General features: G+C 44.9%; 1 protein-coding gene across 2 annotated transcripts; it reads right to left on the reverse strand.

Annotated features, from left to right (window-relative positions):
- Positions 1 to 10,029: 10,029 nt before the first annotated feature.
- On the reverse strand, positions 10,030 to 106,392 carry TCERG1L (transcription elongation regulator 1 like). Of its 2 annotated transcripts, none has more exons than XM_074831555.1 (13): positions 106,057 to 106,392; positions 104,410 to 104,556; positions 103,424 to 103,604; positions 91,233 to 91,424; positions 49,226 to 49,351; positions 40,091 to 40,185; positions 38,180 to 38,268; positions 34,352 to 34,506; positions 28,310 to 28,376; positions 21,570 to 21,705; positions 16,964 to 17,053; positions 13,200 to 13,318; positions 10,030 to 11,018 (listed from the first exon to the last, which is right to left on the reverse strand). In XM_074831555.1, exons 1-13 carry the CDS (start codon positions 106,366 to 106,368, stop codon positions 10,862 to 10,864), a joined length of 1,866 nt encoding a protein of 621 aa, XP_074687656.1. In that variant the 5' UTR covers positions 106,369 to 106,392; the 3' UTR covers positions 10,030 to 10,861. The 2 variants fall into 2 exon arrangements, with proteins under 2 accessions (XP_074687656.1, XP_074687655.1); XM_074831554.1 differs by having other exon boundaries at positions 28,310 to 28,379.
- Between the last annotated feature and the right edge of the window lie 37,787 nt (positions 106,393 to 144,179).

Raw genomic sequence — 144,179 nt, forward strand, 5'->3', positions numbered from 1 at the left:
CATCTGTCTTATCTGTGCTGTATTCAGCTGTGCATGTTTGAAGTTAGCAGGTGAATATATATTGGTCTTGAATAATGAGGATGTTTCAGTGCTGAAAATTATGTCATCTTTCCTGTAAGGAGGCCAAATATTCATGAAACCTGTGGCTTTTCTGATAGGGAAAAGGGAAGAATTTATAACTTGCAAGAATTAAACACCATAAGGATCTCTCATAAGACAGGATCCCACCCCAGGAGACTGGTGCTGCAATGATAAGCAATAACTGCCTCCACTACTCACTTCAAGCTAATTAAACAGAGCAAACCACCTAGGGAATATATTTTTTCAGGATTTTTCCCCTTCGCCCCACCTCAACTGCTTCTCAGTGGGGTTAAAGGGATGGCCAGGTTTCAAAGATGCAGTAATACACTCAAAAAGAAGAGTAAGATCCAACAGAAGCCAACCTACCTTTTAGCTTCTCGCTGGTCTTAGGAGGACAGGAGGGACCTCCCAGAGCAGCTCACCCTGCCCAGAAAGGCTGTTTGCTGGAGGTGGTGGCCAGGAGGGGTTTCCTTGGCCACAGACACAGCCTGGATGGCCACCAGCACTGATGGACCATCCCTCCCTTAATGTGGTAGCACCATTTTCATGCTGCTCCCCTCCAGTAAAGAGTCACAAGCAATTGGAGGGCAGAGATGCCTCCCCCGGGTCATCGCCCATCAGCACTTGTTGCTGATTTCTGCTGCGATGTGCACATCAGCATCACACGGGGCTGAGCAGGACTGGGCTGAAATCAAACAGATACTCCCTCCAGAAGGGATTAAACAACCAAATGGAAGAGGAGAGAGAGCTCTCCAGTGGTCTGTAAATAATACATTTTAATTAAGGCCTGATTTTCACCTTAGGCCACTTACAAAAACTTATGAATGAATTAAACACCTTTAATCTCCTTTAGGATTAGAAGTATTCAATGGCAACAGAGTGGCAAGAAAAAACATTGTACGTTGTGCCGCCAAAACCAGCTCATTAGCATTGCTCAAGTCCTTCTAAAGATTCTATTTTTGCTATTTTATGACCTTCCAAACATATTTCTTTTAACATCCAACCATATTTCCTTTAACCATGGCCAAGCTTTGGCACAGCCCCCTCTGCCTCTTTGTGCCTGGCACCCTGCTCCAAGCACACTCTTCACTCTGAAAAGCACCATCAGATGCTGCAGGTAAGAGGATTTCCCCCACTTTGTAACAGCTTTACAACTACTCCGAATGTTCTTGAGAAAATATTAGCAGCTCTTGTTAAAAATAAAAACACACTGTTGCAATTTGTAAGCAGCTCTATGCAGGTTAGACATACCAACCTCCAGTTGACAATATTTGAATTATTTAATCAATATTGCATTCTTTTAGGATGAAAAATATCACATCTTACAGAAAATTACTTTTAATACAAACAAAAAAAACAGGCCTTGAAAGTCTCAGCCTACTGTGCTTACAATCTCAGCCTTTTCAGATGTAGAAGGTCTTTATTAAAAATGCTCTTTAAAGTTAAATATATTCTTGTTTTTCATGCAGTGCTTGTTCCAGGCACAAACACTGCTTTCCTGTGATGTGTGCCAGGGAAAAGCTTTTCTCTTCAAAGTAGGAAAAGGAGGAATACATAAAAAAAGACATCTTACTTCATCAGGTGAAGCCTGATCTAAGAACACAGCAAGGGAAGGCTTGCAGCTTGCCCCCAGCCACTGCACCCCAGCACAGTGCTGGGCTGCCCGGGCTTTCCTGACGCTCACCTCGCCTTCTCCCTTCCTTGCCAAGTCGTTCAGCTGCTTTTTGGGCAGTTAAGGCTTGATTTAGTATCAACAGCAGTTTATGCTGCTCACAAAGTAGGGGAAAGGTGGTGAAGAATGTAGCCCCTTGAAGCTGTTTTATTTCATTCTATATATGTGAGGAGGAGACACTGCAGAAGAAGTCTGAGGAAGAGTCAGTGAAGGTTCTCATATCAGGAAGGACAACACTCGAATTTAAATCCACCACAATTGTACTCTGCCATGAAAGCAACAAGGGAGAGCTGCTCCAGCTGAATACATAATCTAAAAATTACTGACAAAAGATGATGCTATATTAAGAACAGGTTTGATAAATGCTGGGAATTGCATAAAAGAGCTAGTTATATATAAGGAAAAAAAACCCAAATCATTTTGACTGGTTAATCTGAAAGGGGTTTGGTTCAAAGTCAATGACACCTAAAGAAAAATAGATTCCAACAGGCAGATCTGGAAAAATTAATTTAGAAAGATATAGACTGGTCCTTACAGCAGAGTAACTCATATGTAGAGTAGAAGTGGAGACTCTTCAATTCAATTGAAAAGCTGCCCGAAGTTTACAAGAACAAGAATTTACAAGGACAGGCTTTTTTTCTCTCTAGATAAATAACAAGCTCACAAAGAAGGGGGAGTGTTCAGAGCTTGCAAATAAAAAAAAAAAAAAAAGGCTGAATTGGCAAAGAAAGCTGTACCTTTTTTTTAATCAGAGGCTAACTCAAGAAAAATCAACTACAGGAAGACGTGATGTATAGCTTGAAAATAATTTTCAGAGTTAAATACTGACAAATTATTCAGTTATATAAACAGAAAGAGAAGAGAAATGGAGATGTGTTGTGCTCTTCAGTGACGATGAGAGGACAGGAAGAGCTATCGAACTGTAGTTTAAAAAAAACAAACCAAAAAAAATTCCTTCCTTTTTCTCCCCAAAGCTAAACCCCTGCTGAACACCTGGATATGGAAATACAATGGATGAGAAATGAGTTTTAAGCAAACACAAACAGTCCTGATACAATGGCAGACCAAACATCTTTAAGGGGAAGAAACAGCCGGAGCACCCCAGGCAGAAGGAGGGTGGAGAAGCCGCTGAGTGGAGCAGCTCACAGCTCCATGGCCCGACTCAAACTCAGGAGGCTTCAATGGCAGAAACCCATCCCTTGGCACGTAGGATGAACAGCGATGGGAAATGTTCAACAATAAGAAATGTGAGATCAGGCACCTGGGGATTAACGTGCTAAAACAAAGGCAGAAACATGGAAGACTTAAGTTTACCTATACCTGTATGGTAACTGCATCTAATTATCCTGTTTTGCTGTGATCACTGACAAAACCTCCATAGATACGAACTGTGGTAGGTACAAAGAAAAGCTGAGAGACAATTGCAAAAAATGAGTGTGCAGCCTGAGAGGCTGGAGGAAACTGCCTTACTCTGGGGGAGAGATGACAGGGCAGGGGCACTGCCTACCAACACACCAGGCAAATGACCACTAAAGGAGGGAAAGAACAATTGGTACATGTTTTCTATGGTTGTGGACTGGGAATTAGGCAAAAAATAACACTGTCAGCATAAAAGGAATAAAGCCTGGGAAGGTGTCAGGCGTCTCTGCAGGGATGCAGAACAGGAAAGAGCTGAGAAGTGAAGACCAAAGTCCCTGCTTTGCTGCCTTCCAGATTTCAAAATTTAAGCATTTATGACCCAAGAGGTGAAGCCTGCCTCTGCTGATGTCAGCAAACTTCAACAAAACCCTTTATCTACACATTAATTTAAGGTTATCCGTTATCAGGAGATTTGGATGTTTAGAAAAATTTAAACCTACTGTTCTCCGTGTCACATACATTCAGCCAAGCCAGCAACTGCAGAGGCCTGTGTGCTGACACTCAGAAGTCGTGTTCCCAGCATGTTTTCACACATCCACCCATTTCATTTACACAGCTACATATTTCACCTTGTATCTTGAAAAACCAGGCTAATGCACACCAAAACTAGAGAGATATCTGCAGGGTTTTGCACTAATATCTCCCTCCGCTGCCCAGTATAGGATGCTTGAAGGAAAAAAGCCCAGTTTATAGTAATTTTGACAAACTGCAAAGCATTAGTCAGGGGTAGGCCAAGTATCTAGTTTACTATCTCAAGGCAACTCTTCACAAACTCTTCAAAATACTCTAAATCAGCTTCAGATCTCTTCCTGCAGAAAGGTGCAAAACTTGGTCCCCTTTCTGAGAGAAAGCATTTTTTAGACATTTCTAGTTGCTGCCCTGATTTCCTTCCCAATGTGATGACATTATTAAATATAACAACCTCAAGACAAGTAAAAGGAAGAAAACCATGAAAAACTGTCTGGCTACAGAACAGCTCCGACACAAGCAAACTTGCCAGAAGTGTATTCATTATGAAAAGCATGTGGAGAGGCAACAATTCTGGATGTCACAGCCACTGCTGAAGAAATACAATATATAGATATTTCATTGACGGTTGGAAGGATAAATCAAGTTAAATTGCTCACAGAAGCAAACCCAAAGCATCTTGCTGTGAATCTAGAAAAGTAAATTCGTAGTCTCTTGGGAACGTTGCCATCATTTGTTTTCATTTCTTTGACTTCTCTTCATTTATGCTAGAGATTAGCTCTCCCAACAATGATCACAGCAATATAATAACGTGTTCCCAGAGGAACAGGATGAAAGTAATATTTACCAAAGTAAACCCAAGTGAAGAAATCAAAATAGGAAGAACCAAGTTTTAAAAAAAGAGCCACAAACTACTTAGGAAAGGGAAACAAAATGAGTTTAACTGTTGCTGAACCACTAAACATCTATCCAAAAATCTGTACCCTTGTTAGGAGGCCAAAAAGCAGAGAAAAACCCCAAGCCAAAACGCATAAAAAACTGCCAACAACAGCCTTTTGTATACTTTCACATTACCCATATTGTTCAGAATGTATTCACTAAGTATTTTTCACTTTTCTAAAAGAGAAAAACCCCTAAGGTTATCACCTTTTATCTCATTTATCTCATTTTTAGACAAATATAATTCTGCTAAGGATGTAAACAAAAAAAATTACTCTTGAAACAACATTATTCAAGCTAAGTGATTATTAGTATTTTATCATCATGTGAAGCTAATATGCAACAAGCTCAAGCCTTTGGCAGTCCATTTCACCTCAACTTAGTTTTAAATTACAACTTCCTTAATTTTTAGCTTTTTTTTTTTTTTTTTTGGTCATAGGGGAGGCAAAACCAGAGCTGCGTGTGGACACGTACCCTGTAGTCAGCTCAAATTCATTCTTCTTCCTCAAGTGGTTTCCCAATGACCCATCCAACTTACAAATGTCCGGTTCTGGGTTTTTTTTTGAGGTTTCAGGGCTGTTCTCTCTACACTGTTCATTGAACTGAAAACCATTATATGCTTTGTAATGTGATTTTTGTTTTTTGTTTTTTTCCAACTTGAAAATTGAGAAAGACATCCAAAAGCCCCAAGGCACTTACCGGAGCAAAAGAACACCATGTCCATCACAGATATGAAGTCACGCAGCAACCCAAGGAAGACACAGAGCAACTGGAGACTCCAACGAGAAGCCAGGAAACCTGCACCTGGATAAACACGGTGTGTGAGCAGAGGGCCAGCACCCTGCGTGTCCAGCACACGCGGCCAGGCAGGGGCGAGAGCAGCTCCGAGGTGTGATCTAGACCATTTTCTTGTCCCATACCAAGACTGGGTATTGCTCAAACAGAGCCAACTGTTTCAAATATATAGTTTCCAGGAAAAATAAAAAGTATATACAGTGCTGTCCATGGGGGTCAAGCCATAATGGACTTGCAGCAAGAGAAGTTCACACTGGAAGGGGAAAACCTTTCCTGCTAAGAGCAGTTAGACTGGGGAATGAATTGCCTGGGGATCTCTGAAATCTCTGTTTCCGCAGGTTAAGAAAACCAGAACAGCCAAATGCTTGTCAGAAGGGATTACACACAGTGAGGCTCCTGGACACAGGGAATGGCTTAGAGGAACAGGGTGGTGTTGTTTCCCCACCACCCCCCCGGCAGTATTCCAAGTTTAATTTCCATGACTCTTTCAGTTAAAGCAGACCTGGTTTACTGAAATACAGCGGTGTTGAACAAATGCTACAGGATCAAAATCTTTTCATTTTGATAAAGAGATTTTCCGGTCCCCAGAAATCCAATATGTTGAAAGTTTCACCAACACTAGCAGCTTCTTTCTGAAGGTGTATGAGCTCATTCTTGCTGCCCGCATCCCCAAACTCATATTTAGTTCTGTCCCTTGCTGCTATGGCAGGCTTGGACTCTGCTGCTGATTGCATTTCATTTTCTTGGTACTTTAAAACATAGCAAAGGCTTTCCTCATCTTACAACAAAGAAAGACTAATTAAAAATCTTGTTGAAGATTCTGGTTTAGTTATTTTTTCTACTTTTTTTCCTCCTGTAGAAATAGCAAATTCAAGGCTGTTATGCAGTGTTATTGGCTCCTTTAGGACCACTTAAGGTCTTTCTAGAATTTTTTTCTAACTTTACCAACAACAAAAAAGGAAAGCCTCCCTCACACATACCTTTTTTTCTTCAGAGATCCAGTATAATTTGACTTTTTTCTATTTTCAACAGCCAGACCATCACTGCTCAACCAGACTCAGGAGAAATAGGGCCAGCACACCCCCACCAGAAGCCCCAAGTACTCTCCTCTCGCCCAGCCCTGGCCCAGGTGATGCCCAGCTGGGGCTGTGAACAGGGCAGGGCAGGTCAGATTCACCTGAGCCCACAAGCTGAGAAATGGCTGCAGGTAAGTCTAAGCCTTCATGGGCTCAGGCTTGGTACTTACCTCCAGTTTAACAGATGTGTGTAGCTGTGAAAGGCTGGCTGATTAGTCAGAGTGTTTCTTGCTATTGGGCTCAAAAATTCCCCACATGTGAGTTGGAGAACCCTTGGTAGAGGGTCTCAGAGGTGATCAGGCTGTTGTAAACAGATCAGGGTTACAAAAACAGAGTTGGGTTAGAGGAAAACGGGAGGGAACGTGATCCCCAGCAGCCTTCCACCCCTGCACCTGGGATAAACAAACCCCCTTTGTCAATCCACCCATGTCAGGTGATCCTGGTAAACCCAGATTTAAAAGATGGATTGCACTTGTTTTAATGTGACAGGTATCAAGAAATGTGGGATTCCTGAAGATGAAATAATTTGTAACAAAATAATTTGAACAATCCAGTCACAAGCCACCCAGAGTGCAATGCTCTTGAAACAATCCTAGAAAAAAATTCAATGGTTACTCAATAATTAGATTTTCCTCTTGGCTACCCAGATAAAAGGAAGAGTACCCTCATTTTAGAAGGTAAAAAGAGAGTCCTGAAAATTAACTCCTAACTCATGAAAATTAATTTATTCTGATTTGTTCTTGTGGAGTTGTTCAGGTTTAGTAACATCATCTCCCACTACGCTTACCCCCTCCTTGTGTGATCGTGAAGAATGAGCTCTTCTAGGCTTAACTGTGCTGGCTGAAGTCTGAGGCTTTTAGGGTTCTTTTTTTTAGTTTTCTCTTACATTAGCACCTCCTCTACTCCTCAGTCTCCTCTAGCACTGAGGCTGCGTTCCCCTGGTCCAGCTGCCTCCGCATCAAAAAGCTCCATTCAAAACTATTTTCGATGAGGTCTTGCTGGCGATGCAATGGTAGGCAGGTTGGTCTGTCCTTGCGTAAGGTGTTTTGAAGGGGGCATCCCAGCGTATGAAAATTCAGATATATTGCAGAAAAGAAATAACTAATTCTGGAAAAATGGTGTTTCCTGAGAAAAACAACCAGCTCTGGCCATTTCATGGAGCCCAGTGCTTTTCAGAGTGTCCTGAAGAAGCTCGAAGCTGTGCATGTGCTTTGTGAGATGCCTCCAAAGCTGCCCCCAACGTGCAGGCAGCGCTCAGCAGTGGCGCTGGGGCATGATGCATCACCCCATAGGTGAGGTCCCCCTCGACTGACAGAGCTATAATTTCCTGGCAGCCACTCTATGCCGTTAATGTAAGACAGTCATGGATTTTGTGGCTGTGATTGTGTGTGATTTCCAGCTCCGCCATGCAGTTATCCCCAGGGACAGAGCGACATGGCGCAGAGTGCTCCTGCACCTCCCTGGTCCCACCACCCAGGTGCTCCCTGGGGAAGCACAAACAAACCAAGCACCAGGCCTCTTTTTCTCTAGGAGTTGCTGGATTTGCCAGCAGGGACAGCCTCATTTTTCTAGTGCCTGGAGGCCAGACCAACTTCACCTCTAACCTTGACAAAAACAGCCTCGCCTGACCATCTGCAGGACAAATGGACAGACCTGGAGCCAAGTTTTTGGACCTGTCAAAGGCACTTGCAACCTTCAAGGCCTTCCTGAAGGTAGTTATACTTTATTAAAGTAATATGATTATAAGCAATAACAATTAGAATGAGAATATTAATGGCTATTTTATATATATATATTATACCAATCCAAAGGATAACTTGGTAAAGAAAAAAGTATTTGTATCAGACTGTACCAAAAAGTTGTGATAGGTTTTTCTTTGACATATTAGACATGAATGTTAATTAATTTATATTCACCATGCTAATGTGTGTATTTTAGTAAAGTCATTTTTCTTGCCTATTAATAACACAAGAGGAGAATGTTTTCATTTGAGGCACCTGAAGTGAGATTAGGATTTGTTAAGGGTATTATGAAATGAATAGGTCATAAAAATATTATTTTGGGAGACCATACACTTCCACAAACCTGAAGCGCTTCTCTGAAGGTATTTTACCTCGGTACTATCAGTATTTTGCACTATAAGGTGCCGTAATAGACACACTTCCTTCTGTTGTATCATGGGGCTAGTTGTGTTTATTTTAATTTCCTTCATTTTAAATATAAGAAAACACAGCCGAACTTGGAGGCTTTCTAACAGGTACGGATCACCACCATCACTTGTGCATCACAGAATTTCACAAGAAAATCAAACACGTTATCCATTCACTATCATACTCGCATCATGATGAAGATTTCTGACACTGTCAGGAAATGCTAAAATCAAGAAGAATCCCCAACATAATAATACCCCATTTTATTCATATTTGAAATAGGAGATGGCAGTGTAGGGTCTAGATATGCACATACATTTAAACCAGAAAACAACACAAGGGGTACGAGCCAGTGAAATGGAAAAGCTTTCAGTCATAAAAGCCAGAACTCGTTGGTTTTCTGCATCTTACTTTTTTTTTTTTTTTTTCAAAAAGGAAAATTTGCAAAGCCTGATGAAAACCCCTGTGAAGTCTGTCTTCAGGTCTACTGAAAGACCTACATCTTTTATCTGGGTCACTGCTGCCTAGTCCTACCACAGGTACAAGTGAACAGCATTTGTCTCTGCATAATTCATGCAGGACTCCTGACTCCCACAGGGGTGGGAACAAACCAGCCTCTTCCAGTGATGTAAAAATAATTCGTTAAACCAAGTTGTAAGTGAGCGGCTACCACAAGCCTTGCCAGCCCTGTAAAATCCAATTGCACCTACCAGCTCGCACTGCAGCTCGCTCGGTCCCGAAGAACATCCCTCCCTTGCAGAGGTGAGAAAAACTGGCAGCATCTGTTTAACCTGATAACGCCAACACAGCAACACATTTCCTCGCTCCCACCAACAGCAACTTTGGGTCAGGTCTTGCTCTCACAGAAATAAATGACAATTTTTTTCGTGTAGAAATTTGAAACTCTACACACTTTCTAAAACACATCTTAAGTACTCTTCTTTGAATTATTTTGAGTTCATTTTTCCAAAGCATTTAGAAAATACCCTTTATTTCCTTGATTATAAAAAATATCCAGCACGCATCTAAAGAAAAATTACCATTAGTTGGAGAAAATATCAACATCACTCCTAGCAAATAGAAATCTATAAATCTAATGAGTAATAACTTAAAAATTTGGTCAGCTGAGAAAATTATTATGATCAGAGAGGAGAGTGTGTCATTCCTGCAGCATAAGGGGAGGAATATACTGATGTTCAGCAGAGCTGTACTGGTTTACTCTAGCCACGATATCCTACCTGTGTAGTCAGAGCGACTATTTTGCTCTCAATATGCTCAGAACTCCAACTGATATTAGTGGAATTTGCACACAAATCGTGAGTGGTAGGAACTCTCTCTGGTTTTCCATCTTTCATGTAAAAACCCTGAGACCTGCATTACTTTACCCAATATTTCAAAAAGTTTAGAAACTTAAACCCTCCCCTGAAAATTGGCTTAAAATATTTATTAAAAAAGTTAAATATTTATTTATACAAATATGATGAGAAAAATCTCATGCAGACTTTTCACATACAGTAACATAATTCAAATCATACTGTGATGGTTTTACAAAATAACTTCTTTTCGGAACTCTGACGGAGAAGTGTTGCTATCGCTTGTGGGCCTGAAAGCACCGTTCACAGTAATTAGAAAGCTATTTCTGAAACTTAGAGTTTTCCTATGGAACATATGCCAAGATTTTCACACTCTTCACTAAGATTAACAATTAATACCTTGTTACTACTACTCAGAGAACTGGACAGAGATGTATGAACACCGGGTAATGAATTCCTGCATACCACCGTACCTCTAAACACTTTATGTTAATGCATAAAGTTGCCGAAGATTGCATTAGATAATTCCCCTAAATGATGAAAATATCTTGAGATTGTTATGGATGGCATCTGCTTCTGCTTAATTACAAATCTGCATTGGATTCATAATTTGTGTATATTACAAGTAATTTGCATAATTAAAACAATTAAGGGATTGACATATCATGGCAATTAGAAATGCATCAAACTCTGGATGTTGTACAAAAGAGAGCTTCAATATGAAACATTAATTCTTTGAGAACAAAATATCCTTCAGATTCCTGCAGAACAACGTTCACAAATTCAATGTATGTTCAATAAACTCCATTTAGAGAAAGTTTTTCTCCGGGATAACCGCTTCCTCGTCAAGCTGTTGCAAGTTTAACCCCGAACGCTTTAGCCTTCATTTGAATTTCTTACTGCAGACACAGCATGGACTTGTGTATTTATTGCCAGTTTCAGGAGGTTTTATCTCATTTTCCGTAGCCTTATCCTGTTTTCTTTGTCCCTCTTTTTAAGAATAAGTATGAACTGATTGAAAAAATGCTCTTGGTCCTTCTTCTTCTGAACAAGCCGAAACCTCTGATCTCTTCCATATTTCTCTGCAAATTCTTTAAACGTGGTTCTACAGAAAAGAGAGACATTTTAAAGCTGCAACTTTGTCAATCTACTCTCAGACTCTTTGACCTGGATCTCATTTAACTTTTCATACAGACACCAAAAACAAGGGGTGTTCTGGGGAACATTTGACGGGAACGTGACGGTAAACCCAGGACAAGGGAGGTGAGACCACGCCACAACTGCCTGAGCTTTGGACTCACGGATCAGCCTGCACTGGTTAACTTCCATTTTTTGGTTTACAAAATTCTGGGTGATAGCAGACAGGACAATTTTTAATCATTAACACAGTATTTGCTACAGCACAGGTTACTGCAGCTTTAATCTATGCCTGCTGGTCCTTAGGGCCAGTATTTCAATAATTAGAGCAAACTCACCTGTGCCTAACTGCAAACAAATGCACTTTGACTGACAGCAGTGCACGGCACCTTATGAAATACCACCCTAGTTTCTAAATATAGCAAAAAATTAATTGTAACTTTGAGTGATGGCCACTGTGCAATGGAAATCCAAGGGCAGCTTTGCCTGAGGATTTCGTCATCAGGCCCAGCAGTTCCCCATGTAAACACGGTATCTGGGACCAGAAACATTCACTGGTTTTCTTGCCTGGACGCTATTGCTAATCCCAGTACAAGTCCATAGGCCCAGGCTGAGAGCAGCACGGTGGGCACTGGAAAGAACTGGCACCATGATTCACCAAGCAACAAGGGGTTTTTTTTATTTAAACCCCTGGACTTTTTATATTTCCAACGTGCACATCCTTCTAGCAGTGTTTTCTAGCTTAACTTTCTTTTCAGTTGCATTCACAGCACCATGAGAAATGATGGAAAACTGGGGTTAGTGAAGGAGAGGAGAGAAGCGGTGACGCTAGGAAGGGCAGCAGAGTCACAGCCCCGGAGACAACGGACAGGCAGCAGAGCCCCATCCTGGAGTAGAGTCCCGAGCAACGCGGCCTGATCCTGCTTGTATTTAAAATACGAGATAATCAGCCCTGTCAAGCCAGGGAGGCACAGCGGGGATGCTCCGGGCCCCTCGGTTTTCCGTTGGCAATGCCAAGCGTGGCCGTTGCCTAGCCGGTGCCCACCGCACCACCTCGTCCCAGCCCTGGATTTGTCCCCTTACTGTGCTCTGCCGCCTGGATTTTGCAATCCTTATCGCTGGCTGAATCGGCACTCTAAATAATGTGTAGATTTGTAACAGTCACTTGGGGAAAGGCCTGTTCTCTTTTTATTGGGAATATTTTTGATTTACTTATCTCACTGCATATCAAAATCAAGCCAGAGACTACTGCAGGTAGATGATGCTGTGGGCTCACAGCCAGCTCAGCAAATACATCAACAGGTGAAATGTTCTCTGTCCCTTAGGCCAGCATGATGTTGCCCTTGCAGACTGAAAACATCATTGCTGGAACCAGCGCTTAGCTGCTACATTAGCCCAGAATATTCTCAGTTTTGTTGTAAAAAGCTTGTGATAATTATTACTCCTGGAGAGCCTGATGTGTTATTTGTATCTACGTGTCTAGGCAGGTAGTGCTGTATAATTACCTGCATATTTTAGTAGAGAAAACTACAATTTCTTAGTTCCAACAGTTTAATCAGATTTATAATTTAAACCTTTATTTTCATGTAATTTACAAAAGAGAAAGCTCTATCCTAAGCACTGCATTCACCATTGCAGTTTTGGATCCATTACTTAAAAAGCAATGTAGAAAAATAATTATTGCATTGCACGCTTTATTTTAATTTAGTGATATGGCATTAATACTAACTTTGCTAAATTATATTTCTCTTCCATTGAAAAACAAACCTAAATACAGTTTTTCACTAGTTACACCTAATATCAATGAGATTTAACATTCAGGTATTGATTTTATATAACTAATATATATGCGTGTGTGTTCTATAACGACAGCATATATACACATACAAAATAAATGCGTTATGCAAAATATTACACATTCTGAATGAGAGAAAAAAGGGAACAGAGAGAGAGATGGAACGTTCCCTTTTTCAGTAATGCAACAAAATATTGTAAAATATTAGAGAAGAAATGTCAACACAGTGTTGTAACAACGGATGTACCAGCCTGCTGTGAAAAGTACGTTCAGTGTTACGGCATTCTGGGGCTGATAAGCACAGGCTAAATGAGAAAGCTTATCTTAACAAATCTTCATAAGGCAATGCCATACCTTGGTGATAACTTGGATTCTTCAAGGAGCTTTTTAAATTCTTCTTTGGCTAACAACAATTTATTTTTCTTTTCTTTGTACTCTTCTCTGATCCTGGTCTTGACAAACTGTTCAAATATCTTTCCAAGAAAGGGAAACAAGATACAGTATTATTAACAAAGCCTTTATGGTATTTATGCCTGATCAAAGGGCTGTCAATCTCAAAACTGCAGTTCTTATCTGCCCTCAGTATTGGCTGACCCGTACGCAGCTCAACCTGCTTCATGCAGCACTGGTCGTGTGTCCTCACAAAATAAGTATCTGGAAAAAGGTATAATTTGGACAGATAACATCTTCATTCAAACATCGAGTGCAACATAAATCAAAATTTTATGACTTCAGTGTCTTTCTCACATTTTCATGCCTAGAGCATTATTTTTGTGCATCTGTAGAACTGACTGCAGTTATTTAGTTTGGATCTCACATCTTTCCCAACTTGCTGGAATTCCTGAAAATGTCTATAATGCTAAACATCAATATTCTGTAGGTTACCCCCAAAAAAGCCTGAAGACCTTTCAAATCAGTTGTCAAAAAACATGAGCTTACACACGATCCTCTGTACACATACACCCAAAAGCTTTAATGCATTTGGAATGGTTGACAACCTTCCTCTAACAGTATTTGGCAGCTAAACATGCAGCAGGGCACTCAGCATCAGCATTTTTGGGGTCTTGAAAAGGATTTAAGGAGTTTACTATGTCACAGAATTCTGCCAACTGCTTTAAACACATTTTTAATACCAAAAATCTGGCCCTGCTGGTTTCACGCTCTAAAAAGTGTGGCACGCTAAGCTGTTGAATGAAAGGAGCTGCTCCTCAAAATGCTATTAGCTTTCCATATTCACCATCCTTTTCACCACAAATTACATACATTAAATATGATTACTGTGGTTACTACCACAGCTGCTTTCTCATCAGCCATGAGGATGCACAGGTGCAAGTCTACATTTCATGAAAGCTGAAGTAACCAAATTACAACTGGTATTTAGTATGGAATGTGGAAAAGGGTAGAAATAGCACTGGAAAAGTAAACATCAAAAAAAGGCCATGAAAGAAGTACTATGGAAAACCTAGGAAATATAAATATGTTATAATGTATGCAATTGCATAAGCTGGGTGTAAGAGGAGATGGAAAAAATGGAACAAATGAAGTAGGTGACACTGTTATTGCTTGCCTTTCTGGTATCAGTGAAGCTATTATGAAGGTAATAAATCAAAATTAACAGATAGCTCATTATTTTAATACAGTTGCTCCTTTACCCTTCATTGTTCCTTACTTAAACATAGTAGCATCTTTCAGCTGTTAATAAGCCCTTGGTAAATATTGGTAAGTAAGCAGAGCAAACCACAGATGTTCAATAACAGATCGTTATGTTCCTCGGGCTGTGTAAGGGCACCCCCGGCAGCACAGCCCGCACTCCTGGGAGTCAAACCCACCACAACACAACTTCAAGTCAAGAGGAAGTTCCCTCAGAGGCTTGCAGATCACAGAATGGTTTGGGTTGGGAGGGATCTTAAAGCCCATCCAGTCCCACCCCCTGCCCTGGGCAGGGACACCTTCCACTAGCCCAAGTTGCCCAAAGCCCCATCCAACCTGGCCTTGAACCCTTCCAGGGAGGGGGCAGCCACAGCTTCTCTGGTCAACCTGTGCCAGGGACTCACCACCCTCACAGGGAAGAATTTCTGCCTTAGATCTCATCTAAATCTCCCCTCTTTCAGTTTAAAGCCGTTACTCCTCATCCTATCCCTACCCCCCTGATCAAGAGTCCCTCCCCCCTTTCCTGTAGCCCCTTTCAGTCCTGGGAGGCCGCTCTAAGGTCTCCCTGGAGCCTTCTCTTCTCCAGCTGAACCCCCCCAACTCTCTCAGCCTGTCCTCACAGGGGAGCTGCTCCAGCCCCCCGAGCATCTTCGTGGCCTCCTCTGGCCCTGCTCAAGCAGGTCTGTGTCCTTCTGATACTGGTGCCCCCAGAGCTGGATCCAGTACTCAACACCACAGTCAAAACACTTTCCCTGCCCTTTCCAACCTGTCTGCCTGACCATGGAAAGAAAAAAGTGCTGTACAGCCAGCCATGCTCCAGCACTCACTCCTTCCTTCCCTCCTTTCATTCATTCATCACTTTCACCATGAGTCACTTTTCATGTCCAACCCCCTCCAATATAAATTCGCTATTCAGGCCACACAGTCAGCATCCATGAAGGTAAATGTTTCCATAAACCTAAATAATGTCTTCCACTAATTTGAGTTCCACTTCAAGAAGTACTTTCATTAAATCAGGCACCCTCTCTTGTCCGAGTCTAACTTTCTTCTTAAACTACTTCTTGGAGGAAAATGGGGTCTAATTAAATGGCACTACATCTAGAAATCTTAATTTCAAGCTTAGTAGCTAAAATATATTACACACCTGGCACGCCCTCCTGAGCTTGCTGGTTTTTTAACCCTGTTTTGCAGAAGAGCAACTAACAATTGCCCTCTTCCACCTTAGCTCTGAGCCTGTATTACTGTCCCTCTCAGAGCCAACCTCTACCTGACTATGGGTTTCTACCTACAGGACTGCCAGGTACTTGCTTTTCATAACCCTTTCCTTGAGTATTAAATATATCCCACAAATGAGGTCCCCCTCAGCAGTGCTTCAAGCACATTATATTACGTCTATTCATGATGTATTTTTATTATATCATTTCCAAGGCTGATAAAATGAAAGAAGTAATGCATCTTGATGGACTCATCAAGGTCTAGGTTTTGTCCTTGCTGATTCCCTGAAATAAATACAAAACTCCCTGCTCAGTCTCTTGACTAGTAATATTTTCCATTCTAGCAGTTTCTCTTACATTTTCATTCCCATATTTCCTTATTATTTTATTTTGTTTTTTTTCCTTAGGAAAGAAAATATTGGAAAGGGAGTATATGAAGATGTATGTGCCCAGTCCCTCAGTAAATACCTACAGGAAGCTCTCTGGAGAATCACAAGACAATATGGGCCCCAGTGCGATGGAATAGGTATAAGTACATTTTTCATCGTGTTTATTTAAAAAATGGACAAGTCCATATTCAAAATTCTTCCTTCTCCAGGATGACAAAAGACTGGTAAGGAAGAAAAATAACTACAGAATAGAAGTGCTCACCTTCTCTGCAACATCCTTGTGTCTCTCCTAAATTTTTTTAGACTAATCTGCAGCCCTCGGGTCCTTTTACATCCCTAGTGACAATTAATACAAAATAAGGCAGCAAAAGTCCACTTCCCTTTGCAACGCACCAGGAAAACTGAACCCTTTCAAACAGACATCGGCATAGCCACGGTGCTCTATCCCTTTATGTCTAGCAAGTTTGGTTATTGCAAAATATAGCAGTAAATATGGCCAAACTGCTAGAAAATATTCTAAGTAATAAAAATGAAGTAGTCTCTCTACAATATTTAAATAATTCAGCATGGAAACATTACCTTACAGCCGTTTCCCTTTCTATAGCCCAGTTTCCCAGACTCAGTGGGAGTTGTTCCTACAACCCAAGAGACCGTAGCTCATCTCTGTCTGCAAACTCACTTGTCACCACTCGCTTTGCAAAGGAGACAGCACTTCCTTATGATCTGAGTCTCGCTAAAAAACTCAAAAATGAAATTTTAATTTTATGCAATTCTATTTATCCTACCAAGATAACTACTCTGTTACTACGGTTAATCTGGGAGATGTTTGCTGACAGTCAGAAGCTATGCTGGAGGTCATGCTCACCTGTTTACGTTCTTCTGAATTTAGCAGAAGGTAGCGTGGATCAAATACTATTTTGTGTAACTCTTTTTCCCATGTAGAAAATGCTGAGACCTGTGAAGTACACAAACACAGTTGCATTAAGGAATTTTAATAAGGATGTGAAAGAAGGAAATGTTCCAAGGTGAAGCAAAAGATCAGTTCAGAAAGCTAATGAACCCTCTAAAGTATGCCTCAGAGCGGTTGGAAGCTGAATTTTAATCTGTGTCTGGCAATGCTCTGGTCGCCCCCACACCATTAGTATTGATTTGCTCTAGGACATCTCAGTGAGTATCTGGGAGATGCTCCTTCCACATTTTTTTGATGGAAAGAATCTGTAGCAGAAAGGAAAATACCCATTTTATTATCCCCTTTGTACACAAGAGCCTCAATTTCCATTTAAGCATTATCTCAGCGTTAACTTCCCTCCTCTCCAAAACTTAAATTATAACCCAAATGAGGCCGTCAACGCATGCACACACTGATGGACTAACACTGACTATCTCCAGAGTACTATGGGTTTGTAGCGAACGTGCCGCTTCCCCCCAACAGCACCATTGTTGCTTCTCCGTTTTGAGGCTTCTCGCCTTTTCCAGTGACTCCAGCTCCCCGGAGCGGGGCCCTGGGTTCCCACCCAAACCCCCTGCATCACTCACATCCCTGCAATCACATGAAATGAGAATATCACGCTCCTACAGAGGTGCCTCCATTTTCTCTGAAACCTCTTTATGGTGAGTGGGCCCTAAGGACCACCACGAACCCGAGCAGGTCCCTCACTTGCCCAGTCCCCTTCACCTGGGGCTTTTACAAAACGACAGTCTGGGAACGTAGGACTGAAATCCCCAGTCTGATTTCGGCACCTTGTACAACATCACTGTTAATTAGCTTGTTAAAGACAACTCCAGAGCAACATAAAATATTCTAATCACTCCATCTAATTACAAAGAAGAGTAAATTCACTAAAAAAATTAAGTATGTGAAGTATAATTAAAATAAGAGTAATTAACACTCAAACAGGAAAGCTCTGAAGAAGCAAAGTGGCCTTCAATAGACTGGGTTTCCTCTTAGAGTGGTTAGAAATTAGAAAATTCAAAGCTGAGGGCAGCTTTCCGGATGCGCAGTGATTCAGCGCTGCCTCCTCCAAACGCCGTCCTCTCGCAGCGTGCGGTTTACCCTCCGTGCCCATGCAGGCGGCCAAGTCCTTAGGTTTGGGGTTTTCTGCCCTCAGAAGGATAAGCAGCAGGAATCCTTTTATTCAGGGTGTCTTTTATACTCTCTCTTGGACATCAGCTTTGCTCCCAGTACAAAGGCCGGTTTGAATTTAAAGCTAGTTAAGCTCAGGTTCATTTTTCGTATAATCTTTCCTGTTTATGACTTTTTATTTAGTAATTACTACATTTCACATACTGCAGACATACGCCTAAAATAAATGTTGGCTACTGATATTTATAATTTAATTCTAGCTACACATCATACTCTCTTCAGGATACTCATTTTTATATGCAAATGCATATAAAATATTAAAATTCTGACTAATCTCCCAACACGTATAGTGGTCTTCTTCCCTACTATGGGACATTCAACCAGGGAACACATGCAATGGAGATGGTGGGGGTGACATCACTTCTTAGAATAAATAAAGACTTCTGTGGCCTGGTATCTCCACAGAAGAAAAGGAGAAGAGAGATCTGAGCTTGTCGTGGGCTTCCAGTTCTCAACTCCTGCCTTTAACCAGAGTGCAAAGTACAGGGAAAAAACTCACAAAAATTCAACGTATCGAGCTTGAGCAGTATGTTTAAAAGTGAAAGGACATCTATCTGAAGAGCTGATGCTATTTTTAATTCACTCTAGAAGCCCAGCATCAATGGTTGGTTGAGATTTTGGCTTTGACTAAAAGATTTATAAGAACAGAAAGGCAAAGTGCCTGATATTTTCAGTGGATGCATTTGTCTTCATCCACAGAGGATTCCTAGCTTTCAGGAGATGTTGTTCTGGCAGACAAGCTACTGAAACACACCAAAACCAGCAAGAAGGATGCAGTGGCGAAGGGCTTAGAGGAGGCACCTGGGTCCGCAGCAGCAAGGGCCACCCCGCACCCCAGCCAGGAGCCCCCTTCCCTGTGTCCTCAACTGACCAACAACCCCCATTAGAAGACAGTGAAAACTGGGATTCAGTGGCTTGTCCTTAAAGAAAGGGGCTCTTTGGGTCTGTCTGAAAAACAGGCTGGGGGAAAAAATACAACAAAAACCCCTGTTTATTTGGGTTTTTTAGTTTATTCCTTAGGATAATGCTGAGGCTGCAAGAATTGTTTTGAGGTGGGAAGGTGGGGGTTAGGACCCCTCAAACACCCTTTTTCTCCCCAGTATTAAGAAGGTAAAACCTTGAGAAAAAAATACCCTTTGGAATCCTTTAAAAAAGTCTTGTTTCACTGATGGCATCCCAGCGAAGAGAAGACTTTCCTAGAAATACAGACTATAGAACATGGCTACTTTGATGCCACGGCTGTGAGGGAGACAGGAAGAGGCTTGAATTTTCCCCTTCCCCTCAGGATTTTGTGGAAACTTTTAAACTTCCAGGAGGATATCAGAGAATAGTGCCACTGTCTTGGAGCTACACAAAAAATCAAATATATTTTTAAAATGTTACAATAAATATACTTCTGTTGATATAATTTATGTAGGAAGATTCAGAACTGCGCTGAAGAACTCCATCGAGTGCAAGCTTTTTGTAATGCCATCAAGTAACTTCCTGAGAAATAACAACATGATGAGAAAATGGCAAGAGACATTCATTAAATAATCAGTTTAAAATAACACTAATGGTCTTGCTGCATTTCAAGCAATGCCAACCTGCTGGTGCTAACCAGCGGCTTGTCTGGACATTTAAAACGCTCAGGGTGAAAGCAAAGTAACCTATTGTCTATATATTTTTAAATAATAGCAAAACCAAACAGTAAACCCTGAATTTCTTATGAGCAAGTCCGACTCCTACACTGGAAACACCTGAGGAATCCTATTAGAGAACTGCCCAACTACTTTCAAATGTTGACTTATTGCCCCCTGACTTAAAATATGCCAGCAGAAGTCTTCAACCAGCATTCATTTATGGCACTTCTGCATTTCTTGAGCATAAATAACTAAATGTATTAATAAAGCAGGTCTGGCATGGAGATAATTTACTGCTGAGCTTCTGAAGCTGTAATAAGCTCTAATTATCCACCTTTAAAGTCTGCTGATTACTAGTGATAAATTTTATAGGCTTTACTGCCTAACAATAGACACCTTGGGTTTTTTTATTTACAGAACTTGCATGAACTTCTATAGAATACATATTTGTGGAGTGTTGGAAGGAGGTATAAAATCTGCATAACGCTGCTCCATTATACACCCATTTACATGTGTAGAATTAGGACCTAAACCTGGTATGCTTATTAATTCCATTCACAGCCAAAATCATCAGTCCTCTGGAAGAAGGGACCCTGTGAGCTGAACTTTTCTGGAGTTGATTTTATGTTTATAAATAACGGTATCCAAAATTCCTCACATTGACGGTCACCTTTATGCGGCCAGCTCAACACAGGTGTCTAAGCGCTACCACAGAAAACAAAAATCAGGTTGAAGCTCTTTACAAAATCAGTCACTGGATGCTATTACACCATCTGTAATTCATATTTCACATTGAGGCTCATAACGCTGATGGCTTCTGTCTGCAAATTGAATTTATGTTCCATCCATCCCCTCATAATCTTGATTAGGTCATGGTAAAATGGCCACAGTGACTCGGAGCCCTCCCGTAACCTGTATGCCAGGTCTGCGCTGGCCCTGGCACGGGAGGGAACGGTGCTCCAGGTGCTCTCGCCTCGGCTGGCTGCGGAGGGGCCACCTCTCCTTGGCTCTGACTAGCCCAAAGCCCCGAGCTCCTGCACCTCAGACGGAACCACCGCATCTTCCCAAGGAAGTCCAAGGGCGGTCAGGGAGGTCCAGGGAAAAGGGCAGGTTTCTTTTTAACCCTCCTGAGACTCCAGTACGTCCTTTCCTAACAGACTGGGCAGACTTCAGATGGCCAGGAAGTGAATTTGTCTTCCCACTGCTGGGATCATTGGAGTCTGTGGTGATGAGACCTCTCCCATGACAAAAAAAAAAAAAGCAAAGAGCTTGCCAGGAACGTTTCTGAGCCTGGTGTTATCTTTCAGGTGATACACACAACACATCTTTCGTCCTTTGTTCATCATGTGCTGAAGACTTCTGGGGGGTCCGTGTGGGACCCCCAGGATGGCGTGTGGCTATGGTCCCCATGCCCAGCTGAGCCACTGGTCTGTGCTGGAGGAGCTACCACCCCCAGGGTATCTTTGGGTCTGTCTACAGGAATTTGTTTGGAACCGCAGCTGCAAAGTGCTGAAGTTCTGCACAGCGTGAAGAAAAGTCACAGGAAAGTACCACAAAGCCACATGGTTAATAGACAGAAAACCCCCTCTCAATAATTCTCCCTTTGACTGCTGAGTCATAGCTGTGAAATGATTCCTGTAGTGGTCCTAGATGAAGCCCTATTTTCACAAATGAGATCTGTCAAAGAAAGCACACGCATTTCTTACCCCTCTCTCCAGAAGCATGTCTCGGAAATGAGTGATGCGCTCTTCTAGGGAAGGCGTGATCTGAGGTGCTGATGTTTCCTCATTTCTCTCCTCCGTTTCAGCCTTCCCCTGCTCAGCAGCTTGGGAATCTTCTGTTCTTTAACAAGATAGAAAATAGTTCAGTAACCGCCAACTTGGGAGGGGATTTTTAACCCTCTCTAGAAAACCCTCCAGGACAGCAGGATCTCCTCGCGTGCACGGAGCAGCCAGGGCACGGACGCCAACAGCTGAGAAGTTGACCCAAACCTGCAGCTCGTTATTAAAGCGTGGGGCTTGGGGGCCCTGCCAAGGGACCACCAACAGCTCGTTACAGAGAAGGATGGGCTATCGGTGTGATCAAAGAGGAACTCAGCAGCGAAACGCCACGCTGTATTTTAAGCTACAGAAAAGTGACAGCTTTATATAAAATTTGTCAAGGAGTGGAGACTTTAAAGGAGTGACTGAAGAGACTGATCTTGGTTTATTTGTCTTTCCTCTGGTTTTGTGCCCCCAAACTTGAAAGTCAACACTAATCTTCATTTTATGTTCCCATGCACCCCATGAGCTCACTCCTAAGGGAAGTAATCCGGCAACGCACCGCATGCCCAAACCTGCCAATAAAGCACCAGCGAAGAACCTGCCCTTTGTCAGTGCCAGAAGGTCTATATTTATCCTGACAGCCGTTCTCCAAGATTGCATCTGATTAGAATAAATAGGTGTTTCTGAGAAAATACTTACTAGTTATTGCCTGAGTCCCTTTGCCTACAAGACCCCCTGGATAACGGCACAGACGTAGCACTGCTGTGCTCATTTCAGGAAAGGGCAGTTTACTGCAAGTTTTAACCATAAAGCAGCAGCAGGACACGAGGGATGCTCTCCTCAGGTGCAATCCTACATCATCGGTGGCACCACTGGAGCCGAAGTGCTTCACACCAGATAATCATCTGCATAATTTTATCAGAGTTAGAGACCATTAGCATCAGCACTGGAAGTGAACACCTATTTCCCCACTGTTCAGAGGGCTGAAGATCTGCCCCCGTGGGCCCTCAGCATCTGCAGGGAGAGGTTAATTAGATGGAAACCAGAAAGGTAGGAAGGACTCTGCTCCACAAGGGTGATGGGATTTGAGATGGGGTACAAAACCCCTGACTTCACAGAATGCTAGAGTGGTTTGGGTTGGGAGGGACCTTAAAGATCATCTAGTTCCAACCCTGCTGCTGTGGGCACGGACACCTTCCACTAGATGCCTTCCACTTCAGAGAAGTTGGCCAACTCAGTCCTCAAAATTAGACTTGTGCTCTGGGTCCATCCTGCTGTTTCTTAATGCTTTGAGCAATCAGTGAGTTCAGTACAAGTTAAGGCTCTTACTGGAAAGATCAGGAGTCTTACAACAATCACAAGGTTCAAGTGAGGATAATGAAAGTAAGGCGATTTGATTCTTAGCCTCCTACTAGGCATGACTGCATTTTCTACTGATGCTATTTTCACCACTACAGAATAATAGTTTGAAATTTCAACAGGAAAACACTTTTTTATTTCCGAGCAAATGAATTAGATCAGTATGAAATGTGAGCTCTAGCGTATTATCTTCCTTCTACAAATAATTACATTACACTTACATTTATCCTAAAATGATGCTGTAGTACTAGTGATTTGAGAGATATCAAGGTGTTCTTCGCAGAGTGACAGTGACTTTTATATCACAATAGCAAATTTTACTCTGTGACATGATCCATGAAAAGCCCAATCCAATTTCTGGTACACACAAAGAGCTTTTCCAAGCCAAAACTGAGAGAAATACAGTACACGACTCCATCAGCCAAGCACCTGAAGAGCCCCTCTTTCCCTCAGTCCTCCTTACACAATTGAAAATGATGCTACAAATCACAGGGACTTTTTTCTCATGCCAAAAATTATAATAAAGAATACAATTTTCTTTAGCTAATAACACAATAATCTGCACAACAAACGTGACTTCCTACTCAGATGGACACATACGGGCAGCCTCCTAACACAGTCTTGGAAGCCTGCAAATCTCAAAATGGATAGGGTGGCAAGACGTTTTTGCATAACTGTGTTACCCACTGAAAGAAGAAGAGGCAATGGGCACAAACTGAAATACTGAAAAACTGAAAGGGAAATCCATCTAAACATAAGGAAAAGGTTTTTTACTGCGAGGCTGGTCAGAGCCTGGGGCAGGCTGCCCGGGGAGGCTTGTGGGGCTCCATCCTGGGAGATGCTCAACCCTCCTGGGACAGGTCCCTGAGCGACCTGCAGGGAGCAGGTGGGACTGAGACCTCTGTAAAGAAAACCCAGAAAACCTACATTTCTCTGAAGACTGCTTTTCTTTTGTAGAGAGTACAAGCAGAGCATTGCCTGAGTAAGGATTTGCCGTCAGTATTTTTAAGCACTTTCATTATACCCCAAGGAAATGTAAATAGAAGTGCAAGAGCAGGTTGTGGAGCCCAGATGCAGGTTCTGGCTGGAAGCACTGGACAGAGGTTGTGCAAACATCCACAGGAGACAGAGGGGAGTGCTGATGTCTTCTGCAGCCAGCCTCGGGCCAGGTCCTTTGCCAGCTCTGCCACCAAAGCAAACAGTGGGAGAAGCCAAATAGCAGATCTGTTCTTACCTGAAACCTTGGAAGCACGTAACACCTCCTCTTTTAGTTATGCTTAACCAAGAAAAAATGTTGACGTTGCAAAAATAAGTGAATAATGGCTGTGCGGGGGTAAAAAGGGGGTTCAATTTCCCGTTCTGCTGCAGATGCCAAGTGCAGGGCTGTGAATGTCCACCTACAACCTGCCTTTGGCTTGCAGCGCATCGCTGTGTGCGCCGAGCCCTGCCTGGGGCAGGAACCTGCCGAGCCACGGGCAGCGGTGCCTGCTGGTAAGTGTAGGAAAACCCTCGCTGTCTTCACAGGCAATTATATTCACAGGATATGACAGCAATAGAAATAGTTTTTCTGTCTGCCTGTCCTGGTTTTGGCGGGGATAAAGCTAATTGTTCTTTTTTTCCTTCCTTCTCAGTAGCTAGAATGGTGCTGTGTTTTGGATTTAGTGTGGGGTTTCATGTGAGAAGGACGTTGATAATACACTGATGTTTTTAGTTGTTGCCAAGAAATCCAGGGCTTCTCAACCCCCCATGTCCTGCCCATGCGCAGGTACACGAGAAGCTGGGGGGAGCACAGGCAAAACAACAGACCCAAACTGGCCAGTGGAATATTCCAGATCATACAGCGTCACACGCAGTGGACAGAGGAGGGTTGATGGGGAAGCTCACTCAGGTTTTTGGGGTGGTGGTTTCAGGATTCTCTCTCCTCTGGGATCACTAGGGCTGGGCATCCGTCAGTGGATGATGAGCAATCATATTGTGCATTACTCATTTGTATTTTCTATTATTACTATTATCATTATTATTTTAATTTTATTTTATTTCAGTTATTAAATTGTTTTTATCTCAACCTACGAGTCTCCCTACCCTTACCCCTCCACCCCAGGGTGCTGGAGGGTGAGCCAGCGGCTGCATGGTGTTGGGCTGTCGGCCGGGTTTAAACCACAACACCATCCAGCACCAAAATTAAAATTTGCTTAGTTTTCTGTAAAGACAAATCTTTTTTCACCTCTAGATTCAGTCTGGAGTGAGCAGCACTTCGTCCATTCCAAAATAAAACAAAGCAGAAGAAACCAAGTCAGATTTGGACCTTACACGTGCAATTTGGAAGACAAAAAGCTGGTGATGTGTATCCTCTTATCCAAAGCTCAGAGCTTAACCAGCACTTTAGTAGACTTTACATCTTGAGAATTCCCCTTTTGCTGTTTATGGCATGGAGTAACTCGGCTGCTTTTCTGACAAGGAATTACAGGCCACAGTTTTTAAATCCATCCTGCTTTTGGCTGCCTAATTCAGACACACACAGATGTAGGCAGCTGAGACCCACAGCACTTAGAAACAACAATATCAGTTCCAAACACTGCTGGCAGCAGCGATTCCAACTGCTGGGCAAACAACCATTACCAGGTCTCAGCTGCAGAGATGGGAGGTTGCCACTGCTGTGGATCCCCAGCTGGGATGGCAGCACGCAATCTCCAGTGGGATGTCTCAATCCCATTAACGACAACAATCTTAGTATAGCAGAAGAGTTTATACATGATTTTTATCCTGAGGATAACTAAATTCTAGTTTGAAATGAAAATCCGACAATATTTTACTTTTTTATGTCATGAAGTGTTAGCTAAGGTCTAATATTAATACATTTAAACAAGCACTAAGACTGCATTTCTTTAGTAAAAGGTCAGTATTTTAAAGGTCCATCCGTGAACCTCTATATTCTGCCACTGTTTCAGGGTACAAAGCAAAATGTCAGGAAATCTTTGCATGTTATAAAAGAGAATTTAGAATTCAAAACAGCTGTAGAAATCATGTAGCAGTTTGGGGAGGTATGTTCTGCTGACAGAAAAATGAACACTTCATGGCTTTTTGGTGACAGGTCGAACTTCTGGGGAATTGAGATCATCACAACGAAGTCTGAGAAAATGCTATGTTGTCAAGCCAAATCTCACTGGTTTCTTATGTGAATGTTGCCCTTGAGTTTCATAGGACTAATTGCCTCTGAGAATTGGTTCCTCCTCATCTAAACATCTATTTTAGAAGTTAAACAAAGGTAGAACTTAAGATAGGTTCTCAGAGCTTTGGCTATCCTCTCAATGAATATCTTGCCACAAATCTCAAGTATGATAAAAGCTCTATTATTTGTTAGCCCATAGGAATATATATCACTGTATAAAGACACACGATGACATAAACAGCAGGTGATACACATTCATTATCATGTGTTATTTGACTTTTGTGGCGTACAGTCACAGCTGAGAGGAGTCTGTTGCCTCCAACTCAGAGGACCTTCTCCAGACCCAGAGGATGCCTTCCCATCCCAGGAATGCTCTTTTCTGCCGAGACGCCTTGGCAGCACCGGCGGACACGCTGCCCACGCTGCAGCAGATGCTGCTGGCAGCCGGAGGGGCTCGCCACCATGCTGCAGGATTGCAGACGTGATTTTAGCTGGATGGCTGCATGATTTATGCATGTACGTGTAGATAGCTGTAGCTATGTATGTGTAAATATGTATCACAAGAAAGATGCTACAATGCTTTAAGGCAGGAGAGTCAGGCAGCAGCTCTGTAATGGGCTGAGATGCTCAGCCTGAACTGTATTTACCTATGTGCTTTGGGGAGAAAAATAATTTATATGAAAATGCATTTCTGCAAGTAAATAAAAATAATAAAAGATAAATTCTGCGAATATATAAAGTGATAGTCCATATTTGAGTCCTAATAATTTTGACAATGGCCTTTTGAGTGTAAAGAGAATAACCCAAAGATAGTCTTTCAAAAGTAAGTCATGGAACTCCTATGAAGATGAGACAATATTCCTTATTCTCAAGCAGCCGGTGAAAGAGGCACTGTCTGACCTTCCGACACACCGCGCAGGAAGCCCAAGCCTACTTTGATACAGCAATCTTTGAATAAGCGCATTTTTCTAGAGCTTATGAACAAGCTTCTGGGGTTTTAGAATTCCATTTATGTACATTAATGGAAAGACATTTTCACATTTTCTCAACAAATCACTAAAGAGAATCACCTTAATAGCACATGAAAAACATCCACTTCTATACACAGGTCATAATACTGGCCCATTATTGTCAGACCCACAGACGTCAGTAGAAGTATTCTTAAATATTTTATACTAAATATAAACTTTTATACTGTTTATGAATACTAATTACTATGTAAACAATAAAGGTACATATTTAGTAAATATAGAGTCTAAATACATTCTTTTATACCAAGCATTACATGCTTAAATGGTCTGAGTATTCAGCTCGGGAGTATCTGATTCTTTCTTCATAATAATACAAACCCACAGGAAGTCTTAACAAGGTCAAAAGAACCACCCAATGCAGTAGGGTAAGAATGGCAGTATAAGAGAGAATAGACTTGTCTTCAATATATTCACTTGGAAAATACAGAAATTTGTTGTGCTTACTCGTCACAATGCCCTCAAAAATATAACACACTACCTATGCAGACTTACTCTACAGATTTATTTTTTCTGTGGTCCAAACCAGTATCTTAATCATAGCCAGCCCGCCTGAACAGCTATATGCAGTTACTGGCCAAAGGTTAAATAGAATGAAATGTCTCTACGGTACTCCTTAAAACAAAATTTCATTTTCTTGCTGTCTTGGTAAAGGGTGAGGGAGTTGCTTATTTGGCACATGGGTTTTTCCACCTGTTACTTCATGAGAATTTGAAACACACATGGAAAAAAAGGTCAAATAAAAGCACAAAACCAGAAATACCTCTGGATATTTCTAAGCCAGTAGCCTGGAAACTCTGACACCAGTGAAAAAAAACCTGCTTCATTTCAATGAAGATAAAGCTTTTATCCAACTCTGAAATAACTACATAACCTTACAGTCTTATTTTAACCATTTCAAAGTAAGTAAGGGTTACTCAGACAAAAATAGATGATGTTCATGGGAAACAGAAGATTATAGAGAATCATGGAGTTTGATGAAGATTGGATACCTTAAGAATGACTCTCATAACTTACTGGTCTAGTTATTCACACAGAAGAAAAGAATTGTATTTCTCTTTGCATTTATTTGTACCAGATGTTAGCTTCCCAACATTACATATAGATAAGTAAACTTTAGAACTTACTTATTTCTCTTAGTTTTGATGCTAAGATCATCATTTTCATCCCCTGGACAAGAACTAACACATTTATCTGCTAAAAAGAAATAAACAGTTATTAGATTTCAACTAGATAAATGGGAATACAAATTCCTCAGATTAACCTTTCATTTCTTCTTTGGCCACTGCTCAGGTATTTACTATATTTCACTCTCCACAGTGTTTTAAAAATAACACATATTTCATCAGATCCTCAGAAACACCTTCATCCAAATGAAAGAGATAGCAATGAAACCAACCATCTTCACTCTGACAAACTGCTCGTTGTTCATGTTGTGAACAAAATTGTTCGTTGTTCATTTGTGACACGATTTCATTTAAATCTTGCTATCGTTTCACCTGATACTCCCTCCTCCCTTCCCTTAAAAATACAACTCCAAAGACATTTCTGCAAAATTGTTTCAGTCCTGGCAGTTTGAAGGCTCCAATTGTGCTAACTCGTGCCAGAACTTCCCTCCTTAGCCCATTTCTCTTTCTCATGCAAGCAAATATATTGCTGCTTTTCCAGAAATTCAACCACCAGTACAGCAAGGCTGTGGAGATACCAACAACCTCCACTCTCCTGATGTTGCAGAGTAACTCCAAGGCAATGTTACACTCCTGGTTTGGCCTGGACACTCATCCTTGAAGGACTCTGAGGTTGCATTGTCAGTCATAAGAACCGTGAAGCACTTGGAACAGATACTTATTTCTGGAATCTAAATTTCTTTTTCATGTATACAAACTGCAGTTTTCATCAACATTCAAACAGACAGACCACCAGAAGTCATGTCCATCCAGTGCTTGGTTTGTGCTGGGGACTCTCCGGTAGTTCACCACAAATTAGTTGAGAAACATAAAAATCAAACTGCATGTGGTTAGCTTGGGAATATCAGAAACACCAAACCTCAGCCTCTTCGTATGAGTCTGGTAACGAAGACACGTCTTGTTATTCAGGAAACCATGAAAAAATAAATTAAAAATAAATATAGAATTGAACAGGTTATGAAGATAAAAGGTTTGAATAACTTGATATGGTGAGATCTGATCTCACTGAAATCAGATGAAACTCCAAGACATCTGCTAGGAAATGGGTCCAATCTTTGGATCATTGAAGCTAACAGAAATTTGGCCACTTGTTTCAAGTTTCAGTTTAAGAATTTTGCTCTCAGCTCATTTTGTTTCCCTATTTTAGGGAAATTACATGTTTATTAGTGAGCTTTCAGCAAATGTTGCCTTTTATTTATATTAAGTGTTTGAACAAAGCAGATACTAAATCACCACAAAAAGAACAACAAAAAACAAACAGCAGCTGTAATGTTGCGGCATGGGAAGACCAGGAACAGAGACCACATGAGGAAGAAATACACAGCAGGGGCAAACGGACTCTTTACTGACTAGAACTTAAAATGGTAATAAGGAGAAATAAATGGCATTCCAAAATAAGGAGAGTTTGCTTTCAACATTCCTGACATTATACAAGCATTATGAATACATAGATGAATTTAATAATGTTTTAAATAAACATAAATTCACTGGAACTATTACCTCGTGGTAAATTCTTCTTTGGGACGCCCAATTAAAAATACAAAGTAGGAAGAGCAATCTGTAAATTTAGACGGTGGAATGTAATTCAACAGAGATATTCTAAAGCTATTAATCAGGAGTCGAACAACCTGTGGAGGCAGCGACGGTCTTAACTTTAATGAATTCTGAAGGTAATAATATAAAATGACAGAGTATTTGATGGTGTTTTCCAAGAGAGCTGAAGTTAAAGGCGACTGGGCAAGCACAATCCTGTTCCTACCAAATTTCACCACTGTTAAAGACAAGGAAAAGCCAAAGGGGCACCTCCTGCGCTTGCAGAGGACCTACACTGAGCTACGCTCAGACATTACCAATTCTGATGGGATGTACCTTTAGTAAAATGAGCGAGTGGTGCCAGGTCTGGCCCACGCCATGAGCCTTTCCCGGTCAACATTTCCACCGGACAAGAGCAAACTCGCTGGTGATGACAAACATGGAGTTCTCCAGCTACTTGAAGGTGAACTCAAATTTGAGTAATTTTATGACAAGATCTTTCATAGATTTCTGAAAAGGTTATATAATTTTTAAATTTTGCTGGGGGGAAAAAAAATACGAACAAGGCATTTATAAAACCAAATTTTAGCCACCATATAGCCTTCAGATAAAAGAAATGTGATACAGTACACCCTGCTTTCAGAGTTTACTTCCATCTGCTGGTTCCTGACACACCTTGGGGTCTCCCAGAGCAATGACAGCCTCCCCGAGGGAGGGACACCCCATCCTGCCACTGTGGGTATACTGCCTTGGGTAAATAGGACAAGATCAGAGTCAGCATCGGCACTTAAAATTTCAGTGCAATGGAAAACTCAGTAAAACACGACAAATGGTATCTCCAGTCTCACTCAGGAACCTGCTGAATCACAATGCACCGCTGGACCTCTGATAAGATTATAAACTGACTTTGAAAGGGAAGAGAGGCAGCCGAGCACAAAATCTAATAATTGATTTAAAGCTTTGAGGAAGAATATCACTTGACAGTAATCTTTCCATGAAATCATAAAGTGGAGCACTGCCCCAATCTGATGGTCTATCAAGCCTAGTGCCAATTAACTAAATCATTCAGCTAATCCCAGCGATGTCATGAATTCCGGTTCATTATCCAGAACAAAGAGGAAACACCAGCATTTACCAGGTGAGTTAAAGCCAATCTATTGGCCACACGCAAAAATCTGATTTGCAATTAGATAAAGAGACCTGGTACCCACATATTGCACATAAGCCTCGGAGATCACCCGTGTTGTTTCTAGGGACCGTGCTTCCTATTTTTGTCTGAATGCTAAAGTGCCCAAAATATTTGTGGGGACAGAGTAAACTATATCAGAACTGATTCTGAATAGGGACTGTACCAAGTATGAATCAACATGTCGTTTTCTGTAGTCAGAATGTCAGATTTCTTTTCATTAGCTAAAAAAATTTACTTCCTCAGCCTAAACGTCCAGACAAACCATTTGAGCAGGTGGAGGAATAGGAATAGATAAAAATGTTTTTTGCCATTGCAATAAGACAGAAACATTTCAAGGAATCTTTGAGGGGAAATAGGGATGTTATGGGTCAGTCTGTGACCGTACTGAGACAGAGGAGTAATGACAATTGGGGACAAGACAAGAGAGCTGTCACCGGGAGGTGTTGCACGCTGCTGCCAGACAGCTCTGACTTGGGAACGTGGAAGATCAAGGTATGAAAGTCCTGGAAACACTGTTCCCATCCTGGCCCCATGTCTGGGCGACGGTGGGTCCCTCCATCCAGGTCCCCATCCCCATCCCTGGGCTGGGAGGTGCTGGCCGAGAGGCGCCGTGCCAGGGGGAGGAGGTGCATGCCCCATCCCCCAGGATGGCCTGATGGGAACCATCAGTGAAGAGCCACGACACCTTCATAAATCTCCCTGAGAACTAATACTTTGTGGAGGCGGCGTAATTGATAAATGAGTAATTTCTCATTTATGCCTAAATTATAAACACGCTTGATCTTTCAGCAGAGCGATGCACAGATAACCTATAGCACCCCATGAATAACTACGCTTGCCAACTTTTCTTGTGCCTTTGATTTAAAAATTCTAATTAAAACTCAGCAGCAGCAACTAAGCTAAATAAATTTGGCAACCATTGTTGCAAACACACAGCTCGTTTATGTTATTTATTTACTCGAGATTACAAGCTAATAGAAATAGTAACAAATAATTCCTTTCACCTCAGCAGCTAATATATACTAATTATAACATGACTGTATCAAATACTGAGCAACCACAAGCCCCAAATATATCAAGGAAAATTAAGACTATTAGCAACAATGAAAGCCATGGTCATAAAGAAACTGGTGCGTGAATCAGATCTTGGTGGTACATATAGATAATAAATAAAAAGGATGGAACACGCAGCAAAAAAATAGATTTTTGAAGTGGCACATACGACTTTAGACTCTTCTCATTAATTAATTATAGACCATGAATAATGACCCTCAGTTTTGTCTTTGGCCATCATTCATCCCCACTTGTCAGTAATTAACTGATCTTTCAATATATCCCATAACAGAAAACATATGCTGTATTTTTCTCCTGAAGAATGAACTTCAGCACATATGGTTTGGAATTATTAGATATTCAGCTAAAGTTATTCAAGCCCTGTACAAAAATGACATATATACAAGCATCTGGCGATCGAAATTTATATTGAAAAATGTAATGACATTCCATGTTGATAAGGACTACACTAATAGGAAAACCATTCTTTGTAGCTTTTTTTCAGCCAACTTCTGCTAATACCGATAACATAAATCCTGATTATCACTCCCTTTTATCTACCTGCAGACACAGTGTTCCGAGTCCACAAAGGCACACTCACAGCCCCTGTTCTGCAGCAGCTAATTGGGAGCCGTGCCCGTGGATCAAAGCACACATTACAGTCCCCGATGGCCCGAGCGTAGAAGGCAGACACTCCACCAGACTGGCAGTGCTACCTTACTTCTAGTTATAAAATACTACACTCTAAAAGAATGACAAAAGTCTCTTTTTTCCCCCCCCGCCTCTGCTTTTCTAGACTCACCACTAAAGAACAAGATCAGCTGAAGGAGGGTCTCCACTGAAGCTGCTCTATAGCAGAATATTCAAGAATTACAGGCAGCTAATCAAGACAAGGAGCATTTCAAATGATTGCCACGCACCTAGCTGTCCTCCCGGTAACGGCAGGTCTCACGAACAGCGCTCCCACGCGAAAGACAACATAAAGCATCAGGAAATAGAAGCGCTGACACGGAGCAGCTCCCAGAAACACAAAACCTGGTGGAGTCCACAAAAACTGGTGGAACATCATCTCTGGTGAGAAATGGGGTGGAACAAACTATGGAGCCACCAGCAAGCACAGGCTGGCATGCAGGGCTGCGCTGGGCCTGGTCACCAGCACGGACACAATCTGGACTGAACAACTAAGGTGTGGAGAGCAGAAAAAAAATGTGGCATGGTGAGGAGCGTGGGATGGGAAAGCCAGACTGGGAATACTGCCTCTGCAAACTGCCTTGGGGAGGACCAGAGAGCAAACACCTTGGATCACTGACAAGCCAAGGGGTGTCTCTTAACCCGTATTTTGAGCCACTTAACATGATACAGCAGATCCATGTGTTTTTCTTTAGCCGCAACTCTCCCCTTCAGGAATCTGCAGTGTCTAGAAGAAGGGGTCTGGCAGAGTCACAGAATCACAGAATCATTCAGGTTGGAAAAGACCCTTGGGATCGAGTCCAACCCTCAGCCCTACTCTACAAAGTTCTCCCCTACACCACATCCCCCAACAGCTCATCCAAACGACCCTTAAACACATCCAGGGATGGTGACTCCACCCCCTCTCTGGGCAGCCTATTCCACTGTCTGACCACTCTTTCTGTGAAAATTTTTTTCCTAATATCGAGTCTGAGCCTCCCCTGTTGCAGTTTAAAGCCATTCCCTCTTGTTCTATTGCTATTTGTCATGTTTCAATGGAAGCACCCACGTTTCCACCAAACCATGGAGCAGTCTATTTGAGATTTCCTACTGGGATTTTTTTCTGCCCTCTACAACTTGGTTGGATAATCCTTAGCTACAGAGTATCTGCTTTTGTGGAACAGCTGAATAACGCACTGGTAATGCATTCCTAATGTACATCTTGGAAATAAGTGTAATAACACATAAAGACAGCATCTTCCAAGATGTATTTTATACATCAAAGATTCATCCAGTGTAAGAAGCCACCTGTTTCTTCATTGCCAATAACGAGAACACTCTATCCCCCAGCTCAGCATTTCAGTGAAAATAAGGATTCTGAAATAAACATCAATTTTAACGCAATACTTTATATGAAATCTCAAAAGGAAAACCACTCTAATTATGGTTATCAAACTTTCACTGAACATATTTAGCAACCAGGTTTCATTTGATATTTGAGTTTAAATAGAGGCAAATAATCACAGGGCTTTAGTTACTTGCTGCAGCTTCCAGCTTGCGCTTGTGAGGAGGATCCTCGATGATCCGGTTTATGTCGCCGCGGTGCTTCAGGTCCACCGGCTTCTCCCAGACTGACAGCTGCATTGTAGGGTTGAAGAAGAAGACCCGGTCATCTCCAGTCCAGACTACACACCTATTCCAAGTGATAAACTAGGCTTAGGCAATGTCAGATACACCCACGGACAAGAAATTACCCCGCAGCTGGCTCCTTGCATCTCTTTGCAGCGCGTGGGTGAGGCTCCTCTCCGACTGACGGCCTGCCCCAGGCCCTGCCAGCCCACGCCAGTCACCTCGGGTGGAAAAACTCTCTCCATACCAATGAAACGCCATAGAAACGCCCTAAACGCCCCCAAAAAGCAGTAGGTGAAATATTCTATAACAGAAGGGAAAAACAACGAGAAGAAGAGGAACGCTGTGGTGCTCACAGCAAGAGAAGCCACAGGAAAATACATTTCATGTGTTAAAGCTGTGGCTGAGAGCAGCAAGTGGCAGAAGCCTTGGCAGCAGGGCTGGGTGGCCACGGCCTTGGTGCCCACGGGCCAGGGCTGTGCCTGCTGCTGGCAGGTGGCCATGGGAGCCTTATCCAGATGCGTTGGTGCGAGGAGGTGTAACCACAGCATCCCTGTAGCATCCCTGCAGCATCCCCGTGGCATCCCCACCAGCTCCCAACACACTGTGCTGGACAGGTACAACCAGCCACCGCAGAAGTCTGCCACAAAGGTTTAGGCTGATCTTTACGGGCTCTAGTTTGAATTTGAAAAATGCTGGTGTGCAAATCAGTTTCTTGACTTGGTCAGTTAAAATATGCATGACAGCAGTTCAACCTTTTGTCCTGACATTCATTTTAAATCAGCTAAAATAATATGAAAATAAGTATCGCACCATCCTTAATAGACATTCAAAAACCTCAAGTTTTACCTCACTAAATCTGTATGTGATAAACAAACAGAGTATCAGCCTCAAGCTCACCATTTCTGAATCACAATGAGAACTAACAAACATCATACACACACTCTGACTTCCTCACATACACATACACATTTATAATGGGAAAATTTTGGTCTCTCTGAAGCATAAATACCTGGAAGGAACAAATCTTATCACTGGAAGCTCTGCTGCTTAACTGTTATTAAAAGCATGGAACAAAACTGGTTTAAAAAAAAGTCTGGTCTGGGTAAAGACTGCAAATATGAAAAATGCCCATCACTGCAGAGTACTGTAATAAGATAATCCAACATACTCTGTGTACCACTGGTGAGACATCACCATTGATCTTGTCCAAACACATAATGAAAAATACAAAACCTCTGTAGAAACCACAGGGGGAGCTGTCGGGCACCGGGAGCTGCTCGGTGTCAGCGTGTCACTGAGTCCCAACACCACAGCAACCTTGTCCAGTGGAGTTCAATGTTCTCCCGAGGAACAGGAGCACAAAGCTGGTTGTACAAACCCGGCTGATGGCTTCAGTCACACTTACACCCCACGGAAGTTTTGGCATCCTGAATCCAGTGACACGGACGGGACAAATATTTTAATAACTTTCTCCTTATTTAATACAGAAATTTTTTGGATCGTGGAAGAGCCTCACAAGACAGATGCTCTAATCCTCTGTTATGCAATGATTAGGTTTAATTACTACTTCTTACTTTGTACCTTGGAGCTGTGGGAGCTCTGTTCTCCCCAAAACACCAGCCCACCAGCCCCGAGTCCCTTCTGCAGGACACAGCGAGAGTGATTTCTACAGGAGCAGTTTCAAACCATGGCTCCACACTCCCACAACCACCACGGGTGTCCCGAAGGAAGGGAGAAAATCTTGGTACTTTAGGTGAAGAGGACAGACCACCATCTGCCAGAGATCACATCCAGGGGGTTTGGAAACGTGTGTTTTGTCCCTGCCAGCACACTGCTGAGCTCACTGCTCCTCTGGCCACGCACGCGGCAGTTGATGGTGCTCGTTAATCACTGAGCATCGCCAGGTCTCGCGTGCCACCACCCCAGGTTAGAAACTCAGGGGTCCCTTGTGACACCTCTTCACTTTTCCATGACTAATCTAATTTGACATTTAATTTAAAATTAATGTCCCTTTCCCCACGTAACACGTCACCTGTTCCTCATTGGTATAATAACAGTTTCAATTATCCACAGGGGACACATGGTATTTTGTTTCAGTCACAGAGCATAAACTAGAAATGCAGCTAGTGCTATGTTCATGTCTCCCTTTAGAAAATCATAATTTAAGAATGAGTAAGGGCACAACATGATGATATTAGTTTTGGGGTTTTCTGTATTTCATACAGTAAGTAAGGTTTGGTAACATTCCTGAAATTTTTTCTGCCACTAAAAATTATGGTCTAGCTACTTCTGACAGGTGCTTGGTGATGTCACATCAACTGTGGGTCCCGCAGAAGCAGGAAGCCAACCTACGGGTGGGGAGCAAAATAAACTCTGAATTTGTTGAATTTCTGTTGCATAGCTCGTTTCAACCTACCAGAAAAAAATTGTAAATTGTGATTGAAGCACCCTCCAGGCATGCTCCATGTTCCATCACGAGCCACGGGGCAGAAGAGCTGTTGTCACCTCAGAACATGGGACAACTGTCAGGGTGAGGACTCTGCCCCCTCCCTCTGGTTCCAAGGACCAGATCTGGATGCCTTTTCTCACACCCAGAGTACACTCTGGGAACACAGAAATGTAAGGTTTCTCCTTAGAGATTAAAATACCACAAGTTTGGATGTGAGAGTGGTGCACTTTGGTGGAGGTACCAGCTGCCCCCTCCCCGCTCAGCAGACACTGTGGAGAAGAAAGGGTGCTGTGAGACCCCTCCGGGGGTACCCCTGGCTATGGCTCTTTTATGTAAGAACGGGTGAAACCATAACCTGCTTATGACACTGCTGCACTCAAATGGTTCCTCTGCATTACACCATCAAGTACCAACTGTCAAGAACAGAAGTGATTGTTGTAAATCACGTATTTATGATGATTAAGCAGGACGTTGGACTGTGCTTGAACCGCTGGTTTGCAAAATGGCACAATATGACAATAACAACGGCTGATATCTACGTGGAGTGCCATAGCCAAAGATCCCATAGAAGTCAGCCACTAAATATAAACTAATTATTATGTGGGTAAAGGAGGTACGAAAGCCTTCTAGTCAGCCATTCAGGACAGAAAGTGAAGGAAGCTTTTATTTATTTAAAAATGACACAAGAGCTTTAGTTACCCAACATGTAGTTACCTGAATGGAAACGTGGTCAGGAAACCTGAGTCATGAGACACAACCTATTTTCACTGATACAACCCAAAATCAACCCATTCTTGCAGGACAGTATGAGCCATCCACTGCCAATGAAATAACTGGGAAAGAGGATCTGGCCCTAAAAAGCAAGAACATTTCTCATGGATCTTGTATTTCCCCTTTGATCCATCCAAGCTGGATCCTCAAGACATGTAAGAGGGAGCCCAAGGAGCACAGCTCTGCTCAGAGCAGGCAAGCAGCCACGCGCGCCCACAAAACCAGACAGGGAAACCACCGGTTGCCTCCTGCCAGACATGGTGACTGGCTGAGCCGGAGCTCCACAGCACCCTGCCCTCACCTCGCACATCCCAGGGAGCTTGCAGTTACCTCCCTGCATTTTCCTTAAGTACATGATTAATGAGGAAAAGCTCCAGCAGGAGCTGGAAGCCAGCATTGCTACTTAACACCCAGGGTAGCATATTTTCCCCACATACCAGAGCATTAATGTGTGTTTGGCAAGGGAAGCGGCCCTGAGGAACAGCTTCTAGCAGGTCTGATTGCATTTGCTTACCATGGTGATCCTGGCACTGGAGTGGATGCCACAGGCTTGTTGCCGTTTGATGTGCTGTCATCCTCATTTACTAGTTTAAAAGAATGATCCTTGAAAGACAGATAGAGATTAGTCAACAAATAAAGCCGCTGCAGCAGACTGCTGTTGTTATACAAATCACTCCCTTTAACTTGAAGTGGATCGCCCTTATTGCCATTATTCCACCAGCGGTTTTATGAACAACCAGCTACCTTGGGAACAACCCAGATAAACAGCAAATAATAAAAACGCCACCCCACTTACAGCAGTACGAGTGAAAAACCAGCAGACACGCTTTTGTCCGTGCCCACAGCTCACTTGGCAGCAGCGGCGGGGAAGTGGCCAGGGCAGGGCTTGGGGGTGGCCCACGTGGCACAAAAAGCCCCATGTACCGGCCCCGGTGTGTGAGCGAAGGAAAGCGCTGGCATGGGTGCAGCGGGAGCCACCGAGCCAGCCCAGGGAGCACATCCTGCCCCGCAGAGCTCAGCACCATCCCCGCCAGCTCCAGCTGCTCACTCCCCAGCCCGGTCCCCGGCACTTCCCAAAGACGTAATAACACCGGCAAGAGCGATTCTCCCTGGCCTTGGCAGTAACCCCCCTGAGATAGAGGGGACCCAGATGCACCCCGGTCCCCACCGAACCCCCCCACAGTGTTTTACTGGCTGAAAAACAGCTTTTTATTGTAGCAACTTATGGAAACGAACTGCGAAGGGGGAGATGTGGGAGGAAGGCACTGATCTAGCTCAAACACGGTATCAAAACACGAGAAGCACGTACTTAATTAAAAAATAATAAAGCGTGTGTCCAGAGGTCTTCATCTTGAAAGTATTTTACAACTTAAAGCCCTAAGGAACATGCCCGAGTACCGAGGCAGCTGCAAATGTGGGGAACACCTCCAGCACCCGGCAGGTTTGCTTGCACAGAGCCTAATGACAGTGGCATGATAGGAACGGGCCAAAGGAAAATCAGCTGAACAGCAGCTCAGCCTGCAGGTCCTCCTCCCGCAGGCCAGAGCTCCTGCTGCTCCGAGGAGGCTTCCAGCATCTTCTGTGCTGCTGCTTTCTGAGCCCAAGCTGCTCTTCCACAACCCCACACCCAGGTAAAGGTTTCCCTCTTTTAGCTTTAGCCATTTTCATGATGTCTGCATGAGCTGTGCAGAAAGCAAATATTTCTATTTATTTCATAGAAGCTGGGAGTACAATTTAGGTCCTCTTCCTTTATATAATAATCTAGGCTCTTTTATAAAAAGCTCATGAAGTTGCATGCACATAGGATTTACTACCCATCTGTAAGCTGCACAGCCTATTTGCTATCTGTTTACACTCACCTGTCAGTTTTATTTAAGGACCATGCAATTAGCTGTAAAGGAGGGCTTCAGTAGTGCCCAGCAGAGTTAAATTAGTAACACCAGAAAGGTGAGGGCCATGAAAAATTTCTTCCTCGCACCTGGGGCTGATGTTGCTCTAAGCAGCACGAGGTCCAACGAGCTGCCCCTGCTCTGAGCTGGGTCCCCAATGCCACAGTGAGACAGAAAAAAAAACCCAACAGATACTCTCTTTGTGCACTTCAACTTGTCCGTAGATGAATTTCATCCAGGGCTGTCACACCTCCACGTTTGCACTCTCACCCCTCCCTGCATTGACTCGTTTCTCCTCCAGCACTGGGAGAAAGCCAGCCACAAGCATCCCTCCTCTGATGCTGTGACACCACAGTGACAGAGCTCCTATAAAGCACCAAGATAAATTAAATAGATAGCTCTTGAAAATCGACTGTAGGGAACAATCCCGTATCACCGGCACAGCTCCAGCCAGAGGACAGTCCTTTATCCTGACTCTGATTTGTGCAGTTCAATGGTTTAAAGAGGTTTAGAAAAGAAGAAATGCTACTGCAGACCTTATCGCCGTCGCTCTCCACGGGGGTACTCTTCCTCTCTGTGTGTAAAATCAAGGTCGGTGGGCAGGAGGATCTACTCGATTCTTTGCCATTATCTGTGAGGGGAAAGGATTTCTTTTTAATGTGCAGTAAATACATTCCCAACAAGCCAAGACTAGTGAAGAAAAAACAATGCACTCCCCGAGTGTCCTCTCCTCACCTCTCCTTCCTCCCTCAGTCCTTTATTTACACCCACACGTGTGTGCCAAGGACCATATCACCTTTCTAAATACCACGCTGTATTTTAATGGGACACATTCATATACTTTAGAGTGAGGCTTTTATTGCACTGAGCTTTTTATCCTGTTATCCCTGAACCCAAAGCGTCTTTCCGGCCAGTCCCCTCTCCTCCCAGTCCGGAGATACTGGTGTACTCTGGGTTAACCTCTGCAGGAAGCACCGATGAGCGTTTAGTTGCATTTCCACTGGAAGCAGTTGTAAGAACACGTTCCCCTCCTTTACAGTAGTTGTAAGAACACGTTCCCCTCCTTTACAAACAGCTATCTCCATCCTGAAACGTTAAACACTTCAGTGTTTCCACTGGCTACAAAATTTGTACATCTTGATAACAGAGAGGCCAAAGGCAAAAATGGCAGCAGGTGCAAGACACAGGCCTAATAATGAGTAAAAAGTAGTTTTCACAGTAAGAAACGTTTTAAAAGACATGCGTTTTTTTCATCGTTTTGTCCTTCCATTACTCTTAAAACATGTATTTGGAGGTTTCAGCAAAGGTATTCTCTAGTCACCTGGCCCATCCCACCCTCGGCAGGGAGGACAAGGTGTGTGCATATATATATATATGTACGTAGATGCATATATATTTATATATACAATAACCAGTCCCAGGAAAAGTGTACGTAGCCCCCTCCAAACATCACCTAGTGTGCTCCTCCTAGAACAAAAGTCTACAAAGGCCGACCGTGGCCCCGTGCCACAGCACTTGGACTCCTACCTTAAAGCCCGCAAAATTTCAGGCACAGTTAAACAACAAATAACAATGATGTTCCAAGTCATTCATAATAAAGCTCCGTGAGCAATATATAGCATACTCGAGCATCCCCGCAGAGTTCCAGCACATCAGTTAAATTGCTGAAGGAGGCTCCAACAACTCAGTACCCACAGCCCCCGGCACCCACCCGACAGCCAGCCACCGCGCACGGCTGTCACGGGCTCCCCAGAGAGCTCAAGTGCAACCACGCGCCGCAAATACAGGCTGGTACTACCAGTATTAAGTGTGCCAAAATGAGGGCAAGCCATGACATACCTTACCCCTTATCCATCTCAAGAGTTACGGAGTGCTTTCTGCCCACCAAACAGACTAAAAATTTGGTATAGTAGCTTCAAGGAACTATTTGCAAGCGCTGCTTTTCTAGGACTGCATATTATATAGCAGATTCACATGTCAAAATGCTGTTTAATTAATTTTAAATTCACTCAGACTACAGAGTAGGCACACGTGTAACAGGAACTACACTGAGAAAAGGCTGGAGCTTCAGCCATTTGACTCTGCTTCACCGTGGAATATATCACAATAATAAAAATTTAAATATATGTCATTTTTCTCAGAAGACAACTTACTCAATTTTTATGGGTAGTGAAAAAGGAGATTTACAAACCATATCAATTAATTTCCATATTAAAGAAGCTAGGAGTAGGGAGCAGCTAATACATATCAAAGGGTCTCTCGATTTATCTTTCTTCACAAGACATCGGGAGTCAGAGCATTACCGGGCACGTTGGGCTTTGAAGACAGTAGTGTTGTACCCGGGTTCTGCCTGCCTGCGAGCACCCATCTTCTCCCGCTGGGCTGCTGGAAGGGTGAAGGAAATCCCAGTGGAGTGCTCAGAAGGGCAGGGACAGCGGAGGGACAAGGCAGGACCCGGCAGGGACTGTCCCTGCCAGCAGCGGTGCCACACGCAAGCTCCTGGAAGGGCGGGAGGCAGCGGCTGGTGCTGGCAGATGGCGGCATCAGCCCAAATAAGGCTCCGTGTGAGGAAAGCAACCACCGCCCAAGGGCACCCGGGGATGCTTCTCACACTCACCGCCCTGGGAGGTCCAGAGGCACAATTAGAATCACAAATCATCAAGGTTGGAAAAGTCCTTGAAGATCCTCCAGTCCAACCATGAACCTCACACTGACCGTTCCCAACTCCACCAGATCCCTCAGCGCTGGGTCAACCCGACTCTTCAACCCCTCCAGGGATAGGGACTCCCCCCCTGCCCTGGGCAGCCCATTCCAACGCCCAACAACCCCTTCTGCAAAGAAATCCTTCCTAAGAGCCAGTCTGACCCTGCCCTGGCGCAGCTTGAGGCCATTCCCTCTTGGCCTGCCGCTGGTTCCTTGGCTCAAGAGACTCATCCCCCCTCTCTGCACCCTCCTTCCAGGGAGTTGTGGAGGGCCATGAGGTTTCCCCTCAGCCTCCTCTTCTCCAGACTAAACAACCCCAGTTCCCTCAGCCGCTCCCCATCAGACCTGTGCTCCAGACCCTGCACCAGCTCCGTTGCCCTTCTCTGGACACGCTCGAGTCATTCAATGGCCTTTTTGGAGTGAGGGGCCCAAAACTGAACCCACTCATCGAGGTACAGCCTCACCAGTGCCGAGCCCAGGGGTAAGATCCCTTCCCTGTCCCTGCTGGCCACACTAGTGCTGATACAAGCCAGGATACCTCAATTAGGGCACCTCAATTAAATTCTGCTAATCCATTCTCCAGCTCTAAAACATGGCAAAAGGCAGACAACGTGCAGTTTCTTGACTGTTCCACAGAGGTATTTCATTATCTTGCCGTCTGTTTTCCCATCACTCCAACTCTCCCACTGCTGTTCCCACAGGATATCCTTGGTGGCTTGTCCCCCAGCCCCAGGACATGCCACAAGCCAGCCCTGGGGCACTGCCCTGCATGGCACGGCCTGTCCTGCACAGCCTGCCTCCTTCCCAACGAGGATTTAAAACCCAAATATTAGCACGTCTTCCAGAAATCTGTTTGTAGAGGCTGAGAGGAACCTTGAGACATTCACCTCTGCAGCAAAGGGTCCTTTGCAAGTCACTGATTTTGCAGCAATTAAAGGCAGCCGGAACAGCCCCGGTTTGGGACCGATTTTGCGGGGGCACAGCCAGCACTGGCCCCGTTCTGTGGGGGCAGAGCTGGTGCTGGGCTCAGGGCACCACAGCTGAGCACATGCTGGGAGCCTTCGAGGACAACGCTGCTGAGCGGCACGGTACATCTTGGCACTTCCAGCTCTCAACTCTTCTGCTCTTGCCATGAACCAACTCCTGAAGCAACATCTCTGGAAGGCCCATGAGCGGCTGCTGAAACAGCCACAGACAAATTGCTGTTGGGGTTGTGTCACTCGAACACGGAGCAGCTGGACGTGGAGCTGCGCGCTTGGGAGACGATGCTGAACGGACCTGGGATTTATTTTCTTTTAATACGGAAATCACATCTACCCCTCTTCCAGCTCTGCTTCTTTCTCTTTTTAACTATTTCTCTGATGGTAGAAAAAAAGATTTTTATTATTAGAATTTTGATTCTTTTATAGTCTTCATTCTCATGTTGGTTGAAGAAGGAGCCAAGTTCTTTCATTCCTCTAAATACATATGCACACATGCATGAGGAACAAGAAAACACATTTACCCAGCCGATGTCAACTTTTAATTAATTATTACAAGCATTAATACAAATACATAAATGGCAATTGGCAGATTTAAACAAACCGTTCCACAAGTGAAATGGGGCTGAAGAAATGAAATAGAAGAGTGAACCTAAACGCCACACGTGCAGCTACGGAAGCTGCGGTTTGATGCCAAGGAAGGCAGGACATAATGGTGTAGCTGCTTTTGGCACGGCTGCTCTTACCCTGCTCTTTAATTACTGAAGATTGGCTTGAAATACGGAGCACGGACATACTGGTGCGGGGAGGCTCTCATGCACAGGCGGCCATTCTCACTCCGGTTTGAACCGTACACATCTTCCATGTGGAGACACTGCGCTCTCAATGCCTGAGGCAACCTCGCTTTTTTCTCCTCCTTTGAAAAGCTCCCTCAAAGCATTTGAACAGGAAAGCTGAAGCCCCAGGGAAGGACTTGGGAGCTGTAGCTTTTGCTCGAAACACAGCATCACCAGCGCAACACACGTCCGTGAACTTCTGCAGCGCGCGGTTCATTCGGCATTCACACGGGAAATACACGTCCGCAAAATTTTGGACAGTCAGCACATATAGAATAAGATGGAAATTAAAAAATTAAAATAAAATAGCAAAAGAAAGTCCTGAAAGTCACCGTGTGCATCAGGAGTCATTTACTTTTATATCTAGTCGAACGCTGTGACCGTTTTCCCCAGGTATAATGCCAAGAGAGAAATAACTCAAGTGTTTCCTGGCTGGAGCTCAGGAGCCAGCAGCTGACGTGGGGCCGGGAGCACTCCCGGGATCACGCTCACGGGGCTGGGGGATTGCCCAGCTCCTGAAAAGTGAGGGGCTGCAGGGGCCACGGGAGGAGGGCTGCGGGGAGGAGGGAGCCAGCAGATCTCTGCTGGCACTTCCAAAATCATTAGAGATTTCCTCTCCCCCAGGACAGCCAGCAAGGCGCTTGTTTACCCTCCATCGGCAACTGGCGCACATCTTTGCTCAGGTTTACTCTTTTCTTATTAATTAACCTTTTTTTCCCCTCTCTTTAACAAAAGTGCATAAAATAAACTGCAGCCTGACAATTAAGCTACTGCAACGTATTTCCAACATGATCACACACCTTTTTTTGCCCCTAAACTTAGCAGCATCATTACTAACGACGTGTTCCCGCACTTGCTGTAACGCTGACAAAGGATGCGCGGCAGACAGGAGGATGAAGATATCTGATTAAAGACACTTCTCTGAGGCTCCACGGCAGGTAGAGAGGCATGAATAATTCACAGTATGAAAAGTAAAGGTGAAGTAGGAAAACTATCTTGGGGATATCACAGAGGATGTAGGTGTATGATCATAAACATCTTATTAAAAGCAGAATTAGAGAGGGAGAGGAAGAGGGAAGATTGATTCATGCCATAGGAAGCTATGGACAAGAGATAATAATAATTTGTTTCGCAAAGGTATTTAGAGGCCAAACCTCTGTTAATCACAGAAGTAGTTTAAAATTTTGATTCTAAATGTTTCCAAGAATTGGATTTACTTCATGTGCACACATCTAAACACTCAGGTTTTTATTATCCCACCAGTATCTCTGCAGGTCAGTTCTGCCTCTGCCCACAGCCTTATTGCTTTTGGTTTTCGAGATTAGTCTAAAAACCATATCTGAGTGATTCACAATTCCTCCTCTGTCGGTTCTTGCTGAAGCCAAGTGGGGGATTTCAGTGCCGGCTACGTCAGCCGGGTCCATGCCCCACTCCCGCCGGCGGGGATCCCACCTCCAGCCCATCATCCCCACCTCCAGCCCAGCACCACTGCTCCAGGGAAACTGCTCCTGCTCCTGCCTGCACACTGTATTTCACTCTTTAATTAGTGTCTGTATCCTGCTTGGACCAGTTTTGCTGTGCCCTGCCAAATACTCTATCTCCCCTCTTAGAACAAGTCTCCTTGAGCAGCACTTTTTTCCTTCTGCAGCAATCTCTTCTCACTCACCCCTTTATTTTTCTGGAGATTTGTAATGGGATCAGTAAAATAACAAGGACAAATTCTCTTGTCTGCTGTGCCATACCATGGGCTATATGCCTGGTGCAGAGTTCAAGGACAAACTCATTTCATTGCTGGACTTCTCAGGCACACTGCCCAACAGATGCTATTTGCCCCTACCCTGAAAATAGTTTCTTTGTAAAAGAAGGAAAAGCTGAAAAACCCCTACCAGCATATTCCCTGGGTGCAGGAGGCACCGCCCAAACTGGCTCCGTGCATCCACTTCCCACAGAGCTGCACAGGCAGGAGCACCCCTATGGAGCAGCATCAGCTCCCACCACCACCGGGCACAGCACGGGGCCCCCGTTCACTCTCCTCCTCCCGCCCTGAGCACGAGGCAGCTGCATGCTCGTCAGCAGGGTATTTCTATCCCGTTTTGCATTTTCCCCTCATTTCAGCCACTGGAGCATTTCTCAGCGTCACTCTCCAGCTGTTTCTGCACCTCTGCAAGCTGGCCCGGGCTAAGCCAGGCTCCGAGTCAAAGACCTTCACCGATTCTTGATGACCTTCCTTCCTCTGCTCTTTACATGTGATTCTTTTTAAATATCAAGTTCAAGATCTTGGCCCTGAGCTTCAAGGCTTTTAATGGTCTGAGCTTTTCATATCTATGAAATGATGCAGAGCTGTGTGAGAGTGGTAGTTAACAGCTCCACCTCTCTTGTACCTACTGTAAGGCAAAAAAAGTCAGATTTGTACTTGAGACTGGACTTTTCCAGCTTCCAATACAAAAACAAAGGCTTACTAGAAGCCAGGACCGTTGCAAAATTTGCTCCTTCTGCTCCAGAAATACAGAAAATTTTATTAATTTCATCTTCAGAGAAAGACGGATTTTGTGTTGCCATGAGCAAAATCAACTGTGCAAGCCTCGCTAGGCACTCATTTTCTCTTTAGAAACCAACTCAAAGAAATGGTTATCTATATTGCAAACCAAAAGCGTGCCCACAACGCCACAGGAAGTCTGTATGTTGGCTTAATACACTGGTGTATGTACCGGCAGCAAACCATGGTGGTACACGTGTGTTAAGGCACTCCACATGGTAGATGTAAGATGCGTGGCTTGACGGGTTGGCATTCCAGTTGTCCACCCTAGTCCTCTCTTAGAAACAACTACACCCTGTGTTTCAGTGCTCCCAGGTTGGAGACACTCAATGAGTAAAATTTTCAAGGTGCAAAACTCTTAAATTAAAGCCAAAACAAAACAAAAAAACCCAACAAACTCGGAAGATGGTATCTTCTGAAGCCATCTCCCCACCGTAGCTCTCCTCCTGGTGACTCGGGGCACATCGGTGGGGGCTTGATTTTGCCACCCAGGCACTCGAAGGTCTCAGCACCAGGTCCAGCTCTGCAGTGGCCAGGAGGCAGCTGCTCAGCCCCGGCCTCCCAACCACCTGCCAACTCAGAGATAGGTCACCCACAGGACCCTCTCAGGTTCCCAGTGTCTCCCAACAGCTTCCCGAAGGGCACGCTTGCTCTTCTGTGGCACGTTGAGGCTGATGTGTGAAAACGCCTTTGTTACTGTCATTTGCTCTTAATTCTGATTCCTACTTTGATTGGTTTTCCACTGGAGATAACGACAGTTTGTAGCAACCTATAGAAAAGAGTGTGATCTCCTCAGAAACACTAAATAAAAATCCACACTATATTTGAGTGAAATCACCATTTTTCTCTTAAATGTAATTGGCAGCAGATGACAAAAGATGACAAAAGGAGGAAGACGTATTTTCAAGAGAATGCTGGAAACAAAAATATAATGTTCACCTTATTTACATTACTTGTATGCATATAAAAATGTAACAATTGCTCTTCCAAAGCGATGGCCTCCCAACAGCATAGCCACTTGATTTAGGCAACCTATTGACCAAATGTCAGGCTGGCCTGGCCATCAAAAGTCATCTAGTCAACAAAAGACTCTATACAGTTAAATCCTTATTCAGCATGATGGATAAAATCAGGAGTGTTTGTTTTCAAGTCTGCCAATAAGAAGATTATGAAAGTTATTTGATATGAAATATATAAGAAACCACGATTTCAGTCTTCAACAAGCCGTAGATCAGCAGGACCCTTGCACAAATCCTCATCTTTCTGTCCCTGCATTCTTTGAAGAGCTTTACTATTTCCTCCACCTCACTTGCTTCTGACAAGGAAGCAAGTCAATACAGTTCTTGGTGACTTTAAGGAGGAGTACGCAGGTCTTCAAGCACAATAACTGTATAGATGATAAAAGAAGTAGGTGCTTACCAAAAGCAAACCAAACCAGACAAGAAACTTTAAAGTGAAGTATGTCAAAAGAGACGTGCATGAACTTCACTTCAGTTTTAAGGTGTCTGTGTCATAAAATTTTCAGCAATTTCCAGACAGAGCTGGAATACCCAGCGACATAATTCAATCAGAGGATCTTATTCAAGACAGGTACAGCAGCAGGCAGACCGGCTTCAGAGGGAGCCTCCAGCTCCACTTACAGATTTGCCTAGCACAGCTGACCACAAAGTATTTTATGAAACTTTTATCTCAGCCATGGGTAGAGCCAGCGAGCCTGAGGTACCCACGAAGGAAATGGCTTAGCTGAACAAGGGAGAGCTTCTATACCAGAAGTCTGTAGATGAACAAAGTACAAATACATTCATCTCTAACTCTTCAACACCTCCACAACCGTGCTAATCCCGAGGTGTGAAGGATCAGATAAATTACGCCTGAAGGGATACCTAGTAATTCCTGATAATGGCTGGGTTTTTCCATGGAAGACAGCTGGGAAGGTGCATACAGGACCCAGCTCTGCCAGAGGAACAGCCCATCCAGCCCCACGGCAGCGTCTCGGCTCCGTTAACAGAGCTCCTGACCTCCCAGCCACACTACCGCAAGAGGGATGTCACGTCATTAGGAAAGACGTTCCCAATTTCCCATCAAAACCTCATCGTTCTTTGACTGAGATCTGCAACACGTATACGTGAATCTGAACAAAGCCACAAGACTTCCTCTAGCCTTTGGGAACAGCACGGTCCCTTCTCTCACGACAACACACGCACACATTTACATGACAGTGAATAAACCAGTTTTATCACACAGCACAGCATAAAGCATCCTCGGAGGCTTCAGCCAACGAGGCTTCACGGAGCAACTATCCAAAAGATAACCACATCATCACTGCAATGCTCGTGAATACCACTGGCATGGGAAATGAAAAGCCCAAGGACGTTTCAGAAATTTGCCTTTTGTATCATTAAATGCAAAGCTACTGCCAACTGCCAGAACGAGTAAACAGGGTCTGAAACACTCTGAATACGCTCAGAATTAGCTAAAGCAAATGTCACAAAATTTGAGCCAATTTTTTAAGGGTCCCCCATTTCTATGCAGCATGGAAAGCATGATTTGGTTGGAAGTACACAAACATACAACATATGCTTCAGTAATATAATCTATATAGAAACATAAACACACCTGTTAATGTCTGATCCATCAAATTGGTTGCCATGAAGGTCACGGCCGGTGCAGACACAGCAGTTACCCGGGTGACTTGCGTCGGCATCAAAGGACCCACATGAGCATCCATCCTGGAGGCAGAACCTGCATTCAAACCATAAGAAAACCTTTTTTTTTCCAGTAAACAAAAATGCCTTTAAAAAAATAGCTTTTTTTCCCAGCCGTATTTCACAGAACGCTCTTTTAACTTCCTGCTAAACATTCTCCCTCTACCCACTTGCATGGTTAAAACAATAGGGTTTGGGTTTAATTGAATTACCGGTCTAGTCTGGCCACGACGTCCACTGACTCTCAGCAAACGAGCATCAGTGGAAATTTTAAATTAATAAAAATGTGGCCCACAAAATAAGAATTTGCAAGGATACGTGAATGCTTTCAGAACAGATTACAGCAAGATCAGTTCTCTTATTTAAGACTAAATAACACACCTCCAGTTTCTACTGTTAGCCATCACAAACTCTTTGTGTCCCACTCTATCCACGGGAAATTATTTTTCCGATAATTTAAACCAGCAGCTTTATCCCAGGGAATCACAGTCAGCTCAGAGAATTCACAAAACAGAAAATCACTAAATTGCTCATATATGTTATTCATGATAAAGCAGCAATCCAGGTCTGCTGCTAAAACTACACAATTAAACCAGGCTACTTAATCCTTGAGAATTCGTGGCTATTGCTGCATTTGAGGTCAAACCTTCTGCGCATGAAACCTTTCTTCAGAAACTGAAAGACCCTTACCACATTGTCTCATTTCAGACACAAACTCATCGGCAGTCCCGACAGCCTATTTAGAAGCCACCACCTCAAACCTGAACTGGCAGTAGGGCCGTATCCCTAGTTTCAGGCAGACTCTGGGAATAACATTGTATTTCCCAAGCACGATCCAAGCTGCAGAATTTACTGCCCTTTTGTTTCACTAACTCCTCGTGTGCTATCAAACACTCCTCATCCCAACTTATCTGCATTTTATAGTAATAGGGATAATTTCTGAAGCCTTCACTGTTATAAAAAGTCTCTCGCACTCTCTAAACCTCTTCTTGATTTTTGTTTCTCCAATTTCATGTGCCAAAGATTATGAAACATAGCTCCCACCAACCTGGGGACACCGGTTGCTTTTTTCAATGAAATTATAACATTTTCTCATTAAAAAAGTCACTTTTCCTTCCTCAAAACTAGTCTTGGGTATCATCTGGGCTAGCGACGACAGGAGGGGGTGTTTCCTGATTGCTCTATGGTGGGATCAGCACAGCCGGGGCAGCAGTGCCCTCCTGTTCTGCAGCCAGAGCTGTGCCACGCACTTGGAAAGGCACACCGCATGCAAAAGGGGGTATTTAGCAACAACAATAATAATGGTGGTGCTAATTATGCTAATGAAGCATGCATTTTGCTGTTAGGCAGACATATATTCTACTGAATATAATCTGAATTACCTGTACGAGTACAATAAAATGCACATCATGAAATTTATGGTGATTTTTCTTCTTCTCTCCTCCACCCCCTTGACTCCCACCCCAATGACCAGGCGACAGCAGTGGAAGCCAGAAACTCTCCAAGACAAATCTGAGTATTTTGCAGTAGATTTTTCAAATGAAGAAAGAAAGTAGAAACTGGGACTACAGAAAACCTGAAGAAAACCCAGTTTACACCATTCAGAGACTGCCCGGCAGCACGTCCATCTGTTTCTGACTTCGCCCTCAATCCCGAAGCCCAGAGGTTTCTGTACTGCACCAAAGGCTCTGGTGAAACCTGGGGATAACAGTGACGTTTGGAAGGGTCTCCTGGTGGGCCAAGCAATGTTCAACATCTGCTTTTGCCCAACGGGAGGCAAGAAGTCCACAATTACTACTGCAACAGGGAAAGCCCATCTCTTCTACCCAGACCTGGTGATATTCTCCACAGAAACACAAGCCCGGCAACTGCGGGGCTATTTCCCTTCCCAGCCAGCGTGTTTTCAAAGCTGCCATTTTAAAGCACTTTCTCATATCATCAAGTACGTGTTCCTGAAGCAGACTGGAATTCAGGCTACCACCAGACTTTGTGGGATTCACCCTCATAACAGGTGAAGGAGAATTTAAAACATAATCAATTTTTAAAATAATCTTTTACAACAACAGAAATGGATCTAAAATAATAAATCTTATGAAATAAATAACATTTTATAATATTAGAATGTCATACTCCTACAAAGGATTAACCTGGCTAGAGAACCACCCGGGGAAAAGTAAAGCTTTGCCAAAAAATAATATTTGGAAAATGTAGGAGGTTCATAATGCCTTAGGAGTTGGGCCAGAACACCAAGTTAATTGAATGTTCAATAATGCATTTGTCCGATACCAACTTGCTATTAGCCAGGGTATCTTACAGACGTTACCTGGTAAAGGATGATTTATTAATTTTATATGCAAATAAAACACCTCAGAAAACCATGACCCCAATCCAGCAAGGAAAAAAGAAATGAGTTTCCAAATGTGCTGAATGGAACAACTGGGAGGACAACTGCAATTTTTCCATATGAACAAGTGGAAAGCGATTATTAGTCCCAACCACCTGGGGGGGGCGGGGGGGGAATTCCCCCATTAACGTCCTCTTCACCCTCTCCCCTCAGAGGGCCTCCAAGCCCTCACGACTCAGAGCAACGTCCAGGCCCAGCATCACCTCTCTTCAGGAGCTGGCAGGGTTATGCAGAGCAACCCTGAACTTCGGGCTTTGTGGCTGCAGGATCAGGCCTCGAGACAACTGGAAAGTCACCTTCGATGAGTATTTTGCAAACAAACCCCACTTGCACCATACACCCAGGAGCATTTTTATATACTCATACGCACAGCAAGAACCACCAGCCCCGCAGTTATTCCACATATATCACGTCCCTATGTTTTTATTTTGTGAAAATCGCAAGAATGTAAGAAGCACGTTTAGTATTTTTATGGGCTTCCTCCCACCCTTCAGCCTTCACCTGGGCCTGGCGTACATCCCTCCTAGGCCCAAGGTTAACTGGCAAACTACCATCGTGCCAGCCAGCTAGTGGAAGGGGCAGAAAAGAGGAAACAAGAGGACAGTGCCAACACTATTTTATCCTTCCAGGCCCAGGGGATGTACGTACAGGACAGACGACGGAGAAGACCACATGTCTCAAGGCACATGTGAAAATATATAAACAAAGCACGGATTTTCTTAAGCCATAGGTGTATGTGTGAGATGTCCCACCTGAGCTGGTGAGTGAGAGCCCTCCACGGACCTGCAGTGGTCTAGAACAAAGCAAAACAGGTACCAAGAGATGTTCCTAGATTGTTAACGTCAACGGAGAGGGGAGACAGCAACAACGAGACCTCTGTGACCCACTAACTGTCCCAACAAAGCAGCCCCATGCTGCTCTCCTGGTGGTCTCCTCCCCAGGATGGCAGAGTGGCTGCTGACAACGACCCCTCCTACAGCAGCACGGGCTACCTGGGGGGCACGGGGAAGAGGAATTGCAAGCAGCTGCAGGAAAACCACCAGAAAAGGAAATGTTCTATTATTTCTCTCTTGGGTTTTTTTTTTTTTTGTGTTTTCTTTTATTGCTATTAAGTTAGGATAAGAGAAATTCCTGCAAGACATGATCAGTAGCACGATAAAGAAATTACCCTGCGAGGTACTATGATAAATGTAATCCATACTGGCTTTGAAGAAAGAATGATAAATAAAGCATTTATAGAAGAGGAACAGGTCAGTGTGATGTTTGTTGTGCTACTTATGGCACAATAATATAACTGGAGACACTTGTAACCTGGCCATCTCTAACAAGACAGTGAACCATTTTCCAGCTCGAGACGATGTTCGGACCTCAGGCAATGACAGTTTCTTTTTTCTGCTTCTGTCAAAGCCCCTGGCAAAACTATTAACTTTGATGAGCTCTCTGGATATAAAGAAACACTGAGGAACCATCAATTTCAGCACTGAAGTCTAAGGTGCCTCTGATTATATGGAGTGATCCATGCAACAGCAGAGTCACTACAGCCCCTCCAGTTTTACAGAGATGCCCAACAGGACACACACGTGAATGGACTGAAATTCTCGTTTCCATATCCTTGGAGACCATTCTTAAGCTACTAACTTAGATGTACATTACTACACAACTAATTCCATGAATAATATTTTATAGAACAAGAGTTGTTTGATTTTAGCTTTTCTCATTAATGACAACAAAAGTGACGCTTTCACGCTATTGCTTCTAGAGTCATCAGAGACAAATGAAAATCTCTTTGAGAAACACCGAGAGATCCAAAACAGGCCGCCGAGCATCACAGCTCACGCCACCGCCATTTACTGAGGGCTGCAGAACCGTGCAGGGGAGAAAAATCATACCTGGCCCCAAAAAGGCCCCATCCCACCCCAGCCTCCCATGCTCGCGGGAGCCTCCCGCACCAGGATGCTGGCCACGCTGCGTGTGGCCCGTATGTGGGCTACCTGTGTGGCCTGTGGAGGGGTCACACTCAAATTCTGAGGCTGAGAGGGAGGCCAAGTAGATGTGAGCTCACATTAAGGTATGCGCATGAATTTCAGTGCATTCAGAATCATTTTGGTAACGTGCTTAATTATCTCCCTATAGTCAGACATGTAGCACTTGAGATGAGCTCTGCTCGTTTCGTTACCCCAGTGTATACTGCATGTTGAAACCTGACTTTCCAGTATATAATTTCAACTGCTTCTTTATGTTGATTTATTACCACATCCAGGAACAATAAAATTATCAGTGCATCTTTTGATGTGATGGAAGTAATTAGCTCACAGCTTCCGTCCATACTGCAGTCAAGCATACACATATATATACACATATATAGATATTATTTCATACATGCAGATTGAGTTCAACTGCTTAGTTTAATTATATCTGATGCTCACCAAATAAATTTGAATGATTTAAGGTGATCTTAACCTTTAAGGAATAAATATTTATGCTTTCTAGTCCTTTGTGCTCATAAAAAGCAGTCTTTGCAATAGGTAGATTTGGAATATAAATAAACTCCGTGGACTGAGTTTAATGTCACGATGCAATATAAGCTTTCAGTATGAACTGAACATAACCTGGGCTGGAATCATACCTTAACATGAAATCTAACACCCACCCACACATGCTCGGTGCATTTTATGGTTAAGTTGAAGGCAGATTTTACTACAACAATATTGAGGAGGAGAAAAAACGATCTTTTCTGTGAAGTTTCTGATTATTGTTAGAGCCAAGGAGCCCTGACTAGCAAATCGTGCGTTTTGAGAACATCTGTCCATTTTTAAGATTATTTCAGTGCAGAGGCATTTTACTGTCGCTTACAAAACACAAGCAACCTACGTCTCGATTTAACTGCAACAAGGACATTACAAGGACAGAGGAGGACAACAAGCAGCGGAGTGGAAGGTTCAGAAACCTGAAGATCCTCTTGCAAGCGATCCGCCGCCCTGCTTTGCATCCCTGATGAGCAGACGCTGATTTGCATGTCTGATGATGGAACCCAGAGGGGAGCTGGGGTGCCTGAGGCCCCACTGCTGGGGGTCCAGGGGCTCCATGCACCCACCTTGCTGCTCCCCACAAGCCCACCTCAGCAAAACCCTTCCCGAGGTGAGTGGGGGGCAGAGCTGGTGACCAGGGCACAGCTCCCTGGACATGATTAGCTCCAGCCGCCGGGAACATTTTCCCTCCCCTGGCAAACGTGGCTCTGGGAGGCCAAATCCTACAGCTGCTCTGGTTGAACTGGAAACGGCTGTAACGGACAATCCCCTCACCCGGCAAATCCGAACTGGCATTTTTATGCTGTTGCTTAAGCACCTGAAGAAGGGAATGGGAAACTCCCCATCACAAAACTGACCAACTGTGCCTCACCTCCAGCAGAAACCACCATCCCCAGGCACGCACCAGGAGTCAAATTAAATTAGCTAGTAGATTTCGCTCAGAAAAGACAACTAACTTTTCCACCTTTGTTATTTCTAGCAAACAGTATTTAAAGGCTATTTCTTTTTTTACCCCGTACCATACAGACAGATCACTGTTACCAGCTCCCTCCTCTACTTGCTCGCAGCCAAAACAGACCTCAGGAGAGGGAGCAGATACATTACTGACGCTCGTGACCCAGTTGAAAGGGATAGGACAGATTTTCAGGGCAAAACTGTTCTTTATAAATGTTTACTCTGTGCCTCAGCAGACCCATCACTCTGTTACATGGCGCAGGGATGTTAACAACCCGCGTTAACGGGAGTCAAGCTGCCCACAGCAAAACAACGTGACGCGGGTCCTGGACTGCACCGCAGCTGGCTGCGGCAGGGGAGGCTTCCTGCTCCTGCTGTTAAGTTTTAATTCCTTCCTTTTCCAATTAAACCATGGCATTTCCAACATTATCTTAAAGCTAGGTTAGCAGTTCAGTGAGGGTTTAAGCCTAATCTTCCTCAGTGTGATTCAAGGAGACTTTAACAGCACTGCGCACAAAAGAACAGGGGTCACATAATTTATTTTAACATACTCATATTGAAAATATTTGTAGCATGGGCCTAATCTTACCCCCAGTGAAGTCAGCACAAGTCTCTCTGTTGAGCTTTACGGGTGTGAATCACGCTCCCAAAACCAAAGCTTTTCTTCCTGCAGCTCATTTGCCTCTTGCAAAGCTCTTAATGCATTACTGGACACCATAGTTTGTCATTCGTATTTATTTTCACTAAATGTATCTCAAAACTTGTTTTCCTTACCAGCTTTGTAAGACTGCCCCACAAATGGCATCAACCGTAAGAGCACAAGATGCCCAGGGGACACAGAGCCAACGCAGCCCAGCCTACCTGGGAATCGAGCAGGGTAACAAATTTTAGAAGTTCTAAAATTCAGTGGGAATCGATCAGGGTAACGCTTATAAGAACTTCTAAAATTTAACTACCCAATCCAAACACTGGTTTGGTGAGAAACCCACAATGAAATAAGAATGGTGTTTCCTGCAGAGAAGGGGTGGAGGAATGGAGGCACTACCTGCCCGGTACCACTCTCCGTGTGCCCGGGATGCTCCTGAAGTGACCGACTGCCCTCACATGGGGCTTTATGGACCGAGGTGCAGGGCAGGTGATGCTCTGCTGGCTGCGATGCCATGCACCGAGGGCGGTTACTGCATTGCCATCCCCTTCAGCAGTGAAAAAATTAGGTTCTCATTTCAAAACCTGAATGGTTTTCATACACCTAAAAACTTCCTTATTCCATTCATCTCTTTCATCCGCTCTCACCTTTTATGACATCCTTAATATTTGCCTGTAGTTACATATTTGTTTCAAAAGTACGAAAAACACATTTAACTGAAGCACTCTTTCTGTACCATTGGGATTAGATGATTAAAGAGGAATATAAACCAGAGGCATTTTTGAGAATATTAATCCTGTTTCACCGGAAATAATCCAGCTGGGAATAGTTGTTAAAAAACTCATGAACTCAAACTCTGCCTATCCATCTACTGGTTTGCACACCTTATCGGTTACAAGAAATAACGTATAAAAGTGAACTTTCACCCTTCATCCTGAACATGATCCCTCCTCCCAGGCCCTCTGTCAGAACGGTAACTGGTTCACCCCCAGCGAGGGGCACCCAGGACAAGCAAGCCAGGCCACCATCCCCGTACGCTCATGCATGCAAAGACAGGGGATGCTTTCATTAACAGCATACACAAAAACGGATGGGGTCATAATCAGGATACCTCCTGAGCATTGGGAATTACAAGTCATCTAATTGATTTCAAGACCAAGTAACTTCCATTCCAGCAGAGCAACCCCAGCAGGGTCCACCCACCATGAACCAAAATCCCCTCCAATCTCCATCGGGACTACTCCCCTTAGCTGGCGTACCTCTAGAAGATTGTTTCCCAGCAAAAAAAAATACAAAAAAAAGAATTATTCCTCCTGTTATTTTTCACTAATATGCCTGTATTCGCCTGTCAAATTCTGACCTGCCACAGAATCATCTAGGTTGGAAAAGTCCTTGAAGATCATCCAGTCCAACCATTAACCTCACACTGACCGTTGAGAGAAACCATTATGAGAGAAGAACCATTAAGAGAAAAGAAAGAAAATAAAGAGTATTTATTTTGACAATGATGAAATGACAGCAAACGTCCTCAGTAACTCCCACCAAAGAAGAGAAACGCAAGCAAATAATTCAAAGTGGGAACGCGGTGCCTGGGAGAAGGAGGAGCTGTGTCGGAGGGGTCCCGCAGCCCCTGTCCCAGGCAGCACCGACATGCTCCAGAGGGAAGTCACTGCTGCAGAGACCCATTCCCATCCATCCCATCCGCTCCAAGTGCTGGTGGGAACTCCCAAGAGAAAGCCCTGCATGAAAACGGCACCTTCTGTGCTGTCACCAAAATGGGGGAGAGAAAACCCCTCTCCAGCACGGTACCCCAATGCCCACCTGCTGCGTAAGAAAAAAAATGGGGTGAAAGAGGTGAGATACTGCTGGCAAATGATGCCGTCCCGTAAGGGGGTGCTGCTGATGGCACCCACTCCTCACTTGTAGGAGGCCAGGCTCTGCCGGCTGTCCCATCACCTCCGCAGGGTGTTCAGGGCAAAGCACCTCAACGGTTTTGCTGCTCCTCTCCAGGTTTGGCAGCCCTGGCCTCTGTGGGGTGGGGGGAGCAGCTGGGAGCCCCCCTGCCCCAGGGCTGGAGAGGCTGCTGCCCTCACCCACCCTTGGGAAACGAAGTCAATGCCACCACACTTGAAATCACTGCTCGAGAGCAGCACCTGGCTGGAGCAGAGGTGAGCGAGCAGACCCCCCTGGGAGATCTCAAAGCAGGAAACCACAGCAAAGCAGGGATGTGCAACACTTCTCCATCCCATCACAAACCAGCTTTTAAACATAGAAGCTTCATTGCCTGGGAGCGTTTCAAACTAATTCTATGATATTTTAATACAATCAAGACGCACTATGAACGCATTTGTTATTGAAAAAACATCTTCAAATCAGGTAAGTTATTCTTCTGCTGGAGACTACTGTCCAAGTGGCACCCACCATAAAGTTCACCGCCTTAAAGAAAGAAAAAACCATTGCATCTCTGCTGCTGAGAGATGGAGATTACACACGGGTACTAGTTGTTACTGAAAAGCTCTTGTCAGAGCCCACTGGAGTCGATGGGAAAACACCAACAGCCTCGGAAAGAAAACAGAAATATCTGCTGCTTATTCACACCTTAAATAGCTCAGAAACAGAAGATGACAAATGGAAAATACATTTTAGCACCCTTGAATATCAGCACATCCCCTCTACAGTATGGCAGCCCCTCACAGTTACATCTGTGCTGGCGCTGCCTGCGCTGCCAGCCCAGGTGACTACCAACAGCCACAGGACACTGGCCACACACCACATGAGCACCAGGGAATCCCCTCCCCGAGCTCCTCCGACATCGGGGTTATCCCCTTTGGTCCGCAGGGCTCGGGAGGTCAGCCTGAAAACTCCGGGCTCTCCACTCCTGCCCCTTCCCAGCTTCATCTTTTGCCAGAGGCAAAGGCCCAGAAGATGGACATTGCGGCCAGAGGAGACCCCCCCACGTCCAGGCTTCCTCTGCAATGGCACCTTCCTGCCAGTGCAGCTGGTCTCTGGCATGGGAAGATGGGAATTTTGTTTCCTTTCCAATAATATTTTAATCTATTCTAGCACCTTGTTTTGATCCTGGAACACCAGTGTTTTAATTCCTCAGCTTTGTCAGAAATGTGATTTTCTTCCTTGTTTGTATGCATATTCATTACATTCTGCTGTGTACAGACAGGATCACCTTTGGTTTCTAAAGACAGCGAAAATTTTCAGTGGTGTAAAGCCCAAGAATGTAATTTTCAGAAGTGTGCCCACGACCAAGGAGTAAAAAACTATTAACAGTATAATTTTGTTGACTTTCAAGTCACTGATGCAACACTGAAGATCCCACACTCAATAAGGAGCCCAGCAGGTACTCCAAAATATGCTTATTTCTAAGTCAAATGTGAGCTGCAATGATTCTTTTTTACATCCAAACTGAAATGTAATGAGAATGTATTAACAAAAAGCTTTAAATATTCAGTGGCCTGGCCCTGCTTGGGAAAGGCTTTACCTTACACTTCCAGAGGGACCCGCAGAGCAATGCTGATGTAAGGCAGGCTTTGGGCTTTGCCCTTTTGATACCGTTTAGAGGAATTCCACTTCTGCATGGAAAAAAAATCAAACAAAACCCAACCAACCAACACCAGAAAAGCCTAAAGCAGAAAACAACCTATAAGTATGAAAGAAAACGCTAATATCGAGTCCAAACACTCAAAAGAGTTTTCTTCACAGTGGCAGATCGAGCTGCTCTTTCCTTTTTGTGGTGAGTACCTACAGAAAGCAAGTTTTGGGAGCAGAGCACACTACTCACAAATTTGCCATCAATTCCTTATTTCTTACTGATAATAATCCTGAATCCATACAGACTCATGGAGCAGATGCACTTAGTGCTGTAAAACCCATTTCAGAGATGAGAGGAGAAATTCTGGCACAGAGCACATCAAACCCTCCCCTGTCAGAATTTTACACAAAATTTTCCTGGGTTCTGTGGATTTTTCAGACTAAAATCTGTGCTCAGCAAACAATGGAGTGCCTGCTAATAATCTAATGGGATACAACATCAAATTCAGAAAAAACGTAACAAGCCAAAGAAACAACCCTTGCACACGCCTGAAAAATAGCCACAAACGTACCAGGCGTGCTGCAGATGGATAGTGCCTGTGGACTGCATGGAGACCCCTCATTTGAGAGGCAGTCTTCATTCACAGATGAAAAAAAACCCATGTTGCAGTATCCATAAGAACGTTAAGTGCAAGACGGGCACGCTGCATCAGAGCAACGGGCCTTCCTGCCCAGCACCCTGCTCCCAGCCACGGCTAATTGCAAATGCTGTGGGAAGAGTGTAGGAATGGAGCAAGAATGTAGTGACAGACAGGGAAAAGGTGGAAGAAAAAGCACAGGGATAGCATAATATTTCACTAGGGTACTCTTCCAACCCTTCAAATACCTGTGGCTCAAACGATTCAATAAACCTCAATGGGCTTTTTTGTCTACAAATGTCTCTAGTAACTCTTTTGCACCCATCAAGATAAACCACACAGAGGCTTTTGCACTGACAAAGCTCTTTAGCAAGGAGTTCCAAATATTCTGTGTCTTGTTTGTTTAACACCTGAGAATGCTGTGTCTTTGTGAGAGGCTGATACTCGCTTACACTCCTCACACCTCCCATGACCTTACAGACCTCTGTCATGTCCTCTCCCACCCTGCCCTTCATCCCTGTTCCAGCTGAAGGGCACAGGGTTGCTTATCTGTCCTGGTGCTACCCTGAATGCTGTGCAGGCAAAGGGTCACCAACTTTGGGTAGAGAGATATATATATATACACTTACACTACAGAAAAAAGGACATTGAATGACTCGAGCGTGTCCAGAGACGAAACTGGTGCAGGGTCTGGAGCACAGGTCTGATGGGGAGCAGCTGAGGGAACTGGGGGGGTTTAGTCTGGAGAAGAGGAGGCTGAGGGGAGACCTCATGGCCCTCTACAACTCCCTGAAAGGAGGGTGCAGAGAGGGGGGATGAGTCTCTTGACCCAAGGAACAAGCGCCAGGACAAGAGGGAATGGCCTCAAGCTGCGCCAGGGCAGGGTCAGACTGGCTCTTAGGAAGGATTTCTTTGCAGAAGGGGTTGTTGGGCGTTGGAATGGGCTGCCCAGGGCAGGGGGGGAGTCCCCATCCCTGAAGGGGTTGAAGAGTCGGGTTGACCCAGCGCTGAGGGATCTGGTGGAGTTGGGAACGGTCAGTGTGAGGTTCATGGTTGGACTGGAGGATCTTCAAGGGCTTTTCCAACCTTGATGATTCCATATGGCTCATTCAAAAATAATCAAACTATTGTAACACTGCCAAATTACAAAACTGGTTTAATGAATAGCATTAAATTGTGAAGGAATCTCACCCAAGTTCCTGGAAACTGCTGGAAGGAACAGAAAACTGAAGAGCAGATGAGTGAAGCCACGCAGTAAGCAGTTCCTCAGCGGCAGCTAATGAGCACGTCTACACCACAGCCCAAGCACGTGCCAGGCTCATCCTGCTGCAGGAAGATGTCACCCTTCCCTGCGGACACAGCCATCGCAACACGGACACCGTGACAGGGAGGAGAAGAGGTGCCCGTGCCCGGTGCAGCATCTAAGTCACCTCGTCCTTACGGTGGCTGAGCAATTTTACAAAACCCTCCTCGCTGTCTGAGGCACTGAGCTCGAGGCATGAAGCCTGGGGGGTTTGGTAGTGGGCACTAGGCAGAGCCCTTGTCTGATTTGAGAAATGTCTGTAATACCCGACTGCGGCCGGGGGCAGCTCAGTAGTTTGGCGCTAACTACGGGGAATGAAAATCCAATGCACGATGCTGACAGGAAACTGCAGCTTGCTTATAAAAATCATCGACAACATTTCACATTTAACTCATTTCTATTGTCTCTCTAATTTCTCCTGTGGGATCTGGACTTGAATTGAGAGAAAGAAACAGGGGTAAAGTTCAAAAATCATGAAAAGGAAGATAATAACCTAAAGAACTGTGTAACTAGGATTAAGCAGGTCGGGCAAGAAGCATTAGCATGAACCCACTACCCGATATAAATCAAGCCCAGCAGAGAAATGCAGACTTTCTGCTGGCAAGGAAGGTCACAGGCAGAAGAGCCCACTGGAGGATGGTTCGATAATAAGGAAACAGAATAAATCCATATCTGGTCCAATTCTTTCATTACTGAAATATTACTTTGGAGGACTTTGCCTGTTCCCAGCCCCAGGGACGCTCACCCAGGACAAGGCGATGCAGACACTTGTCATCCTGCTTCCCCTTGAGGACCCCCAATTTGCTTATCGTGGTCTGGCCAAACTGTTGTCAGCGACACGGAGGATTAGTTTGTCAAAATTCCTGGACCATAAACGGGTAGTTTACTACTGAAAAGAGGAGAGCAATGAAATTAATAATTTCAATTGCTGTGCCTAATAGCCAGTAACAGTCAGAAGCAGAAACACACCAATTTATTTTTATTATTGCTGTTATCATTTTATGACCCCAGAAGTTAGTGAAGATCAGAGCCCAGGGACTTGCTTCATTTAGAGGCAACATCCGTCATGATTAGGTAATTTGGGGCAACACTGTGTATTTGCAAAGGATGGGAGAAGTCTCTTTGTTTGAACAAAGGAGGAATTGAACAGTAACCAAAAAAAGAAGAAAGAAAAAAAATCAATTTTTACAAACCATGCAGACTCCTCCAGCTACATTCAGCCCCTCGGCTCTGCTTCTGCCTTCTCCTCAAGGTCACACCACACTTTTCCTCAAGGCCATCTTCAGTTGGCTAAACCCGAGGCTCCCTAGAAGCCACCTTTGCTGAATTCTCTTCCCTTACTCTGTTTCTTTGAAAGGCCCAGATACGTTCATTAAAAATACGCAGCACTTTCTGAATCTGATTATCTTCTCCCCTCTGCTTCAGATTGCAAGACGTGTTGCGTTTTTTGAGCAGCAGCTGCCCTCACTGGCCTGTAAAGGTGCTGCTGGGTGAATCCTTGCAAGGAACGTCTCCAGCACAGCTGGCACAGACACAGCCCAGCTGCTCAAAGGTTTAGCAAAGTCTGCCCTGTCCTCCCTCCCACCCCGAACTTCAAGCAGCAAAATGTCAGTCTCACCCGAGCCTGGCAGAGAAAACCCAGCCTGTCCCCCCCACCTCCTCACCTCCAGCCATGGGTTATGGGGAAAGCCTCCAGCACACTGCAATACACGGTGATGCTACGTAGGAAGGCGCAGTGAGCCCAGTCACCCCAAAAAAGACTAAAAGCTGGGGGGGGGGGGGGGTGTGGAAATGGCAATCACTGTTTAAAATTTTCCTTGGTATCTACCACGAAAGGAGTTACGCCGGGAAATGATGATGATTTCTGGTGCATACCTGCACACAACTGCTGAGCACTCCCTCACCCAGAACGTTCTAAGGGCCCCTTGACTTTTCAGCTGGAAACCAGAAACTGAAGCAAATTCAACACTGAGATGCAAACAGCCTTTGCTTGCTGACAGAGAAGGACAGGCCACACATGAGCAGCATTTACACCAGGAGTTGAAAAGCGTGTTCTTCCCCCACCCCGTGTAAGGCACAGCCTGACTTGCTGGGTGAAATGTGCAGGATTCACCGGTTTGCACTTGTTCCAGTGAATGGGACTGAACTGGAAGCCAAAGCAAAGCCAAACATCTACTGGTTCATAACTAACCCAGAACGGGAGGGCTGGTGGTGAGGAGAAACACCTGGAAAGCTGGTGACCACAGCAAAGACCTTTCTGAGCATGGACCATAAAACTGCCTCAAAATGGTCTGTTTTTCAGAAGAAAATGTATACAGATCTGTCCCTAAAAGGGACAGTTTCCATGACACTCTTCACAGCGGACTGCGAGCACATGCTGAAGGCGCCCGGTGGGATCGCCGCTCAGGTCCCAGCAGACGGCATTTCACAGAATCATTCAGGTTGGAAAAGCCCCTCGGGATCATCAAGTTCAACCATCAGCCCTACTCTACAAAGTTCTCCCCTACACCACATCCCCCAACAGCTCATCCAAACGACCCTTAAACACACCCAGGGATGGGGACTCCACCCCCTCCCTGGGCAGCCTATTCCACTCTCTCACCACTCTTGCTGGGAGACATTTTCTCCTCATGCCCAGTCTGAACCTCCCCTGTTGCAGTTTAAAGCCGTTCCCTCTTGTTCTGTCACTAATTCCCTGTGAGAAGAGACCAGCACCAACCTCTCTACAACATCCTTTCAGGGAGCTGTAGAGAGTGATGAGGTCTCCCCTCAGCCTTTTCCTCCTCACACTGAACAGTCCCAGCTCCTTCAATCTCTCCTCACAGGATCTGTTCTCCAGGCCCTTCACCAGTTTCATTGCCCTCCTCTGCACTCACTCCAGCACCTCGATCTCTCTCGTATTGAGGTGCCCAAAACTGGACACAATACTCCAGGTGTGGCCTCACCAGTGCAGAGTACAGGGGGACTATCACCTCCCTATTTCACCTTCTTCATGGGGATGAGGACACCACCAGCCGTTCTCAGGGTCCTTTATACAGCTCTCTAAGCAAGCCTTGGTGTAAAATACCCCCAAAACATCAGCAGGCCGTACAGGCAGCGAGCCATCCCATCTGCGGGGTGGGAAGCCGAGGCCAGCGAGCGGTACAGCCCACGGGCCGCTTGTGCAGGCAAGGTGAAAAAATGAGGAGGATTTTATAAATCAAGACTTCCATAGTTTCCTATCCAAACAGAAACACCACTCTGAATTTTGGCGGTGTCATTGCTTTTGGCAGAATCACCCTGATTGCTTTGCAGTTCTTTGTCCAGGTTTCCTGTGGTTTTATTTTTGTTAGAGTTTTCCTATTTTTAAATTTAAAAAAAAAAAAGAAATTGCTATTGAAGATCTATTCTGCTACTGTACTGGAAAGTTAACAAATATATTCAATAACCTGGGATGGAAAATAGAAGAATGGCAATGAGATGGAAGGGTGAAGGGTGATACCAAATGTCTGTTTCTAGGAAGGAATAGCTCTCAGCAGGTTATGGTACTGCCTAGCACAGACATGAGGGACTCAAGTGCATCACACAAACTGGAAAAACATTAGCTGGCTTATGAATTTTGACACAGAATTTTTTAAATTTTTTTTAAGTTAAAAATAGATAGTGTAGAAGCTTAAGCACCTCATTGCTATTCCATCAGATTAATAAATTGCCCTATAAGGAGGTCAGAAAATTAGTATAAGACTTTCACTGTTCAATTAAATGAAAAATAGCAGCATGACACACATAACTACAGATACACACACACACACACATATATACATGGACAATACGGAGAACTATCACCAGCCTTTTCTAAAGGATACACCCATTTTTCCACCATTACACTGGAATTCAGTTAAATGGTATCAAGAATAACCATTTAATTAATATGAAATAAACAAATCCCTTCTTTTTAATTACAATTGTTTGACTCGGAACGGCTCTAGAAGGTGAACGTGGCAGAAAGCTCGTCCCCAGCAAAGCCCCAGCAGCACCCCTGAACCCCTTCTGCATCCCTGCCCGGGCGGAGGGGCGTGATGGCGACAGGCCAGTGCTGCTGAAGATGCCCCAACCAGCTCCCCGCTCCCATGGCTTCTCCAGCCCTCCCCAAGCCCAATTTTCAGCATCCTTAGTTATTTTATAGACAAGTATACATAGCTTTGAGCAGACACCCAGACTGAAGACACCTTATAAAAAGCAGGTGCAGAAATACGACGGCCGTGCTGAGGGCCCAGCTGCCAACAGCATCAGCCCAAAGCCCTTCATCCCTCGCTCGTCACTAGACTTTTGGAAGTCAGTAATGAGCTGTTTAGTGATGAGTTTTTGTCTCCCTGGAGCTGCCCCAGCACAGCTCCAGGCTCCTTAGCCTGGCTCCTACTGAAGCAAAGTTTTCTCTTCATACTTTCTGTTTTAGGGGATATTAGCCCAAACATACCTGTGGTCCTCCACAAATACATTTGAAACCACTAGTAGCTTTTGTACAAATCTGAAAAGAAAGGTCGATCTTTCAAAGACTGAATAAATTCCTGAACAGCAGGGCAGGGAGGAGGACAGAGATGCTTTGAGTGCTTGGACTGAAAGAAGACAACGGCAAAATCTCATCTTTTCAAAAGCGCCTGAGCATCCATGAGAAAGGAAAGTGCTCTGAATGTCAAAAAAGCTTCAGGTGAAGTTTGTACTTACTTAAATACCAGGAGGCATAAATCCGTAGGAAACTAGCCCTCAGTAGGTCAGAGAATTACTTAAGGAGGTAATTGCCCATCTCCTTGCACGCTGACTGGCCAGCAGACGTGGCTGTCTCAGCAATCAAGTGTCATCTCCTCTGACTGCCACCGAGTTCCCTTGCTTTGAGAGTCTTGTTTTACCATCCTCTATCACTGAGGAACGAAGGACCGTGTGGCTTCAGCTGCGAGGACTCTGCCCAGATTCAATTCCCGGGTACAACGAAAGGGGTGAGCGATGCTCCCCTGCACAGCCTTGCCGAGCTCCCTGCCACCCCTCAGCAGGTCCATGCCACCAACTGTGCCACCAGCCAGCGGGCGCAGAGCCCCCAGAGCTGGAAGAGCATCCAACCCATGGCCAAATGAGCTGGGGTATGTCTCAGGGGCAGCAGCAGTCTCCCAACAGAAAAAACCCCACGTTCAGAAAATATTTACATCGCGTCACAACAATCCTCTGTTATGTTCATGAATGCCAGGCTGGCAAGTGAGTTCTGTGTGAAAAGCAGATTATCAGAAATTATTTTCCTCTGGTAGTCTTGCAGGTAATGAGGCGATCTGAGGGGTCACGTACGTGGCAGCTGTGCCCTGAGCAGCGGGAGAGGCGCTCGCAGAGGGAGGGGAGAGCAGCAGCACGGTCCGACTCCTTCTGCTTAATGCTCACATGGGGAATTTTCATGGTAATCTACCTAGGAAACGGCTGCCATGCCTGAAAAAGGTGCTTGAGAAGATAGATTCAGCTCTCAAAGCACAGTTAAAGTAGAGAAAATAAATATCTGTTTGTTTTGAATAAGAATACCTTTACTTAGGATGAGTAAAAATGTATGTATTTACTATGGTGGCTCACAAAACAAACAATATTTCTTTTTGTTTAGTTCTTACAACTCAGCCCTCTGACTGTGGCAGCATTTCAGCTCAGGAATCTGCCAAAGGCCTCCACCGCTTTCCAATGACCAGACAGCAGCTCTAACACACACTGATTCCTCCCTGCATCCCCCAAGAAAGTTCAACAGTATTTTTCATATTTGCATTTTCAAGGGAAGTGGTTTGGGGGTCTTTGATTGGCAAGTCCCAGAAGTCACCCAAGGGAGACCTGGGCACTGTAGATCCATTGACAGGATGGTTACCTTTTCAGGCTCTCCAAGTGAGTCTTCAGGCTTCCAAAAAATCAGAAAATAAATCTCACACCAGTTACTCTCCCAGTACTTCTATAGAGATGAAACACTTCAGCCTGCCCTTGTCTTACCTTGGCAAAAAGAACTGACAGAGCCGCGGCACCACTGTGGTTAAAATTGAGACTGACCCTCCAACTCTTACATCCTCCTACACGCTCATTTAGATTTCCTTGAAAAACTTAATTTCTCATGGGATTTTAAGACAAGACTATCATTTCAGATTTCACCTCACTTGTGGAAAAGCTTCTCAAGATACAATCTCCCTTTACTACCTGGACTAAGGTTTAAGGACCTGTAGCATTTTTGGACACACCTAAGCAAAGAAATTAAGTATTTGTCCTTCCCTTTCCTCTAGCTCTTTCTTTTGGGAAAGGGATATTTAAACAATGGGAAAATGTTGGCTCATAACACGGCTCGACACAAGTTTCTGTGCTTATATCAGCCATGACCCAACCCTCATGTATAAATTTCCCACAAATCTTAATGAAATCAATGCTTATATGCAAAATAAAACTTACGACTCCTGCAGAGGCGCAGGAGTTGGTGGGCGGGCAAGCTCTGCCAAGGGCACCTGGCAGCTGACCCCTTTTCCAGGGTAAACCTCTGGAAATCTCGATGGTGTGAATTCTCACTGAATTATTTTGACCTCAGCTTCAGTAGGCTCTTGACATGTTTCTGTCTGTTTCCCATACTTGGAAATATTGGAAATCTCTCGGGTTTTTGGAACAGAGCGATTAATTTGCAATGCCTATGGAAATGTGTTGGCTTTCTCGCTAATGCACAGCGGCCGCTCTCCTCAGACTGAAGTAATTACTTCTTAAATATCTGCTTGAAGAAATGAATCAGCAATAGAAAACAAATGAAACAGGGCAACCTCTAAAGTGCCAAAAAGGATGGAAAAAAAGGGATCCTTCTTGAGCCAAACCAATCCATAGTAACGTAAACTTACTGGAGTGTTACGCGTCTGATTTTCTGCCAGCTACACAAACAATAGCTGTTCTGGGCTAGAAGCAATTTTTTTTTTTTTCATGCCATTTTAAAGCAACCAGAATGTTGCACCAGATCCAGATCAGCTGGGAGGTATGGGCAACGGCTACGGTTTTCTTCTGCAAAAATGCATTTTAAAAATATGCAAAGCGTGTGCTTAAAATTATACATGATATTATAGTTCATTAAAGAGAAATTAGGGATCCTAAGAAAACAAATTTGTTTGGCACCTTTCTTTTCTCGTCAGCTTCCTTTGTTTTCAGTGATGCTCAGGTCTGGCTAAGCACAGAAATCGAAACATGGGCTAGTTACAACTGCAAAGAGAAATTAAAACAAAGCACGCTTCAGCTGGTATCAAAATGTACATACAGTATGAGATCACTGTTGATGAACATCCTCTCCCAGAGGCAGGGAGGCTTCAAAATGCTGAAAAACTCTCTTTCCCTTACTTAAAGGGCACAACTTGGGGTTCTCACTCATGCCATTTTCCTAAGTCACTATTTTATTGCATAAGGTCTCCTTCCTCCGGAAATCTTCTACAGTGAGTGTTCGACTGGTCTCCAGAAGTGCAGAGAAAGAAGGTAACGGAACCATCAGTGCACAACCCAACCAGCTCAGATTTACAGACAGATTTGGGAACTCGGATATTTAATTGCCACTAACTCCATAACTTTAAGGCCAAAAGTTGAAGTAACACGGGTTTTCTGGTTTGTTTTTTTCAAAACCAAAGGGAGAAACGAAATGCAAACACATCTTCACGGTAAAGGCAGGACCGTACATTCCGCAGTGCTCCCTGCATCAGCAATGAACAGAATTGTTGAATTTTTTGGGTGCAGAATTGTATATTGTACGTGTACAGCTGCCACTGCCCACAAACACAAACAGCTCAGGTTCAGCAGTGGTGTGTACTATTACGGCCAGATCACGAGACAGACGGTTATTTAAACCTCGGGGAGCCAGAAGGCACCGACCGCCGGCGTGCACCGAGGCTGCTCTGCAGCCTGGACCCACCACTGCAGCTCCCCACTGCCACCACCCTCTATTCTACAGCTTGTAAATCCCATCCCAAACTCAACATTTTTCTCCACCCTCATATAAAGCTGAAAAAAGGAAACTGTCCCTTTATATCAAGAATCCACTGCTACAGGGAATAAAACCCCCTCTGAGCAAGGCTGGCAGGATCAGACCTTGCAGCCCGTGGGGGCCGTTCATCTGCAGCAGGCTAAATTGTACAAGCCACAATTAAATTCTCACCAGTAACTTATGAAACAACCCAGTGCGTGCACTACTGTAGCAGTTTGAAGGAAAATCCTGGGAGCTTTTTAATATCTTCTAGCTATATTTTCATTGTCCAGGAAGAACTGGGTTACACTGAATCTGAATCAGTGTTTGTTTCCTTCGGGAAAGAAATACACAAAATTCAACAGAAAAACATATATGATGAGGTGCTAAGAGAAACTGATATTAATTCTCAAAAAACAACATTTGTGACTATCGTTTCTATATTTTTATGTGCAATGATCCCTCATTCCCTTAAAGATAAAATCAAAAATAAATTATCATGTCAAATAATTGGCAAGCTGTGTGTCACTATCAGTTTCAGATAATTGAGGTGTATTCTGGAGCAGAGCCAAATCCCGGTAATATGGCAATTATTTCTATAGAGCCCCGTCAAGATCATACAGCACTCTCCTCCTGCATCTCCATTACTGCCTTGTTTTAAACTTGGGTCTTAAACTATCTAAAGAGCTTTTGGAACAACAAAACCACTGCCTTCACATCGCTGCTTAGTAACGGCAGGCCCGGTGTCATCCTCCGAAGCCAGAATTTGCAGGGCATTTTTGGATGACTCACTTGAGTGTGAGGTGCCAGCATGGACCCACCCGCTCCAGCCCACAGAGGTGGACGGACCAACGGCCCTTCCCGTGCAGGAGGCTCCAGACAAAGTCTTCCACCTCAGGATGCTCTTAGGCCTCAGGTGTTGATGCACAGATGGGTTTGGTACTGTTTATTCCTCCTACACCTCCTCTTTTTAAAATGCTTGCTAGTTCTGCAAGGCCATGTCAGGGTTCAGGAGAAGCTCAAGAATGAGGACAGGCTGAGAGACTTGGGGGTGTTCAGCCTGGAGAAGAGAAGGCTCCAGGGAGACCTTAGAGCAGCTACAGGAAAGGTGGGGAGGGACTCTTGATCAGGGGTGTAGGGATAGGATGAGGGGTGACAGTTTTAAACTGACAGAGGGCAGATTTAGATCAGATCTAAGGAAGAAATTCTTCCCTGTGAGGGTGGTGAGGCCCTGGCACAGGTTGCCCAGAGAAGCTGTGGCTGCCCCCTCCCTGGAAGGGTTCAAGGCCAGGTTGGACGGGGCTTTGAGCATCCTGGGCTAGTGGAAGAGGGGTTGAAACAAGATGAACTTTAAGGTCCCTTCAACCCAAACCATTCTATCATTCTATGATCTGAGTTTGGGTTCTCATTTCCAAAGTCCTGGCTTTGCATTTCTTCCCATACTCCAACAGCAGGTTCTCCACTGCCAGCTCGGTACAAACTGTAATTCCACAAATAGCCACTGGAACTGTGTTTTGAGTAGCAGAAAGCTCAAAGTTTGTCTGTGCAGACATATTTTGGCTCTGATGTGTGCTATGGAAACACATGCCTGCTCACCTGGTGCGGGCGGCTGGAGACATGCCATGCTGGGGACTGTGTCCCCAGACCCACCATGGTACAAAGCTGTGCCCATGTGTCCTTAAGTACATCCCACATCCCTTGTCCTTTATAAAGGAAGGATAGTGATGACTGTCTTCATATCCATGAACAGACTAGAAGAACGGTCAGACTGCCCTACGTGATTGCAAATTATGATACTGCTCTGCAATGTATAATTTTCATTCACTATGATTTTAACAGGACAATTGATTTTTAGGAACAAGGAGAAAATACGATTTCATCTCATTTCATGCAAGCGGATATTTACAAGATACAAATCATAAAGATGACATGGCTACAAATATTAGATTACAATCTGTGCTAGACTGGTATGGTTTTAAATTATTTCACTTCTAGTAAAGCTTACCCTGGAAAATTTTTCCTTCAAAATGATCTGTATTGATATCAAGTACATACTGCAGACACACACAAAAAAATAATAATTTGAGGGAATGAGAGCAAATCAGCCACTTCACTTTTGTGGTAAGACATTAGCAAATTATTGGTGCTCTCCAGCTTGGACTCCCTGTCCCCCTGAGCCTTACAGGATGACCATACAGTGGGCAGACAGACAGACAGTGACAGCATTTAAAGTAACTGGGCACTCCTCAACAGATGCCAAGTCCTCTCAGCATCACCACAAACTGTACAGAACTGTACTTAGAGCATTAAGAAAAATCTCCAGCTCAAATGAGGCCAGTGCAGGCCTCGTTTTAGCAGTGCAAATACGATTAGCAGCGCAAATACAGCTGATGTTGACTTTAAAATCCTGAAAAAAGAGCAGGGACTACATGTGCTCGAGTGAGTGCATCGGTCCATGACCCACGTGTGGTCCACACCCCCACAGCCAATTCCAAACTCCTACCCAGGGCTCACCCCTACATCTTCACCCCGTCCCTCGCATCTAATGCTGCAGCAGCAACCACAAACCCAAGCAATACTAATTCAGTCAAAAGCCAAAATTCCCACAGAAATCTCAGAGCTGGACATCTGGACATCTCAAGGTAGAATCTGGCTTTTCAGGAAAGCTGAATCAGGGCGTTTTCTGAACCTTCCAACTACCCATTTAAATCAGTTTATGCAACTAAAATGAATTTGCCAGAAAGCACGGGGGTTTAAAAGGTTCAGAAATTCCACAGCCACCTAAGCAGCCCACCAAGGAGCAGAGCTGGCTGCCCAGGGCACCCTTACCCCCAGTCAGGTTTTAATTTCCATTACTTTGCCCCCAGTAGAAAACAGAAGCTGGGTAAAGATCACTATCAAAGAGAAAACTGAGGCGCAGTTTGTTTCTTCTCCTCAAAATTATTCTGGCAAACAGAAGGCGTAATCTGAGGAAAGACATCAAATTCTCCTCGGTAGGATTGGTTTGGGTGGCAGAAGTGACCAGACAAGCAGAGACAGCTGCCTGGCAGAAAAGCTGCTCTGGAAAACAAGGCGAGGATGGAACTTCATAAGACATAGTACTGCTGAAAATCAAAAACTGGCTACGCCATGCTCTTGGGAAAGTGCAAGCATGTGCGCTAACTGGATAGCTGGAGAAAACTGCCTGGGAGTGAAGATGGCAAACCATGGGCAGAAGGCAGCAGGAACGTCTGTGGCAGTGCCACGGGCAGCTGACCCTGCCCAGTACTTTAAAACAATTAAACAGAGCCCAAACACTTCTGCAAAAATCTGAAAGTAAATCCAGACATCTTTGGGTCAAGAGAGGAACCTACAGCCCATTCTTGTTTGTAGGCTGGCAGAAAGGTGGATTTCAGCCCTCTCCCTCAGAGCTCCCCATGATGGTGCTCCTCAAGTGAGATGGTTTCCCTCTGCCCCCTGCCACCGCCTGCTGCAATCTGGTCCCATCCCGCCACCTCCCTGTCTCCTGCGCACGGCTCCCAGCAGGGAAGCCACGAAAGCAGCCCTCCTCCCTAATTATGTCTGATACACTGAGTCCTACGGTCTTGCTCAAAATTTCCTTTTTTTGCTTTACCCAAGCTCCAGCAGCCCCACTCCATATTTATTCCTACTACAAAACCTCTGCACTTTGCCCTTGCTCTCTACCAAAGGTGGGAAACACTGAAGTCGTCACATACCTCCAACAACAAACGCAAACTCCCCACCGGCACAGAGCCGAGCGCCCCGCGTCCCGCACCCTCCTTCCACCTGCCGTGGCACAAGCAGGAGCTGCACTTTTGTTTCTGCAGGATGATTTTAAGCTTTCATTTCAGTACGTATTGGCAGAACCGCTTTAGGAACCAGAAAACGCTGGAGCAAATTGCGCATTGGAATGGGAACTGAAGATGTGCAGATCGGAAGTCAGCAAGTATTTCTGTAAATCTGCAGAGTAAGTACTAAGTGTCGATGAGCATCTTCTGCCAATGAGTCAAGCTGGGGTAAGATTTTTCTATCCACTTTCTCTTCTTTTAACAACCCGTTTTTTGCAATTTCCAACAGATGAGCTGAGAAACAAGTAAAGTCAAAGTGGCTTCAAAACCAAAGTGAAGCCAAAACTAGCCAAAATCTGTTAAAAGCTAACAACTGAAGTGACACGTTTAGCCTTTTTAAAAAATTGTGTACTGTATTATTGATGCTTGTAAGCACCACTGGTTAAAAAACAACCAAACTCTCCCTGACCAGAGGGAGGTGGACAGCGATAATAGGAGCCACCAGCTGCCCATCTCAGGCGGGGAGGGAGGACGTGCGTGGGGGGAACAGCCCATTTTAGCGGGCATGAAATATCCCCCCAACAAAAATCCTTGTACAAATCTCCCTCCGATATGGTTTTGCCATTCATTAGGCGTTAACTGCAGGCAGTTACAACTCTGATTGCTTTTTGGAAGTCTCCTTGCCATGTTTGGGAAAGCTGAAGCTTCTCGATTTTAAAAGATTTCTCAGAGGAATTATTTTTAGATGGGTTTTTAGCGTCCTCATTTCTTGCCTTTTGGGGAGAAAGGTTCTTCAAGTCCCTACACCCTCCCCAGGACATACCTTGCCCAGCCCTCCTCTGGTAGTGCCTTTACACAGCTCTGAACTCGGGCAGGAATTATCCCCCTTTGAGTACGACATCCGCTATCTCCTGTCGCTGGCATTTAATTGAAAAAAAAGTCCAAATTTAAATGAGAGCTCTGTGACCAGCAAAAGTTAACACAAACCATTTCCCAGCTTTAATGAGATTTCTCATCACAATAGCTGTAAAAGCAAGAATCATAATAATGGTATTAAAAATGACATATTTAATAGCAAATATAACAAGACTATTAAATACCACTTTAAGCCCCGTAGTTAGAAAAGCAAATGATGCCAATCCCCAGAGTCTCAGCTGGTGTCCCCGTGTAACTGCTCAGCTGTGTGGACTTGTGCTAACCCAATGCTCGAGACACTTTGCTTGGGCTCAGATTCCACAGCTGAAGATACAAATCCCAGCCAGAAGCTTTTTCTCACCCTTTTTATTTTTAAAGATGGATAGCACAACCCAGAAGATGCCCAGCTTCCGAGCCATCAAACACTGATTCCCCACCTGAAATCATAAAGGTGGAATTCCCCATCTCGAATATTCCAGGTTTTCCTGCAGTTTTACGGGTCGGGCGGCCACAGAAGGGAACCAAGACACGCCCCGAAGATTTCAACCCCAGGAAAAATCTTGATATATTTAGTAACAGATCTTCAGCACCATTTACTGCGAGCCACCCAACAGCTGCATACATCAAGTGTGAAATTAGATTCCCTGCTTTCGCTTTCATTAATTAACTCCCAGAATCCATTTCGGTAATTAAGGTACAGACTGTACAACAGTCAGGGCTGGAGCTCCAGCTCTCCCCCTCCTCAGGGGGTTGTTCCTCCTCCTCCTCCCAGTGAGGAGGCTGTCCTTACCAACAAACCCCTTGAAACCCCCCAACCACAACCCAGGCTACCCGGATGCTGACTTATTAATTTTTCCATATTAATCACAGAACCATAGATTAGTTTGGGTTGGAAGGGACCTTTCAAGGTCATGTAGCCCAAACCCCCTGCAATGAAGTGGGACATCTTCAACAAGATCAGGTTGCTCAGAGCCCCATCCAACCTGGACTTGAATGTCTCCAGGGATGGGGCATCCACAACTTCCCTGGGCAACCTGTGCCAGTGCTTGACCACCCTCATCGTAAAAAATTTCTTCCTTCTAGCTAGAAACCGAAGGGGTATTCCTTCTTTCAAAAGCAGTAGCATTAGAGGCAAGTATACTTTCCTTAACTCTGCCTACTTTGATAAGAGAGGGAAGGCAATTCCATAGAAAGGGGGGGGGGGGGGGGGGGGGGGGGAAGCCAAGTGTCAGACTAGAGAAATGTCACGCATTCAGTGCCACTAATCCAAGTGGACTTCTCTTCCAAAAAGCACCCCTTAAGTCTTTAAATTTCAGCGCCACCGTTTCCAGACTAGACTGAGCCTCTGCCACGCTGATGGTTCAGGAGGAGGCAGCCCAGCAAAATTCCTTCCGTGAGCCTGTTCATGAAAATTAATGTGAAAATACCACTGCTCATTGATTAACTATTAAAAAGGCAAACAAATACTTGTCACAATTCTAGTCAACAAAGAAAATTGGCCCCAAGTTTTCGCTCTCTGCCTCACACTGTGCGACTCCTGCTCCCAGCATCGACCCCCCCAGCACCTCCATCACCTGGCCCAGCCGTGTGCATTTCCATAGGTACACATATACACACACTATCAGCACAATGAGGCACAGTACAGGAAAACAATCATTTTCACTCACTTTCTCTCCTTTTTTCTTCTGCACCAATATTATTCAAGCTGAACCATGAGACTCTTCCCTACACTGGGTGCCCAGGGAATACCAGAGTGCCCCTGGGGACTGCTTGTCATCTAGCTTGTTTTGTAGGAAGAGGGACAGGATAGCAACAGACACAAAAACATAGACCAGAAACCACAAACAATCCCGTAAGGCACCCTTCTCAGGATTATTCTCAATTACGACAAGTTTCTCTGAGTTACTGAACCACTTTGGCAACACGGGCAATGACACTCCTTCAACATCAGAGCTGGAACGCACCATGTCCCGCACTTCCCAGGATGAACTTGTGCCATTTATCACCATTTATCACCACAGAGACCCTGTCTCAGATCTGCTGTTCTTCTTACATTAATACCTTTCTGGGTGAACATTCCCCCGATTTCCAAAATACTACACTGAGAAAAAACTATCAAGGTGGTATTGCAATTTAAAAAGAAATCCTGCCAGAATTGTGCCAAAAATGGAGGCACCTAAGAGCTGGATCCCATTATGAGATGATAACGATGGTGATGTTTGAGGCAGTATGATTCAGTATGAAAAGAAAAATGATTAAAAACTTTTCTAGCTGACCTGGGCTGTAAGGCAGGAGAGAGAAAAGGCACAAGATAAAACAGAAAGAAAGGGTGGAAGTAATAAAAAGAGAAATGCTCTACCCACCAGGGACAAAACCTCCTGACCAGGATGGAGCCCATCGTGTGCCTTGTCAGACCCAAGATGCCACCAGAAACCAGGAGGAAGAGTCTGGAGATCTCAGAACCTGCAATCTGCAGGTGGGGACCACACAGGATTAAACCACCCTCACAGCCTCACCGGGGGGTAGACTGATACTCATTTTCATTTCCATGAATGATATGAGCTCACCACCATGTAATAATTAAATTAATTCCTGTCACACACCTTGGGAACACATGGCCAGCGCTGTTTGCAGAGGAAACATACACAATGGTACCGAGTCCTCCTACAGTGAGGAGCAAAAGGACAGTTATCTTTATCCTTTCCTAAGTGACTGCAGCCTTCTAAACACAAGCAGCCCAATGAACATGATCCTCTGGAAAGCAAACAATATGCTAATTCAGAAAAAAAACATTCAAACACCACCATTCCCCGAGCAAAATCATCTTTGCCTACAGTAAACAGAGCGCACCTGCCAGGCATAACAAAAGCTGGAGCTGGATTTGTGCAATGCTGCACAGAAAGTCAGACCGCTCGTTCGTTAAAAGTGAATGAAATCCACATGCTTAGTTTTTGTGATTTACAAAGCCCAGGGAATTAAATCATCCTCCAGATTTACCATCAAAATAAGCAAGGTGTGAAGCGAAACCAAGCTCTTCTGCTCACTTCAACAAAAATTGGTTATATAGACACGAACGAGGCGCAGCAGCTGGCAGTGCCGGGGGCTGCCGCAGGGCTCTGGGTCTGTGGACTATCTCCAGCCCAAGCTTTGCAGCCAGCGAAGATGATGGGTGGCCACTGCCCAATCATCTCCACAGCCACGAGTCCCTCTCAAGCACCGTCGAGCAGGAGGGCTGCGCAGGCAGCTGCCTGGGGGGCACCACCTCCTCCTCCCCTTCCTGGGAGGGCAGGCAACGGGTGCGGGGTATTGCCCCACGCTTTCCCGGCTGATGGATACTGGGACAAAAGATCCCAGATCTCATCTGCGTGACGCTAGAGGAGCCAACGTGGGTTGCTGGGACGGCGAAGCGCTCACTGTCGCCATCCTTCCTCTGGAACACCTCTCCTGCTTGGGCTGGGCTGGAGAGAGGATGGAACCACGGCCTCCGCGCCATGTCCCCACACCAGGACCTGCTTGGACAAAAGCAGCACACTAAACTCTTCTATGTTCTGCCATCGCATCTTATAGATCCACAACTGAACCAGGATGTTCTCAACACTGGATTTATTGATATTTAAAATAACACAACTATTAACGTTGGTGTTAAAGTATCAACAATTTAAATTCTTCTGGATTCTCATTTTAAAAATTACCTCCTATTAACTTCCTTTCTTACAGGGCACAGTTGCAGCATTACTGTTTTACTCTTCAGTAAAACACAAATGAGATGTAACTGATGGCTCAGAGAAGCAGCATTTGAGCCGCTGTGTTTGTCTAGCAGCAGTCCGTGTGTGTTTCTAGGGACACACAGCTGAAGCTCCACCGAGATCACTTGCGGCACTGCTGGCTCCTGTTGCATTACAGAGTGTAACGCAGTTCCCTCAAACGGAAAGGAAAGTTAATATCAGATTTTTGGCAAGTTTCTCAGTGCAGTAGCACCTAACCCAGGTGACCTCCGTGTGCAGGGGGACCTCCCGAACCCAAGAACATGACAGCTGGTATCGGATGAAAGGCGCCTTTTGAATTATTCACGCCATCCATCATATAAAATTGGAAAATAAGGATGTAGGTCCCCAAAGCCAAGAGCAATGATTTCTGCCGAGTGTGGCTCGGCACATTTCACAGGTAACTGAGAGTCTCCGAGGCTGTAAGCGTGGTAGTTCCCAAAGCAGATAGTGCACCGAGATGCACCAGCAAACATGGAGGAGGGCTGCAGCATACCCATCCTGCACCCATCCTGCACCCATCCTGCTGGGAAGCACCTGCCCACACTGTGGACGGGAAAGGGATGATGATGATCACCCCACACCTTTCATCTCCAGTAACGCTTCTCGCTGCTCCTTAATATGGTCCCATTTGCAAAAAACTTGTCTGATTTATTTCCAGCCTTATGAAAACTAACTCCTGCATAAAATTTCAATCTCTTAATTTAATAGGATGTAATTCAGAGAATCACAGAATCCCAGGTTGAAAGAGACCTCAAGGATCATCTGATCCAACCTTTCTTGTCAAAAGCACAGTCTAGACAAGCTGGCCCAGCTCCCCACCCAGCTGAATCTTGAAAGTGTCCAGTGTTGGGGAACCCACCACTTCCCCAGGGAGATTATTCCAGTGGCTAATTATCCTCATTGTGAAAAATTATCCTTTTGTGTCCAATCTAAATCTCCCCGGGAGTAACTTGTACCCACTACCCCTCATCTTTTCCATGTGACTCCTTGTAAAAAGGGAGTCTCCATCTTCTTTGTAGCCACCTTTTAAATGCTGGAACACAGTGATAAAGTCTCCCTGGAGCCTTCTCTTCTCAAGGCTGAACAATCCCAATCTCTCAGACTTTCCTCACGCGGCTGCCCAGCCCATTGATCATCTCTGTGTTCCTCCTCTGGGTCCTCTCCAGCCTGGCCACAGCTTTTTTGTACAGCAGGGATCAAAACTGAACACACTGTTCCAGGTGTGTTCTGACAAGCGCCGAGTAGAGTGGGTTAATGACTTCTTCACCTCTGCAGGCGATGCCCTTGTTGACACAACCCAACATCCCGTTGGCTTTCTTTGTCACAGCAGCACACACTGGTCACTCATGTTGAGCTTGTTGCCCACCAGGACCTCCAGGTCCCTTCCCACAGCGCTGCCATTCTGAGAGAAGACACTAAATTATGCAGTATCAAACTTACTGAATTTCTACTTTCTCTCCATCGCATCAGAGTAATTATTTCTGCATGAACTAATCCTTTGTATTTTGGAGTAAAATCTTCAAACATCTATTTCTAGGAGGATGGAAGTTATAAATTAGGTTTGGAATTTTGAAACCAGCAAAGTAGAAACCAGATATTATCTCTTTTTTTCAATTCTCACACAACTTTTATGATGGCATCTGCACCAAGATTTTAAAAAATAACTGTTTCTTGAAATCACGGTGGGAAGTTGACATGATACAGGGCCTGGCAGGAGGATTTTTCTTTCCTGGAACCGTGGGGGTCTGGTCAGACTTTTCTCTGCTGCTTTATCCGTTCCGCAAAACAAACCCAAGACAGACGGACTCTCTGCACTGGGCTATCTGCTGCCAGCTCCTCAGACCAAACAGCAGGGCTCCTCTGGTAAACCTTTGGCTGAATAGTTCTCATCCCCATATCTTATTCCAGATTTTTGTGTCATGACGTCATCTGCCTTCGCCTTACATCATGGCTGCCAGCCGGTGTCCAGAGGAGCTCCAGGCGTGGCGGCAGACGGAAACTCCCCACCACTGGTGCTGGGATTTTCAGTTCAGAGAAAGTCCTTTACCCCAATCCCCCGTGTTTGCCTCCCATGCAGGACGAGGCTCGGTGTGGTGCTGACACCAGCCCTTCCCCGGGGGCTGCCAGACCTCCTGCCTCCGTTGCAGAAACACCATTGTCGCGCTTTGCATGTGGTAAACAGAACTAAATTTGCAATAAAATCAATGAAATTCTATTTAGCTACTCCAGGGAAGCATCTATGGCACACTTAAAATTGTGGAATTTAATTAATTTTCCTTATTTATATTCTGGCCAATGAACTAAGATTCATTTTACCTCGTTAAATTTATTTACACTTATATATTGGGGCCTGATTGAGAAACACATGAAGTCAATCAGAAAACGTCCACTGATTCCTAACCATATCTGGTTAAAAATACCATGAAAATTGCTATAAATTTGTTTCCCACCACCTAAGAGGTTGAACGGGCATAGCTGTTTTACTGGATTAATACTACTACTACTACTACTACAACAAAGCCTCCCATTCCCTGTGTCCTCCCTCGGGATGTGCCAGCCACCCACGTGTGCCCAGGGCTGGAGAACCAAAGCCACCACCAGCAGAAGGGCTGGCAGGGACCCACCCCAAGCTCTCAGCATTGCAGACCCCCCCAACTGCTCTGAGCAAGAGCACGTAACTGCTGCGATTCCCTGAAATTTATATTTACGTTGGGTTGCCTTAAAATAATCTTCCAAACGGGTATTTCTATATTATTTTTAATATCCAAGATTAAAGGTAACGGCATTCTTAAATTATCGGAAGGACGCTTTTGTGTCACGGCATTTACTCAGTTCACAATTACATTAGACAAACTCTTTAGAAGAAAATTAACAAACTATTAGCCTTTCGAGAACCCATTCTATTTCAGGGAAGGCTGTGAAATTATTTCCTTCTCTAACATACCATAATGAAAATTTTCTACCAGAAGGTGTAAGATTCTGCGGATGCAAATTCTTGTAGAAGAGATAAATCCACTGAGACCACAGAATTTCTTCCTCCATCAGACGCTGGTTTTGCTCTAAGTTTACGCTACATCCAGACCTGATTCAGTACCACACAAATTCAGGTCAAACATTGAGAACACGTTAGTTGAGACCCACACTACAGCTTCACAATATTAAAATAAGCCCCCCACCCTCCCCAAAAAAAATCTGAAAAATAAAGTTGGCTGAATGTATTATGAAAAATAATTTTTGTAAAAAAAGCACGCATTTTTCTTCTCACTGATATATTGAAATTTTTCTCTAGTGCAAGAGAAATGCACACAAAGTAACATCACTCCTGTTACATCCTTCCATCTCCTACATGGACCTCAGCAAAATTTGCTCCTTTGAACCGCTCTCAAAATCTCCCCAATATTTCTGGCGGGTACCAATAAGCAGTTCAGAGAAGATGGCTTTGTGCCACCATAACTGGAATTATTTTGCATTGCAGCAACATTACATCAGAACTGTATCAAGCCTTGGCAATGCATGTAAAGTTCCTAATGGTTAAATTGCATAAATAAATTTAAGGAAACAACAGCAGCCACCAAAACAAAGTGTTCCTTCAGCTCTGATTTAAAACTGATGATCGCAAACTAATTCTCCTCCTTACAACTTTTCCTGGAGGGGAGCAATCTAACAACTCTTTGAAACTATTACATTCTCCGTGCAAGACCTATTTCTTCGTTTCAGTTAATTTGGTTTTTTCTTCCAAGACTTCTGCTCCACTTACAATATATTAAGCTTAGCTAAGACTCTGCTTTAAGCTACAGAAATCTCAACTAAATTTGAGTCTGCAACAGAAAAAACATGAAGCAGGAGAATCCCTTATTGAAAAGTCTTCCGGGGGGGGAATGGAATTGGTATCTCTGGTAGCGAATGAGGCGGCCCTGAACTGATTTGAAATGAAATGTTTGAGCAAGGGTGTGAAACACACGCACCGACACATGAAACAGCCCCAGGGATGATGTTTCAGGAACAGTGGTAGGCAGGTTAACATCTCAGGAGCTGTATGGAGAGGAGACTTCTCCCCTATGGATCCCCAGTGGTTCCGTTTGCCACAGGTGGGAGGAATTGAGCCCGTAAAGCAGCAAGACCGGCAGAGACCCCACCAGTCCTGCCCCCATTACAACCCCTTGTCTTAGGTAAGAGATCAAGAGAGAGTTAGGGCACCCACATCCCTGCAAGGCAGGATTTCAAAACTCCTGAGACAGAGATTAAAATACTCTGAGGGTGGACAAATAATCACAAAGCATAAAAGAGGAAGAAAAGCAGTGCTTTTAGCTGACTCTCCGTGTGCCATGGCAAGGGGGCTGGCAGCACTGTGGCCCACCACAGCCCAGGAGGCCTGTCCTGCTGGGGAAAGAGCAAAACGTGACCGATTCAGACAAAGTTACTCAAAGTGCCTTTGCTTTCCACGGGGAAGATTGCTAGCTGCTATGTGAGTATTAATCTTCCAAGTATCAGCAGCAATAACTGCCTAGGTCTGCACCACTCGCTTGTCTCTTGAATGGGGAAAAACCACCCCGCAGGTATTTTAACAGTGTAAATGCTATTACTAACACGTGAAATCTGATTTAAACTCTTTCTACAGCAGTGCACTGGCATTTTTCAAAGAAAAAAAACCTACTACTTGTTTTATCAAGCAGTTAAACATATAATAAATTAAGTCTGACTTCCATGACATTTACCAAGCAAACAGTTGGGCATGAATGAAAGGATTTGGGTTGTTTGTCTTTTCTAACTACTACTTGAAATATTTAATTACGTTTTTGCTATTGTCAATATCTTGATATTACATACAAGACACTGAAGCGGTTCCTTCTGGTTCACCCTAGAGAAAATAGCTGTTTACCCAAGAACATGGCGTAAAGGAAGCAGGACTAATTTGAAACTGATACCAGCTTGGCCGTAGGATTATTGCAAAAGATAAGATGAAGTACCACAGCAGTACATTCCCCCTGCAAGAGTATTTTTATCCCACCAGATCTTCCCTTCTACTTCTAGTTAGTCATGTCAATGATATTCCAGGAAAAGGAGGATTAGAGATGTCTTTTCCCATAGATACATAAGATAGGCTCAGACAGACATCATCATAACGCCTTGGAAATCACCGGCTATTTGCGTAGACTAACTGCATCATGCCCCATAAAGCCAGTTTGGTCCATCCACACATTTGCACCGATAAACGCTCCACGATTGGCTTTATTTTTCAGTGGGGACGGTGTAAAAAAGTTGCAATATCAAAAGGTTCTGTCTGATATATCCCTCGGTCTGTCCTTCTCATGCAATATGTTTGCCTTGGTAACCCCATGAAATGGCTGAATTATCACACAAACAATAAGAACCATCTTAGGAACGACCATCCCACTTCTTCGAAAGTCTTAATTGGGCAGCTGAGCGCTTGCAGTTTCCAGCAGAGATTAACTGTCCAAAGGGAGGAGAAAATTGATACTCATTTAAATGTGATCTCTGGCATTATTTTAGCTCAGAAACGGACTGTACATGCATGCCTTCCCCTGCACGTGCCCACACAGATATGAAACAGAAAAGTAATTTTATGCTGAATATTAGCTCAAGTAGGAAGTTATCACTTTAATAACTATAAGCATTCATTTGCTTGCTTCGTTACACAGCATTAAAGCTGGGCAATCATTTACAACAAGCTTGTTAGAACTACTCAGTATTCAAAGTTAAGCCTGTTTTACTGCAAGACATGTCGGACACCCAGGAAGGGGAAAAAAAAGCTTCCTGAGTAGATGAACATCACATTTCTGGTTGGAATAGTTGGAATTGCTCATTTGATTTTCCAATATCGTTATTTCTTGCTCACCTAACATCTAGGAATTCCAGTATACACAGTGGCCAGACTATCTTAAATAACAAATGCACAAGGAAAATTACCACTGAGTGAACCGTCTTAATGGTGAGAATGAGTTCCTGGAGAAACAGAGCCCTGCAAAGCGCACCCAGACCGGCCGAGCACGGAGAAACGATCCCAATGCCCAGAACTGCACAAGCCTTCCAAGCATTTACTCACTGGATTACATTGGTTGTTAACGTTGTTATGAAAAGACAGAAAAGCGTTTGTAGTTTCTGCAGTGGTTGAGCAAATTTCCTCAGTCCAGCTTTCCTCAGCTTGCTGGACCACCCCAACCCCAGCAGCTGGGTGCTGGGAGGAGATGAGCAGAACAAATCTCCAGGTAACTGGAAGGCACTAGAGATGTCTAACCTTACTCCTTCATTTCTTAAATTCCTTTTCCCAGAAAAAAATATTTCTTAGAGACAAATTTTACCTCGCCTCACTCATTCAGTCTCACATACGATGGCAGTAAGGCACTGGAGAGGGAAGATGTTAGGCCGAGCTTAAGGGTTTCACACGAGGAACCCTGCTGTCACACCACCTTCCCCCCGCCGTGCGCCGAACCCTTACTAAGTGCTGTGACCACTTTTGACGATACCCATCACTTCTGTTTGCTGAGGAAGAGAAGCTGTTTCTTCCAAAAAGCACCATAAAAATAATTGAGTAATTGTTGTTATGAAAATGTGTTTTGTATCAGCAGAATTTGCTAATGAAGCAAGCTGACAGACACATGAAAGAGCATGTAGAAAAACGCTGGCATTAAGAGTTGGTTTTAACATATAATGTTGCTTGGCCGTTAAGGTACTGATAGGAAAAATACTTAGTCACTTCCCAGCTGTTCTGTGGCAGGCTAAAACATTAAATTTAAACCATTAGATAATTCCGAAAGCAAGGGAACAGGTGGCAAATGGTTTATATGGCAGATGGTGCCTTTTTTAATATTTGTACTCACTGCTAATTTACAGAGTCCATAACCACAGACTCATATCTTACCTTTTTCACTCGAATAATTAAGAAATCGTATGTGAGGGTAAGAAATAAATACCCCAATTCCTAATACAGTAGCCATAAAAGTGGTATTAAAGACTACTAGATATCCCATACCTCAATTACTCCACATAACTGTTTACATTCCCAAAGTTTATTGCATTTTGGGTTTTTTAAGATAGAGTTCTCTTCAAAGACTTGGCTTGATAGTGCTGGAAAATTAAGTTTTCCCTTTACCAGCAGAGCAAATAAGTGTGAAGATGCAGCCCAGATCACTGAGTAGCTGCATCTCTACACGCTCCTATTTAGTCTTTATGTTAAATCTGGCACAAAACTGAAGTTAACAGCAAGGCTGATATTAAATATTTAAGGGAACATTTTGTCTGGTACATGTATGAGCAGAACCACCAGCGGGTGAAAAAAGAAGAAAGGAAAAAGGGAACAAATGCCCCAAAACACAGCTTCAGTAGCATTGCTGGAACCTTCTCCATTTTAGCTCACTGATGTGAGAGCAGTTGTCCCCACGCTCAGCAGAGAGGACAGAAACATCGTGCTAAGACCCTTCGCACTGCACGGTGCTTCTGAACAGCTCCATCCCCAGGTACTTGAGTTTTATTCTAGTGAATGTGCCCCCACATGAGCCCCAAGACAAGGCTGCCCCCACCACAGACCATCTCTGCATTGGAACAAAACCTGTTTGGAGGGAGAACTGAACAGCAAGTGATGCTTCCCACCGAGCTGGTTTTCCTCTGCTTTTTTTCCAGGGATAAGGGTGTTGCTTAGTATTGAAATTTTGATATTTTTTTCCACCAGACACTAATGATTAAAGACAACGTTCACATGGCCATGTTGGATACACAAAGATGTTTCAGTGAACAGCTTATGAATGACTCAGCTGCCAACATTTCTACATTTGTTTAGCCAACAGGATTGATATTGTATCTCCAGCTGGGTTGAGGCTCATCTCAAGTCATCATAGATAAAGCGTAAGGTAAAATAACTCCATCTTATGATCCTCCAGAAGTTGATAATTGCAGCATGAGCATTTCAGGTTACACACCACCACCCTGAACACCCCTCTCTCCAAGAGCAAACGCTGGCTGACCAGAACACAGACCTCCCTCAAAACCAACCACTGGAGGCTCAACAGTAGGTACAAGAAAGTGAAAGTGGTGCCAAAGAATTAATTTTATCATTGCAGGAGCCCCTAATAATTACAACTTTAGCCACATTCAGAAGGAAGTCTAGTTACAATATCCAGGATATTAATCATTAGAAGATGGCACTATTTTTTTTTTGTTAATTCAGCATTTTATCTCACATTACTATACATACTATGTGGTTGACACCGCTTATTTCTTATTTGTTACCAGCTTAAAACTAGGAAAACTGCTCTGGCCAAGCTCTCCGAGGGGCTACCGCCACCGGTCCACATTGAGCACGTCAGAAGCAGAACTCACCATAAGGGAATGATAATAGACACCATGTTAAAACCAGTGAAACCTCAATAGAAGAAAACAAGCACATCAAAGACCCCATCAAAGAAGGAAAATCGAAACATTTAACGTTGTTTAAAAATATGAGGGGGAAAAGGGACTTTCGCAAACAAAACTGGCGTCAATGCAGCACGCTGAGACTTTGTGGGAAAATGCTACAATGAATTAAGACAGAATCCCATATTCTAGCAGACAGAAAACAGACCAGTGTGTCTGGCATTGTACAAGCACCTCACAACTGTATTACAAAACCGATCACCATGGGACTGGTTTGAGATCAGCAGTTTTGAGGCGGAAATGGCTGAAGAGGAGAAAATCTGGAAATCAAGTCTAAGGTGCATCAGTTTTTACCTGCAAAACTTTCAAGTACCATATTTCTCCAGAAATTAATCAAGCCGCCCTCTGGAATGGAATTCTGGGATTTTCCCCACATATTTCCACATCACTTTTTTGGGTTTTTTTTAACCAAATGAGAAAAGGCTAACCAAACCAACCCAGTCCTGAAAAGCGCAGAGCAGGAGGAGAACGCTTTCCCCAGTTGTTGTAAACAGAAGCCCAGACCCCCAAGACTTCCCCTTACATCTCCCTGGGGCACAGCTAGAGGAGCCAGCATCACCAGCTGCCACAGTTCAAATAGACTTCGCATCCTATTTTAATTTTTATTTCATTTTTCTTTAATTTTTTATTTCAACTTTTTTCTGTAATATCCTGGAGCCTCACCGTTTCCAGGCACCATTAACTTTCCACATCACATTTGGTCTGCACTTAGCTTTAATCTTCTGCAACACCTCATACAAGGATTTCAAGATTTTTCAGTCTTATCCAACACCTAGTCCCTATCTGTAGATGTGACCCTACGGCCATTCAAATCAAAATCCCCGCAGATTTTCCTGAGCTGGAGTTAGGACACCAGGCACTCGGTGGTCTTCTCACCCCAGTCCACGAAGAACATGACCACTGATATGGTTTTTGAAGGGTAGGGAGGAATAATGTGCCTTTCAAGTGGCTAGGAAACACAGATTTGCTCTATCTGAAATTACTACAAGTAAAAATAAAATTTAAAAAAGCAAACCTCAATACACACATTCTCCATGCACATTCATCAAAGTCAAGCTTTTTTAAAGTGCAGGTAAGGCTGGGGAAGGAGAGACGCAACACTGCTCCCTCGCTTTCCGCTTGCAATATCGTTCCAACTCCTCACTTTCAGCAGCGACTTAACTCTTACACGAACTGCACAATGCATTTACACAGCTCCGAATCAGGGCAACATCAGAAACCATCTTTTACAGATCAGAAACAACCATTTCCAGTCCTATGAGCAGCAAATGAACCCAAACACGAAACAAGGCCATCACTGGTATTCCATGTCAACCTCCCTAGCACCAAGACAAGGATTAGTAATATCGATTTATTCAAATGATCACATCATACTGAAACTCAGTTGGGTTTCTGATTTTTAATGGGTATTAACTGTTTAAATCTCAAGTCCAGAAGCATTAACAGCAGAAAATTAATGTACTATACTAGGAGGGACTGTGGCTACCGCAGGCTCTTGGGCCAAAGGAAAAGTCTTATGGCTAGAAAACAGGAACATTCCCAGCCCCCCAACCCCCAGGATGGTTGGTTTTGGTCCGGGCAGGGATGTCGTGCTCTGAGCTGGCATTTAGCCTCAGTACAGAGGCGCCGAGTCCCCGACCTAAAACCAGGTGGATAGATAAACATCTGAGCAGGAACTTTTGACAGCGAGAAAAAGTTGTGTGATTCTGGCTTTTTTTTTTTTTTTTTGACTGTTCACCAGTGGTCAGAGCCTTGCTTATATTTTTGTTTTGCATTATCTTGTAACATGCAACCTTAGTCCTCCAGAAAATCACAGATCAGTTCACATAGAGACAAACAGTCTCCTCAACCTTCACTATGGGGTATTTTATGTTTCTTCTTTTCCATAAATTTATTTCATCATTAAGCGTTTCTAGGATCAGCATTGCCAAACTAATACCCAAAGGTGAATACAATTACAGAAGCTTCTCCCATCACAGAGCCAAGGGCACAGCAAACCTGCGCCACCCACTCTCAACCAGCGCATCCGTCTGCTTATCCCTGGGGCCAAAGACCCCGCAGGATCCTCCCCAGCATCCCGCACAGGGAAAGGCTGCAAAAGGTTTTAAATTCCCCGAATACCCTGTACTCTAAAGTAGCTCTATTTCTGTTTTTCTTTTACAAGATGTGAAATAAATTGTATTAAAATGAACTGGTAAAAATTACCACTGCATTCTGGATACTCTGAGTTCTCCTTAAACACCAGGACCTGGCAAATTGCTTCAAGGAAGCACCAAGAAATTCCCTCTGCGAGGCAGGAAAAACCCCAGAGCTGGGATCCTCGCCCAGCCAGCACCGCTGCCATACCTCCCCAACAGCCCGCCTTGTTTCACTAACTTGCTATTTCTTGCTAAGTTTACTAATTTCTCGCCAAGTTTACTAATAAGGCTGGCAGAAAGTAACACAGCCAAACTGTAAGGCTGCAAAACTAATCATATTAAAAGCCCTCAAAAGTACATACTCAATTATAAGATTATTGATTGAACAAACCACTGTGATTAGAAACAAGGTAGTATTATAACACCGATCTCCAGTATAATCAATTAACAGCATATAACGAAGCACACAACGTTCAGCCTTATAGGCACCAATATACATGCAGATTTAAGTTAGAAATAAATTAATCCTTTGTTTCCCAAGTTCATTCCTATTATGTGAACACTGCCTTGCATAAACTTTAGACAAGGAGAACATGGGAAGTTCATTAATTACCATGTTACTTTATAAATCACACATGGATCAAGAAAAACGCAGCTGCCCCCAGGGTCCACAGATTATGCTTTCTCCAAGATGTAATTTTCTTTGAGAACAATAAGTCATCTTTAATAAACGCCAACGCACGGATGTTTTTAACTGAGAGGCCAACAGGGTTATAAAGCCCGCTCCACACTTGGGATTATCTGTACGTTAGATTACGCTTTCTTGATGCTTTCCCAGCATCTTACACAGCAATAGAGACATTTATTTCTGACAGTAGAGAGCTGCCTTTGGCCAACTGACCATTTTTTCCTGTTGATGAAGTTAAACCCAGCTTCAGCACCTCGCCTGCTGCATTTCGGCAACGGAGAGCAGGGGCAGCTTCCATGCGTGCTTGTCCCCTGTTTTCACTCGCACCCATCAAAAGCCCAGCTCCTTCATTAGCATCTGCAGAAGCCCTCACCCATTTTCTTAGCCAGTGGCTGTGGTTGTACCTTCCCGGGCCCAGCCAGAGGATGCTGGCCCAGCTCCGGAGCGGTCCCGGCCCCCCCCCAGCCCAGCACCCACTGGGGAAGCTGTTCTTCAAGCTGGTGTTGACAAAGATAATCTAAATCCAACACCTTCGAGTCCTCTTCTCTGCCAGCAAAATAAAAAGGAATTTCATAAAAATGTTTTATGTAAGCCTTTGCAAAGGCACTAGCCTTCCCTCCAGAGACGGTGATTAATAGAGAAAAACTGTTAGCTGGCTCTCAAGTTTACTGCACATGGACCGGGCATTTTCAAGCTTTCTTCCCTAAAAAGCTACTATATATTCTGTAGGAGAAAACACCCAGAAGTGTGTGGTTTGTTGTGAATGATTGATAATAGGATGATTGCTCAGGCACTCAGAGTGTGATATTTGATAGCCTATCGTACACTCATTCGAAAGGAAAGCAACAATTATCATGGCCTGACATGTTTATCCTTGCAGAGCTGAGCCAGTTCTCGAAGTGGCAGAGCCTCCCGGCATTATAATATTCGACCATGTCTAACACACTCCACGCAGAGCTCACCTCCGCAGCCGTAAATCAAAAGTCCTGCGACGGCTCCTTCCCCGATTGCCCGAGCATCTCAATTCAGGGAAGAACACATCTGGCATGTAATTGTGCTTTTCAGCACACATAAAGAATGATTCCCCCCCCCCCCCCCCCCTTTTGGATTCTCCTCTAAGACGCTCACTTACAAACAGACAAAATGGTTTCCGTGGGTCAAATAATATTGCGTGGGAAGCACCACCAACTCCCTGCCCTACAGCAGCGATTAACTCTGTTTTCTGTTCTTATTTCAGCACTGTCCCTTCTTGACAAAGCCTGAAAGACTTGTACCTTTGTTCCTATGGGTCAGTTTGCTCTTCAGACTCCCTGAACGCAAAACCACTGCCGTGCGCCCTTGACAGGCACGTATCCGGGTGATTCTAATGACTGCTCAACAGGAACAATAATTACTAAGACACATTCCTCATAAAAAGATTTCATCTGAACACCGAAAATCACAACTGCGTGCCTCCTGCAGAATTCAATCTCACTGTACCTCGTTCAGTTACACTTCACATATCAAAAAGATGGAAAACGCACCCTAATTTAAATTTTTAACTTAATTGGTACATAACTTTCTAAAATACAGCCTTAAGCATTCAAAGTAGAAACAGCTTCAAAAATTACCCTGAAGACTTTGAATCAGTCCACCTTCCACAGCACGTCGGGGGTGCCATAGTACATCCCCACCTGCCATATTCAGAAGGTTGTTACACAAAGTCAGGCTAAGAAAATAGTGTTTTTTCCAGTAAGCAACCACATCTAAACCTACCAGGAAAAATACAAAACTATGGCTACGTTCTTTCAGCATCTTTTATAATTATAAACACCCAAACAATCTACTTAAGTCTTCATCAAATATTATTGTATGGAGAGCAGATGCCTTTCAACTGCCAACATTGCAACCTGAGGATCTGTTGCAAAGACTTGGTGCCACTAAGACCCCATTTTCTTCCAGAAGTCACTAAGATGACAGAGGACACAGCTCAGTTCGTCTACTGCCTACAAGTGTCACAGCGACATAAATACTGCAAATGTAGATGGAGTTTTGAACTCAATTTTAACACACAATTTCAGAAAACACCCCTAAACCGCAGCAGAAAAAATAACTTTAATTCCAGATTATTAATGCCACCTATATCCCCTGAATCTTTACCAAAGCACACCAAAACTCACGCTCAGCAGCCTCTCTCTGTTGCAAAGTAAATATAACGCTCATTAGGGCCACCTTACCTGGAAAAGGCGAAGCCAAAACCGGAATTTTGATAGGTGAGAAGGTCAGCACGTGGCAGGGCTGGATGTGGCTCGTGGCTGACGGTCCCTGCGGGGCTTCAGGCTCCACCGACACCACCGCGGTGGTGGCCGCAGCAGCCAGCGCCAGGGTCTGATTGCCACCGACCGGTTTAAGGCTATTCTGGCAACCACCTGCAGAAGGGTGAGACACAACACGTTTTATTTTTAAGCGGAAACCAGTGGATTTATGTACATGATGTTTTTCAGCACTCTGAACTTCAACGCAAGGTGGAACAAGTCTGTAATGCTTCCCATGTGGCCTCCGCTGTTTGTATGTCCCCCTTAGTGAGACACTTGATTTTGGATATATTATATAATACAATTTTATAAGGACTCTCAAAGCCCCTTTTCTTAACCATTATTCTTAAAGTCCTAGCTTGTGGTTGGTGCATTTTCAGATATTAAAACCCCATATATGTGAACATATCATTATAACCTAGAGGGACAAGACAGTAGTGAGTCATCTATAAACTGTGCAGAGTTATTAAATTTAAATGAAAAAATCTCAATAAAAAAGTCAAATACTTGAACGCATTGGTTGGCATTTTCTTCAGCTCCCACAGCTTCATAATGATGCATGACTACGCTTATTCTGAATTTTCCTAAATATAAGCTGTCTGACTTCAAATCTGAATGTTTTGTTACTTGCTATTTTAACCATCCAACATTACTGTTATCTGCCCAGCTATTCTCCTGTATTATGCACACAAATACCTGAGTTTTACAAGTTTTACGTACTAGTATCCTTCATCTTGAAAACACACCATGCAGGAAACTCCCAGCAGTTTTACATGGGAAGTCAGAAGTCCCCCAAATCAAGACTCAAACGCACTTTAGACTATGTAATATTTACCTTTAAGTCTAACAAGCTTGCAGGGAAGACCTTCAGAGCTCAGTCTTGGCTAAATATGTTAAATAAACAAGAAAATGAGTGGTAAAAATCTTAAGGAGAAAACCTAATTTGACAAACACCAGCTGTTACTCCCTCTACACTGAGCTATGTATTCAAAAATTAAGCAATCATTAGCTTATTATGTCATTCAGCAAATGTTTTCAGTTCATGTGGAAATCCTTTAGGCAATAAGAGCCAACTGTAGCTCTGAAAAAAAAAAACACACACACTATTTGATCAGATTCCTCACTTCAGGCATTCCTGAGTTCACAGGATTTCATTTTTCTGTGTGCTTATCTGTGAGGAAGACGGGGCCTCGGCCTGCGACCGCCGGGAGTGTGACCGTCGGGGTGCTGCTCCGCGTAAGGCAACCTGGGTTAACATCCTGATATTCCCCAACACAGCTACGTAGCCCAGACACCCCTCGCCCAGGCTTCTCCATCCAGCTCTGGCTTCAGACACCTCAAAAGTTTTGACGTTCAGACGCCAAATGGTGTTTTGCTCTCAGCTGGAGTCAGGGAAAGAGCGGGTCAGTGGGTTTGGGAAAGGAACCTGCTTTGTTGCCACTAAGTTGCGGCTAATTGGGGCTCCTGAGGCTACCACACTCACTTTTGGCAGCTTTGCTCCTAACTCTTTATAAACAATCACTTGCCAACAAAGTAAGCTCTGAATTAGCAAAACAGAAGTCAAATATTTTCAATAAGCATCACAAAAAAACCCTTCTATTACTTATACTGCATTTGTCAATGTCAAAAAGAATTCACTTAACACACCTGCATATGCACTAATTAACAGGCACACATGCAAGAAAAATCCCACAAATATTAAAGTTTTGATCCTTCAACCACAGATAGATGAAAAACAGATTATTCTCACAGAGTCACAATAGAAATAAAAAAAAAAATTTATAAAATCATCAGTGTCCAACTAATCCAACTGTTTAATACAAGTTCATTGTTTATTCGCCTGAGGACTAGCACAGACTGTTGGGTTAGGTCAAACACCTGGCCTCCAAGAGCCTGCACTCACTCCTAATTCGAGCTGTCACCAGTTGGGAAAAATTCACAAAACATCTTCTGTAAGTCTCATGAAAACTAATGTTGTCTAGAAAAATTACTTTTCTACTAGCTTCCTATAGGGTACCTGAGCAGAAAGGTTGTTTACTTTTGATTTGATTCTTTTATTTTGGAGAAGAAGATGCAATTTCCCCAAAAAGAGCCAAGGAAAGCAGCAAAATAATGCAAGCCTTAGCTGCTTGGATAGCTGAAGTCTTCCACCAGCACAGATGAGTAATGCTCCTGAAGCAGGGCTTCCTTATTAAAGTTTCATCAATCCCCTCATTAAAGATTCATCAGTCAGTTGAAAGAGAAGTTTTGGTGATTTCCCTGCCTTTGATGAAGTTCTCTCTCTCCCCCTCTCTTGCTAAATAATTCCATGAAGAAAGGACTACCCCAATAATTGTTAATACTTGAGAGGAGAGCACAGACAAGGTGTCTGGGGGTCATCAAGTCCACTCTCTTGCTTTGCAGTCAACTGAATGATCACCTCAGCAATTTATCAACCTCTACCACAACATATGATTTGCCAAAACTACTGGAAGCTGGCCCAGGATGTGACTTGTTGAGAGCGAGGGGCTTTCATCTGCACTCAGCATAGCAGGAGAGAAGAAGTTCTTCTTAGAAACAAACCAAACTTTGCTGTAAGTATTTCCAAAAAACTTCTTGAAAGGGTTTTCTAGAATCATCATTAATCACCCCACGTTTACATGAATTTCAAGAGTCAAATGTCTTGAAAATAGCAGTAAAATACTATCATCAATATACCCTTGAGGGGAAAAAAAACCTGCAAATTTCTTCCTAGCAATGGTGGTTTCCCAAAATCTGTTTTTGCCGAGAAAAACTACATCCTGGATAGTAAGGTAATACTCGTCCACTGAAATAACAAACCCATTTCAGTGTCCTTCCCCAGCTCTGCACTTCTCAAGCAAACAGATCAGGCCAAAACATCCAAGATGGGCAGCACCTTTTTGATGTGAAACACTGAAGAGCAGAGAGCAGCTGAAGAAGCAACGGAGAGATTATTGAGTGATAATTCACCGACAATGGGGAAATGCAGCAAAGGCGTGGAACCGGGCAGCCGAATATCTACCTGCTAACGTCTGTGTGGGCAGGGGTCTACACACACAGCTGTAGAAGAGGAGCCGTTTCTGACACGCCTTCTCTTCTAGCACAGCATTGTCTACAAAAAGTTGGTGCATTGTACCTCGTTTCCTGTTCTTGACCCAGAAGGCCCATTTTCACGGGACAGATCTGCACAACTGAACCATCAAGCTGGTGCAGGAGAAACCAGCCTGGGCCACGCTGCCGTGTCTGGCCAGCACACGGCTCGAGAGAGCAGCTCAACCCCGCCTGCCCAAAGCCAGCATCTCCCTCCCAGGGTTTTCAGGGCACCGAGAGCAGGCTGTGAGCCCTCCCCACACAGGTGTACAAACCCGACAGACAGACAGACGTGGTGGTCCTTTGGCGCATGCTAAATCACACGCCACGGTGCGCTGCCCTCACATAGTCTCCATCACCTGCCAGGGAGGAAGGAGACCAGCAGTGATAGAAAGCCCAAACCTGCTGAGACCCACCAGAGGTATCATGTCCAGCACAGAGTGTGCTCAACCTCCTCTCCAAAACCCACCAAACTCCTCCGCTCCCCCCAGGTCTGCACCAGAGCCCTCTCTACCATCACATACAATCTCTGCAACCAGAGCACACCAAAACCTGCCTTCTAGCTACTGACGTTGCCTAACACATTAAAAACTGAAACCATGAGATCTTCCTCCTCGAAGAAAAAACACCCAAAAGAACAGAAATTACTTTATTCAACAAGACAGCTAGCACTTGTGAGATATGAAGATCAACTCTTACCCAGAAAGGGTAATTCAAGACCTTCCCCTTCAGATAAAAAAGTTATCGGTACTGTGAAAACTTACTGTACGGTCAATGTAATGAATTTTAAATTGCACTTGATTATTATAGTCTTTCAATCTTTGTCTTCAGTTTTGCCTACAGGGAAACATCTTTATCAAAGGGTTGCGAATATCTTTCCCAAAAGACCCACACGAAAAAAATTTCAAGCAGGTTAAAGACCTTTTGAACTTTTCATTTGCCTTTGAGAAAAAAAGTATTAATGCACACAAGCATAACGTTCCTTGTAACTTTTTTTAATGAGCCAATGAATTGCTGGGTTTTGCTTATCCTTCCAGCCCACGAGCTACCACAAGCGCCCAACAGCCCTGTAAGAGCTCTTCGGCATTAGGAGTCCTCCTTCGGGTGAGGACCAAAGCACCCCAACACAGACACCGACCTGGCTGCCTCTTCTTTTTTGCCTGCTCTTCAGGCACCCACACTCCTGCCCAGCCCCTCTGTTACCAATTTTGCCACATCCAAGCACTGCACAGTCCCAGCGGCTATTTAAAAAAAAAAATAAATTAAAAGTCCATCATTTGTGATTACAAAGCCGTTTCAGAAATATTCACTGAATCTCAGCTGATGCTGCCCAAAGCCTGGGATGGAGGGTTTGTGGGATAACGCAGCCAGAGCCTGCTGCCTCCTCCGGTGCGGCCGCCAGCACGGGACCTGCACGTGGCGTAGGGCTGCGAAGCGTCAGCGCCTTTCGGCAAGGGATGCGCTTGTCAGAGCGTAAATTCCTGGATCAACGAGTGCTGCCAGGCAGGTCGAGAGGAGGGAGAGATAATGAAGAGCTGGCGTGGCAGCTCCGTGGCACCTGCATCCCCCCCACGCACTGGCCCGGGGAGACAGAGCCCATAACCCCGCCTGGTGAGGCCACCGGCCCGGCACTGCGGTCAGCTCAGCTCAAAGGCAACAGCCGTCATAAGATACTTCACACGTGAAATACTTAACACCAAAGATGTAGGAAAAGACAGCTCCAAAAGAAAGAAAAAAAAAAAAAGAAATGTGAATTATTGTTTATTATCCCTTATTCCCTTTCCCTTCATCCACAGAGTCTGCAAACTAAAGTCTTTTAGATGACAGTTCTTTATTAGACTGTTATCAGAATTAAAACTGACAACAATTGTCTTTTGTCAGAGAGGAGGAAAAAAAAGAAGCTAGTTGAAATAGGCTAAAAACAACTGTCATTGTTGGATCCTCCCTCCTTGAAGACATAAAAGGAGGACTACCATAACAAAAGCTGTGCTGAGATGGGTGGTTTCCGCCCCACCAGCTCCCACCACCCGCTCCGGACCAGCACTGGTGGTGTCAGAGAAGCTGTCTTGGCCAGCTAATCCATTAAAACACAAGGTAAAAAAAAAAAAACAAACAAACAAAACCCCACAACATGACAAAACCTGACAATTTACAGAAGAAAATGAGCCTTTTCTTCTTGCTTTCCCTGGTCCTCCCCAACAGAGGGGCAGGGACCCAGGCAGAGCCACTGTGCCCACAGCCAGGAAGGGAAACCCCCACGGATGGGGTACAGAAGGACACCAAAAGAAAAATATTTTCTCAAAAGTATTTCAGCCATCAGTCAGAAATGCAGTATTTCTGAAACCCCTATATGTTGGATCATTTGCAGAGCTGATAAAAATGATAACATATATAAAAAAATGATAGCTAGGATTAAAAGGCTACTGATTATAAAAGCGTTAAATTTGAAGGCATGAGTATTTTAATAATATCAATATTTATACTACATACAGATACATATAAATATACTGGCTTCAGTACTTCCAAGGAGATGCTGCTTGGATTTGGGTTTTCCTCTCGAGGGGGCTACCACCGGCTCCCTCTGAGCAGGCGAGTAGGGGCACACACTCCCTGAACTTAAAGGGTGAATTCTCAACCTTCTCAATAAATTGTCCCTCAGGGTGGTAGAAGATCGATTGCAAGATGCCAAGCGGAAAGAGGTATTAAAAAAAGGGGGAGGTCCAAGTTTAGTGGCTCAGGGGCAAACTTTCTATCTGTAGACATTTTGTCAGTATTAGGATTTGATTTTTTTTTATTATTAGGTAATTCCCCATAAATGGATAGCAGCTAGGAAGATAAGTTACTTTTATCATTGTTTTATTCATCAATAGGATCAGAAGGCTGTTTACTACAAGCCCTTGGGATCAAGCATGAGCTCTTCTCCTGGCTTGCTCCACTCAGCTCTCTACCATTTAAAAGCTATTTTCTGGTGCCACAAAGTCAACAGGAACAATACTCTTCAGCAGGCTGAGATGCCATTCCAGCTGGGTACTTCCCCTAGAATAAATGTGTCTCTAAAAAAGGTACACACAAACTACCAATAAAAATAAGTTTCCTTTTCAGAAACAAGGAAAATTTATTTTTTCTGCATCTGTTCCAGGAGGGTTCTGTGGTGCCCTCCTGCCAGTTTGCCAGGCTGGGCAGTGCTGGTGGTGGGAAGCTGGTGAGCCCCTGGCAGAGATCAATGACCAGAGACTTGGCTCCAACAGAAAAACCTCATGTAGACTCTTACAAAAGGAGGAGGAAATTGAGAAATTGTGTTATTTAAAATGAGTCCACCCCTATGTAACACCACGATGTTTGAGTATCTAACGCAGGATATCGCTGATGCCAGGTATTTGGGAAGGCCCACTTGACCACCGCTGACACTCCAAATCAGGACAAAAATATCACTTTCTCCCTCAGCAACGTGTATCCTTGAAAGGACAGGCTTGAGCTTTGACGATGGAGACATGGTTGGTTCTTGGTTAATCCCCTCCTGTCATCCTAGAAGGGTTCAAGGCCAGGTTGGACAGGGCTTTGAGAAACCTGGGCTAGTGGTCCCTGCCCATGGCAGGGAGGTTGGGACTAGATGGGCTTTAAGGTCCCTCCCAACCCGAACCATTCTAGGATTTCTTACACAATTCAAACTTCACTGAACAGCAATTTATAAACGCCCCAGCAACATCCCCCCACCATGCAACATCCCCCTGCCACATGTCAGGGCTTGGCACCAGACATGATTTCAATGGGAGCTTCCAATGCCTCTCGCAAGGAACTTTGACTTTTTATCAAGCAGAAATCCTTGGAAGACCTATAGCACAGACATTTACAGCACCAGTACTGATACTGGCAGAAGGCAGATGACCGAGAACCTGCTGGCCCCGCTACCTAAATCGCACGGGGTCTGAAATGTCAGCTGCTGAGCAACTGAAGCAGCATTTATCCGTCAACAAAAATGAAGCAATGGATTGACTTAAACAGCATATTTATCCCAATGCAAAGGAAAACGTATTGATATCCCTATCTTCCGCAGCCCAAAGGGAGGGAAAAAAGCTTATTGTCTTTTCCATTTGTAAACTCCAGCTATTGCACAAGTCTGCCAGTAACAGCACCGCTAACAGCTCACTTTTTTGCTCATATGCAATAAATAAAAATACCTGGCTCCTCACAAACAAGAACAGCCTCTGCAAATCACTGAAAGATCTGGATTTCTTTATAATGAGGTCTTGCGGCCAGGCACGACAATATTATGAAAGGGTCAGAACTACAAGCCTTTCCCAGAAACACATTACATGTAGTTTTATTTCTGTAAGTGGAAAAAGAAAAAAAATCTTAACCAGGCTGAAGTTTGCACTTGATTTGGGTAGATAACAGAAAACGCACCAAAAAAAAAAAAGCAAGCACAAACTTAATAAGCAAAACAAAAACTTTGTAAGCCTGTGATTAAAGTCAAGTACTCCCAGAGACTTAATAAAGCGTTCGTCTCTGCAGTGCCTGAACGCTCCACAAATAAAGAGGGTTTTCATGGCATTTCAGGGATATTCAGGTTCCTGCAGTGCTATTCTTGTTTAACAAACAGGGAGCTTTAGCACATTCACATTAAATGTAAGAGAATCCAATCTGAGAGCCCCAAAACCTGGCTACTTATATATACACACACATGTGCTTCAAATATAAAACTTGTGCTTAGGAAATACAGAAGGTCAGAGGTTCTGTGTCATGTATTTCACAACTGTTAAAAAGCATAAGGAAGTGGAACTCAAATTTAACACAAAGCAGCCATATTTCTTTATAGATTTGTAATGTCTAAAATTTAAACTGAAAGTACCTAGAAAACTGTATTTGTACATATATGTGCATATGCATATAGGTTCTAATACTGATATCAAAAATATTGGCTCACTTCTTTAAAGGTTAGTGGGATTAAAAGAAAGAAAAGGTCATTTTAATCTACATAGGATCGGTAATGCTAAAGCAATTTGGTGAAAGAATATACAGGAACTCTTCATTCTGGCATTTCTGATTTCAACACCAATGGATGAAAGGACAAGAAGATTGCTACTGAGCAAAGACACACTGTGGAAACGTAGAGGCAGCAATGAAGCTTTGACTTGGCAGAAAATATTTGCTCTTGAAAAATCATTCAAAAAAAAAAAAAAGCAAGCAAATAAAATATCTGATTTAAGAAGACTATTTTCCTTCAAGGAAACCAAGATTGAAAAACACCAGAAGTCTTCATTCCAAGTAGATTGCCTCCATTAGAAATGAAAAAACACTCTGAGCGTTAAAGACTGTTAAAAGGCTTTTACCTCCTCAGCGTCTCCTCCCAGTGCTCACGGCTCCCAGAAGGCTCCCTGAAGGAGACCCCCGAGGACAGAAGGGGTTTGAGACAATGCTGCCTTCCGCATTCACCTTCACAGCTATTACTGAAGACTCCATGAAGACATCCATGATCTTGAGTGTCTTCACTTGAGTAAGAAAATGCAGTTTATGTTGAAATGTGCATTTAAAAAAAAAAAAAAAATCCATTTGAGGACTGTCAAACTTTTTAAAATAGAAGCAGGTGTTCAGATGTTGGATTTTCCTTTGCTGTTCAAACGTTAGATTTCCCTTTGCTCCAAGTAGAATTGCAGAAGGCAGCAGCCAGGCTCCGTGCACCCAACAACCCAGCTGAAGCTGCTCTACTACACCCACTCCATTTCCAAGGTTATTCAAGCCTCCAAATTGCTTCTGAGCAACTGCCCACAACTTTAACCCCTAGAAACTCTTGAGGGTATTTATTCAGTAAGCCGTTGGCAAGATTTACAGGAGCAACCTTGGTTTCTATGCACTTGCCACATTGGTTGTGGCCAGGACCCAGTCCAGGTGTGGAGAACAGTCAGTGTGAGGTTAATGGTTGGACTAGATGATCTTCAAGGTCTCTTCCAACCAAGATAGTTCTGTGATTCTGTGGATGGGAAGCCCTTACTGCATGCTGAGAGCCTCCCTACAGAATTCTGTACGTAGACTCTGCTCAAAGCATGATACCCTGAAACGAGCTGCAGAGTATTATGGTCCTCAGAAAGGAGCCCAGGAACAACCACATTACTGGTTCTACTGGAGCGCCCACACCCCGTACGGTTTCGCATCACACTGGGGCTTCCTAGAGAGCCCGCGTGACATGGGACTATGCACACGGTTACGGGAGACACCAACTCGCCGACCTCGTGCTCCCTCCAGCAAGCAGAAGGCAAACACGGATGTCAAAAGCCACCATCTCAACAAAAATCATGGAACTTCTGCCCTCTATGGGGATGCTTCCTTCGCTCCCCTTACCGTCCAGCCTTTGCCGGAGGTGCAGGCGTGGGCTCAGCTCAGTGCGCTCCCACCAGCAGCTTGTGCAGCCCTTCTGGGGAACTTCAAGAAGTGAAGAGATGGCAACACACTTCCATCTGTATCTCCTGCTCCCTCCCTCACAGGAGGCTGGATGAAAGGCTGCTTCTCCCAGGCTTCCCGGGAAAACCTTCTGGAACATACCAGTAAGAAAACGGCCCTTTGCAGGGAACCACTGTTGGCGATGCTCTCAAGGGCCAGGAATGTCAAACGGCAAGAACGCACCTTCAAGCATTTAAAATAGCATCAGGAATAGTAAAAAGCACAGAACATCGTGTCCTGGAGGGCTTTCACCTAAGGGGTCTCACCAAGGGGTCCTGCCGGTGCTCCCTCACCCCACAGTCCGCGGCCACTGACCGCGCGGGCATGTGCGGAACACACAGATGCCAGACGGGCACGTGGAACTCGGGACCAAACCAGCCCTGACTCCATCCACGCGGCAGAGAGCACAGCGCAGGAGACAGAAATATTAATCCTTTCTCTGCAAAAATATCTAGGTGCTGCCTTGCCATGCCTTCCTCACAAAAAATGCAGTATCCAGTAGACATAAAACAAGCTATCATTCCTAGGTGGGAAAATAAAATGTCACTACTCACTTTAGATACACAAAATGGTAAGTACATAAATTCATGTTTTGCAATATGCGCAAGAATAATAGCCGCTTCCTTTTCTTACAGAAAATAACACCTAGTAGCTGGAGCTTGCAGCTGTTAAATTATGTGCATTACCATTCTCCAGACTCCAATGCCTCATTCCTTTATCTTTGTAACATTGCTGATACATTGAGAAAACAATTATATCATTACTGATAACTGTGGAAGGCAAACCTGCCGTAAGACGGGCTTTCAGAACGAATCCAGCCACGCAGCCTACAAAAAGCTTATTAACTTCTCAGTTTAAACACTTAACTAAGCAATTTGCTCTCAGTATTTTTATTACTCTTCATATTAAGTGTAAAGATTATATAGGAAGTACTTCAAGTACGACCGTAACACTTCCCAGAGCATCTTGGGCCGAGGCTGCTGGGCCCCGCCGGCGGCAGCCTGCAGCGATGCCGTCACCGTGCGCACTGCTCCGCACGAGCGCGGGAGCTCACGCACGGCCGGGGATGTTCCTGGATCAGCACGGACCACATCCATCCGAAATAAGGTTTTGAGAGGGATGGGGAGATTTAGAAAGATGGCTGGGGGGGCGTCAGGAGCTCAGGGGGGTTCTGACGGAGTGGCAGCCAACGCCAAGCACGCTGCCGGAGAAGAGCTGGATCCACCTGAATATCTCCTCTGAAAACAGGCTTGTGCCTGTGCACATTGTCCAGGGGGAAGAAAATCATCTTCTTTCTGTGCTACTTACAAACACAGACGTGGCATCAGGCTGGGAGGGCCCCTGTTCTGCCAGGTGCCCTTCCCTAACCCGCTGACCAGGTACGCTCTGGCTTTACGCCCAAAATACCGTATGCGATAAAACATGGTGGTTTAATATACTGAAATATTTTAAACATACATAAACAAACGGCAGGCTGCGGCTCCCCTGCACAGAACACCCCCCTCACCATCGCACCTGTCCCCGGGGCACCCCGGGAGGGCCACATCAACGTCCCCGTCACATGGATGGTCTCACAGTGCTCCAGTTGAACATCGGGCCGTTCTGGCAGAAGGTTTGCAAAAACATCAAAATATGGAACTGACGCGAGTGGTTCAACATGTTTCAATACGGAACAATATTCGCTGCTAATTAATCAGCCTGGCAAACGAACCCAAACAGTACGGATCTCTTCCAGCACACTCTCACCGTCTGCATTACTGGCAAAACACGGGAAAACCTCCCGTGTGCTACACGGTTGCAAAACCAGAAGTACTTTACGGGGCAAAGACCAAGGGGCGAGGGGCTCTGCTGCCCACCGAACAGGCATTACCTTCCGTCTAAGACGAAAAGAAACAATTGACAGCAGGCCATTAAGAATAGCCTAATTCTGAATTTAAGAATATATGCTAGGAGTTTAAGCGGTAGCATTTTACTACTTAACCTTTTCTATGAAACAACTGCTATTTTAAGTTACTACTGTAGCACCAAAACAGAGAGGTTCAGCTTTCCTGCGACGCGTTTTCTGTTCTTTTCCAAGTATAAAGCTTAGCTTTTCTGTTCAGAGCTGTGACATACCTGAGGTATGCAGAGCCATGGAATTTATGTCACAAATATCGCTGTGCCTGAGCCTTAATGAGACGATGGATCAATTGCCCTTCTCTACCGATAGCTGTCTACACAGACCACACCAAATTCTTAAAATTAGCAGCCAGTAGGAGAATTATACATCAACTATGTTGGCAACTTATTGTTTGAAAATAAACCAAGCATGTTGGGGGCGGCTGGCCCCTTCATTCCAGAAGTCAACCACCACTTATGGAATAATTTGTTACAATCTTCTACAATTACACGTGGCCTTTTCTTTCTTTAAGAGTAATTTAGAGGATGAAACGCACTTTGCCATCAAGGTTCAGATCAAGGAAGAGATTTCCAGCTGAATGGAATGAAACCCTTACTTTAGAGAATGCCTTATGCATCTCTGGGAGATGCATTTAAAAAAAATTTTAAAAAAAAAAGGTGAAGTACTTAATTATTTATGTCCTACTGACCTGGTATCAGCTGAGGTGCCAACACCACTGTGGGAAGAGGCCTGGAGGCAGCAGCTGGCCTGGCTATTGCCATAGCTACTTGATTTGTCATTAACAGAGGCTTCTCATTTCCCTGGAAGAGTCTTGACTCCTCAGGATGTATCCACGCCGAATCCAGAGCAAATGCATTATTCAAATATATCTGTCCGATATAAATAAAAGAATGATAAGGTTTGAGATGCAAAATTCAGAAATCAAAATGAGAATAAAGTACCTTTAACTCACTGTTACAATACAGGTAGTATCTCAAGTTGGGGACAAACTTACAAAAATAGATTGATTTCTGCTCCATTAGCGCTGCAGGCTGAGTTTAGCTGACCATTTAAAAATTAACCGGCTTTTAAGATGACTAATCAGCTGATGCAGCATCGCAAAAAGAAAAGAATAGCTGAAGGCAGTTGTGCCCCAGACCCAGCTACTCTGGAGCAAGCCCGCCTGCAATTCAGAGCCCTCGGTCGCGCTCCGAATGGGAGAGATGGGCGTGAGGGAGGGAAACGGGACAAAGTCACAAAGCCACATTTTAATTATTCAGCAAGGTAAGCATGCAGCCGGAGGCAACAGGATGGGGGCACGGGACCGCGAGTGACACCCTGGCATCCCTTTGGGGGAAAGACAGCAGAAGGTCCAAGAAGAAAGGGAAAACGGAAAACTCCCACTATCACACCCTGTAGTAAAATTAAAACTTTCTACTCAGCATAATAAAGATTAATATTAAAGACATTTTAGTCATCTTAAAACTTCAGAAAAGTGCAGACATGTAAGTGCTGGAGTAGCCTCCCCCATTAACTGTCCCTCCCAACACTCCTCCTCCTCCGCGGGGTTTTGCCTGACAAGCTGCTGACCTTTCGCACGCCTTCACAACTCACAAAGCCCAGAACATTTGTCAGCTTATACACTTTACACACCTGAGCCTTAAAAATACTTCGACATACCAAGATCAGACTTACTTTGCAGCTGGGTAGCCTTTTATCGATCCAGTTTTTCCCAGCATGAGGCGGAACCGTAGATGCGTACACAGGTGGGAAAACGGGAACAAACTCCACGCTCGAGGAAGGTGAAAATCCTATGACCGGAGAATGAGCTCCAAATATCCACTTAGGGGGGAAAAAAAACAGGAAGAAAAGTTAACAGAAGGATTTTACCCTGAGTAAACTGATGCTTTTCATGATTTCCTAACTACATAAAAGATGAGCACAGAAAATTTCAAACGCGTCTCTTCAGCCCGACAACCATTTGTGTTTCTTTAGGCATTATACAGCGAGTGACACAGGGCACTGACACTACAAACCGCTTTAGAAAGCCACAACTCAGTAGCCTGGCAGTAAAAACAGCACTGGGCTAATGGCTGCTAGTCGCCAGGGAAGCTCGGCTTTCCTCCGCTCAAACGGAATTCACATACAAAACAAAAACATCACTAGAGAGTGTTTTTAAAATTTGTCACGAGGCAAACAAGAACCAAAGCAAATGCCGGAAACTTATTTTCTCTTAACTTAAACTCGTTTGGCAAATAGGTTCCCACATTAAAACCACCTCTGCAGTTTATTTAAGTGGTCTCACACTGGGGAATAATTGATGTTACTGTTTCATTAGACCCAGCACTACCTATTTTCTCCCTCCCACTCTCTCTGCTCCCAAACCACAGGAGACGCTCGTGCTCGAAAAGGCTGGAAATCTTCACATGAAATCGAGTGGATACTACAGCGCCCGCATCCCTCTTTTATTTTTACTTCTTTCTTGTAAAAAAAAAAATATAAAGACGAGGCAAAACTATGAGTGCAGCTTCCGATGTCTCGGCTGTTAACGGGACAAACGCTCCAGCTGAAAACCTTTTGCTATTTCAAGCAGCCTTGCGACAGCAATTAATAATTGAAATATTCATCACTGACGAGACAGATTGGTTCAACTGACACGACTCAAAACTTTCGTCTTTATGCATATTAAAAAAAAAAAAAAAAGGCTCAGCCACCACCAAAGCGCTTGCCGCTGGAGACGCCTGGATGAGCAGCGCTGGAGCGTTTCTGCTCCCCGACTGCAGCGAACGTGCCCTGCGGCCGCCGGTCACCGGCCGGCGGGGATCAACCGGGCTGGGGGCACCGGCTGTGTCCCCCCGGGACACCGCCCCCCCCATCCCCTGGGGTAGCCCCCCACCAGCCCCACCGACCACGCTGCAACGGCGGCTGCTCGGTGCGGCCCCGGGGATGGGGCGGGGGGAGGGAGGGAGCGGAATCGAGCACCGGCGCCCAGGCGGGACCCACGGGGACGGGACCCACGGGGACGATGGGGCAGAGCCCACGGGGATGGGACTGAGCCCCCGGAGCACAGCCCACGGGGTGGGACCCACGGGGATGATGGGGCAGAGCCCACGGGGCAGGACTCATAGGGTGGGACCCACGGAGCAGAGCCCACGGGGACAGAGCAGAGCCCACGGCGTGGGACCCACGGAGCGCAGCCCGCGGGGGGAGGACTCACGGAGCAGAACCGACGGTACCACCAGAGCCTGGGGCCCGGTCCCAGTCCCCCCCCCACGCCCCGGGGCCAGCGCTCTCACCCGTGGGGCTGGCGAGGGGAAGCCCCTGGGCCCGGGCCGCCCTTACCTGCCGGTGGAGGAAGGCGGCGGCGGCGGGGGGGGGGTCGGCGGTGGCGAGCAGCGGCAGGAGCGGGTCGCAGGGGCCGCGCCAGCCCGGGCCGGCCCGCAGCAAGGCGGGGGGGGGCGGCGGGAGCAGCAGCGGCGGCGGCGGCGGAGGAGGAGGAGGAGGAAGGGGGGGAGGCGGCGGGGGAGCCCCGGCGGCCGTGCCCACCCTGAGGAGCCCCGCGGCAGCCGGGACCACCCAAGCCCAGGGGGGGTCGGCGGTGGCGGGCGGCCAAAGGAGGGGGGGCGGCCGCTTGGCTGCGGGAGGCGGCAGCATCCTACATGGCCCGGCGGAGCCCGCCCGGCCGCCCCTCGCTCCGCACCGGCGCCGAGTGAAACTCCGGTTAGCGGCGGGGCTCCGCCCGGCGAGGGGGGGGGGAGGCGGGGGCAGCGCTGGGGCCGCCCCGCGGAGGGGCGGGAATGGGGGGGGGGGGGCACCCTGCAGGGTCAGCCTGGTGTGGTCCTCGTGGAGGGGGGGGAGAGGGCTTCAGCATCTTCAGCATGGAGGGTTTTTAGAGTGTTTGGGGTCTGGAGTCTTCCTCGGCGGCGGGGTGGGGGGGGGGGCGTCCCCGCTGCTTTGGGATGAAGCTGCTGCCAGAGAAGGGCATCGTGTGGTGCCCAGCGGGGGGAAAAGAGGGGGTTCAGCATCCTCAGCATTAAGGTTTTTTAGAGTGTTTGGGGTCTGGGGTTTTCCGCGGCGGGGGGGGGCGGGCATCCCCGCTGCTTTGGGGTGAATCCCGGCAGCCCGGTGGAGGCTCGGATGGAGGGAGAGGTGCCGTGGGATGAGGCGCTGAGGAGGTGCCTGGGCTGAGCACAGCGCCTCTGCCAACCTCCCCCAGCCACGCGTGGGGAAACGTTCCCCGGGGGTCTGGCAGCGGGTTCCAACACCCCCCGGCCGCCCCCTCGAACGAGGCCTTTCTCCCATCATCAGCAGAAATCCCACGACTCGTGAGCCCGCTCCTGTTGTTGCTGCTGCCAGGGAAGGGTGTCATGGGGTGCCCGACATCTGCTCTGCGGGTGCTGCTGCCAAGGGGGTGGGCAGAGCCCCCCTGCCCGGGACACCACCCCCCCACCCCCCCCCCCCAGGCCGGGGAAGAAACCGTTGGTAGCTCCTCATTAAAAATTAAGCTTTAGACACTTGGTCAGCAGCAAGCTCTAGCAGTTGGGCTTGAGTCATCGTACTTGGTGTGATGATTCGAGGGAAAACAAGCGCCACTCCTCTGCAAAGGCCCGGGAGCAGCTCCCGGCTCCAGCCCCGCTCAGGCAGTCCTGGGATGAGCTGTCCTTCAGAGCGAGCAACTTGTTCACCTGCAACCTGCGGGCTTGTTTCTCCTGCCTCCTCCTCCTCCTCCTCCTCCCTGTCCTCCGTGGCTGAGGGGAGAGAGGAGCTGAGCAAGCCTCTTCGCCAATTCTAGCTGCTGACGGCGTCACAGCTTCCAGCCTCTCTGGCAAAAAATTAGAGGAATGAATAACAGTAAAATGGGCTGCACCCGGGTTCACAGAACATACGAATGCTTCAACTTTACGGCTTAAAATCACTGCTTGGGTTCCTCTGCCAAAGCACCAGCGCTGCTCCGGCTCTCCATCACGGCGGCATGGCAAGAGCTGCACAGTGAGAAAAGGCAAATATCCGCCTGCACCGGCCCAGAGTTTGTAAATCACCCCGGTCCCGGGGTGTCAGGGCGCAACAGAAAACCTACTTCATCAGGATTATGCAGCTGTACGTAGGCAAACCTGGGGCCTCTTAAAACTGCACAGAAGAAAGTCAAAGGTCTTGCAAATTAATCTCTTCTCCTCAGCCTCTCTAATTCTATTTGGTGCGCGCAGGAATTGGATCTCCCCTGGCAGTGTATAACCTTAGTAAAGGTGTAATTCCCAAGAAGTTTTGAAATCAAATTATTACGATCTGTGGATAAACACGAGATCAGGGAGATACATTGCTTACAATTATCCTCAGAGAGATGCTGGGAAACACAGATTTGAGTCATCTGCGAAGTGACAGAAATCAGACAAAGAGAAGATCACTTCTAAATGTTTTAGTGCTTGTCTATTTGTTAAACTCAAAAATCACTTCCTGGTAATTGTAACTGAACAAGGAAAGAGAAACATAATGACAACAACAACAATAAGAAGAAAAAACAAAAGAAAGGTTGTCTCCTACGGAATGCAGCAGTCCTTCAGTAGTTTGTTTTAAATGCTGTAGTTCATCTATAAAATACTGAAAAGAACAGCAAAATAGGACATTTTATTTTTATTACTGGCTGAAGATCTATTTTGGGGAGGAAAAAGGTTGAAAGAGACTTTGAAGAAGTTCAGCAACTGCTTGTGTCCATCCACCTTTCCCTTCGGAGAGCACCCCCCCCTTGTGCCTGTGCACCCTTCCCTGGTCATGGGGGGCCCCTACAGCCCCGTTTCCCCAGGCACACGTGTTGACAAGAGCACTTCTTCTATTTCAGGTCCAGAAGACAGATATTTTTTTTTCTTAGAGGACTTTATTCCCCATGTTGAAACCATGACTAACATCATCCCATTCAAATGACCAAAGGCCAGCCTAGATCCAGCCTCTGTGGAACTATTTAAAGCACAAGTCAGAGTGTTGTTATTTAGACCATCAAAAATGCTGATTAATAGATCAAAATCATTATAATTTCTTACCAGTGGGCAGCCTAAGTAAGTACTTTCCTAATATTAGATGGGAAAGTGTGTATATGAAATGTGGCTTCAGAAAGTCCCAGCTCAGTGGGGTCAGAGGAGAGTTTCTCATCTGACAGACCTGTCAGAGCTGGGCTGAAGGACGCACACACAAGCATCAGCTGCTTTTTTGCTTTGAAAAATAGGAACGGAATTCTTGTTGCCTTCCCCCTTGGAGCTGGGGAAGCGTTCAGGTGTTTCCCAGGGTGTTTGTGTGGCAGTGATGGGGGGTGACGAGGGGCGAGGGGTGACAACAGGAGCGAGAGGTGATGGCAGGAATGAGGGGTGACGGCGGGAGCGAGGGGCTGCATCCCCAGCGACATACACTGCCAAGGCTCTGCTTTTCCCAGCCAGCCCAGAGAGTGGCAGTGATGCCGAGCCCAGCGCCGGCACGGAGATGAAGCCAAGCTCGCAGCGAGCGCACCGGCAGCGATGCCATTGCTGGGAGCAGCCCCCCAGCTGACAGAGTTCCCCCCCGCCCCGCAGAGGGCTGACAGCCGGGTGTTCACGGGCTCCGAGGCCAGGCTTTACAACATGAAAAGGTTCAGATCAAGTTTTCACGTTCTGGACGCGCTCCCCACGCCCGTAGGCGCAGGATCTGCATCATGTTTGTCTTCAGAGCATGGGGTGGCCTCCCCTAAAGAACAAAGCAGTGTCTCTAATGCTGCTTGGCACCAGCTGCTGCTTCTGGTGGACCTGGCAGCGTTGGGACTTGATGATCTTAAAGGTCTTAACCTAAATGATTCTGATGCTCTGACTCCCTGTCCAAAACATATGCAGTTTGGTGGGGGCTGCCCTCAACACACGCCTTCCTCCCGCCCAACCCTCACGTTCTCCATAACGGAGAGGCTGGAGGGATGTCCACGCATTCGAGTGAGAAGTAACTGGGGTCTGGGTAGTTCCCGAGTTCCCAACGCCCGTGGCAGTCATGCTCTTCCTCTCCCGATGAGCTCGGTACACATTCCCGTGAACCCAGGGGGCATTTGCGGTCATGTTAAAACCTGATGGGCTTGAAATGGTGTAAAATGCCGAGAGGATGGTCCAGCTACGGGCTTGGCATTTCAGCAACAGTCCCTTCCAGCCACCCCAGCCACAACTGACTCAAGGAGTCTCTCCCCAGTGCTGGGTGAAACTCATGACAGCGATGGAGATGCTGGTGGTCAGCTGGGGCTAAAGAGAAAGGAGAGCAGGAAAATGGTAATAACCTATAAATATTCACAAAGGCTGCTGACAAGAAGGGATTCATCTGTTTTTCATGCTCCTGGTGGACAGAACAAGAAGCAGCAGTCCTAAATTGTAGCAAGAAAAATCTAGTCTGGGCCTTGCAAGAGTTTTCTAAGGGTGAGAAGGGACGCAGAAGGGCTGGGGTGTTCTCCAGTGCAGGTCAGGGCATAACTTTTTTCAACTATTCCAACTTCAACTTGGAAGCGCTTTGGGGAAACAAAAGGCCGTTGAGACAGTTAATCAGTCTCATATCTGGTGGGCAGATTAGTCCTCGAGTACTGCAAAGAGTACTTTAGATAGCCAGAAAGCCAACTTAGCACTGAAATAAAAAGTTTAGACCCATCATCTTCAGTTTTAAGTCTGAAAAATGGGTCTAAACACTCAAAAAAGCCATCCCTTTCATTAATATCTAGATTATAGACTTTTCCTCCTGAGGACGTTATTAACTGCTTTTCTTCATGCCGAGGTTGTCTTGTGAGACCAGATCAGGTAATGACCAAACCTTGCGTTGTTAATGCACCAAACTGTTTTACTGAATAGATGATGCAAGTCCCCTCCGTAGCACAGTAGCCATCCATAGGGATAAATTTAATTTGGTGTGGTAAACATGAACAGGACAGTATCCTGTACCATGTTCCTGAAGGCATCACATGGAACCCCTTGTATCCAGGTATATCTGTAGCCATGTATAGTTGAACGTGCTGAAGTTGCCTGTAGATGATAGCACAGAGCAGAATCTGGGCAGAATTACATACTTCAGCAAATTCCTAATAAATAGATTCCTCCCTGCTTCCGTGTGCTATATCTCAGCTCCGAGTCCCAGGGAGTGAGGTTTGCAGCTATCTTGGCCAGCGTCTCCTCTCAGGTTAGACGGCTCATTTCAGACGTGTGGAGGAGCTGGAGCCTGGAGAGGGACTCTCCTCTGCCAGCTTTGGGCATCTTGTGCTCTGTGAGAAGGCAAGTGTGAACACCAGCAGGTTTTTCTTTCGAGGTCCTAACCCAGCTCCTTCACAGCCACGCGGCAGTCAGGGAGCCCATCTGAGGAGCTTATTCCTTCCCAAGCAGAGCTGTCAAAATCTCCGGCCAAACAAATGACCAGGCGAGGTCATTATTCTGTTGAGTTTTCTCATAACAACATTGACTAATAGTCTGTCCCTTGGGTTAATCCTTATCTGCTGCGTTAGTCATTTGTTTCCAACAGCAGTAAATAGCAGATATTTCAGAAATGTATCAAACAAACCCACTATGCACCTAATTGTGCAATACCATGCTACAAAGGGAAATGAGCTTCTGAGTCCAGCCAGGGATCAGTTTATAGTCTGTAGCATGAGAATTGATTGTCCCTACATCTTTTATTCCAGCTAGTAGAATCACAGATGCTATTTTTATTCTCCTGTGCAGCTCATCTGAAGCTTTGACAAATCCCCCTTTTTGGAAAGGGTGGCTACCAAGCGTAGTCCCTCTATACCTGGATAGGAGGATTAAACCCCGATGCCTAAACCACTCAGGTTCTCACGGGATTTAGCCTGTGCTGAGGAGCAGCTGCATGGTACGTGAGAGTGGTGGATGGTGGAGCAGATTCCATGAGTCAATCCTCCGCTCAACGGAGTCCCCAAGGCAAACACATCAAATGAAAAATCCTGAAATAAAATCACCTTTTCTTTCTATTCCTGCAATGGGAAATACCCGATCTCTGATCCGATTTTTGCTAAATTCTGTTGATTTCTGTGAGCCCTGTTTCAACCCCATTAAGAGAAACTAAAGAAATGGGAGTCAAATTCAGCGCAAGAAAAATCACTGCAGGAAAACGTGGGTGATACATAACTTCAGCCTTCCTAGGAGCCCTTTTTCAGTCTCTGGGGATGGTGAGAATCACCTTGAGGCCTTCTGGAGGCCTCCCCAAGCTCTCTGGTGGGAGGTGATCCGTGGCAAAGCGGGTCAGACAGACCAGCACTGCTGCCTACCCGGAGGACACGGACACCCGAAACCACAGCAGGAGACAGGCAAGGAGGATGAAAAAGTGAAACGGCAGATGAGAGCGGTTAAACAAGGGGAGACCCTTCAGGAAACTACAAACATCATCTAAATTTCTTTAGGTTGAAGGGATTGCCCCGCTTAACAAGCCCCGGAGTAAGAGGTTGTAGGTATTTGCAGGAGCCAGCGTGAGAATGAGTGGCAGGGGAGCAAGCAGCAGGATTTGGCCATGGCCTGGAGACCTGAGAGAGCAGCTGAGGCTTTGCGGATGGTCCTGTCCCCCCGGGCCTGTCCCACAGGTCAGCACAGCCCTCCGCCAGCCTGCTTTACAGCCTGCAAAAAGCTGAGCACCCTAAATCATCTCTGGGCGGGGAAATGGATGGAGCAGCATTCCTCCACCCCAGCCTGCCCAGCAGGCACCGACACCTTCTGCTGGGGTGAGTGAACCACGTCCTCGTAACGCTGCTGGTGGTGTCTGGAGCTGCTCCATCATCGACACCATTTACATTTCCGAGTTGGCCATTTCTTCCTTTTTCACTATGTCTTCAAACTTGCTGGCCTTCAGGTTTCTTGGTGGTCCCACCAGGAGATTATGGCTAATCTTCACCTTGCAGGGTGCTAGATTAACCCAATGACATTTTGAGCAGCTGTCAGAGAAGGACGTGATTGTACAAAGACGATTAATTGGCAAGTTAAACTGTAAAATATGAATTTCCTTTCCATTATCACAGAATCACAGAATCATCTCAGTTCGCAAAGACCTTGAAGACCATCTAGTCCAACCGCTAACCTAACACATTATACCTCAATCAATTTGTTTTGCAATTTCTTAGACAATAACCTTAAACTATTTTTATACAAAGATGGAGTTATTGAAACAAAACTTTCAAACTCTGGTTATTTAGGAAGGGAAAACAAATGAGAGACCACTGCCCTTCAGTTGCATGGTCAACTGAAAGCAGGAGCATGGAGAGGACAGGCAACATCTCCCGCCAGGCCTGCTGGAACAGTTAAACCCTGCACTAAAATCCTGAATTTATTCTAATCCTGTTGGATGCAGAAGTCAAACACACTTTTGTTCTTTAAAAACAGAACAACTAATGCATAGTCCAGAGTAAAGCTCTGCAGGGTTTTGTGTATAGGAAGATCAATTCAGATAGCTAAGAAAAAAAACCCAGAAAGGTGTTCAAACCAAGAGAAATATAAAAAATGGCATATTTTGTATGTGCACACTAGAGACTTAAGTTGCTGGAAACATTTTCTTTTTGAGTTGAAGAATAAAGACCACAGTCATTTGAGGCAAGATTTGCTTTTTAACTAGTGACTTGGAATACATCTCTGGTCTGATTTTAACCCTCTTTGGTAGTCATTCCCAGCTCCACCCCACAGTAGCAGAAGGATAAAAAAATCCTAGGGTAAAACTATCTACCTCTGACCCAGCTTTGTCCCTGAGCACTCCTGAGAACACACACAACTCACTTTGACCCGGGCCTTCCTTTAAAAGATTCTAAAAAAGCTTCCATGCTAAATTTGGGACTGAGGAGTCTATGGATGCATCAACCCATCTCCCCTCCACATCCAGACAGGCAGGGCGAGGATGGCTAAAACCCCCAAGAGAGGAATCCTCACTATCCACCTGGCATTTATGAAATACCGGTGGGGCAGTGATGCTGCCCTCACGCACTGTGTGCCAGTTTGTGAAATTTAGAAGTGCGGTGGCTGCTTTTGGCAAAGCATTATATGAAGGGGAGGGAACAGATGCAGGGAGGTGCTCCTGCCCAGCCCCACATGGTCACCTCCCCGTACATACACGCACTGCTGAGGCAAATGTGTCGACCCGCTGCTGGGCCATATGTTCTAGAAGGGCCCCGGGGCCTTCCCGTGGGAGCTACTCCTGGTTGGGCATTGCTGACCACAAGCAGAAAGAGACAGATGTCCTTATTCCCTCCTGTCTTTTCAGGTCCTACAGATTGTCTGGAAGGAATCTGTAGATCTCAGAGGAGACATATTGCAAAAATGCAGCATTCTCAGAATCAGATTTGTACCTTCTTAGTCCTCCAAAATACAGAGGCACACACTTAGCATCAAGGGTTGAAGAGAAGATGTTGGTTTGCAGCTGGTTTCCCCAGAAGAGAATCAGTGGGGGTGTTTTATTTTTAACTTTTCAGAAGAGATGCTTTCCTGATTTACATTCTTCAGACATCACTGAAAGCTTGGAGATCTGGTCCTCTGCATCACCACGTGTCTCTCAAGCATTTCAGGTACCTCAGGTAGCTAAGGAAGAAAATTTGGCCATTCCAGGTTCTCAGAGAAGTCAGATCAATGAATTCACTCACAATAACTTGCTTAGAAATTAACTGTTTCATGAATTTCAGCAAAATATATATGTGATAAGCTCAAAACATGTAGCTAGTCAAAAAGCTGTGGATTCCAAAACAACAAACAACAGATGGTGCCATCTCACATCTACCTACTACTCTAAAGAGATACTTGATGGATAGTCAGATGAACTCCCTCATAGAAGGACTAACAGCAGGGTTTATAGTAAAAAGATTCAAATTTTTTTGGTGCCCGCTAGTATCTAGTTTATCAATAACAGGTGAAGAGCAGTAATGAGATGTGCACACTCTGTAGCACTAGCAGGGCAGGCGGAAGATACCACAGTCAAGCAAAAGAGTCTGTCATATACTCAGCAACTTGTTTCTTTCTTCTCAAAAGCAAGTTGCATTTCATCCTGGAGGGATAAAAAATTGTCCTTTTCTTACTGCTGTAGACCACTCAGCATTCTAACACCATGGTTTGCATGGAAGTTGGAAGAAGAGGAGTCTTTGTATCAGTTCTTACAGTCCTAAACAAACATTTGTTATTGCTTAATCTCCAGTTTAGAAAAGATCAGTTTTCCAGAAAAGACATGGGAGCAACTCTACATTAACTGATAAGACATCAGACAGCAAAACAGCCCCACAGCTTATCTCATAGTCGCAAGGCCCTTCCTGAAACCTGCTTTATTCAACCTCAGCGGTGAGCCCGAGAAATAGCAGGAACAATAGGAACAGCTCTGAGATGCAGGTAGCCCTGAGAACAACAAAAAGCCTGGTCAGCTCTGCGCTGGGCTGGAAACAGTCATCCATCACCTCACCTCTTGGAGAAAGTCTTTAAAACTGCCCACAGGACACAACTTTTTGGTCTAGGAGCTGCTGTTGCCAGCGTGCACAGGGAGTGCTGGTCCTCGAGGGATGGTCATGTCACCCACCAGACAAGGAGGAGGCTTCTGGCTACAGACGCGGTGCCCCACAGCAACGCTTGGGATGCCAAGTGGGAGTGTTTGAAAGGTGCTTCACCCACCCACCACACTACTGTTGTACACAACCCGCACCAAATCGCTTGGTGAAGAGACAGTAATGTTTCATGCCAAGGACAGACTTTTCCTGAGGCACCTAATTATCATCAGCCCACACGCTATTTTCACAAATTGCTTAGAAGGGCTCATTGCAAAGGCAGCATTATGAGACAGTTGGTTAGACTGAACTCAGGTTATTTAAAATACATGAGGGGAGGGAGGGTGAGTCGTGGGCACTTTGGTCTCCACAGAAGGTGGAAAATCATTACTACCTCTACTTTTTACACATTATTCCAGGGTACAAATACATGGGTTTGGCTTCTTAATTAGGTGGTTTACCTCCCCATGTTAACACGGTTATGTCAAAGCTCATTGCAAGTTTAAAACTTCACTTTATCAGCTGAGCAATTACACTTTTATGAGCTTTATCCTCTTCGTAGTAACTTTAATACACTTTTGTTACCCAATTATTTCTCTTCCCAGATTATTGCTCTTAAGTAACATCTCTATTATTGTGGATTCAGTGGTGGAGACAGCATACCAGATCACACACTTATCTCCAAAACCATTTTGGGAACCAAATGTGGAAATATCAGTGTCAAGTTACAAAAAAATGTACCAAGAACTAATTATTCCATCTGGAAACCTTCAGATTTAATTTCTCCAACATTAAATCCCCTGGTCTCGTTCTTCAGTCACTCAGCTGTAATGGGTTCTGCTCCGCTCCCAGAAGAGCATTTCACAGCGCTTTCAGGACAGAGCTCTCCCGGTCTCTCCTTATTGCAGCTCCCTTTGCTTGCCGCCTAATTACCCATTTCAGGGATGATTTTACTTGGCGGTTGGCTGTTAGCTTAGGCCTTTTATTCCACCCCTGGTCCCTTCTGCAATTCGGGATGGTGACTAGCGAGCCCACAAGCAGGGCTGGGTGCTGCCTTTTGCCTCCCCCCACGCCTTTGCTGGCCGTCAAGGCGGGCATCGCCTCCGTAAGCCGCTTAGTGCTGGATAAAAGACATGTTTTTCATCCATATGAAAGTGCTCAGCCATTCGCTTAGGAATTAGGTAGAACAAAAAAAAATTCTGAAAACAAACGCTGGCATTAAAATCCCTGCCCCTGAGCTGGGGGTGTGCTGCTGTGCATGAGGGGCACTCAAGGCGAGAGGAAAAGCGGGGTCTGGGGTCTGCCAGAAGCCTCCAGCACCTGGAAGGCCTCTGGCCAAGAACAAAACCAGCCCGAGCTTCTCTGGTAAGTGCTAAACTCCCCGCTGTTACACACTAAAGATACCAGTACACCGTGAGCAGATACCAGCTATATCTCACAGTTTGGCTCTGGGGGGTAGAACTCAGTCCTGCCACCTTGGGTAGCCACCGTCTCTGAGGAGCAGTTGTGCTCCATCCCCCAAAGGGACCAGAGCATCCCCCAGCCCTCGGGATGTGCAGCTTCACCCGCCTCTGGCGAGGAGCCCCGGGGGAGCAGAAGGAGGAGGAGATGCTGGGGAGGCTCCAATTCACCTCTTGGATCCAGTTCCCAGCCCACCGGCCACAGCTCAGGAGACACAGGGGCCTCCTTCCTCCCCAAGGCTCCAGCTGCCCGCTCAGGACACGGTCACAGTGTCAGGATACGGCCCAGCACAAAGCCGGTGAGCGTGGACAGAGCCGAGCTAACGATGGATGCGGGGGGGCTGCTCGTTAGGACTCGCCAGCAGCTTCTTACATTTCCAAGGGGGAAGAGAGAATTATTGATCATCCCGTTTCACACAGGTTGTGAATAACAGACTGAGCTGTGGCTTTCAGCCTTTAAAGTTGGCGCAGAAAACACTGTAAGAGGTCATTTTCTTATTTCATAAGAAGAAACTTGCTGCTCAGAAGGAACTTACACGAAAATCTGCACAAATTGTTAAATCATCTTGTGAAACATCCAAAGATGAATTTCCAGCTCAAAGGTGCCGCCGCTGTTCCCACCAGCTTGCAGAGAGCCGCGTGCAGGCGGGCACAACTTTACAGCCCCTGAGTTAGGGAGAGAAATTGCTCAATGCAGTCCAGAGGGAGCCTGAGAAAGGTTATGGGACATGATGGAATAGTTTTACTGGGGTTTTTCTTTTACTATTTTTTAATATGCAAATTAGAAAAAAAATTGATTTCCTGTATATTTTTGCTTGCGGTTTCTAGTAGTGCATTATCCCACTACATGGCATCGACTTGAGCAGCAAATACCAGAAATAATTCCCATCCCTCAAGATCAGCCTGTAGAAGATCATCCCATACCCCAGCACTGCTGTATTTCTCTGGGCACCTGCCAGGCAGCCTCCCCTCTCACTCCCCTGCCTCCGAGGTTTGCTCACGCTGCTTTTAACTTTGGTTTTCAGGCCTGGTTTTCCTCCTCTGAGATGGTTAAGCTGATTCCACTGATTTCAAACTCTTAAAGTACATTTTTGGGTTGGTTTGTTGCTGTAGTTTTTCAGCTAACCTTTGGAGTTCATCTTCCCTCTTTATTTCCCTGACACTTTGGTCAATAAAAAAAAAAAAAAAAAAACAACACAAAAAGACAAAATGAAAACCCCCTTCAAGGACTGATATTCTACCTCTGTCCACAGTAGGTAAATGCACAGTCTCTCCTCTCTAGAGATCTCTCTAAGCTGTGCATTTCTGTCTTTGGGTTGAGCATTACCAGCATCATAACTTATTTACGTCTTGCTGAGCTGAAGAGGACACCACCTCCAGTGTTAAAAGGAAACACTGGGGGGCAGAGGCAAGCATTATTTTCTCTCTTGCCTTCTTCCCTTCGCTACAGCTGGAGACTCCCTCTGATCCCCGCTTTCGTCTCCCCGTGCAGTGCTCCGAGGAAGGGGGGGCTCCACTAAGAGCACGCACTCCCGTGGCCGGGGCGGATGGCCTCTCTGTTTTAAGGCGATATTCCCAAATGACACTTCTTCACAATATGTCATCCATGTCACAAGCCCGATTTGTATTTTGTTTGCTGCTTGAAGAAATCATTTTGTTGAATAATGATCTTCCCTGTGTGAAAACTTCTATTTTCAAAACAGTCCGTGGAGCGGCTCCTCTCTTAATGAGTTTTCCTACGGGCTATGAGCTGACATCAAGAACCGTCTTCACTTGGCTTCTTTTGCAGAAGGATTCATTGCAGATGCCAAAGTCAGCTGTCAGGTGCAGAAAGAAGCAAAACCACCCCAGAGACACAGCGTTGCAAGATGAACTAACTGAAGGCCAGCGTGTTTCTGAGCAAACCCACAGAGACATCCTCCCACCCGAGGAGCAGCCCCCGGGCTGGGAGAGCTCACAACATTATGTCTAACACAGCTTCTGCCGCTCGCTCGGGCTGAAATTCAGCCACGTGGAGGCACGAAGCTCACGTACCGTTAAACCTGACCTTGCGAGACTAAACAGGACCCCGTGACACGGTGCTTTGGGCTGGTGACTGGCACCAGAAGAACTGGAATCCTTATCACACGCCCTTGGAGTCCCATAAATACCCACTATTTCTTGTAATAGCCAGCGGTGACTCCTGTAATAGCCACCTGCTTGATTTCTCTTCCTCTCTATTCATTTTTCCTTATTTTTCTTAATATACTCAGGAAAAAAGGACCCATTACACCGCTCTAAAAATAACACCATAAGTTCTCACCTCAAAACCATACACCAACAATAATTTTGCACTTGTTATGGTTACAAGTGGATATTTTTTCTTTGTTTATTAACACAATTAGACAAGATATTTGACTGTTTTATCTTTCATCATCTACACGTTTTTCCCCTCTGTTTGACGGACCTGACCAGAGTTCTTAAAAAAAAAAAACAAGAAAAACAAATACAGGCTTCACTGTAATGTCCTTGCTCCTTCCCTTGGAGCACATCTACTTTTTTTTTCTCTGAAGTCTTGGTAGCAATATTACAGAAGCCTATTATTTTGCTTCCAAACACTTGCTTTTGCTGTGCCAGATATACTTTGTAAATTATAAATATGCATCCAGCTTGACTAAAAAAAAATTTGTTGGCCCAAAGTATTTCTAGCTAATTATTATCATTAAACTAATAATTGTTGCATTCAAATCAGTTCCTTTCGTTCCAGTAATAATGTGCTTTGTTATTTCATCCATCCATAATGACACTTCCCTAACTTTACAAAATTAGATCTTAGAAAATATTCAAGTACATTTTAAAGAAATGCATACTAAAAACTCATTGAGACAGAGTCCCAAATTGTTTCTCCTCCAGTAGGAAAAGGAATGGTTATTTTTAATATACAAATAGATATGATCTTAAATTTTCATAAGAATATGGCAAGATGGAAAGAAAGACGGGGACAGAGAGGAGAATTTCTAAGCACCTTAAAAAAATCAGTTAACACAGGTTTTTGGAAGGAATACACATGTAGCCATCTTGGGTTTTTCTCATTAAAAAAAAAAAAAAATCACTATTACTGCTCAGCAAAGACTTGTGATCAACCTTGTAAAGCAGTTTAATTCTCCAGCTGCCTTGAGGATTGCAAATTTAAGAAAATATTAAAAAGTCTTACATTAAAAAACAAACCAAAAAATAAAGAACCCAATGCCTGGCACAATGGCAACCTTGTTGTGCCTTTCTTCTCCAAAAGGACAGCTAGAGGTGGGGAAAACTGTCTGCTTCAGGCTAGAGCTTTAAGAGAGACTAATAACGACTGAAATCCTCTCTTCTTATTAGAAAATTTCTCTGTTCTGTTTAATTTAAAAATAGCCTAAGCAACTGCTGGTAATGCTATCCTACTAGGGAGGGGGAAAAAACTTCTATGTTTCTTTTTAGGATATTTTTGAGCAGATGAAAATTGAAAGAAAAATAAGTACTTTAATGAAAGCAAAGCTCAACTGATAAGCAAGTTCCTAAAGGGAAAAAGTAATCAATTCAAGAGGGTCCTGCTGGTAGATGGCAATTGCATCTTCCACGGCATTTCTTCTAGGTAATTGAGTTCTGTGTGTCTCATGTCATGACCCCTCATAAAAGCGGGAGGGAGATCCCTGAGCTCATCACAGTCTTTTGTCTGTGTGTTTGGGGTTTTTTTGGTTTTGTTTTCGGGGGCTTTTTTTAAGTCCTTCCCGAGTACTTCATGGGGTCTTTCAGAGAAAACTCAATACACTAATGGCCTGTTAGACCATGCAGGGTTAGGGGTAGAGATGGTAGAAACGGATTTCCCAGTAACTTTCTAAAGAAAAAAAGCCCAGTTACAAATATTTCTAAGCAATATGGCCAACCTTTTTAATAATACAGTTAGCAGACCATGAGAGTTTAATGCCATTCCTGAAGAATTATTTATCCACTTAGACAATGACATGATTAACTTCGTGGCCTGCTCTCTCCGAAACTCCTCAGTTAAAAATCCTTCCGTATTTATGTTAGCGAGCCAGCAGAACTCAAAAGTTTCTCATCAGGTGGGGAAAGTGTAACATTTCCAGTAAAGGCCACCACTGGCCATCAGTGAAGGTTTTCTCCGGGCTAAACGAGCAGGTCTTTCACTAACAAATTAAAAATAAATAAAAGCACCACCAGGAGCCCCCTGCCCAATCTGTAACACAACCACTGTTAGATGAGCATCATCCCTCGGCCGTGCCCAGCGTGAGCCAGCACTGCCTGCAAGCCAGCGTCCTCCTGCCAAGATCCTGATCAGAGATTTCTGACCCCGGGGCAGCAGGGACCAGCACGTGTCGAGGCGCACGACCTCGGCTTTGGGAAGCCTCGCTGAGATCCCCGGTGAGGAGAGAAGAAGTGGTGCCTGTCTGCATCCGAGGGGGACACAGCGCAGGCATCACCGAGTGATGTAACAGTTACATCTAACCAGGTCCTGCGTAGTGGTAGATATTTAATATCACAACACACCAACAAACATCTTTTAAAAATTTCTCGAAATGTCGGTGCTACTTTTACAGTCCTCTGCAATCCCTCTGATTTTTGCTATTACTCTCTTATGTCACTTTCTCATTTCATTTTAAGTTTGTCGATTATTTTTCCTTTGGTACCAGCAGGAAAGATGTTCCTGTCTGTGACTGCAAGAGCAATACTGCTTTCAGACTCGCCTCTTATCTTGAATTTCAGCAACCCAGTCCAGACCTCAACCCAGCTCACACTGCACCCCTAAGGCCTTATTTTATTTTAACCTCCCCTTATGCCACATTATACACCTCAGAAAATATAAAAAGTCTTGCATTTATCAGTTTAGACAAATGATCAAAGTCTTTTAAGTGGCTCTTTTTCACACTCTCTCAGAATTTTACAGACACCCAAACATTTAACCACAACTGGGTTTGGTTCCCCAAATCTCCTCTGAGATTTTACCAGTAAGGGACAGTTTCTTTAACTCCCCCGTCTATCAGTAAAGCTCAAACTCCCCCTGAGCAGGAGGACCAGGAGATCAGCTGGTGATGCTGTGCTGCTGGGAGCATGCAGGGGTTTATGTAAGAGCTGAGCATGATCGTGCAGAAATGGGAGAGAAAACCCCCAACATGTCAAACAATGAGAAAAAAATCCCCTCCGATCCTGTGGCAGGGAAATGTAGCATTTCACACAGCTCTGCTTAAAACCAGTAACATTAATGCATTATGAAACTCTCCAGTTTGTTCAGTTTCTGTAGCAAAAAATGCCAGAAACACAGAACATTTCATGCTTTCAGTTTCCAGAAATAATTTGACAGTACTTGAAGATTTGATCGCTCTGATTACATTATTATTGTTTGTTGAATACCAATAAAAGCAGGCTTTAAAAATATATATATATACACACTCTTTTCACTGCTTGCTTTGCAGCAGCAAGATGTGCTACGATGAGCCGTCGTGGGGGAGATGCAGCATTTCTCATGACTTTCCCAAGTGGCTGTTGGCGAGTGAGAGCCCACAGGCTGGAGGCCAGCAGGAGGGTTTCCCAGGAGCTCCCCTGAGCCACCAGTGCTGGCCCCGGAGGGCGCCAGCCCAGGCCAGTGTCCATCCCGGGAGCCAGAGCCAATGTCTCTCACAGCATCAGCCTTGTGCTTTACACCAGTTGAATCCATTCCTCCAAACCTGCCTCTGCACACTTCAGACACAGCAAATCTGCCAAGGTTTGTTGGGGGGTTTTTTTGGTTTTGTTTTCACAGAATCATCTAGGTTGGAAAAGCCCTTGAAGCTCCTCCAGTCCAACCATGAACCTCACACTGACCGTTCCCAACTCCACCAGATCCCTCAGCGCTGGGTCAACCCGACTCTTCAACACCTCCAGGGATGGGGACTCCCCCCCTGCCCTGGGCAGCCCATTCCAACGCCCAACAACCCCTTCTGCAAAGAAATACTTCCTAAGAGCCAGTCTGACCCTGCCCTGGCGCAGCTTGAGGCCATTCCCTCTTGTCCTGGCGCTTGTGCCTTGGCTCAAGAGACTCATCCCCCCTCTCTGCACCCTCCTTTCAGGGAGTTGTAGAGGGCCATGAGGTCTCCTCTCAGCCTCCTCTTCTCCAGACTAAACCCCCCCAGTTCCCTCAGCCGCTCCTCATAAGACATGTGACCCAGTTTTGTTTTTTATCTACGAGAAAGTCTTCCAAGCCATTAATTTTAAAGACATTGGCTGTTTCTTACAGAAAAAGGGATGTGCCTGATTAATCTCTAGATCCCTCATATCAGGGCTTTGTCATTAGGCAGCTTTCTTTCGTATGCACCACTTACTCCAGTAATCAGATAAAATTGCCAAGCCGTGGCGCTAAGGCAGAGCCCTGTTCTCCGGCTGCGGAGCTAATGTCCAAATGAAGGGTGCTGATGAGCCTAATAGTGCTTGAAGTATTAACAGCAATATTTATGCAGCCCCGTGAATGCTCTATTCCGTCTGGGGCTCCGCAAACAGAAGGGTGCTGGGAAGTCATCTCGCCCTTCGCTCTTTTTAGTAGAGATGTTTCTCAAATGACAAACTAGGCTGCTACCGAGCGCAGACCTTGAGATACCTTAGAGGGGGTTCAAAGAGAAGGAAGGAGCTTGTGACTTGATCTAGTGTGGCAGCAAGGAAAGAAGTGAGAGCGCACGTGTGCTGCTTCTGTGAGAACATGCAAATGTCTCCGGGAGCTTTACGTTCCTCCTAATAACAAGTGAACTAATGCCTTTGAATAAATCCATGTCCTCCCTCTCTTCCCAAACTCTCTACCCATCATCTGTGTTGTAACTTCATTAGTAGCAATGTCTGTATTGCCCTGCCAGCCACAGGTGAGGATTTCAGCTCTCAACTCACAGATATAACCCAAAATAAAGTAGATCTGATGCAGTTAGAGATCCAGTTTATCCTAATAAATGCTGCAGCCCTATGGACTGATCAAGCACACCTGAGCCCCATCTGAAGCTTCTCTGCAAGCAATGAGGGGTAATTCACAGAGACAAGACAGATGCTCCTCTGGCCAGGGCTCCATGGCAAGACAACCCACAGCTACCCGGGAGCACTTCCCACATGCCTAAACACAGGGCAGCATCGCCCGCTCATCCCCAGCGTGCCACAGCCTGGCATCTATTCACCCCTCACCTCTGCAGACCCTCACCAGTCCCCGGAGCCACTAGCCCTCGAGGGGACATTTGTTTTCCTAGAAATGTCCCAGTTCCTATGGCAAAAGTTCACGCTTACTTAACATACAAGAAAACAGAGCACTTGAAAAGGGGCAGGACATGCTAACTGGTTTGTGTAACCGCGACCCAACTGTCTGTCTTCGGGCAGGGCTTGAGTGGTGTTTTAGTATTGTGTCTCTAGAAAAACAGTTCTCTATATGAACACCACAGTAGTACACAAGTAAAAATGGGTGTATTAATTTTTTGCAACCAAATAAGTACTAAGAAAGCCATCTATTCTTTAACTAGGGTACGAGCCTAAATAAGTTAGAGCACGATGTTTAGATGAATTAATGCTTCTTAGGGACTGGAACTCATTATATTTGCTCCCTGACATGGTTCTGAGGCTTCTCCATCTCCTTTTCTTGGTCAAATACATGCAACTTCATGCTTGCCCCTGCTCCTGTGCCAGGCACAGCAGGTCTCGGGTTTGCCTCCAGTGTCACAGGTACAGGCACACACCCAGACACTGTCCCTGGAGGGTTTTCTGCACATCTGGATGCTGCAGCTGGGTGACCAGAAGAGCTCACTCCCAGCAGACCACCCTCCCAGTACAAGCCGGTATCCCCGCTAAGTGGAAGTCAGGCACGAGCCAGACTGACCCAGGCTGCAGAGGAGAAGGGGGAGCTGCCCCCCATACCCCCCTGCACCCCCGAGTAGCTCTGGGGAGGTGCGGGGTGCGACCACACCCCACTGCCTGCAGGCGCTGCAGCACGAGGCTTTTAGGAACAGCGCAAAAGAAAAGTATACATTTTAAAACAGGCAGGTTTTAAGTCCTCATACTCACACAATTCACTGGCTCAACAAGGTCAGCAGTTAATCTCTGGAAAACAAAACCCTGAGGTCAGAGCCTACCCTGCCGCAGAAGACAGCTTCCCAAACACGGATCACCACGTTTGCATGGGGCTATATGGGGCTTTTCAGGCTGACAAATTTAGTCTTGAAGAAGTTACTAGCAATAGGTTACTACCCATGGTTTCTCTTTTAGAGCCTGTCTCACTGCCGTGAGCAGGAAAAAAATATTACACTAGACCAGCATGGTAACAGCAATCAAAAAAATGTTACTCTCGTTTCTAAGTAGTCACCCTAACCAGCATAGATTGTGTTGGGATCTTCCCAGAAAGAATTGCCAAATCATCAGATCCGATCAAGCTGCTCGTCACAGGAGGGGATGAGCTGCCTGTGCCCGGAGCTGTGCCGGGGCTGAGCCGGAGTGGGGTGTTAATCCTGGGGGAGCAGCGCCAGGCTCCAGCCCCAGCCCAGCTCTGCCCCAGGCAGCAGCCCCCCGCCACAGGCTGCTCCTTCAGATGCACGTGGCGGGGAGCATCCCTCTGCAGGGAAACAGCCTAAATTTATATGACATTTTAATGTTATGGCTCCATTGCTGAAGTTGCTTCTATTGTTAGAAAGTGTTGGCTCCTCACATTATACCAGTTCTAATGACAATACAACAGCTCAGTTTCAAATTGAAGTGAATTATCTATAACAGAAGTAAATTTTCTATTAGTCTGAAGAAGCAGGTAGACTCGGACTGCTGCATCAAAGCACGCTGAAAAATTTAATTTTATATAATTTGCGGCTAAAAATTATGCAGTATCCATTGTAAATCCTCACTTATCTTAGAAATACGTATATGGTGGTGGAAGACAGGAGTCTGTGGAATGGGCTAGCTTTTGAAGCGAGCTGTGACAGTGGAAGCTGCCCCTCCCCAGCGCTCACCCATTGCCATGTGGGCCAGAACCGGAGCGGCTGCTTCGCTCTCCGGCGAGGGGCATGGACCCGCTTCCTGACCTCAGCTGGAACCGCCAACAACAAACTTCTGCAAAAGTTGAGTTTAGTAAACATTTCCTGATGTGAAATCAGGAAAACTGAGTATCCCCGCTGATAGGCGGTACTCAACAGAAACCAGAAATGCCCGTTTGAGCCAGTCCCACACACTGACAAACAGATTTTGCTGGTGTGATGGGTCTGGAGTCAGATGAGCAAGGCGTAGGATCAGTCTCATTATTTCTTTCCTTGTAGCATTAATTTTCCTCCTTAATCCAAACACAGCTTTCTGCAGTTATTAAAGTAGCTCTAATCCAATAAAACATAAACAGCATGGATCAAAGAATATCCCAGGGGCACAATACACAGAAAACCACTCATGTAAAGTTCAGCAACATAAAATGCAAAGCCTATTTACTGCATACATCGACAACCCAAAGGTAGGAGAGATCTGAAAGACGTGTCTGTCACTTTATTCCCCGTGCTGTAATGCCGTCTATCCAATTAAAGTGCATTTGACTAATCACCAGTTAACATATTTCAATTAATCTAATTAACATGTAATAGTTACATCATACAAAGATAATACTGTAACTTGTTTTCAGATTAAATTCTAAATTACTGCAGAACGTGTCCCTTCCTAAATTAAATAAAAATGCAAACTACTTTTTTCCCCAGCACCTTTTAAGAACAGGCACAGACATATGTTCTGGAAAACTGAATTCATCAAGTGTACATGTTTCATGAAATCCACAGGTGTCAATTCATCCAAGATTATTTCTGTCCTTCATGAATTGTAAAGGGCAGATGCCAGCAATCAGAATTTGACCTGAGAATAGTCCCCAGGCCCAGTTACGGTGCTGCTCATCTTGTCCCTGCCTGGCTCATACCACTGAGATGATCAGACCCGCTGCGAGTCTGGTGGTTCCCCAGCTCTCATAAAGGGCAAGCGAATCAACAGCAGTTGGCTGGCATTTCTGATGCTGCTCCTGGTATTTCAGCTCTTATCCAGACCCAAAGAGTTTATCTGGAGTCCATCACCCAGCCCCAGCCCCTTAGTTCTTGAAGGAAACTGGGAACCACTTCCCAGGTCTCAGCGAGATGTCTCCAGCAACAAAGCAACGTAGCCCAGGGGACTTCCCACTGCCAGGCCTTCGCTTACATTTCACACTGGCCTCTTTAAAATTCTGCTTCAGTCTACTAGAAAGCATATAAAAAAAAAGAAATAAAGATCACTTTCAAAACAGCCATCTTGATAAAAGGGTAAGTAATAGCCCATAGTGCTTTGAAAGGTATTTGCTTGTCAACCCCATTTTCTGTGTGAACATAATGAGAAGAAATTGGCTACGGCACAAGTCAGGTCCAGTGGAGAGGGCAGGGGAAAATCAAGTCACGGAATGCAGGGGTGGGAGATGACAGAAAAGTGACAGAGGGAGCGAGCACAGCAGCAGGAGGAGGTTGGAATAACATTGTTTTCTGTAATTCCACTGGAGTTCACCCAGTTTTCTTTACTCGGGGTGTCTCTGCCCAGGTGGCAGCAAGGTGATTTCTGGCCCAGACCACCTTCGAGGTAGCCAGCAGAGAAAGCTCTCCGTTCCCCCCAAGCTGCTGTCTGAGTGTGACTCTGCATGCTGCCACAGACAGCAACATCCGTGTTTTCTGTCGGGAGAGCTTTCAGCACAGTCAAAACACCTCCAGGTATCTGCTGAGCTTCCCTACTCAGAAACTGTTCTCCACCATTCACTGCTCACACCCAAGGCTTTGCACTCCCTGTAGCAAAAGCAAACATGACACTTCAAACCTTTTCTAACTCATTAATGTTCATTTGCTGCACTGAGGAGGCTCTGACAGGTCCCTGGAGCAAACACTGTGTGGTAGGTGGTCAGCACAGCAGAGATGATCACCTCCAGCAGCACCAGTCAGCATTAAGTGCTGTGCCCCTGTGCAGAGGTGCTCACCTATCCCATCCGAAGGCTGAGTGATCTCACTGAAAATAGTAAAGTATGATGTAATACTATCTTTATGATTAAAAAGGAAAGTATACATTATCTATCCTGAATAGATCCCATGCTTTCGAAATTTAAAAAGTTAATTTTAAAGAGAAATTCCAACTTGGTCAAATGAAATCTACTTCCCTTTGAATTTGCCTTCTGATCTATGTATCGTAATATTTCTGCTAAAGATTGCCTAATCAGAGGTTACACTGCACCAACTGGAAAGTAATCCCCATAAAAATCACGTCAGAATTTCTCTTAGGATACTGGTTAATGAAAGGATAAATAAAATACCAGCATTATTTCCAACCTTTGAAAATCTCTTTTCTGAAGGGTTCTTTTAAGAGCTAATTAATCAAATCAGTGATATTTTTCTAGGGTCAGTGATTCATTACTGCTGTACTAGCTGAAACTGAAGTCTGAAATATGAAACTAAATAGATCATATTTCTTCCATAGATGGTCAAGCTGCATTTGCAGGCAGGATAGACATTATTTTGAGTCAAAGACATTCTGAATCACTTTCTTTTTTCTCCCTCTCTCTCCTTTTGACAGCAGTACAGAATTAGTGAGATGAGGTTACCAGAAAGCTTCCCATCGACATCCAGCCAGCGCTTGACTGGTGCGGATGAGCATCACCAGGTTCACTCTTCCCTCTTGTAACCCAACAAGAGCCTGAATGGGCTGAAGGTCATCACATTCCCAGCGAGGTTAATAGATGAATTTAGTCATATCCTTTATGCCGGACCAAAATCTGGATGTGACTCCAAGGATGGGGAAAGCATTTCTGAATTCAAGGCCAGCAAGAGAAGTCAGCTTTTGGCACAGACAGAAATCAGGGAGTGGATGTAATGTCACACCAACTACCTCCCTCCACCTTGGCACCCCTCCCATCAGGACTTTTTGAAATACGTATCCAGAAAGTAATGCTAAGAACAAAATGTCAAAAGGAAATGCAAAGAAAGTAACATTAAGAAAAAGCAGAGAGAGCAGACTGAGGAAAGATCAAGAAGAAGGGTAAGAAATGGAAAGAAGGATGAGTAAAACCAAGGAGAGACAGATATTTAAAAATAAGTGAGAACCATAGGATGAAGGAAGGAAAATAATGAAAAGAAAGAGAACCCAGCAGCTCAGTTAAAGGAATAACAAATTTTAAACCACATCACAAATGAGTGTTTCTTACATGATGAAACCCAGGTTAGGTGGAACTGGGATTTTTACTAAATGCTTCAGCTGAACATTGACAGTCAGCTAAAGTTCTGCACAAAAGAGGTGAAAGCAAAGGTATCTCTGGAAAAGCTCAGAATCCCACAACTGAACTTGGAGTGGGAGAAAAACCAGCAGACACGATGGCAGCAACACGTGATGTGAACTCTTCCACACGGGATATCTTTATGGGTAGATAACTTCCATGTATTATCCTGAAACTTTGTACCGATCAACTGCATATGCCAAACACCAACCAGTTTAATTTATCATCATATTCCTAAGGAAACACACTCAGACATTAACCTAACGCAACTGAACATTTGAGGAATTTGTCTTCATCAACAAAATAAACTATGCAGGTCTTTCAGATCCTCAGTTGGAGGAAAACATTTATGTAATCTCAGTGCCAATCTCAATGCCACAGAAACACAACTTAGGAATTGACATTATGAGTTATTACAGGCTATTAGAGTTTTTGTTTGTTGCTTTTGTTAACTAATGCCTGTCCTCACAATAAAAATTATATGCAGAAATTTTTATCCACAATTGCACAAACATAATCTAAAGGTTATCACAAAAGAAAAATGTTGGCTGCTGTTTTGGGGCAGTAAACGCTGCTCAAAAAAGTCCAGTTTTAACAATCTTTGTGACATTCAAGGTTTGCCAGAGACTACACAACATCACAGGTAACATTATAGGTAATAAACACTGTTCTGACCAGTAATCTGCTGGAGATTATAGGGAAGGATTATTATTACTTGATGCTGCTTTCAGTGTAGTTGCTCAAAGCTACAGACAAAATACTCATAAGGCTTTGGGTATTTCTCCACTTCAGGGCAGAATTAAGTGCCAAATACCAAAAGGTCCAAAAATCAATGCATTTATTAGCACTATGGCTCCCGTTAGCCCCCTTTTTCCCCACAGAAAGTGGTTGAGTGCCTTTGGCTAACTATGCCCCATTTCCCCATCTCATTCACATGCAGCTTTGTGCAATCAGCTCTTCAAAAGTGTCAGCCTAAAGGAAAAACGTGGCCACCAAAGCACAGAGATCGTGGGTAGAAGAAACATTTGAACTGTTCAGCCTTTTGAGTTACCAAATAAAAAGAAACCCCAGGAGTTTACATGCCATTTTTTGAGGAAATATGGTGTCCTGAAGTGTAGGAGATGATTTATTTATGCACCAAATGGAGCGGGAGCTGTGCATCAAGTGTGGGGTAATGACTGAGCTTCCTCTGACAAGCTGACTAAATTCAGATTAAGAGAGATATTTGTAGAGCTCTGGGTTTGGCTTAAACCTAGTGCTTCTAGACTTTGTATTTCTACTTTCCATTCCAGCTAAGCCTGCAGAAATGTAACGGTGGACATTGACAGAGTGACATTCCCTCTGCCAAAGCCAGACGATGCCCCACCACTGGCGTGGGATGGGGCACACATACCCACAGCGTGTCCAGGGAGCAGCCCGAGAGTTTACTGAGACAGCAGCACAGCTGTAGGTACCACCCAGGCAGCCACACAGGAAAGTTTGGGTTTTTTTCATTTTATATAAAAATATATAAATAAGGATTATGGACCAGGCCCTGCATTTCTCACTCAGGAAAACCCCTAACAGAACTTAGCAGCATCTTACTAGAAGGTATTGAGGAGTTTGGCAGTCTGTCCTGGGTGATGTTACACAGGCAGCTTCTAATGGAAATATTAATTAAGGGTTGTTGGGGTTTTTTTCAATGGCAGTTAAAATAACGCAACACAGCTTGTGTATGGAAGAGGTGCTTTCTGTTCATAAGCAATAAACCTTTAAAATCTCTATAAAAAAACAGATTAGCCAAGTGAAAACAGGAAGATTTTTTTTTCCCCCAGAAGGGAACACATGAAAGGACACTTTTGGTGGAGAAAAAAAAATACTGGCAATGCTAAAGGCCCTCTGAAACCCCCTCTGTGGTAGCCAGATTTGATAAGATTGCTAAAATTAAAAACATAATGTATATATCCCCACTGCTGTTGTAATGCTGATTCAAACCCATGGAATTGTTCCTTCTGATTTTATTTCTCCCAGAGCCTGTCTCAAACAGGTTTGCCTCCAGGCAGCTAGCTGGAAATATTCCCCACAACCTCCCATCCAGATAGCATTAATATTTTCCTCCAAAGGCATATATCTCCACAAGGCTTTGCTACACTCATGACTAGTAATTAAAAGATTCAGAAAACCTTCAGGACTACACCCACACACATGAGAACCACATGGCAACCTGCTGCTGCTGAGCCCCTGATAATAGCCTAATTAATTTTCTATAAAAGAACAAAGTTGAATAATCACCTCTACAAAGCAGCTCCAGTTTTGCTCCTTCCCGACCCTCCCAGCCCTGGGCACGTGGCTGCGCTCGGCGAGGATGGATGTACACCCCTCGTACAGGAAAAACAGCCGGAGCTTTGCTGGAAGAGTTTGTTTTGTAGAGATTTTACTGGAGTTGTGACATTTTATTAAATACCACTCTCAAGCACAGGACTTCTTCGAGAAAATGTGGCTGGTTTACCTGCAGGTAAGGACTGGTGTGGGTCTTCCCCTTGTAGGTCGTCGCGCAAATTAAACGAGCTGCAGAGAGTGGAGCCGTTAAATCACCAAATGGAAAAATGCAGAAGACAACACTTTTGGGATGAAATTGCTCAAATTGACACCTGCTGTGGGTGCAGAGAGATGTCCAGCACATCGCTCAGCAGAGTGGTTGATCCTCAGCACCATCACCCCTCGATGTGAAGGGCCACCACCAGCCCTTAAACGGGCAGCGAGATCCTGGGCTACTCTGCGGAGAATTGACTTGGAGAGTAACTTTCCTCCAAATTAAGATGGAAACGGGACTGTTGGATATGGTCAGATGTGTGACACAGGGACTCAGCCCCGAGCACAAACACAGTTGCGGGTGACCTGCACCCCTCTCCCAGCCGCTGCAGCCGGCAGGGCTCAGCGGGAGATGGGCACCGAGCCGCGAGATGGGCTACTAAGAGTGAAGGAAAAAGGTCAGGCCCAAATTAGCCCAGAGTGGAAAAAAGAGAAACAAATTGAAATGTGAGAATAATTTATAAAAACCATTTTGTTTAATTTACAAATAGCTCTATTATCTAGTTTGCAATCTTTGTAGCAATGGCAGAGAAAGGATAAGAGCGTCAGATGAGAATTATAGGGTAATGTTATTCATAAGCAAGCCTTATCTGTCTCTCTACAGCTTGCATATTTTTATAAATACCTAAATTCTTTAACCATTCAAGGTTTGGAAGCAGAGAAATTCACGTCTCACCTCATTTCTCAGGGGAAATGGGTTTATGTCTGCTGTACAGCTGACTTCTAATTAGTCAGAGGTTTTCAGCTTGGTGAGTTTGATGAACCCTCCACAATATGGAATCACCATTTGTGTGAAGAGCAGAGTCCAGCCACTGACACTCTCTGGAAATCACAGGTAACATTTTAAAAAGGAGGCGGCAACTTGCTGACAAAGCACCATTTCTGTCTGTGTTCACTCAAGGAAAACACTCTTTCCCATCACTGGATTAGACGATGCAAACAAACTGCACATTTTCTTCCCCATTCGCTTCTCCTCGTGGAGATTACATCCTTCAACAAAGTAAATGGGTGAATTTCAGCAATTATGAAGATATTTCCATAATCAGGCATAACAACAGCTTTAAAAGCTTTAAATACAAAGAGTCTAGTTTTTAATATGTTTTAAATTGCAGATTAAAATAGGCCACTGTCATTATGACTTTATTGTCTGCTTTAAAATTTTGCACAGTTTAAAGTAGTAATTTTTTTTTTACTGAGAGCTTCCAAAAAGTCAAGCTGAGAGAGGTTTCTAGGGAATAAATCATCTAACTGCTATAAACATTTTCTTTAAAATTGCTTTTTCCACAGTTTACTAGATCTTTTATTTTGAAGGAAGCAGTTTAAGGAATTTGTTCACTGCAGTTTTAGTGATTAATAATTAAGCTCACATGGTTTGACTGTTTTTGTTGATTTCCAAAGGCAAATCTTCATCTTGCCTATCTGATGTTCACCTACAGAAATGCATAACTCGCATTTCAAAATAAGAGAACAATGGGAAAAGAACATGTTATTAAGATAATATTGATTTGTTTAAAATTCGACAATTTCTTGGGAAAGATCAGAGGACTGATTCCCTCCTTTGCTGTGGGGGTGTGTTGCTTTCTCACCAGGGCAGACAGGGAGAGCCTGGAGAGGCTGCTGAGATGGGAAACACATTGGGGCATCTTGCTGAGACCTTCAGCAGGTCACAGCTCGAGGTGAAGGACTCTTGGAGAAGGGGCCATGCCTCTGGGAGCAACCCTGGGCTCTTTTCCTTCTGACCTCTCCCTCATCCCTTGGGTTTCTGGGAATTCCCATTCACCCCACCCGTAGGTGTATGAGCCAATGCTTGCTCCACTACCCTGGTATGCTGAGGTTTATATACTAGTAGCTGTGGGAAAAATACATTTCTTCATGAGGATACCTCCTGACACGCTACTGATTGACTGCCTTCAAATGGTATTTGCCACTGCAATACTCAAATGAAGCTTCCTGAAGGCAGAGACCTCACAGAAATCAGCGACTCACCAATACATGGTTAAGTTACCATGCAGACCGTGTGAGTTTGGGGCCCTCCTCCCCACCGCCTCACACTTTTCCTGGGTCCTGAGGCTTCACAGAAGTAACAGTTAATGGCACCCAACAAGACAAGAGCAGGAATGCAGGTCTGAGAGAAAGGGGCACTGCAATAAATTCATAATCTGAGGACTCAGCTGAGAAAGCTTTAATTTATTTTATTCTTCACTTATCTAAGCTGTCTTTAGTTAAGCTTTGTGAACTTTTTGTTATTAAAATCAAGTAACAGAACTTAGTGCCCTGAGCTAAGCAGCACACTTGGCAGAAAGGGGCCCAAATATTCTCATCAAGAAAAGACTTTTTAAACAAAATAGGGAATATCATCCTTATTCTATAATATGGGAAGCTGAGCTAGGTAATTTAAGATCCAAAACCTTAACTCAGGCATCCTTAGCCCTCATTTTATCGAGTTACTTCATCTCTTGCCTTTTGTTCTTCACTGGATGGTATCATTTCAGTCTTTTTCATGCTTTGCAATGGGCCATAACCATTGTTATCCAACATAAATCCATCTAACATTTCAATAGAGACAATAAAAAGATAGATAAGGAACAAAAGTTAAAGATTCTTTGTAACATGTTCATAAATGAGGAAATAAAAGTATGTGACAGAAAACTCTCTGAAACAACATCCAATAATTGGCAATATTTACAAGAGATACATCACTAATGGTTCATTTAACTTTGCAATATCTTAAATTCACTCATTTTGTGAAACTGGAATTATTCATAAGACAGTTTATTACAAGTAGATTAATATTCATTGAACAGTTGGCAGAAGATGTATGCTTAAGGTCTCTGAATTGTTTTGCAAAAGGAGAAAGCCATCATTTTGTGAATTTTGGACAGAGAACTGATTGCAATCAGTATTATCCAGAAGTTCATTAGACACTGAAATACTCTGTATAGAAAAGCATCATTTAAGTTAATCACTACCTGGTTGTCAGGCAGAGAACAGCTTGCTGAGTTCAATGTTTTATAGTCTTGGATTGCACATTACATCTCTCTGAAAAGCAAGGATTTAGAAATGCATTCGTACCGCTAATAAGATATGGCATATTAGAAGTAATATTTTTGGTTTACATAAACTTTGATATAGCCAATTCCTGAAATATTTGAGAAACAGCAGTTTCCAAACTTAGAGCAACACAGCTGAGGCCTACCAGGCTCTCAAACACCTCTCCTCACCTGCCTGCGGTGATGACTAGAGCATATACGTTATTGACTAGTGAGGTATGGGTTTCAACAGGATTTCAACAAATTCAGGCCCCGACTCTGCTGTGTTTCTCCGTCCACGTAAATCATTGTCCACTCAATACAGCAAACACCACCAGAAAGCTTCCACTACCAAAGGGCTGGTGCTCTGAGGACCACTACAAACACCGGCAAATGACACCGAGATACCCCAAATTAGCAGGAAAGATGTATGCATTTAAAAATAGGCAAGACAGCGCCAGGGTGCACCTTATGCAAAACACAAACAAGGAAGAAACACGGAAATAAGGGATTGGGTTCCTGTGGGTTTATAAATGTGAATTAGAGGGCCAGAGAGCTGTGCCCCGGTGGCTGACACGCTTCCCTGTGCGCCTGGGCCCCAGCCTGCAGGGAGCACACACCGCCGGCACGCAAAGGCTCCTTCCCATGGGTTATTTTTCTTGTGTAAAGCAGCAGACTAGCAGTTTTCAAAAATACATCTCAGCATTAATCCATCAATACATATTATTTATACATCTACTACTATATATAAATAATGCATACTACTAAGTAATATTTCTACCTATGCACGGCTCCAGCTGATCGTGGTAATCACGTGAAAAATGAAAAAGTAACAGTCTCATTGCTTGCCCCTATCACTTGACAGGAGCATCTATTTGTAGCTGTGTTAGCCATCAGGACGGGGATTGCAGGAAGAGCAGATATAAAACTGTCAAATACAAAAAGAAACTGCAGTAATGCTCTCGTCGTGAGACAGCAGGGAATAAGGAAAACATGTCTTGGATCAATAAAAAACTATTTGCGCTTCTAGAACTTGTCTAATTCAGAAATCTCAAAAATTACAAATGTTGCCTCATGCATGCCAGTGACTGCTGCTATCTCTTGTTATTAATGGGTTCTTTTCTCAAGTCTTCCACTTATTCACACACTTTTTTTCAACTCAACAGCACCACGACACTCCTAAACATTGTCTTTTATTTGGTTTTGCCCCACGATGAAGACAGAACATTACCTCACAAATAAAGCGAGTGCACAGCGTGTACGCCTTCATTACAACCTGTAAAAACGAGATTTCACCATGAAATCCACTGTTCCTTTAACTAGGATTCTCAGCAAAGCAGGGCAGTGGATCTGCTCCCCCAGGAGCAGGCTCCCACCCAGGAAGAAAACTGCAGTAATAGTATTTCACCATGTCTGGTTTCTTTCGTTACTATAAAATTATGTATATCGGGGTCAGTGCTTCACCTTGAGCAGTAGAAAGATGATTCTCAGGCATTTTGAATTTCTTTTTTTGTTTAAGCTTGAACATGCACCCTGAGAAGGATACTCCCTCAACTCCCCCCCCCCCGCCCCTTGTAAAAATAGCAGCGTTTGGAGAGTCAGGAGAAAGGTACAGCGCAACAGAAAGATCAAAATAAAATGGAAAAAGCCATTGCACAGTCAAATTAGTATCTAATTTCTTACAATATTAACAACACAGAAGAAATTTAATATGTGAGCTTTGGGGTTTTTTTCCCCCACCACCCTCACTCATGACTCGCATAGTCTAACCACATGTATAAAGTTATTCCATGGGAATCCCTGACACCAGATAACTTAATATATGTATATGCAAAATCAACGCACATTTGAATTTCCTAATGAGAACAGAGCTTTTGTAATAAGCCTGGTTTTGGTCTAGGTGCTTGTACCTATCCCATATAAACTGAAAACAAGTAACACTTTATAAATTCATCCAGTATTAGCATAAAATGTGTAGCTAGAGCTAATGTTAGTGAGTTCATAATATCATTGTACCTAAAAAAACATTTCCCTAGGTAAGAAAAAGCAAACAGCAGTTATTCAGTGGCCAAAATTCACATCCCCACACCCCCCCGAAATTTGAGGGATCTTCACCATTTTCACCTAAACACCTGTTCGCACACTACCAGCGCAGCAGAGCCCCTCCCAACGCTTTGGCTTCTCACCGAAGCTGTGGACACCACAGTCAAGATGCTCTTTAAGAGCTCAGAGGGTTGCAGGTGAAACGTTACATGTTCAGAAGGTAAATTTAATACCGAACACAGGTTAAGCACCAACGTGACTCATCTCACCATGGTGCTGGGACAGGCTGTGAACCAAAACACACCCAGAGCAGCGGGGACAGGAGGATGCAGAAACTCCCTGCCCAGCCCAGAGCACTACGGTGTTAGATTATCTGCCAGTGCCTAAATTACATTTCAGGCATCCCCTCAGCCGTAATTTACACAAGATCATTTCAGAGAGGAATGACAGACACAGGCAAATCACAAATATCACTGGAAAAAAAAAAAAAAAAAAAAAAAAAGGGACTTTGCCAGTCACGAGGAAGGTGTGATGCCACCCTGATACCACGCTTAAACCAGATTATTTTTAATCACATTACTACTTCAACCTGCACACAAGACAGGGGCAAGGTGCAGGGAGGATGCAGGAGGAGGCAGACTGGGGCAGGGCGATGATAACCCCATGTAAGCCAAAGAGCAACGAAGTGCTCAGCCCCAGCTGACCCCAGCCAAGCAGCCGCGTCAGAGCCACTCACCGGGACAGCAGTTCCCGATCCAGTGTCGGGGAGGTTTCAATACGATCCCAAGAGCGAGATTAAGACACAAATGAGGCCAAATGCCGTACACCCAAACCAGGCTTTTGTTATTAAAAAAGTGAAGGGGGCAGTGCTAGCACAGAACGGAAGGAAAAGACAGAAATCAAGCAAGGATGAGGGATAGGGCTGCGAGAAGAGTCACCACCATGGATCCAGCGGCGTCCCGTTGGTCCCCAGTCTTCAGTTCTTCGGCGGTGGGTGCACACCCGGCAAAGTTTTCTGTTGCCTTTTTAAGTTCATCGTATCCGCTGATGAGCGCATCTGCTCACCTTTAGGGTTTTTCCCTCTGGTCCCACAGGTTTTTTGCTGCATCAGCTTCTGGAGCAGAAAGGCCTCTTATCGGTTCGTTAGCAATGCTGGGGGCTGGGGACACAATAGAGCCACAAATGGCTACAGCATGGGGCCAGCTCAGTCCCCGCTGCCCCTCTGAGGCTCATCTAAGGAGTTTGACAGTGCAGCTGCAGAGAAGTGGGGGGTGCAGCCTTCCATACAGCCCTGCTTCCCTGGGGGACATCCCCAGACCAACCCCCAGGCCGCAGCACTTGTCCCTGAGGTCTGCACAGACACAAGCAAGCTTTGGGACAGTCATTTGACATTTCAGTCTCTCACAAGCAGAGCAGAGGAAACCTTGTACCCACCACCTTGCAAACATCCCCCCTGCCCTCCCCAGCCCTTTTATCCTCTCTGGCTGCAGCTCTTCTCAGGGGTGGGATTGCCACCAGGTGTGGGCAGTTCCCAGGGCTGGTAACTCATCCCACCTCCCTGAGCCTTTGCTTGAGCCCCCAAACCTTTCAAACTTTGCTATCTCGCGTCAGGTAAAGGGCTGTTGACAGCAGAGCTGCAGAAGCGCTGCCCGGGGCTGCCCCTGGCCCGAGCTGCCGACCCCCAAATCCCACCTCCCGGGGTGAGACATGGCTCAGGAACCCACAAACATGCCTGTAATCGCTCTGCACATCACATATTCTCCCCCTCCCGGGGTGATGCTGGTGGAAAAAGGTGTTTTTCTAGCACATTTAAAGCTGTTTGGGAGACACACTGAGATTATACATGACCTTAATATTTCCCACTTAAGGAGCAACATCATTTTCTGCACTCCTGGGCTGTGCCAGCAACATGATGAGAATGAAAGGTGCCAATTTGCTGGGCAACACCAACATTTGTCTTTAGAAAGCGGAGAAAGACAAGGAGAAAAATCAGATTTTTGCACTTGCCGGCTGCAGTGCTGCTCCGCGCAGGGGTGGTGGGGCTGGGCACAGAACTCATTGCTCTTGCCTAAGTTCAAGAAAGCTGAACTTACCTGGCTGGGTGTTTTGCACCCCAAAACCTGCCATAATCCTGTTGTCTTCAAGGAAGGTGAGAAAAAAAAGTGAAAGAGCCAGAAAAGCCCCGGCCTGGCTGTGAAAGGCAGCCAAAGGCTTTCAGAGGAAAACTTCAAACGAAACTGCGTTCCCAGTTCTTTAGGTACGAGCTCACTTTGCCTCACGTGAGTCTCACGTACGGCTTGTGCAGGGCTTTGAAGCAGAACTAACACTACGTGTTCTCTCCCATTACAGTATCTTTTTAATATTTGCCATTTCATCTCTTTTGCTTTGGTTTTCATTTTATCTGTTTAAGGCTGCAATGAGAACTCGATTTCTCTCCCCTCAGCCCCAATCAGCTCTGAGTTGTTTGCTTTCCCATTTTTTCCCATATCTCCTGTCTTCCCATATATCCCATCTTTCTCTCTTCCCACCTTTACAATCTTGCTAACTTTAAATCTATGAAACTCCCCAAAATTGCCCTGCATAAAAATCAGCTTAGGTTTCTGCAGGAGCGCAGCAAGCTTAACTACATATCCATTATTAACTTTAATAGATGACATGTCTCAATCCCTTAAGCTTTCTGCTTTGTCTTAATTATCCAGAGACACCATTAGCACCAATAAGCCGAGCTCAGCACTGAGGTTTATTGTGCTAAACGTTGCACGTAAAAATATTTCCACCCCGAGTGGGTGATGCTGGTGGGGCGGACGGGGAAGAGCCGGGGCTGCGCTCCCCCTCCTCTCCTGGCCATCCCAGGGAGCAGGCGCTGCCGCGGGGCTGGAGGTGCAGGGGTTAAGCCCAGCCTCAGGCCTATGCAAAAACCCCTCCTTGCTCCCTGGGTTCAACACTTCGCAAAGACACGGCCTGTCTATCGGCAACCTGGTGACAGGAGCATAGAGCCAACAGGAGCAGTAGGTAATTAGGTCAGACTCTTCGACCAGGGAAATTCTCGTGTCCTGGGGCATAATGTGGTCTCCACTGTGGCCAAAAATATCCCTCCTTTTGCTGCTAAACCCCATGTATTTGGCTCGCTGTGCGTACAAATCTGAAAGCGTTATGCTGGCAGCTGAATCAAAATGCAGTAAAGGGGTCTGGAAAAAAACTCAGACCTTGCAAATGTGAACCAAAGCGTGAACCAGACCTTGCAAGTGTGAACCTCCCCAAACTGTTTTTCTCTTGGTGCTTCAGCGCTGAGGAGAGCTGGCTGGGGATGGCAGGGACACCTCCTGCCTGATGGGAGCAGAGAACCAGCCCCCCGGGGAGAGCGGGGTCCGAACCGAAACAACCTCCAACGCCATTCCTTCACTGATCAGCTGATGTCCCTCTGTCCTTCCACCACTCGTGGGTTCAGCCTATGAGGAACCTGCCTGGGCTCAGCACCCTGCTGGGACAGGGTGGTTGAGGGAAGCCCAGCCAGCACTGCTGGAGATGGCTCTGTTCCATGGCAGGGCGTTGCTCTGGAATTCCTGCACACTAACGTGCAGAAAAATAAGAACCAAGAACACCGTTGGGATGTGACCTATTTGGGTGTCACCGTGGTTGGCCCGTGGCAGTGAAAGGTGGAGAAGGGTTTTGCTTATGGAAATTGTTCTGCCTTACTGACAGCTCAGCTCCTGGAGCAGGGGAAGGATCTTCACTGCTCGAGCTTGGGAACTGACAGAGCAAAAATCCCAAAACTCAAGCCATTTCCTGTGCAGAACAGGCTTTTTTAAGTGGCAAGGTAATTGTTCCTTTAATATGTTCTTCTTCTATACAGTCTGACAGCTGTCAGCATCCATGAGGGTGTGAAATGCTGCAGGGACCAGGGTGTCAGTCTAGCCTGGCTTGTGGCGACACTGGTCATTGTGGCCCTTGGGCACAGCATGACACCAGTCTGTGATCATATGTGCTGGATTTGGTCCTTTTTATAGCTGCAATTAAAAAAGTTACTTGGATGTTTGTTTATTTATTCTGGTGATTTTAACAAACTGCACATTTCTCTAAAACTGATCAAGAACAGCTTTAAGTATCCCAGTAGTAGGCTGATACACTTGTGACTGGCCTCAAAACAGGCATTCTATGTGACAGAGTGAAGACATTGAAGGCATTTACCCTGTCGCAGAATTAACCCCTGGAGATGCCCAGCTCCCCCCGAGCCTGTGCCAGCGCCCCGAACCTCCTGAGCTGCTGCTGCCATCCCCTCCCTTCCCAATACAGGGATTTCCTCCTTCACCCTGGGCAGCTGCTCAAATTTCCTGTGCTTTAAAGCCTAACAAAGACAGGGTTTAACAACAACAAAAAGAGCAAGAAAGTGAAGGAGAGCTTGGTAGAGCTGAAAGCATCCAGAGAGAGGGGACGACTGGGAGCAACATTTTGAATAAAATGTTTGCAGAAACCTGCCTCTCTGGCCAGATATTTTACAGATGAGACTGGTGCCACCTAGAAGAACGGTTTCCTTTTGAGAAAGATGAAGTTAGGTGAGAAGAAAGAGAGTTTGGGAGGGCTGGTAGGGAAGCAGATGAGGTTTCCCAGGGAAACAGAGGTTACCTCTGTGTGGATGTGTTTACCGCACGTGAAAGCCGGACCCCGAAACGTGCCACTCCGGTGGCATCCACACTCCTGCCTTCAGCTCCATCTCCCACCCATGTGAAATGCCTGGGAAAAGGTGCAGAAGACGGGCAAACACAAAGTCTGAGATGCTGCAGAGCCCATCAACACCGCTGCGGGGGGAGAGGAATAATTAGGCAATGTTCAGCTCCCCGGGCGCGCGTTGGGCTCGAAGGCAAAGCGCTGCTGGAACCCACCTCGGCGGTGTGGGAGGGTATTTTCCCTTCGCATTAGATTCTCCCTCACAGCGTCTGCTCAGCTGTGTGGGCTCCGTGCCACAGGGTTTGCTCTGGAGGCTCTGCTGCTGCTCCCCGACGTGCTCACGGGGCCACGATTGCAGCATTCGCAGCAGAATTATTTATTTTAACACGGGGCACGGGAGGGATATTGGCTGCCTGCAACAACCTGCTTCAGCTGCCTGCTGGGGAGGGCAGCTCCCGAGGCAGCGCAGGAGCTCGGGTTCCATCAGCATCGAGTCCTCGACCTCTGGACTTCAACCGCAGCAGCGGCTCTCTGTAAAAAAATATCAGGGCACTCGGAGCGGACTGATGCCGCAGAATCACTCCGTGCAGGTCAAACACCAGATGCAGGAGCAGGACGTTCTCCAGACGGCAGCACCGGCGCTCCCGGCACCAGGGAGCAAAGCCACGGAACCACCCGTCCCCGTGTTTCATTCTTTCCCATCCCTAACAAGTCAGAAGATAATTTTCGCTATTTTTTTCCTCTCTTTTATAAAATAAAATCAGTATCTTTCATCTGAATTTTGCATACAAGTAGTAAACCCAATTACTCTCTATTGTTGCAAGCAGAGCCGACACCTTCTGGGTTATTTTCTTTCCTGCCCTCCCCTCCTTTAGTAGCCCCATCCCTGTAGATTTCTGCAAAATGAGTAATTTGTATAAAAATACATTTACTCTAGCAAATACTTTGGCTTTATATTTTCTGGTTTTGTAATGCAATGAATATCCTCACTGCAGATCTATTGTTTCCTTTTTGATTCTTAAAAGGGAGAAAAATGGTTAAGTATTTGTAAAGTCTTATCCTCCATTTTCAGAAGTGGAAAATAAATGAAGTGAGTTTCATTTCAGGAGGTTTTTTTTTTTTTTCAGATATTCCCCGGGGCAAGATTTTGAAGCAGCAGCAGAGTCAGGTTGTATCAAGCATGAACAGTGTCATACATATATATATATATGTATATATATATATATCAGGTTTTGACATTTGAAATCATCCCAGCAAAAGTCCTCTTAATTTTATATGTTGCATTAATTTCAAGTCAAGTGCATGCATTATGGCTAGAGACTGCTGAGTCAGGAGTATGTACTTTTATTCTACTTTTATCATTGTTCCTTTATGGTTTCACAAAAATTGAGTCTTGTTATAATTCAACCGCCCTGACTGATACCGTGCAATTTGGCACAGAGTCCTTCTTTATAGTTCTCTCCAAATTCACCTCTTCCTACAAGTGGGTGTCTTTCATTATGGCTGACATTAATACTGAATGAACTAACAGCTGCTTCTTGCTAATGAGCCGGAGCAAAAAGAAATCTCTCTCGGTGGCTGCAGTTTCAGGCTTGGCAGCCTGCCTGCCGAAATCTCTTAGAAGGAATGTGGCTGGCTAGAGCCAGGGGTCTAAAATGTTTTTAGCTTTCTGTTGAGTTGCAGCAACATTTCATGCACTGATAGTGTGTTTCTAAGCAGGAAAAGCAGGAGGATGTGTTCGTTTCGGGTACATTCCCCACTTTAAAAGTTAGCTGTAGTACTACATTTCTACGTGATCATGGCATAAGCATCCCAGTGCCTGGAAGTCTCTTAATATTCTCCCCATACTCCTATGTGCACCGTTAGAACACAATAAAGAACCAGCAGATGAAGGAAAAAAGTAATTGATGTATTAAAGAAGACCCGTACCATATGGACCTGAGCAGAAGGACCAGCTGGGCAGCACTGCAGAAGGCATCCGTGTGCCCTCCGACCAAGGCCAGGTACCCCCGGAGAAACCCTGCACGGGAGCCGATGGGCGGTTTGCCACTGGGGCAATGCTGGGGGCCAAATTCTGCCTGCTGGCTCGGTGAGGGACCCCATCCAGGCTGCAGCCCATAGCCAGAGGCACCTGGGGACAACAATAAGCTGAGGAACTGCACAAGGTTTATCTTAAGTTTCTGTTAAGCCCCACTGAGGTGGGTATCAATTGCCTGTTGCCCTCAGTTCAGCACATGCTTAATTTACACTGACTCTGGTTGACATACAGAAGTGCTCTGTGTCAAAACCCCCTTGGAATGTCATTTTCAGGAAGGGGAGGGGACACCGAGTGTGGCAGTAACCCCAGAAGGTCACAGGCAGATTGAAGACATGGAACCAGCTCAGGATACCCTACCATATATAATGGTAGAGATCAGTAGAACTAATTGATGTAAAAACAGCTAGCAATCACAAGTTTATGTGTGTGTGTATATATATGGACACACACAAGGTTTTACTGTGAGCAATGGTTTCTCTTTTTGCTTTTTTTTTTTTCCCAAACAACACATTTAGAGGAGCCCCTAATTTGCAGAGCTTCTATTACAGTCCAACCACCAAAGAGTAGACTTTCACACCTAAAGGAAACATGTTTACATACTTTCTCTATTTGTTGTGTGCTTCGCTTTATCTTACCCAAAGGTTTTCCAGCTTTTTGAGAAACAACATAAGGAATGAATAGTTTGAGCTAGGATAGCTCTAAGAGGGGAGTCCATGAGGGCAGAGCACGACAAACTGCCCTTCCCAGGGCACCCGGAGGGGGCCAGGTAAGGTCAGGTCAGGTCAGGAGGCTTTGCAGTTCCTAGGAGCTTCACCCTTACTCTGCCACTCTTAAGAAACTTCCTTGACTAGAAATGAGTAGGTTTTTTTGATATCTTCATTAAGATAAACTATGCATGTATGCAGGTCTCTCC

This window comes from Strix aluco, chromosome 7 (assembly GCF_031877795.1).
Source record: "Strix aluco isolate bStrAlu1 chromosome 7, bStrAlu1.hap1, whole genome shotgun sequence".
Classification (NCBI taxonomy): domain Eukaryota; kingdom Metazoa; phylum Chordata; class Aves; order Strigiformes; family Strigidae; genus Strix; species Strix aluco.

What these genes read in the sequence shown, in the direction of transcription:
- TCERG1L (XM_074831554.1), bottom strand. Translation starts at nt 106,368, where the DNA reads ATGCTGCCGCCTCCCGCAGCCAAGCGGCCGCCCCCCCTCCTTTGGCCG. An exon ending in AAAGGCTACCCAGCTGCAAA is followed by an intron (nt 103,605 to 104,409) that starts GTAAGTCTGATC and finishes TATATCGGACAG; the next exon opens with ATATATTTGAATAATGCATT. An exon ending in CAAGCTGGAAGCTGCAGCAA is followed by an intron (nt 28,380 to 34,351) that starts GTAACTAAAGCC and finishes ATTTCTTTTTAG; the next exon opens with CAGATAAATGTGTTAGTTCT.